This window comes from Hyperolius riggenbachi, chromosome 7 (genome assembly GCF_040937935.1).
Source record: "Hyperolius riggenbachi isolate aHypRig1 chromosome 7, aHypRig1.pri, whole genome shotgun sequence".
Classification (NCBI taxonomy): domain Eukaryota; kingdom Metazoa; phylum Chordata; class Amphibia; order Anura; family Hyperoliidae; genus Hyperolius; species Hyperolius riggenbachi.
Window position 1 is genome coordinate 85855139 of NC_090652.1, and position 139081 is coordinate 85994219.

The 139081-nt window shown below is 46.2% G+C and overlaps 2 protein-coding genes across 7 annotated transcripts in view; both read right to left on the reverse strand.

Annotated features, from left to right (window-relative positions):
* Positions 1 to 43044, reverse strand: part of NLRC3 (NLR family CARD domain containing 3) — an 89646-nt gene extending 46602 nt beyond the window's left edge. The window contains exons 1-3 of one of the 4 annotated variants that reach the window (XM_068244210.1): positions 42984 to 43041; positions 42111 to 42298; positions 2316 to 2422 (exon numbers count right to left, since the gene is read on the reverse strand). In XM_068244210.1, coding sequence (XP_068100311.1) covers positions 2316 to 2322 — 7 coding nt within the window. In that variant the 5' untranslated portion in view covers positions 2323 to 2422; positions 42111 to 42298; positions 42984 to 43041. Of the gene's footprint in view, positions 1 to 2315; positions 2423 to 17304; positions 17540 to 42110; positions 42299 to 42983 lie in introns of those variants that run through there. The other 3 variants (XM_068244211.1, XM_068244208.1, XM_068244207.1) reach the window with 3 other exon arrangements.
* A 4360-nt stretch (positions 43045 to 47404) lies between these two features.
* SLX4 (SLX4 structure-specific endonuclease subunit) lies at positions 47405 to 114442 on the reverse strand. Of its 3 annotated transcripts, none has more exons than XM_068244216.1 (15): positions 114363 to 114442; positions 103102 to 103529; positions 95510 to 95659; positions 91849 to 92023; positions 87604 to 87810; positions 84887 to 85074; positions 82891 to 83207; positions 78413 to 78641; positions 78239 to 78333; positions 76695 to 76841; positions 76293 to 76462; positions 69083 to 71796; positions 67904 to 68006; positions 64977 to 65309; positions 47405 to 51759 (listed from the first exon to the last, which is right to left on the reverse strand). In XM_068244216.1, exons 2-15 carry the CDS (start codon positions 103394 to 103396, stop codon positions 51402 to 51404), a joined length of 5481 nt encoding a protein of 1826 aa, XP_068100317.1. In that variant the 5' UTR covers positions 103397 to 103529; positions 114363 to 114442; the 3' UTR covers positions 47405 to 51401. The 3 variants fall into 3 exon arrangements, with proteins under 3 accessions (XP_068100317.1, XP_068100316.1, XP_068100318.1); XM_068244215.1 differs by having other exon boundaries at positions 91849 to 92026; XM_068244217.1 differs by lacking the exons at positions 103102 to 103529; positions 114363 to 114442 and adding an exon at positions 94324 to 94393 and having other exon boundaries at positions 91849 to 92026; positions 95510 to 95623.
* Positions 114443 to 139081: the final 24639 nt, after the last annotated feature.

Genomic DNA, 139081 nt, shown 5'->3' on the forward strand with positions numbered 1-139081 from the left:
TGCAATACATATGTTATGTACGTAGAGTAAGCATTTATCTACTTATATACTGTATGTGTTGTTGTTTTTTTGAGATAGTATAGCTGACAGCTCCTCTTTAAGGTGGCCATACACTGATAGATTTGCAGCAAATCTTACAGGAATCTATCTGATGTGAGCCACACACTAGGAACAGATTTCCAATAGATTTCAGAAGGAAATCGATCTAAATGTATTATTGCACCATTTAGATCCAAAGCAACGTTATAGGCCTAGATTTTCCATCCTGTCACATAGATCAAATCAACCGAAATCGACCGCAAATTGATCATTTGGCCGATCGATCATGCATTGATTTGCGGCCGATCGATGGCTGAAATCGACCAGTGTATGGACACCCCTTTAGTGAATCTCTTAGGAGCATGAAACCTCAGTTAATCTCTGCATAGCACCAAATCTCAGCAATTCTCTGTACAGCACCAAATCTCAGTGAATCTCTGCAGATTATCACATCCCAGTGTCACTTTGTATAATATCAAATCTCACGGAATCTTCATAGAGTACCAAATCTCAGTAATTCTCTGTAAAATAACAAATCTGTATTAATCAGCGATTTGGGTCCTATGGGAGAAAAGCGCTATAGAAATGCAATTGTTGTGATCAGTGGGCCATTGTGGTATTTTGCACAGGGGTCCACAGCTTGCTGTGTCCGCCACTGCATTGACATACTGCATAGGGCAGCATGGTGGCGTAGTGGTTAGCGAGCTCGCCTTGCAACCCTGGGTCCCGGTTCAAATCCCAGCCAGGTCAACATCTGCAAGGAGTTTGTATGTTCTCCCCGTATCTGTGTGGGTTTCCTCCGGCTACTCAGGTTTCCTCCCACATACCAAAGCATACAGATAAGTTAATTGGCTTCCCCCTACATTGGCCCTAGACTACGATACATACACTACACTATACATACATACATAGACATAGGACTATGGTAGGGATTAGATTGTGAGCCCCTCAGAGGGACAGTTAAGTGACAAGAGAATATGCTCTGTACAGTGCTGCGGAAGATGTCGGCGCTACATAAAATACTAAATAACAACAATAACAATAGGGGTTAATTTACCCAGGCTGGAAAACATAAAGAAATCAAGTAGAACTGGACTGTACTTTTTAAATTGTCTGCTATTGAGGTCATAGTCCACTTGGAAAACTCATTTGTGACCAAGATTTAATTTCATTGCCCTACAGTAGCAAAGCACCCTCACAATATGATGCCCCCACTTGCATGCTTGAAGGTATATAAGACAAGCAGCCTCTTCGACTTCAGGGGTGACCCAGAGCTTGGGGGGGGCTACTACAAACCTTTCCTTCCTCGGATACAGGGGTCCATCCTTCTTATGAGGTGTTTTTGTGGCTACACTAAGGTTAAGGGTGTAAAGATGGTGAAGGTCACACTTGTTTGATGACCCTCGTAAGATGCATGCTATAGTTTTAAAATACTCAATGCTGCTATAGATAAAACCCACACATTTTATTTGCCCGTTAGTCCCGGCTATCACAACATTTAAATTATGTTTCTAGTACAATGTATGGCGACAATATATTATTTGTAAATAAAGGTGTATTCTTTCTCTGTTTGTCCCCTTTAAATGATTGCAAGCCTTTATTTGCTTAAATAACAGTAATATTATACTCCAATTACATTCTTACTTTAAAAATTCAGACCCTAGGGTAACTATTTGCATTTTTTTTTTTTTGTTTTAAACTGTCATTTATTATTATTTATTTTTGCATGTTTGTGTTTTGCAGCTACAGGGGAGGGGGCTTAACAGGGTTTTATTAAATATTAAATTTATTTTTAAGCTTTTTTTTACTTTAATGGGCTCAGTACACTCTCCTGGAAGTTACCAGGAAGTGTACAATTATTTTTTCACTATTTTTCACTTTGATGAATCAACATGCCTAGTGATTTGAGACATGTTGATTCATTCATAGGGGCTTCAATTGGTTTGGGGAATGCATGCTCCCCTTCACCAATCGATCCCCTGTAATACCTGCCGGGAACGAGCAGCGTGCACGTGCCCATGTGCACGCTTCTGCCGAAAAAACGCTGGATGGATATATCCATCCAGATCGCCACAACGCAGCTCCTGTTGAACGGATATATCTGGCCAGTTAGAGTGAAGTGGTTAAAGGTTGAAAGCAAAACCCTCATGCATGCTACAATCATCACATTTGCTGGTAAGATTTTGTTTTAATTGTGGTATCAATTGTTACCTAATGGAGTGATCAATCCCTATTTGCCCTCCATGTGCTCTCTGATCTTGGTTTCATACACATACCTTCCATGTCATTGTTTCAAAGCACCACAAGTCTTTGGGGTTCTCAGCTTCATCAAGGTCCATGTCCTCTCCAGACTTGGTATAGGCTGACCCCTTCTGACATCATCCTAGTAAAGGAGAATCTAGGTCAGTGCAGCCAACAACAGAATCAGATGATATAATTTTATTAACTAGTTAATGCAAAATGGACATTTTGAAACAATAGTTTAGCATTAGCAGACGATCAGAACATGCCCGCCGGTGCTGCAGAGGCATGTGAATGCACACGCTTGCGGCACCAATTGGCTGGCGTTAAGTGGTCAAAGCCAAGTATACATATGTGAATGGCACATCATGGAGATGCAGAGGAGGAGGTCAAAAATCTTTTCACCTTGCAACTTTCTCAAGATCATTGCTTCAGACCGATGCCTCTGGATCATGCTCCTCTACTAAGGACTGTTTTCATGATTTATTGGTTTGAAGATCGGGTTTTCTCAGGGAAGTAGAGTATTCTGAACTGCATGAGGTTCCATCATCATTGTTAAAGAATCTTGCGTAACCGGCCTAGTATTAACCAGTTCAGGTAACAATGAAAGCCATGGTTCAGCCTTCCACATTTTTATAGTTATTAAATGAAGAGAGGGGGCCCTCCACACGTGCAGAAGAGACGAATGGCGCAAATGAGTCAGATTACCGGTACTAATTGCCGCTGAAGTGAAGCACCCAGGAGAGGGACCCATCGGTGCTCATGGGGCTGAAGGAAGCCCCGGGTGAATATCAAATCTTTTTATTCTGCAATCTCAGGTATACTTTAAAATAGTTTTGATAGTACTTTTTTTTACCTTCTTTTTAGTACTTTTTCAATTGCAAAGTGCTGAAAAGTTCTAGATTAAAGATAAAAAATTATCTCCTGTCAAAAACTCAGGAGAAAAAGTTAATTGCATATGGGTCGCAATCAGTTACCAGATAACGATTCTCAACAAATAGGCCACGCTGTCTTCACATATGAATTGAGTTCTTCTTTTAATTAATAGGATTATGAAAGCTTATATAGGAACTGTGCACAACTTAAGAAGCAGAACTTCCTTAAATTGTAGAATCCGAGATAATTATGTATTATCAAATTCCCCAATACAAATGTAACACTGTCCTGCCCTGTTTTATCTCACATTGGCAAGACTGGATTTATACTTCTTACGTCCATAGGCCAAGTATGTTGTGTCTCAGCTTTCCTGTGCAGCAGCGCCCCTCCCATTCCATGTGCAGCCCCTTCTTCCATGTGTATCATCCATGTACTGCTTTCACAAACAGCTTCCTTGAGCATCAGTTTCCCTGTTTCATGTGTTTCTCCCCATTTTCAGCCTCCTCTTCCATATGTAGCAACCCCTCTTTCATGCCCAGGTACCCCCCTTAGACTGCAGCTGCCCAAGTTTTGCCCTAAAACCCTATCAGGTTATTTATGGACCTTAGTTCATTATGTACACTAAGGTTTTTTTTTATCAAGGCAAGCAGGCTTCAATTGTGGTGTGTATAGGGAATACTTTCATAGTGTTTTTTCAGCATTGCTCGCAGCAGATTAAAGGACACTCGAGGTGACATGTGACATGATGAGATAGACATGTGTATGTACAGTGCCTAGCACACAATTAACCATGCTGTATTCCTTTTTTTCTTTCTCTGCCTGAAAGAGTTAAACATTAGACTACAGTGTTACCCTTACTGATAAGAAATTACAACTATAAAACACTTTCCCAGCAGAAAATGGCTTCTGAGAACAGGAAAGAGGTTAAAAGGGTCAGTAGTTCATAGATTTTAAGCTCTGCCATGCTTCAATGTCAACAGTTCATAGATTTATTTTAGCTCTGGCATACTTCAATGAATGTGTCATTGAGCAAAAACAGTAAAACAGCAAAAACTTAAAAAGTAGATTTAAATATAAAAAAAAACTGTGGAATGTCCTAAAAAGTCATTTTTAGGAGAACGCGGATAGATACAATTGTTTATTTCATTAGTTTATTTTCACCTCGGGTGTCCTTTAAAAGGAATGCTCCATATTCACCCCCATTATCTTTTCAAAAAAGAGCCCTCCTACTTGCCTCAAAAATACATGAATATAATTGGACATAGTCCAGGTAGGACAAGTTAGAGACCGAGGGGCTGATTTACACTGAGTTGTTTAAGATAACAGTAACGATATAGATCTATTAAGGATGCAGCAATGTGGGGAAAAGGGATAATACACAAAACATTAATGCATCATATGGACTTACAGTGGTTTTGTTTAGAAAAATTTGCTAAGTATTTGTACTTTACAGAGAATTGCTGAGATTTGGTGCTATGCAGAGGTTCGCTGAGGTTTTGTGCTCTGAAAAGATTCCCTGAGGACTTGGTACTCTGCAGTGATTCACTGAGACTTGGTACTCTGTGAAGATTCACTGAGACTTGGTACTCTGTGAAGATTCACTGAGACTTGGTACTCTGTGAAGATTCACTGAGACTTGGTACTCTGTGACGATTCATTGAGACTTGGTACTCTGTGAAGATTCACGGAGACTTGGTACTCTGTGAAGCTTCACTCAGACTTGGTACTCTGTGAAGATTCACTAAGACTTGGTACTCTGTGACGATTCAATGAGACTTGGTACTCTGTGAAGATTCACGGAGACTTGGTACTCTGTGAAGATTCACTCAGATTTGGTACTCTGTGAAGAATCACTGAGACTTGGAACTCTGTGAAGATTCACTGAGACTTGGTATTCTACAAAGTGTCACTAAGATGTGGTGCACTGCAGATATTCACTGAGATGTGGTGCACTGCAGATATTCACTGAGATGTGGTGCACTGCAGATATTCACTGAGATGTAGCGCACTGCAGAGATTCACTGAGATGTGGTGCACTGCAGAGATTCACTGAAATGTGGTGCACTACAGAGATTCACTGAGATGTAGCGCACTGCAGAGATTCACTGAGATGTGGCGCACTGCAGAGATTCACTGAAATGTGGTGCACTGCAGAGATTCACTGAGATGTGGCGCACTGCAGAGATTCACTGAGATGTGGTGCACTGCAGAGATTCACTAAGATGTGATGCATTGCAGAGATTCACTGAAATGTGGTGCACTGCAGAGATTCACTGAAATGTAGCGCACTGCAGAGATTCACTGAGATGTGGCGCACTGCAGAGATTCACTGAGATGTGGTGCACTGCAGAGATTCACTGAGGTTTTGAGGTCCAAAGAGATTCTTTGAAGTTTGCTGCCCTGAAGAAAATCACTAAGGCTTGGAATCCACTAGGAATCACTGCAGCAACTTAAAACTGCTACAGCGCTGTGTGCAATGATTCCTAGGGCGATTGCGCTTGCGATTTCCCGAGGCTTAGAAGCTCTGTACAGTAAGCTGTATAGCGCTTCCAATTAGCGATTCGCATGTTTTTGGTTTTGTTTTGTTTTTTCAAAAAAAATTCATTTTACTTACCAGATATCCGGCTTCCATCCACAGCCACGCCTCCTAAAGGAAGAAGTCACAGGTGCTTCTCTAGGTCCAATCAGAGAAGCGTCTGTGACCTCTTCCTTTAGGTGGCTGCGCTACGGATGGAAGTAGGAAATCCGGACACCTGGTGAGTATAATAAAGTTTATTTAAATCGTAATAATTCTGCCACCCAAAGCGATGCAAAATCAATTTGAAGAGCGATTTTGCAGCACTTATATACTTAGAATTGAATGCAAACGCTCTCAAAATGCTATATGTCCTGCAATTGTGATTACCCCTAATCACAACCACATTAGTGGGTTCCCTACCACTCACTTTCATTGGCAAAGCATTTTTGGGAACCGTCGGCATTTGTTGCAGATCCTAAAACGCTGCCAAAAATGCGCTAGTGAGTCCCGTCCCTTAGAAGTGTTGCTCTGTAGAAATTTGCTGAGTTTTGGTGCACTGCAGACAGGGCCGGATTTATCATAAGGCATTGTAGGCACATGCCTACAGGCGCATGATGTTGAAAAGGCGGCTAGCTCCCCTCCCCCAGTGCCTCTTTCCCTTATTCCCTACGCAGAGTCCTGATGAGAGTGTAAATGAGAGGTTACTCACCCTGCTCTCGGCATTCCACTGACGAGAGCTCCCTTCAGCCTCTATCTACTTAATACTGAGGTTCCTCTAGCTACCTAATACTTGGGGGCACCTCTAGCTACTTATTATTGAGGGTACTTCTGGCTACTTTATACTAAGGCACCTGTAGCTACCTATGACGGGCAAGGTAATTAAGGAAGAAGTGACAGCTGGGACAGCCAGTACACTTGCAGTGCAGGTTACTTTCTAGCTTCATAGAGAGCAAAGTCTAAGGTGCCAGGACATCTGTGCCTATAGGCTCTGGGCCTGACTGAAGAGATCCACTAGGATTTGTTACTGTACAGAGGTTCACTGAGGTTTGGTGCTCTACTGAGACACACTGTATTTTGGTATTCTGCTGAGATTTTGTTTTCTACAGATATTAACTGAGATTCACTCTAGATAGATTCACCAATATCTGGTACTTTGCAGAGATTCACAGAGATATGGTGATTCACTGAGATCCTGTGCTTTTCTGAGATTCATTGATCTGGTACCCTACTATTCACTGAAATGTGATACTCTTGTAGACTCATTTAGTTTTAGTACTCTATATAGTACTTGACATAGATTTGTTGAGATGTGGCACTGTATGGAAATTCACTGACATTTGGTACCCCACATAGATTGGTAAACTGCATAGATCAGTATTATTGCTGTCACAATTTATTGCTGGTGGAATACTTTCTGGGAACCATGGGAAGGGGAAAGAGGAGAGAGGCAGGATGCCTACTGGAACACAATAGAGATTGCTCGAACCTCCGATTTTTGGTTCACGAACCTCAAATGCGAACCTTCGCCAAAAGTTCGGTTCGCGCAAACTTTCGTGAACCGCAATAGACTTCAATGGGGAGGCGAACTTTGAAAACTAGAAACATTTATGCTGCCCAGAAAAGTGATGAAAAATATGTTTCAAGGGGTCTAACATCTGCGTTTTTGCATGGCGGAGTGGGATACACGCCAAAAGTCCCGGGGAAAAATCTGGATTTGACGCACAGCAGCATTTTAAGGACAGAAATCACATTGCATGCTAAATTGGAGGCCTAAAGTGCTTTAAAACATGTGTATACATCAATCAGGGAGTGTAATTAGAGTACTGCTTCACACTGACAGACCAAACTCACTGTGTAACGCATCGCACACAGCTGTTTGTGTAGTGACGGCCGTGCTGGACTGGTGCGCACACTAGCTAGAGTGCAGGCCATGGCGGTTTTCAAGCCCATATGGTCGCCGGGCTGAGGTAGCTCAATGACAGAACAACAGTGACTGCCCAGCGGATCGAATTTGGTCTTTCCTCAATGAAGCAACAACCTTATTATCTCTGGTGTGCCCCCCCCCCCCCCGAGACACTCATATAGCCAGCGGTCATTGCTTCATTGTGATACGCAAGCCCCTTCACCGCGGCAAGGTAACGATCACAAAGGGGAATTAGCACATGTACATGCCTTTTTTGTTGTTGTTGCAGCCAGAAAAATTAGACAGGCATGTACACGCACCTTAAAAATTCAGAAATCCGCCTGGAGTCCTGGACCCTGTTGGTGGTGGCGGAGAAGGCAGTCAAGCGGCCTGCAGGCAGAGATGCTGTGTGGGGAGCGACTTAGTCTTGGGGCAGGCAGTCACACGGCGTGCAGGCAGAGATGCTGTGTGTGGGGATTAACTTAGTCTTCGGGCGGGCAGTAACCCTCCAGGATCCATGCCTCATTCATTTAGATAAAGGTGAGGTACTGAACACTTTTTTGACTTAGGCAACTTCTCTTCTCAGTGACAATGCCTCCAGCTGCACTGAAGGTCCTTTCGGACAGGACTCTTGAGGCAGGGCAAGACAGAAGTTGGATGGCAAATTGTGACAGCTCTGGCCACAGGTCAAGCCTGCGCACCCAGTCCAATAGTAGTCCAATGGTTCATTGCCGCTCACAGTGTCTACATCCACACTTAAGGCCAGGTAGTCGGCTACCTGCCGGCGGAGGCGTTGGGGGAGGGTGGATCAGGAAGTGCTAAGGCGAGGCATTGGACTAAAGAATGTCCTCATGTCCGACATCACCATGAGATCGCTGGAGCGTCCTGTCCTTGCCTGCGTGGACATGGGAGAAGGATTACTGGCAATGGTACCTTTATTCCATTGTGCTGTGACATCACCCTTAAATGCACTGTAAAGCATAGTTGCCAGCTTGTTCTGCAAGTGCTGCATCCTTTCTGCCTTCCGGTGAGTTGGAAACATCTCCGCCACTTTGTACTTATACCAAGGGTCTAGTAGCGTGGCCACCCAGTACAGCTCATTACCCTTGAGTTTTTTTTATACAGGGGTCCCTCAACAGGCTGGACAGCATTAAAAACGCTATCTGCACAAAGTTGGATGCAGACGTACTATTCATCTCCTCTTGCTCTTCCTCAGTTATGTCAGCTAAGTTCTCCTCCTCCCCCCAGCCACGAACAATACCTAAGAAAGTTGAGCAGCACAAGCCCCCTGGGACACTTGCTGTGGTTGTTCTTCCTTCTCCTCCAAAAAATACCTTCCTCATCATCTGACTCCTCTTCCCCACACGACTCTTGCTCCTCCTCCTCCCCCCTCTGTGCTGCCGCAGGTGTTGAGGAAACATCTGGTTCTGATGAGAATTGATCCCACAACTATTCCTCCTGTTCCTGTTCATGCTCCTCCACAGCTTGATCCACCACTCTACGCACGGCACGCTCCAGGAAGAAAGCATATGGGATCAAGTCGCTGATGGCACTTTCACTGCGACTCACCAGGTTTGTCACCTCCTCAAACGGCCGCATGAGCCTGCAGACATTTCGCATGAGTGTCCAGTATTTCGGCCAGAACATCCCCATCTCCCCAGAGCATGTCCTTTGACTGTAGTTGTAGAGATACTGTTTGATGGCTTTCTCCTTTTGTAGCAGGCGGTTGAACATCAGGAGGGTCGAATTCCAGCGAGTCGGGCTATCGCAAATGAAGCGTCTCACCAGCAAGTTGTTATTCCGCTGAATATCGGCAAAGCGTGCCATGGTCGTGTAAGACCGCCTGAAATGCCCACACACCTTCCTGGACTGCTTTAGGACGCCCTGTAAGCCTGGGTACTTAAACACAAATCTCTGAATTATGAGATTCAGCACATGTGCCATGCAGGGTACATTTGTCAACTTTCCCAAATTCAAAGCTGAAATGAGATTGCTGCCGTTGTCACACACCACGTTTGCGATCTCCAGTTGGTGTGGGGTCAGCCACTGATCCACTCGTTTGTTAAGAGCAGCCAGGAGAGCTGCTCCAGTGTGACTCTCCGCTTTGAGGCAAGACATGTCTAAGATGGCATGACAATGTCGTACCTGGCATGCAGCATAGGCCCTGGGGAGCTGGGGCTGTGTAGCTGGAGAGGAGATTGCAGCACCAGTAGAGTTGTACTGCCACTCAGCCAAGGAGGAGGACGACAGCAAAGAGGATGTAGCAGGAAGAGTAGGAGGAGAAGGAGAGGAGGTGGCAGGAGGCCTGCCTGCAAGCCGTGTAGGTGTGGTGTCACAACTAGGTCCACTGCACAGCGACGTACTCCCTGCTTGCCAGCGGTGACCAGGTTGACCCAATGGGCTGTGTAAGTAATGTACCTGCCCTGACCGTGCTTGGCAGACCAGGCATCCATTGTCAGATGGACCCTTGACCCAACGCTGTGTGCCAGAGATGACACCACTTGCCTTTCTACTTCATGGTACAGTTTGGGTATCGCCTAACTCAGACATATGAGGTTGTGTAACTTGCTTAGCGCCTTCATCTTGTGGTAACAATAATACCTGTGAATCAGTTAATTCCCCACCAAATAACTCCTGCGAAGTGTCAAATGCAGCGGATGTGGTGCTTGTAGTAGCACTGGTGGCTGCGGAAGATGAGGTGTTCTGTGTTAAATAGTCAACCACGTCCTGACAATCTTGGGAGTTGATGGGACGTGCTTTCTTCTGAGCACTATACTTTGGGCCAGGGCCGCATGAAATCACATCAGCACAACCTCAAACAGACCTGCCTGGAGGCCTGCCTCTGGGTCTGACTCTGCCTGTTGCTTTGTCCATATTGGGGGGGTGGGGGGGAGGGGAGTTGGGGGGTGATGTATGCACTGACTTGACTAATACAATGTGCAGTCACAAAGGTGCAGTGAAAAGTATGCAGTGACTGGTATTACAATACAATGTGCAGCTGTCACCCAGGTGCAGTTAACAGGTATGCATGGACTGGTATATTACACAGCCTGCGGTCACACAGGTACTGTGAACAATTATGAAATGACTAGTATTACAATCGTGCAGCTGTCACACACACAGGTACTGTGAACAGGTGCAGTGACTGGTATATAACACTGTTTGCACTCACGTAGGTAGGTAGGTGCACTGAACAGGTGGGTATGCAGTGATTGGTATTACAAATGTGCAGCTGTCACACACACAGGTACCGTGAACAGGTACACTGACACTGCGTGCACTCACGTAGGTAGGTAGGTGCACTGAACAGGTGGGTATGCAGTGATTGGTATTGCAAATGTGCAGCTGTCACACACACAGGTACCGTGAACAGGTGCAGTGACACTGCGTGTGCTCACGTAGGTTGGTAGGTAGGTGCACTGAACAGATGGGTATGCAGTGATTGGTATTGCAAATGTGCAGCTGTCACACACACAGGTGCTGTCAGCAGGTGCACTCACGTAGGTAGATGCACTGAACAGGTGGGTATGCAGTGATTGGTATTACAAATGTGCAGCTGTCACACACACAGGTAGTCACTGAATGTGCTGGGCCTGGCAGTGGCACAGTAGGAATTACCAAGGGGCCAAGGTCCAGCAGCTGCGACTGACTGACAGGGCTGTATATGCAATACAAGTGTCTGTGGGACACACACACACACACACAAAAATAGTTCACAAGAACAACATTAGGTCTCAAAAGAGCTGTTGAGGATGAGGAGTGCTTTTTAGCAATAAGATCAGCAAGAAGGAACAACCTAACAAGCCTAACACAAGAGCCTAACTAAGCTTTCCCTATGTCAGCAGCAAGGTTCTCTCCTTCTTTTAATTACTGCAGCCACACGAGTGAGTGAAATGGCTGACGCTGCCTGCCTTTTATAAGGAGGGGGGGGGGGGGGGAATGGCTCCAGGAGGGAGTGTAGCCTGATTGGTTACCCTGTGCCTGCTGATTGTGATGTAGAGGGTCAAAGTTGACCCTAATGATGTAGTATAGGGGGCGGGTCGAACTAGCATACAGTTCGCGTTTGATTGTGAACGCGAACCAGCGAAGTTCGCGTGCAAACTGTTCGTGCCATCTCTAGAATACAATAGCAGTCATCCATAAAAATCTAACAAAGTTGATTGCTGTTCCCCTAAGCAGGGTCAGATGCCGAGAATGTCTGACAGATGCAAAGACCTACAGCCAATATGATCATGAAACCCTGGTAAACCATTTATGCCGCGCGGACGTGATCTTCACATCCGCAGCGGCAGCTGCTAGAGCCGCAGAGACGCGCTAGTCACATCCCTGAAGTTTGGGAGGGGGGAGGGGGGGGGGTTGCAGGCGATTGTGCGGGCAACTGCCCATGATCGCGCTGTTACAAGGAGAAGGGGGAGATTGGCTGCAGGGGACAAAAGTCCCCTGTGCCAATCTATACATCACCGCTGAGAATAAACACTGTTTTTGTTCAAAAACAGTGTTTATTCTTACATAGAGCCCACCATGATTTCCGCTGGCCGATCGTTAAATTTATGAATGGGAACAAAGTTCGTTGTGCAGCCATGCGCAGTAGGAGCCTGTTTGCCGTTTAATTGTGCTGCCGCACAAAATACCCCAAATATCTCTGCTTTTGCACAACGTACACTCACAAAATTTTCAGGGTAGGGAGGGGATTCCGTGAACGTGCCAAACTGCAGCCCCCGGTCCCCGCTAGTTCCTGAGACAGGTTACTGTAATCTATCTTGGGAACCAGGGCTGCAATTTGGCACAGAGGTAGATGGAGGGGTCCCCTCCCTACTCTGAAAATTTCGGGAGTGTGGGTGCCGGGTGGTGCGGAAGTGGAGAGATTGGGGGAAATAACATTTAAGTCCCCACTGAGCATGCATGATACTCAGTGAGGAAGGCTGCTTCTGGGTTGCACTATCTGTCATTACATCGGCACTGTGATCGCAGATTTCCATTGAAATCTTGCGTCACTTCCCTAGTTACAATGTAGCAATACATTGTATCCTATGTAGCGTACTTGTATGCTATATAGAATTTTGCTCAGCGGGGACATCTTGTGACCAAATAGTAAAATACACCTACTGACTTCAGGAAAAAAAAATAATATCTATGTCAAGAGGGCCTATAATTATTAACATAATGGGCTAAAAATTAGTGATGGATGTAAAACTGAAAAAGTTCACCTTTATTTCCAAATTAAATATTGTCACCATACATTATACTAGGGATATAATTTTAATGTTGCAATAACCGGGACAAATGGCCAAATAAAATGTATGGATTTTAATTATGTCAGCATTAATTATTTTAAAACTATAATGGCTAGAAACTGAAACATAATGAATTTTTTCGATTTTTTTTCTTATTATTACCATTATAATGCATTTGGAAAAAAATAATTCTTAGCATAATGTACCACACAAAGAAAGCCTAATTGGTGGCGGAAAAAAACAAGGTATAGATCATTTCGTTGTGATAAGTAGTGATAAAGTTATTGAGGAATGAATGGAAGGAGTGCTGAAATGTGAAAATTCCTTCCGTCCATAAGAAGAAAAATACCCGCGGGCTGAAACGGTTAAGGAAATAATAGCAATTATATATATACAGTGGAATAGAAAAGCTTTGGCAACGTTGTTAATCGTCATGATCTTCCTGTATAAATCATTGGTTGTTACGATAAAAAAAAAGTCAGTTAAATATATTATATAGGAGACACACACAGTGATATTTAAGAAGTGAAATGAAGTTTATTGGATTTACAGAAAGTGCACAATAATTGTTTAAATAAAATTAGGCAGGTGCATAAATTTGGGCCCAGTTGTCATTGTATTGATTCCAAAACCTTTAGAACCAATTATTGGAACTCAAATTGGCTTAGTAAGCTCAGTGACCCCTGACCTACATACACAGGTGAATCCAATTATGAGAAAGAGTATTTAAGGGGGTCAATTGTAAGTTTCCCTCTTGTTTCCTCTGAAGAGTAGCAACATGGGGGTCTCAAAACAACTCTCAAATGACCTGAAGACAAATATTGTTCACCATCATGGTTTAGGGGAAGGATACAGAAAGCTGTCTCAGAGATTTCAGCTGTTTCCACAGTTAGGAACATATTGAGGAAATGGAAGACTACAGGCTCAATTCAAGTTAAGGCTTGAAGTGGCAGACCAAAAAAATTCTCAGATAAACAGAAGCGACAAATGGTGAGAACAGTCAGAGTCAACCCACAGACCAGCAACAAAGACCTACAACATCATCTTGCTGCAGATGGAGTCACTGCATCGTTCAACCATTTGGTGCACTTTACACAAGGAGATGCTGTATGCGAGAGTGATGAAAAGGAAGCCTTTTCTCCGCCCACAGCACAAACAGAGCTGCTTGAGGTATGCTAAAGCACTTTTGGACAAGCCAGCTTCATTTTAGAAGAAGGTACTGTGGACTGATGAAACTAAAATTGAGTTATTTGGACATAACAAGGGGTGTTATGCATGGAGGTAAAAGAACACAGCATTCCAAGAAAAACACCTGCTACCTACAGTAAAATATGGTGGTGGTTCCATCATGCTGTGGGGCTGTGTGGCCAGTGCAGGACCGGGGGAATCTTGTCAGTTGAGGGACGCATGGATTCCACTCAGTATTAGCAGATTCTGGAGACCAATGTCCAGGAATCAGTGACAAAACTGAAGCTGCGCCAGGGCTGGATCTTTCAACAAGACAACGACCCTAAACACTGCTCAAAATCCACTAAGGCATTCATGCAGAGGAACAAGTACAACGTTCTGGAATGGCCATTTCAGTCCCCATACCTAATTATAATTGAAAATCTGTGGTGTGAGTTAAAGAGAGAGCTGTCCATGCTCAGAAGCCATCAAACCTAAATGAACTAGAAATGTTTTCTAAAGAGGAATGGTCCAAAATACCTTCAAGCAAAATCCAGACTCTCATTGGAACCTACAGGAAGTGCTTAGAGGCTGTCATTTCTGCAAAAGGAGGATCTACTAAATATTGATTTTATTTATTTTTTGTGGTGCCCAAATTTATGCACCTGTCTAATTTTGTTTAAATAATTATTGCACACTTTCTGTAAATCCAATCAACTTTATTTCACTTCTCTATTATCACTGTGTGTGTCTCCTATATGATATATTTAACTGACATTTTTTTTATCGTAACAACCAACGATTTATACAGGAATATCATATATATATATATATATATATATATATATATATATATATATATATAAGATTAGAAGAATAAATAGGAGTGCATTATCACACCTGGATCTGACAGGCTGAGCGTGAGTTTGCAACAGTTAGTCTAATGTGGAGGCTTGTTCTGTTTCATCTTCCTTGTCAATAATGCACCCAAAGCTCAGAACTCCAAAAGCATAAAATAATGTGGTTTAATCCACTGCACTGAAAGAAGCTGTTTGGATTGCCTAATCCATCCAAGTACTCATCTGATAGCTAAAAGAAAGGTATGTATGGGCACAGATCATGAAACACTATTTGGCCTTGTCACTTTAAGGAACTTTCACTGAAGCCTAATTGTAATCTTCCATGCCCGGTGTCAAACCGCAATCCCCACCTGTCTGTCACTTACTGTAACCCTCAACAACCTACCTTACCCTAAAAAACCCTGGTTTAAGGCCACAACCTCCTTCCCCCATTTTCTCCTCACACACACCAGGACCCCTATGCAACTTTCTCCTGAGTTTTTTCTTAACTGATTTTTTCACAAGTTGTCATAAAATGCCTTTTAAGACACTAGCAAGCAAGGAAGTACTCAAAGTAAATGTAATAATACATTTTAACCAACTTTTTGGTACTTTTTAGTTGTAAAATGCTGAAAATTTAGTTTGCAGAGAAGATGAAAATGATCTCCTAGGAGACAACTGAGGTAAAAAATGAATTGCATATGAGCCCAGGACCCATATGCAATTCACTTTTTCTCCTGCGTTTTCTCCTAAGTTATATTTTCACAACATGTCAACTAAATAGTCTTTAAACTACCTACCAGCAAGAAATAAAAATCAGAATAATTTTCATAGTTCTTGTTTACCTACTTTTTGTTACTTTTTCTTTGCAGAGCGCTGAAAGCTTATTTTAAACAAAGGATGAAAAAATATCTCCTAGGAGATAAGGAGAAAAAGTAAATTGCATCACTGGCATAACTTAGGATCTCCAGGCCCCAGTGCGAGTTTTACATAGGGTCCCCTCAAGCGCTTGATGCATAACAATTGATATAGAGCACCAAAACCTGCCAAGGACAGCTGCAGTGTCAGAGAGGTATAAGCAGGAGGAGGATGAACAGTCTATTCATGGTTACAACTAATCAAAGCACATATGGAGCTGATCATTACTACATAGCACCAATAAAGAGGTAAAGCGGTTGAAGGAGGGTCCCTACTGGTCCAGAGGCCCTGGTGCGGCCGCTACCTCTGCAACCCCTAATGCTACGCCACTGAATTGCATATGGGCCCTGGTGCCTTACCAGAAAAGCTGTGTTTGGTGTAAAAACTACCCTATCCAATGTTTACCTCATAGCCAAAAGCTCCTTGACTGGTGCCTAACCTTAACCTCCTGTAGTTGATGCCTATCCTTCCATAACAGATTCACCCCCCCCCCCCCCCACACACACACCATAGCACCACTGGTGCCTAACCCTAGTTATCCATCCCTGGTTCCCAATTCTAGTCGCTAACTCTTGTATCATCTCAGTGGTGTAGCTATGGAGCTGTGGGCCCCGATGCAAGTTTTACAATGGGGCCCCCCCAAGCACTCTCTACATAACAATTTATACGGCACACCAAAACCTGCCAATGGCAACTACAGTGTCAGAGGTGCAAGAAGCGGATGGGGAACAGTTTGTTAATGATTACCACTATTCAAAGTATCTATAGAAGTGATTATTATGAGCACAGGACCAATAGAGAGCTAATACTGTAGTTGAGGGAGGACTCTTCGGGGGCCCCTCTGGCCCAAGGGCCCCGATGCGGTCGCTACCTCTGCACCCCCTATTGCTACGCCCCTGTATCATCTTAATCTGAATGTACAAGAGAGATAGTTTACTTTGATGGCCTACTGAGCCCACACAAGCTAGGTTATCAGCTTAAACTACCTTAACCCCAATGAGTTACACAGTTTAATCTGATGGTAGCCATTTTGAGACGTGACCTCCATACCATAAAAAATAACAAAGCTGGGAAATCTTGCGCTGCGGAGGCGGTGTCGATCGATGGCCGGTGGTGGTTACACTCAAGCTGCTCCTGTAGAGCCCGAATGTCAAAAGGCTTAAGCAGAAAACGAAAAAATGGAGAAGGAGGAGCTCTCCGTAGCGTAACAACGTTTTATTAGAACAAATGCGCAATAAAAAAATCCACTTACTAGATCTGATGAAGGCGTGGAACGCCGAAACGCGTAATAACGTCACCAGCACACGTTTACCCCACGGTGGGGCACCCAGGGTTGTTTACCACCAGATCCATTCAACTCTGTTGGCCATGGTAGTGTGAAGTTGCACCCACAAGGGAAGGATTGAAGGGCTATATGCCCAACTACATGCTTGATTTTACATAAATCTAGTAAGTGGATTTTTTATTGCGCATTTGTTCTAATAGAATGTTGTTACACTACAGAGTGCTCCTCCTTCTCCATACCATAAAAAATGAATGGCTTCAGATGAAAGATGAAGAGCTTCTCACCTGGATAAGCGAGGGCACTAGCAGAGCAGTTCATGCACAGTTAGCTCCAAGATTTGGGTGTAGATGTCTTGGTTCCTCCTTTACTTCAGTAATGATTATTTCTCTTCATGGTCCCCCAAGTCTCATAATGGTACATTCCAGTTTCTTCTGCTATTAAATTGTAATTTTCCTCTCTGAACGGTTTCTGAGCTGAATTCAGTAATCATCAGTTCCTCCTGCAGCTCTTCCCCTCGCCGTCACCTTGCTGACTGTTCTGCCTCTGATGCACTGATCTGTGCATCTCACCTCTTCCTGCTCTGCTGCTCAATGACTTCCTGTCTTATACAAAACTCAGAATACAGCCAGTGAGCTCTGGGCAAGTGCTTAAGTCTCAGTTACAACTGCATCAAAAAGTTAAGTAAAAAAAGTTGCCTTTTCTGGATAAAAAACAAAGGACCCTACTTGCTGCACCAATGAATAGATCCTCATTTGCTCTTCAGCAACTCCCTACTGCCTGCTCACTACCTCACTTCCAAGTCTTAAGCCCCATCTACACAATACGATTCTTTGTGCGATTCGATTACGATTCTATTTATGATCCGATTAAATCCAACATGTCCGATCGGGATTCGATTAAATTCGATTTGCCATTGTTTTGCAATGTCAAATCGAATTGAATCGAATCCCGATCGGACATGTCGGATTTAATCGGATTGTAAATAGAATCTTAATCAAATCGCACACAGAATCGTATTGTGTAGACTGGGCTTTAAAGAGGAACTGCAACTATGGATTGAACATCATCCCAATCAGTAGCTGATAACCCCTATCCCGTGAGAGATCATTACCTTTACTCAAATAGCTCATTGGGGGTGTCTGTATGGCTGATATTGTGGTGTAACCCCTCCAACAGTGTGATAGCAGGACCTAGTTCCTGACTGTTTCCTGTCTGTGAACCTCGTTGCATTGTGGGAAATAACAGCTGTTTCCAACTGCCAAGCAAGCAGTATCTCCCTCTGTGCATATGCATATCTATATAAAAAAACAACCTTTTAGCGGGTGTGTTTATAGATATTGGCAGTTGTTGCTTTTTTCTCTCGTCTGCCAGTAGTAAAGATGATGACCTGCAGGATCGTTGTGGAACAAATTACATGGCAAATATCAATAATCTATTATTTAACTTCTCCCTTTACAATGTATTTATTATTTTCCCCCTTTTTCGCTAAAGTTCCTCTTTAAGCCACACCTCCCCAACTAGACTTACAGCCATGATAGGCTATCAGTCAGCAGGGAGGCGTGGCTTCAGCTCACTCTCCCTGCTGCATGTCCATGTTAATGAAAAGGGATTCATTAGTTAAGACTCACTGGGAGTCAGCAGACAGACGAAAGTTGCAGAGGAAACAAGGAGAATCTATTACATGACACAGCACGTATTTTACATTTTTATTTCCAAAAACCACAATGTCTTTTACAAAACTTTTTAAGCATAAATATTTTAAAATAAAGTTATGTTAATTGCATATAGAGAACAATACCTGAACTGGGGTTTTAATCCAGTTATTAATGCTATTAAGGTTGTATGAAACTCAGCATTTCCTCTTCATTCTAAAAGATTATTTACAGCATAAAATCTACTACCACAAAAAAATTGTAGCAGAACAGCATTCAAACAGTTAAACACATCACTGTGTTTATCAGTGGAAAGCGTCTTGCTTCAGTGGAAAGCTTCTGGCTGCATCCAAAGATGTGATAACATTATCTTTCGTTTGCATTCCTTTGCCAGATATAGTTAGGCTATACTGAGCTAAGAAGTGATCACTAGTTTGTTAATGACTATCACTATTCAAAGCATATAAGAAGTGATAATTACCAGTATAGAACCATTGAAGAGCTAATACTGTGGTTGAGGATGGGCCCCTTTGGTTTAAAGGCCCTGGGATTGGTTGCAACCTCTGCATCCCCTATTGCTACGCCACTGTCTTCAGCACCGGGTCTTCCATTCACTTTTCTCTACAATACTTCAGCGTGCAGCGGTGTACAGTGTCTACCACACACTCCTGTTGCCTAGCAGCCGCCAGACAGTAGGAGTAGATGGGGCTTGGAGGAAGGACCACTTCCTGTAGTCGTTTGTTTCTGTTTTAAGCTGAGAGGATGCACAGAAAAGTAACAAGACAGTTGATAGAATGTTTAGAAGCCACCACACACCAACACCCAATTCTGGGACAGTGAAGTTGAACCTGTTTATCCTATTTAGACTTTTTGTTGCGACTGTAATGTCATTATGTCTTCAGCTAGCATTTTGATGCTTTCCATATGTTCAGCTTGCCACTCTTAGGCCTGGGACCCTACAGATCGCTGTTTGCATCGATTTCAGAAGTCATCCTCAGCGTTATTTTGTAGCGTGTATTTCAGTGCTAGCGATTGCAAAATCAGTTGTGGTTAGCGATTCATGTTTTCAAAATCTGCAAGGGATTTTGGGTAAGCTGGTGGTTTTTGGGTAGTACAAGAGCTGCAAAATCGCGTTAAAAACGCTATGTATAGCGATTGAAAATACATTTTGCAGAGATCCTATACATAACATTGAATTGCAATTGCAAGCTAAATGGTGAAGGCAGAGCAATTGTGATTTTGTCACATTGCAATACAGTGGGATGCGAAAGTTTGGGCAACCTTGTTAATCGTCATGATATTCCTGTATAAATCGTTGGTTGTTACGATAAAAAAATCTCAGTGAAATATATCATATAGAGACACACACAGTGATATTAGAGAAGTGAAATGACGTTTATTGGATTTACAGAAAGTGTGCAATAATTGTTTAAACATAATTAGGCAGGAGCATAAATTTGGGCAACACAAAAAAGAAATGAAATCAATATTTAGTAGATCCTCCTTTTGCAGAAATTACAGCCTCTAAACGCTTCCTGTAGGTTCCAATAAGAGTCTGGATTCTGGTTGAAGGTATGTTTGACCATTCCTCTTTACAAAACCTCTCTAGTTCATTCAGGTTTGATGGCTTCCGAGCATGGACAGCTCTCTTTAACTCACACCACAGATTTTCAATTATATTCAGGTCTGGGGACTGAGATGGCCATTCCAGAATGTTGTACTTGTTCCTCTGCATGAATGCCTTAGTGGATTTTGAGCAGTGTTTAGGGTCATTGCCTTGTTGAAAGATCCAGCCCCGGCACAGCTTCAGCTTTGTCACTGATTCCTGGACATTGGTCTCCAGAATATGCTGATACTGAGTGGAAACCATGCGTCCCTCAACTTTCACAAGATTTCCAGTCCCTGCACTGGCCACACAGCATGATGGAACCACCACCATATTTTACTGTAGGTAGCAGGTGTTTTCTTGGAATGCTGTGTTCTTTTTCCTCCATACAGAACGCCCCTTGTTATGCCCAAATAACTCAATTTTAGTTTCATCAGTCCACAGCACCTTATTCCAAAATTAAGCTGGCTTGTCCAAATGTGCTTTAGCATACCCCAAGCAGCTCTGTGTGTGCTGTGGGCGGAGAAAAGGCTTCCTCTGCATCACTCTTGCATACAGTATCTCCTTGTGTAAAGTGCGCTGAATGGTTGAATAATGCACAGTGACTCCATTCGTGGCTTCTGTTTATCTGAGAATTATCTTGGTCTGCCACTTTCAGCCTTAACTTGAACTGAGCCTGTGGTCTTCCATTTCCTCAATATGTTCCTAACTGTGGAAACAGCTGAAATCTCTGAGACAGCTTTCTGTATTCTTCCCCTAAACCATGATGGTGAACAATCTTTGTCTTTAGGTAATTTGAGAGTTGTTTTGAGACCCCCATGCTGCTACTCTTCAGAGGAAATTAAAACAGGAGGGAAACTTACAATTGACCCCCTTAAATACTCTTATGCATAATTAGATTCACCTGTGTACGTAGGTCAGGGGTCACTGAGCTTACCAAGCCTATTTGAGTTCCAATAATTAGTTCTAAAGCTTTTGGAATCAATAAAATGACAATTTATGCACTAGCCTAATTTTATTTAAACAATTATTGAGCACTTTCTGTAAATACAATAAACGTAATTTCACTTCTCAAATATCACTGTGTGTGTCTCCTATATGATATATTTAACTGACATTTTTTATCGTAACAACCAACGATTTATACAGGAAAATCATGACCATTAACAAGGTTGCCCAAACTTTCGCATCCCACTGTTGCTCCAGTGGGCTGACTCTAGCCACTTTCATTGGTGTAGCAATTTTTGGAATCGCAGATGATTATCGGTGATCCTAATGCGCTGCTCATATCGTTCTAGTGGGTCCTAGGCCTTATGCTATGGAAAGGATTTATGGTCCATGATACCCTATGTGACCCTGAAACACTCATCGGAGCTTTCATGGCATTCATTTGGCCATTGCGTTTGCGGTGCGATGCTCCGCCTCCATCGCATTGCACAAAACTTTGTTCATATGTGGTAGAGTGCGCCGACAAAGTCATATTCATAGGGCCGTCCCCCTTGCACTCCCTTTGCCCAGTGACGTACTTCCTGCTAAACAGGAAGTATGTCACTAGGATTCCCAGGTTTCCCCATTGTATTCCCGTCATTCTGCACATGCGCAATGCCCCCAATAGAATTAAAATTTCTGTGTCGCCCATTGACTTTCATTACTTCTGCTGCATCGCCGTGGAAGTCCAGTGGCAATGCGCTATTGACTTTGCGGCTTCATAATAAATCCTGACAGATGAACATCCTTTCCATCTGGTCCAAAACAGCTTGATTACTTTTTTTGAGAATATAACAGAAATGGCAAACAAACCAATCATTATGTTGTACTTCCAACAGAAGCTGGCAAACAGGCGTGTCAAATTTAGCCGCCAGTCAATGGATTAATACAGCTGTAGAAAGTAAGCAACAAAAGGCTCCTCCTGTCTAGCGAATTATTTCTGTGCAGTGTGGGAGCTTCTGAGCGGTCTCATGGCAACAGTACAGTACAGTGTACGCAGAGTATTGTTGCCATGGTTGCAAAAAAGATTTTTAAAAAGCTGAGACAGGGACAACAAAAGGCTGGAAAGCAGGACCGAGCAGTCTGTTCGTGATGTCAAGCGGTAGGTGGGGGAGTGGAGTGCACAAAGAGGCCAAGTTGATCTGCAGAGCGGATCACTTGCGGAACGGTGGTCAGGGGCCTCTGTACACATGCCTATCGGCTGAGGCAGTCGTTATCAGCTGATTTTAGTGAGACGTGTGTACGAGGCTTAACAGTTTGGGGGTGTCGTAATCTACAGTGTATCCTTTTATTTAAAGATTCCGTTAATCCAGAGAAATCTCTGTACACAAGGGGCAAGGAAAAAAGCCAATACTGGATGGCTGTGATCTTTAAACTTCAACAGCACTGTATTTAAAACAAACACAACTGTGTAGTGGAAATCACTGCATCGGCTCAAAAACACTTCTGATTGCCACCTTTGTGAATAACACTCTAGGGGCTTGATTCACAAAAGAGTGCGAACTGTTAGCACGGGTGTTTTTGTGCGAATTTTCGCACGCAATTAACTGGTTTCGCACGCTAACACGAATTTCCGTGCCAAATCGTTATCGTTAACTGTTTTGCGCAAAAATTCACGATTGCGCGCAAATGAGAAAAATTGCGCGAAAACGGCTGTGCTAACAGTTAGCACTCTTTTGCGAATCAAGCCCTAGATGGCTTACAAAAATCCATGCATCATGCAAAGAATAACCCATTTCTAAACCATCCAGAAACACAGCCACCTTTTGTGGCCAGGATGTCAAGTGGCATAGACTGAGGTGAAAAGGAATCCATAGATGCTATGTAGCCTGTGATAATTAGGAGGAACATCAAGCTTACTATCAGGGCACAGTTGAAAAGGCAGCATTCGTGATGGTGTGGAGGTGCATAATTATTTTTTTTCATCTATTGTGAACTGCAGCCCAAAGTCCCCTCTTCCCTTCCTCTTCCACTTCCCCCAGCGTGATCACTATCACAATTTGTGGTCAGCTACCATAATCATTTTCAGATCCTAAATAGAAGAAGTGTCTTATCAACGTACAAGGTTTCTCCTGTCTTGCAGCAGTGGAAAGAACGTATTCAAATACGTATAAAAAAATAATAATAGTCAGACCATATTTTAGGTGAAAATGGGTGCATTACCATGTTTCCCCGAAAATAAGACGCTGTCTTATACAAATTTTTTCATAAAAAAAACTTTTTTCATAAAGATACTCTAGCTGCGGGGGGTGGAGCCTGACATGGACCTGTGAGGACGTGTTCTCCTCGAGCTCCGGGCAGCACATTAGCTATAACCTAGCTATGAGCAAGCGGAACGATCCCAATCTACACCCTGAGACCAACAAAATGAAGGGGAATCGGAAAAGCACTAAACAGACCCCAGATATAACTGCTGGAACCTCCACAAACCTTGTTTCCAACTACTTTTCTGGCCCAGTCCTACGTAGCACTTCTACCAAGATGGCCGACCAGACTGATATGGAGGGCTCTGCTATTGAAAGCTCATCACTCCAGAGCGAGATCCCTACCAGTGACATCTGGACTTTCCTGCGGAGTCTCCCCACGAAACAAGATATGGACTCGCAGACCGACCGTATCCTGTCCGCCACGAGAACGGAGGTAGCGGCCCTCAGAGATGTTGTGGCGGGCGTAGCTGACAGAGTCACGGCAATAGAATCTGATGTTCAGCAACTGCGCAGGGAAGTGAAAGACCTGAAAGAGGCTGCAGAGCGGCAGGTTACTCTCAACACCACCTATTGCTCCTCTATGGAGGACTTACAAAATACAGGTCGCCGGAACAATATTCGGCTGAAAGGCCTTCCGGAAGTTACCCGCAGTGAAGATCTACAGGACACAGTGCAGGCCATTTTTGACAAGCTGCTGGGGCAAGTTCATACTCCCCCGATCCGCCTTGATAGAGTGCATCGGGCCCTCAAACCGCCTCCAAAAGGTGCTGCCCCACCTCGAGATATGATTTGCAGGGTACATCACTTTCCTATCAAAGAAGCCATCATGGCGGCAGCGCGATGACATGAATCAGTAGATTTTGATGGGGCTCAGATCTCCCTATACCAGGACCTTGCTCCATTCACCTTGGCTCAGCGGTGGGCCCTGAAGCCGCTATTGCGTATACTCCAAGATGAAGGCGCAACTTACAAATGGGGTTTCCCCTTTAATCTGCAAGCAAAACTTGGAAACCGATCTGCAACCTCTTCGTTCACCATCAGACATTACAGCCTTTTGCACTACACTGGGAATAGACACAGTGGATTTACCCGACTGGAATTCAGACTCATTACTTACAAATCCGCCACAAAAACAGGGGAAAAACGCTCACTGATTTTGCAACTTTTGTGAGTATAGCGCTAACCTCTGAGGCTTTATACTGTAATGGGATATGCTGACTTAACACAATACTTCATGCCTACTATGCAAGCAATGGACCTTGACATTCCTGTTACCCCCCCCTTGTTTTTTTTTTTCCTCTTTCACATGTTGTACAAGGACCTCTTTTTCACTGAATTTTCAGTAATCTTCCATATGATCGAATAGCTTTATATGTGCAGGGCAAGCTGTGATCAATCTAAAACCACATGTGCTGTGCTTTTTCTCAATTGTTTTCGCTTTATACAGCACATAGACTGAATAACATTGCCTATTTTTTCAGGAAGATCTTGCTGACGTCACTAATTTGGAAATTTTGTCTTATGCTTTGGGGGGGGGGGGGGGGGGGGGAGGGGAGGGGTACTTGGCTTACTATGCTGATATTTGAGGACTGTTATCCTTGTTTATAACTATACGTTGAGTGTTATTATCACTAGTAACATGTAACCTATGTTCCTCTATACATATCTTTAATGCTGAATTATTCCCTATAATATGTGCAGTCTTATCTCGAAAGCGACCACATAGCATTCTTTGGTGTTATATGGACGTGGGTTCACTAATATAGGACTCCTCTACTTCCCCCTCTCATATTCCTAGCTCCTTTGGCGAATTAAACTAGCTTATGCTTAAAAACACATATGCCCGGGGCTCTGGAGGGCTTCTTGTTGTGGACATGTTACCTTCCTCCCTACCCATTAAGGCCAAGCAGGCCACAAAAAATGTTTTAGATTTACTAAAACTGGTTATGACTACATGTATGTTTGCAAACACGACAGGGATGATTCCCTGTCCCTCACCTCGCTGGTCCGACTGGTAGATTGGCACAGGCACTCCGCCCAAAAAAGATGGGTCCTCCTTGAACAGGACCTTGCAGGCTTAGAATTAACAACATACCCATGGATATCTAAACGAATATCTAATGACTTTTTATCAATCAACACCACACTCAACGCCCTTTTAAAGATTAGACACTTAACTGAAATATCCCCCTGGCCCACACCACTAGTCCCTGTCTTAGATAACCCCACTTCCCCAATGGGATGTTCCTCACAGACTTACATTAGCTGGAGAATGGCAGAAACAATACGTGCACGAGATCTAATCTCCAAAAATAAGTGGAAGCCAATAAATCAATTACGTGAACAACACTCATGTCCTTTCCTAGATGAATGGAGTCATATACAATTCGTTCACTTTCTTGAATCCTTAGGAAAGAAAGAACAACTGTCTCGTCCTTTAACACAATTTGAATCCCTTTGCATGACCTCCGGCACAACTAAAAAAACACTTTCCTGTATCTATCAACTTTTGGTCTCCGATACCACTTGGTCACAAGAACTTAAACAGAAATGGGAGCAAGACCTCCAAACACAGTTTACAGAAGAGCAATGGCAGAAAATGTTAACCCTTAACCAAGCAGCCTCAGTATCTTCTAGGGTGAAGGAAACTAGCTATAAGATTTTGGCCAGGTGGTATCTCACGCCAAACAAACTATGTAAAATATATCCACACGCTAACCCACATTGCTGGAGATGCAATAAAGCACAAGGCACCTTATTGCACATCTTCTGGGAGTGCGAGGGCATACAGCCTTTTTGGCAAGAAGTTCAGAAACACATTAAAACCCTCACTGATGGGGAACCACCTGCGGATCCTTCCTATTACCTTCTCCACAACACCCCAAGCCCTATACGAAATTTAAACGCTCCCTATCTAAGCACCTAATCCAAGCAGCTAGAATTATTATTGCTAGAAACTGGAAATCAACACTAACACCCTCAATTCTGGAATGGATTAATGAAATTAAACACATATACCAAATGGAATTCCTCACACACAGCATATATAATAGAGATGAGATTTTCTCCAATACTTGGATTCATTGGAACATCTTCCTAGAATCAGACTAATATAAGTTATTAACACAACACTCCCCTTCCTAAAATCTCCCACTAGAAGGGACGCTGAGACAACCTCACCCTTTCTCCCTTCGGGTTGGGTCTAAAACATACAAAATGCTACCATCTAAAGTGATTACAGAAGTGGGTTAGACTGAAACGGGCCTGACGGAAACGGTCATCCTTGGCCTTCTACTTCTTCCTTTATCCTTTCTGGTTCTAGGCCTCTGTGGAGCCGGGGCTCCCCAGGGTCCACACTGACCTTTTCTTTTTCCTTTTACTCTTTTTCTTCTCTATATCTTTTCTCTTCTCTTTATCTCCCTCAACCAGGGCCGGCCCGCCCATGAGGCGGGGTGAGGCGGGTTCCTCAGGCGGCAGGAAGTGGAGGGGCGGCACCAGATGACGTGGCTGTGATAGCGGGGGGAGCCAGAGCCGCGGTGAGGGCAGCCCGACCTCTCCCTCCCTCTCCCCGGGCCGCTCTCCATGCTCCCCCCTCGGACTGTAGGCAGCAGAGTTAGCGCGCAGGGAAGCGCTGCTGTACACAGCTGTTACTCACCTCCCTGGATCCGATCGCCGCTCCTGCCCTGCTGGTCTCCTCTCTGCCTAGCCGGCTGATACACACGCGGCTGCTTCCTGTGTAAACAGGAAGCAGCGTGTGTATCAGCAGCGGCTACATTGCAGAGAGGAGACCAGCAGGGCGGGAGCGGCGATCGGATCCAGGGAGGTGAGTAACAGCTGTGTACAGCAGCGCTTCCCTGCGCGCTAACTCTGCTGCCTACAGTCCGAGGGGGGAGCATTGAGAGCGACCCGGGGAGAGGGAGGGAGAGGTCGGGCTGCCCTCACCGCGGCTCCGGCTCCCCCCTCCGCCATTATGAGGGGGCACCTACCTACTTAACCTATACTGGGCAAGCTACCTATCTATCCTATACTGGGGGGCACCTACCTAATCTATACTGGGGGAAGCTACCTAACTATCCTATACTGGGGGGCACCTACCTAATCTAACCTGTACTGGGGGCAGCTACCTATCTATCCTATACTGGGGGGCATCTACCTAATCTAACCTGTACTGGGGGCAGCTACCTATCTATCCTATACTGGGGGGCACCTACCTAATCTAACCTATACTGGGGGAAGCTACCTAACTATCCTATACTGGGGGGCACCTACCTAATCTAACCTGTACTGGGGGCAGCTACCTATCTATCCTATACTGGGGGGCATCTACCTAATCTAACCTGTACTGGGGGCAGCTACCTATCTATCCTATACTGGGGGGCACCTACCTAATCTAACCTATACTGGGGGCCAGCTACCTATCTATCCTATACTGGGGGGCAGCTACCTATCTAACCTATACTGGGGGGCAGCTACCTATCTAACCTATACTGGGGGGCAGCTACCTATCTAACCTATACTGGGGGGCAGCTACCTATCTAACCTATACTGGGGGGCAGCTACCTATCTAACCTATACTGGGGGGCAGCTACCTATCTAACCTATACTGGGGGGAAGCTACCTATCTAACCTATGCTGGGGGGCAGCTACCTATCTATCCTATACTGGGGGGCAGCTACCTATCTAACCTATACTGGGGGGCAGCTACCTATCTAACCTATGCTGGGGGGCAGCTACCTATCTATCCTATACTGGGGGGCACCTACCTAATCTAACCTGTACTGGGGGCAGCTACCTATCTATCCTATACTGGGGGGCACCTACCTAATCTAACCTGTACTGGGGGGCAGCTACCTATCTAACCTGTACTGGGGGGCAGCTACCTATCTAACCTATACTGGGGGCAGCTACCTATCTAACCTATACTGGGGGCACCTACCTAATCTAACCTGTACTGGGGGGGGGGGGGGGGCAGCTATCTATCTAACCTATACTGGGGGGCACCTACCTATCTAACCTATACTGGGGGCAGCTTCCTATCTATCCTATACTGGGGGGCACCTACCTAATCTAACCTGTACTGGGGGCAGCTACCTATCTATCCTATACTGGGGGGCACCTACCTAATCTAACCTGTACTGGGGGGCAGCTACCTATCTAACCTATACTGGGGGGCAGCTACCTATCTAACCTATACTGGGGGGCAGCTACCTATCTAACCTATGCTGGGGGGCAGCTACCTGTCTAACCTATGCTGGGGGCAGCTACCTATCTAATCTATACTGGGGGCACCTACCTAATCTAACCTGTACTGGGGGCACCTACCTAATCTAACCTATACTGAAGGGCAGCGACCTAATCTAACCTATACTGGGGGGAAGCTACCTATCTAACCTATACTGGGGGCACTTATCTAACCTGTATTGGGGGCACCTACCTACCTAGCTAGCTTATACAGGTGGCAACTATACTGGCTACCTATACTGGGGGCACCTACCTAACTAACCTATACTGGGGGTACCTACCTATCTAACCTATGCTGGGGGCAACTATACTGGCTACCTATATTGGAGGCACCTACCTAGCTAACCTGTACTGGGGGCACCTACTTATCTAACTTATACCGGGGCGGGGGTGCCTGCCTATCTAACATATACTGGGGGCAACTATACTGGCTACCTATACTGGAGGCAACTACCTGGCTAACCTATACTGGGGGCAACTTTACTGGCTCACCCATGCCTGGCCACCTATACTCGGTGAGGACCTATAGCTGGCTACCTATACCGGTATGGGGGCGCAATTTTTACACCCTCGCCCTGGGTGCATTTTAGCCTAGAAACTGCACTGTTGCCGCCGGCCTCCGAGTCCGACGACTCCGAGCTCTGCAGCCTCTCCTGTCTCCTCCAAGGCTGCACGCTGGTGACGCTGCCTAGTGCCTAAGCCTGCTGATTTGATGGCGGCGGCTGCCGCCCGCTCTGCTGCCCTGGCTGCGGCTGATTGTCATGGTCAGTCACTGAGCAGCGAGCGCCGCCGACGTGACTGTGACAATGATGATGATGATGAGGCTGGCTGGCTGCCGCCGGCCGCCGCTCACTGGCCCAGCGCGAGATCCCTCAGATCCGAGATAGAGCATGCCCGCCGCAGACCGCAGCCGTCTGTCCCCTGCCAGTGCAGGATGCATGCTGGATGCGGATGCCCGCCCTTCGCCGCCGCCAGACCCGGAGGGAGACCCAATCCCTGGTGAGTCAGTCACTCACTTTGCTGCGTCACTCAGGCTTTCCTTCACGGACACGGTCGGTTGTGTGGGGGATGTAATGTTATGTATACATATTGGGGGGGGGGGGGGGAACCTTTACGATCTTTGCCTTAGGCCGCAGAAAGTCCAGGACCGGCCCTGCCCTCAACCCATCTACCGACACAGTGATTGGCTTCTTTATCTCCCTTTTACATTAGCTAACATATCGCTGACTGATCTTCCCAGACCTACAGGTTTGCATTCTACTGATACGTTAGACCTATTGTTTCAAGTTTACAATAGTAGTGCTTCTTTCATAATATTTCATGTTTTTCCATGAGCATTGTTCCGTTTCTAAAGGTCATACCTGATGTATGTTTAACTTACTATGTCTTCCTGAGGTTTGGATTATACTATAAAAATCTTTTTCTTAAATAAAGAATCTTTAAAAAAAAAAAATACTCTAGCTGCCTTCATTACAGGTCGCCGCTAATCTGCAGTTTGAATTATTCCCCCGGGCAGAGGAGCTGCGACGTACTGGGATCGGTGTTTCTGGAGGAGGGGGCCGGCAGGAGGTAATGCAGCTGCGGGGTCTCACTAGGTCTCATTTTAGGGAAGGGCTAATATTTCGAGCAGGCTCGAAATATATGCTAGGGCTTACTTTCAGGGGATGTCATAGTTAAGGGGAAACACGGTTCTACAGTGTGTTTGAAGCATGCAGAGGCATAACTACAAATAATGGGGCTTCCCCAAGGTTGATGCCCCTTTTCTTGGGGACCCTCAGCCTTAGGGCCCATCTTGCAAGAGTAATGTAATCTCAGCCTAAAATCTCAGTCTAAAATTGTTCTAGCAGTTAAATGCCAAACTTTATTCCTGGACTTCTCCCCTCTCTTCAAAACCTCCACTTCATGCTCACTTACGTTCCTGCGTCTTGAGGGGACCCCTGCCTACCCCAGCTGCTCTGCCCTACCTATCCATTGTCTCTGGCTAAGTATCTCCTCCTTATTTGCATCATTCCTGATCTCTCATGCACTTTATCTCATAGGCTGCTCCTACTAATCTATCTATTGTTTATTGCAGTCTGTACATAGGCACCTTGTTTAAAGAGACACTGAAGCAAACTAATTTTGCCCATTTTACCTTATAATTCGCTTTAGTGCTCTTACATGACAAGTAAACCGCCACGTCCGCGCCACAAAACGAGGGCTGCAGAGCCCCCAAATCCCCAGGGGACAATCCAGCCGGCATTTCCTGGAAGGGCCAGAGCTTTCAGCTTCAGCTCTGCCCCTCCAGATGCCAATCGCGGAGAATCGCCACCTCTCCCCGCCCCTCTCACTCTTCCTTTACAGAGAGGGGCGGGGAGAGGCGGTGATCCGTACGGCGATTGATGGCAAGAGAGGCAGAGCTACAGCTCATAGCTCTGCCTCTCAGAGCAGCAAAATCCACGGGGACACGTCGGTTTACTTCTCATGAGAGCACTGAAGCGAATTATAAGGTAAAATGGGCAAAATTAGTTCGCTTCAGTGTCTCTTTAAGCACTAGCACTTTCACTGCATATGATATACCGTTGCATGTATATGTTACGGCCAGAACCCGAAGTTTGGCCACTTCTAGTTCTGGCCGGCCACTTCGGGTTCTGGCCGGCCAATGCGCGAAGTGGCCGCTGCGCTGCGGCCAATGTTAGAAATGGAATGATTCCTCTGAGGTTAATGTATCTTCTGGCCGCAGCGCAGCGGCCAAACGTATAACAACGTAGTGAATTTATTGCAATTCAGCCGGCGGCAATGGAACAATTCAAGCCGCCGGCTTTTTCTCTGCCACTCTCTCCTCACCATCTCTCGCTCTCCTATGGGCCGCCGGCGGGGACACGCGTGTTCCCCCGGAGTCATTCGTCGCGGCAGGGGGATCCTGCTGTTCTTGCAGAGCGGGTGCTGGCAGAAGCAATGTCTGCAGCCTCCCCGCTCTGCTGCCCTGGCGCCACGAACGACTCCCGGGGACACGCGTGTCCCCCGCCGGCTGCCCATAAGAGGAGAGAGAGAGGCAGAAAAAAAAAGCCGGCGGCTTGAATTGTTACATTGTCGCCGGCTGAATTGCAATAAATTCACTAAGTTGTTATACGTTTGGCCGCTGCGCTGCGGCCAGAAGATACATTAACCTCAGAGGAATCATTCCATTTCTAACATTGGCCGCAGCGCAGCGGCCACTTCGCGCATTGGCCGGCCAGAACCCGAAGTGGCCGGCCAGAACTAGAAGTGGCCAAACTTCGGGTTCTGGCCGTAACATATATATTGCTTATGAAGAGGGCATAATTGATTGCAGCTGGATGCTTTAGGACAATGTGGTCTTTTTTAATTGGTTTAATTTCAAAATGTGTCATATATATATATATATATATATATATATATGTGAAATCTTTGTAATAAAAGCTATTTGTATATTTCAGTGGTGCTGTCGATATGGGCCTTCTTTCTTTAAGGTTGTAGTATTGTTTGGGCAGCCATTTAAAGTTATTTTGCCTTCCATTTTTAGAGTTTTTCAACTGCAGTTTTACAGTCTCATTTGCATACATAAAGCACTGCCTTATTAACTCTTGCAATGAAAAAACATAAAAAGTGAACACAAAGTCTCTGCCTCTAGATGTGAGAGTAGCTGTCCTCGCCACAAAGACTCCGCCTCTAGATGTGAGAGTAACTGTCCCTCGCCACAAAGACTCCGCCTCTAGATGTGAGAGTAGCTGTCCTCGCCACAAAGTCTCCGCCTCTAGATGCGAGTAGCTGTCCTCGCCACAAAGACTCCGCCTCTAGATGCGAGTAGCTGTCCTCGCCACAAAGTCTCTGCCTCTAGAAGAAAGAGTAGCTGTCCTCGCCACAAAGTCTCTGCCTCTAGAAGAAAGAGTAGCTGTCCTCGCCACAAAGTATCTGCCTCCAGTGCTACATACTCTAACAGGCAGCCATATCCTCACCCTGCTTACATAGCATTTGAATTCAGCCAGTGGTGTAACTACAAATAGCACAACAACCACCCCCCAGGCAAAACTTTAATGGGGACCCTCCAATGCTCACAGCCTTTCTCTTGCCTACCCCTGGTGACCCTCACTGCCTGGGGGCCCATCTTACAAGAGTCCTAAAACAAGTGTGGACGTCATAATATTCACACCTATAACAAGTGTAGCCTCAAAGGCACCTGATCAGAAGGTTGGACCCCTTTTATTGGAGAGAGTGAGGTAGTAGTTGGGGTCTCCTTACAGCTCTGGTCCCCCCCTGTGGTCACTTGGACTGCTGCCCTGTAGTTGCACCCAATTTTCTGCCTGGACAAACTAAAAGCTATATGGGGTTTTTTTTGTGCCTGGAGTGAAAGTTACTGTCATTCTAAGAAATGTTTTCCCACTAAAGTCCACACCCTTGGCAATCTCAAGCCCTAGCATCCAGCACTGCAAGAAGATGTCACACTCCTCCCACAACACAGACTTTGGCGGTCTAGTTGTAGTCACATGACTGAGACTCCTAGTTCCTCCCTGCTCTGTGTGAAGTAAAAGTTTGACTTTGGGGTTCTGGTTTTTTTTAGGGTTCTTCTGTTGTTATTCTCTCACATCTACGATAAACCTACCATTACAAGTATAGCCTGGTCATTTCTTGGTTAGAGGGCAAACAAACAAAATCAGCAAGGCATTAAATACTTCTTTCCCTCATTGTATTTATAGCAAAAAGTACACATGTGCAATGTGAAATACTTTGGGCATTTCTATACTATTATATGAATTAACAAGGAGGCTTAATTATTGGGGAAAGGTCGGAGATAGGGCTAAATACTCACCGGATCCGATGTGCTTGGGTCACAGGTGATGCTCCGCCCTCCTCCCCGGCATTGTCATGGCATCCATGTTTCTGAAGACTGCCAAAGGTCTTCGGAATCCTCCGCCTGTGTGGTCATGGCCTGCCCCCAGCTCAGCAGCCACCAATCAGGCTGCCAAGCTAGGGACAGGCCTTGGCCATGCAGGTGGTTGTGGCCAGAGCCTCAGTGAACAGTTTAAAAAAAATTGCCCTGCCCCAAATCTGAGGGGAGGCGGAGAAATCACCTGACTGGAGGGATGTCCCCAGGACGGGTAAGTATTTAACCCCGAGCCCCCAAAATCCTCCATCATTTTGACAGAGCCTGTCATGACAGATTCTGTCAGTTTTACCTGATTACCAGAGATCCACTTTAACAAATGTCATTTAACATGACGCTTGTAAAGTTCACACCAAAGTTTGTGGTTTGGATCTATGGTTTATATCATTTACAAATGTTCAAAATTAAGCTTGCATAGAGTGAAATCTTAAACTATTTGTCATTATGTTACAGCTGCTACCAGACATGCACTTCCATCTTTTCGGGTAAATTGACCACAGGTGGCGGTCTTTTAGGGAATTACCAGACAGGAAGTAAAAAAAAAAATTGTTTCTACCTGAACAAGAACTTTGTGTCAGCCATCTTTGGATCTAATAAACTCCTGTGATATTTATGTCAACAAGTTGTTACAATTAAAAAACGTATTTATGTGAAAATGCAAAAAAATGATACAAAACCTACCAAATTGTTCATTCTACCCACAACTTTTGCAAAAAAACTCCTCACAAAGTTTTCTTCCATCCTCATATGAAACTTGGTTTGGGAAAGCCAGTGGATGGACTCATCAGTGCACAATGTAAACACATAGCTCCCATCTGGCCCTCTTTTGGAGGGACAGTCCCTCTTTGGGATTCCTGACCCTCTGTCCCTCTTTCCTCCTCATTTGTCCCTCTTTCAGGACTGATAAACAGATCTGTGTAAAAATATGCGTTTTTCCCCTGAAAAATGTGTTTGACTCTAAACTTTGTTCACATCCTTCAAACTGATATATTTTTTTATTTTTAAATGTTAATATGAAGAAAAATGATCCAGGATAGAAAGGACCAGTGCGATTTTATAAAACAATATATTTTTCTTATAAAGTCTTTATGGTATACGTGACTAGGGGTAAGTCGGGAGTGCGATTGGGGGTGTGGCTTATATCAAAAAGTTGGGAGTAACACCTGCGCAAACTCCTGCCTAACGCAATACTACAATACACCCTGCAGGTAGATGTAGCATACAGACTGACAGATAGCTAATCACCAGACAACCTGAATATTCATGGCAATGCAATACTGGGCACAGTAGATATGAATATACAAGATAGTCACTGGAGGCCTAGTAGATGAGGCTATCCAGACGAGTGAGCCAAGTGGCAGAAGTGCCAGGAGTTCCTGGTGGTGGTGAGGGAGTCCAGATAAGCATTTTCCAGAGATAGTGTAGTCAAGGCAGGCCGAAGTCAGTCCAGGCAGAGTTCATGCAAATCCGTATCCAAGCAGAGGTCAATCCAGGCGGCTACACAGCTTAGTCAAGGTACAAGGCAATAGTCGCAAGGTACAAGGCAACAGGAATCAATCAGAGGTTAAGCGTGGTCAGGATACAAGGCAATAGTCAGCAACAGAAATCAATCAGACAGTGAGCACTACCCAGCAACAAGCCAAAGCTAATGCTATCACGGGCACTGACACCAGGTTTAAATACTAGGACTAACCAATCAACAGAAAGCAGAATTGAAAACAAAACAATAGTATTCCAGCGTATCAGCTGACACGCAAGCAGGAAGTCAGTGTCACTGTTTGCATCGGCAGAGCGCATACTGAGAGCACGTCCTCCGCCTGACCAATGAGCTCTGAGAAGCCTCCTGTGCTTCAGTGACATCCGCGGCTTGCCGATACCCGGTAGTCGGAGTTGCAGTTCGGGTCTCAGCATTCCGCTGATGGAGTACGCCGGCGGACCTTACAAATATGTATTACATCAGGGCTGCCCAATAGGTCAATCGCGATCCACCTGATCATGGCCGCGTCCCATTGAATTTTGCGTCCATCAGCTGCAGAACGCAGCCAAGTCATGGCCGCGTCCTATCAGATTCTGCTGCTGGCCGCTGATCTCGCAGCCAATCGGGGAGGAGAGAGGTGTGGCTAAGAGGCCAGGGGCGGCGCTGGAAGCAACACTTCCGCCTGCACTCACGCTGCCCGCTGGAGCGCTCACTCAGCCACCGGATTGCACAGGGAATGAAGACCAGGACAGGCCGCAGACGCCACCACTGGAGCTGGAGGGAGGTGCTAAGGTGTGCCCGTCCGGGCTCCTATACCTAGCTACCTATACTGAAGGTACATACAGTGATGTGAAAAACTATTTGCCCCCTTCCTGATTTCTTATTCTTTTGCATGTTTGTCACACTTAAATGTTTCTGCTCATCAAAAACCGTTCACTATTAGTCAAAGATAACATAATTGAACACAAGATGCAGTTTTAAATGATGGTTTTTATTATTTAGTGAGGAAAAAAAACTCCAAACCTACATGGCCCTGTGTGAAAAAGAAATTGCCCCCTGAACCTAATAACTGGTTGGGCCACCCTTAGCAGCAATAACTGCAATCAAGCGTTTGCAATAACTTGCAACGAGTCTTTTACAGCGCTCTGGAGGAATTTTGGCCCACTCATCTTTGCAGAATTGTTGTAATTCAGCTTTATTTGAGGGTTTTCTAGCATGAACCACCTTTTTAAGGTCATGCCACAACATCTATAGGATTCAGGTCTGGACTTTCACTAGGCCACTCCAAAGTCTTCATTTTGTTTTTCTTCAGCCATTCAGAGGTGGATTTGCTGGTGTGTTTTAGGTCATTGTCCTGCTGCAGCACCCAAGATCGCTTCAGCTTGAGTTGACGAACAGATGGCCGGACATTCTCCTTCAGGATTTTTTGGTAGATAGTAGAATTCATGGTTCCATCTATCACAGCAAGCCTTCCAGGTCCTGAAGCAGCAAAACAACCCCAGACCATCACACTACCACCACCATATTTTACTGTTGGTATGATGTTCTTTTGCTGAAATGCTGTGTTACTTCTACGCCAGATGTAACGGGACATACACCTTCCAAAAAGTTCAACTTTTGTCTCGTCGGTCCACAAGGTATTTTCCCAAAAGTCTTGGCAATCATTGAGATGTTTTTTTTAGCAAAATTGAGACGAGTCTTAATGTTCTTTTTGCTTAAAAGTGGTTCGCGCCTTGGATATCTGCCATGCAGGCCGTTTTTGCCCAGTCTCTTTCTTATGGTGGAGTCGTGAACACTGACCTTAACCACTTGAGGACCCACCCTTTAAGGACCAGCGCTGTTGTAGCTGATCTGTGCTGGGTGGGCTCTGCAGCCCCCAGCACAGATCAGCGTGCAGGCAGAGCGACCAGATCGCCCCCCTTTTTTCCCCACTAGGGGGATGATGTGCTGGGGGGGTCTGATCGCTCCTGCCTGCCGGGTGTTGCGGGGGGGGGGGCACCTCAAAGCCCCCCTCCGCGGCGAAATCCTCCCCCTCCTACCTGGCCCCCCCTGGAGATCCGGGCTGCACAGGACGCTATCCGTCCTGTGCAGCCAGTGACGGGACGTCCCCTGTCACATGGCGGCGATCCCCGGCCGCTGATTGGCCGGGGATCGCCGATCTGCCTTACGGCGCTGCTGCGCAGCAGCGCCGTACAAATGTAAACAAAGCGGATTATTTCCGCTTGTGTTTACATTTAGCCTGCGAGCCGCCATCGGCGGCCCGCAGGCTATTCACGGAGCCCCCCGCCGTGAATTGACAGGAAGCAGCCGCTCGCACGAGCGGCTGCTTCCTGATTAATCAGCCTGCAGCTGGCCACGCAATACTGCGTCGCTGGTCCTGCAGCTGCCACTTTGCCGACGCACGGTATAAGCGTGCGGTCGGCAAGTGGTTAATTGAGGCAAGTGAGGCCTGCAGTTCTTTAGATGTTGTCCTGGGGTCTTTTGCGGCCTCTTGGATGAGTTTTCTCTGCGCTCTTGGGGTAATTTTGGTCGGCCGGCCACTCCTGGGAAGGTTCATCACTGTTCCATGTTTTTGCCATTTGCGGATAATGGCTCTCACTGTGGTTCGCTGGAGTCCCAAATCTTTAGAAATGGCTTTATAACCTTTACCAGACTGATAGATCTCAATTACTTTTGTTCTCATTTGTTCCTGAATTTCTTTGGATCTTGGCATGATGTCTAGCTTTTTAGGTGCTTTTGGTCTACTTCTGTGTCAGATAGCTCCTATTTAAGTGATTTCTTGATTGAAACAGGTCTGGCAGTAATTAGGCCTGGGGGTGACTAAAGAAATTGAACTCAGGTGTGATAAACCACAGTTATTTTTTAACAAGGGGGGCAATCACTTTTTCACACAGGGCCATGTAGATTTAGAGTTTTTTTTTCTCACTAAATAATAAAAACCATCATTTAAAACTGCATTTTGTGTTCAATTATGTTATCTTTGACTAATAGTTAACGGTTTTTGATGAGCAGAAACATTTAAGTGTGACAAACATTCAAAAGAATAAGAAATCAGGAAGGGGCAAATAGTTTTTCACATCACTGTATACCTAGCTAACCTATACTGAAGGCACATATACCTAGCTAACCTATACTGAAGGCACATATACCTAGCTAACCTATACTGAAGGCACATATACCTAGCTAACGTATACTGAAGACACATATACCTAGCTGACCTATACTGAAGGCACAAATACCAAGCTAACCTATACTGAAGGGACCTATACCTAACTACCTTTCCCGAAGGGAGGGGGGGTGTATTTGAAACATCGGTAGATCTCCTGGCCTCGGCGAATTTTAAAGTAGCTCACAAGCCGAAAAAGTGTGGGCACCCCTGTATTACAGCAATGGCCTTCCATCCCCCCAAAACCCTCCCCATATTCACCTATGTGTTTTTTCACCTTCAGGAGTTATATGACTCCTCCCTCCGAGCAGACTGCATGGCTACACCTCACTGTCAAAAATGCTTACCCCCAGATTAACGCCTCATGTCCATAGAAAAATACAAGAGGCAGGCTGAGTGGGCTATGCCAGTGCACCCGAAGGAGGGCCGAAGACATTCAACTGAGCAGGCTGAAGAACTTCACCAGGGCCCAGCGCTGGAACTATGGGATGGAGAAAGGACTGGGAAGCCATGTATGGAGTTCTGAGCCCTCCCTCTCCATAGGCAAGTATTTTGACTACGGTCACATAACTACTCATTTGCTATTTTTTTTTATTTGGCAACTAATATGCCCACCTAATAACAAACTTTTTTTTTAAATAAATCCAGCCCAGGCTTGCAGGATTACTTATTTTCTTCAACCTAGATAAATGAACCCCTCTGGCACTCCCTGTTTAGATGGAGGGGCTAAATACGTGTACTGATCTCATATCTTCCCAACATTTTGAGATAAGAAAGATGGACACCTTAAGACACGCCCCTGTCACACCTCTAACCACACCCCACTACAACCCTCGTCATGCAAACCACAAAGGATTCACAAGCAAAAGTAGTTTTATCACTCAAACCAGACTGGTCCTCTCTATCATCAGTAGTGGCCCTTCGTTTTATCATTTGGAAATAAGAAATATATCAATTTAAATGATAGGAATAAAGTTCAAAGTCAAAGACCTTTTTTCCGTAGAAAATACATATATTTACACAGATCTGAATATCAGTCCTGAAAGAGGAACAAATGCAGAAGAACGAGGGACAGGAGGATTTGGTTCCCAAAGGGGACTTACCCCTAAGAAAAAGGGACAGATGGGAGTTAAGCAGAACTACATTCAGCTACAATGGCAGAAAAAAAGTAGTACAAAGAGAATCTGTAATGTAAAAACCCCTTTGGGGGATACTTACCTCGAGAGGGGAAAGCCTCTGGCACCGAACGAGGCTTCCCCGTTCTCCTCCATCCCTCTGTTCAAGCGCCCCCGAAGTGCGGCGAGGTAAATATTTACCTACCGCGATCCTGCCCAAGCACACTAGCAGATCTTCGTTGGGGTAAGGCAAAATAGCCAAACCCGATCGTATCCGCTCTACTGCACAGGTGTGAGCCATTTGCGCCTGCCTAGTAAAGCAGATATGATCGGGTTCGGCTATTTCCGCGTAGCCCAAACGAAGAGCCGTTAGTGTGCCTGTGCAGGATCGCGGAGAAGTAAATATATCACAGCTTGTCAAGCTTGTTTCAAAGGTTTCAAAGGAGCCAGCGCTGGATTCCTCCAAGCTTCAGAGGTCGGGGAAATCTCATTGGGACCCTGAGACTTCCTCCTCCCCAGGTAAGTATCCCCCAGAGTATTTTTTTTTTGGGTTACAGATTCTCTTTAATTTGGAAGACGCTCGGTATCACCCTTCACACGGATTTCCTCGGCACAATGGTGTAGCTAAGGACCGATGGGCCCCAGTGTGAGATTTACATTGGGCCCCCTCAAGCACTCTATACAGGACTACTGATATGCAGCACCAATACCTGCCAAGAATGGCCGCAGTGTCAGACAGGTGTGATCAGTTTGTTAATGATTTCCACTATTCCAGGCATGTATAGAAGTGATCATTATCAGCATAGCACCAATAGAGAGCTATTGCAGCGGCTGAAGGAATGCTCCATGTGCACCCCTCAGGTCCAGGGGCCCCAGTGCAGCTGCAGCCTCTGCATCCTCTAATGCTACACCACTGACTTTGCATTTATATCTGAAAAAAATTAAAGAGCACCTGTAACAACAACTTATAGCAGAATACAATATTTAATTCAGGATGCCCATTTTTATGTACCGTGGTTTCAGCGTCAGAAAAAACTTATGAGAGAGTTTGTACACACTGGCTGCATTGAGCTGCAATTTTTTAAATCGCAAAGCCATCATGAAAATAAAAAAAATAGAAAAACGCTTTGCACCACTATGTACAGTGCCTCTCGGTTTTTTTTATTTTCATGAATTCTTTGCGATTAAAGATTGCAGCGCAACGCAGCCAGTGTGCACAAGGCTTAACTTGTTATGAAACTTTGCCCTCCCACTGATGTTTAGCCTAGGCTTGATGTCACACAGCCTTCTGCCCCAGAGCACTCTGGGAGATCAACTGACGGTACTGTTGACCACACAGGTGGGGGAAAAAAAGACACCCCACAGTGATGCACCTTGCCAGCAGTAAACATGCCAACATCACCTTGCCAATCCGGGTGAGGTAAGATTTTACATTGGGCAAACATTGATTGAATAATTTATAACTGAAGTTGTAAGTATACAGTATATTTGACTAAAAAATGGGGATCCCCTGTAGACGAGCACAGCTGAATCTGGGCGGCTCTGACTGCACAGAGAACAGTAGAGCAGCAATCAAACACACAGCATGGTCTGTCTTCTTCCTTCTGCGGTTTATTGCTTCCTGTAGAACAACCTGTATGCTCTGCATGCCTCTCTGCTCCACATATATATTTATACACATTAAATGTCAGCAGTTCAGTACTACTTCCTATCTGCAGCACAATGCATAGACTGGAGCACAGAAAGGTTAGTTTAAAGAGGAACTCCAGTGAAAATAACAGCATGAACAAAAGTACAAATTATGTATAAATGATATAGTCAGTGTTTGCCCATTGAAAAATCTTTCCTCTCCCTGATTTACATTCTGACATTTATCACATGGTGACATTTTTTACTGCTGGCAGGTGATGTCAGTGGAAGTAGCTGCTGTTTGCTTTTTTGGCAGTTGGAAACAGCTGTTATTTCCCACAATGCAACAAGGCTCCCACGGTGTGATGTCAGCACCATGGTCCTGACATCACACTGTGGGAGGGGTTTCACCACAATATCAACCATGCAGATCCCCTGATGATCCGTTTGAGAAAAGGAAAGGATTTCTCATAGGAAAGGAGGTATCAGCTACTGATTGGGACAAAGTTCAATTCTTGGTCACGGTTTCTCTTTAGAGGCAGGATAAATGTGCAGGCATTTCATGGTAGAGCTTGTTTTCATTAATGTATATAAACTTCTCCTAGATTCGCTCATTTCAGATAAATAGCTTTTAAGAGGCCCTGTAGTGGCATATAGTAGAATGCATTAAATTATTCCAGATACCCACTTTTACTGTAATTTTTTTTGTGTTTCAGTATCAGAAACACTTTCTATAGCTATATGTTGCTGTATATTGGTATTATGTAACCGCCCCCTTAAGTTATGCTTAGCTTAGGGCTAGGCTGATTAGATATGCAGATTTCAAACCCCCCTCCCACCAAGGGTTCTGGAAGAATATTCGTATATTTTCTACTGGCTTTAGAGCTATCAGTAAACAAACATTACGTAGAGATGCTCCTGACAGGACGAAGGATGTCTCCACCGGTGATAAATTTAAGAATCTAAATAGGGGTGAGAAAAGATTTTACAAAGAGCAAACACAGACTAATTCATTTATAAGTTAATAAATAAAAAAATAAAAATAGAGGTATTTTATTTATTGTTCTTTTCACTACAGTTCCTCTTTAAGAGCCCATTCACCAGTTATTTCTTACACCACACACTTACAAAGCTGCAGAAATTCCTGTTCATGCCATGCTCCTCCCACTTCCTCCGGTGTGCTCTGGAGATGTTCAGTGATGGGTTGTAAGGCCTACATAATCTCCTTTCACTTGGACTGGAAGGTCCGCCTCCTAGAAGTCTGGTCCATGTATGGGCGCCACTTCCTATCCCATCGGCTGCCACACATTCAGCTCCTGGTTACATATAGTTAAAAAAAAAAAAAAAAAGATATCCTTCCATCAAGCCTAGCCACTCTGTCAGCGCGCACGCACGCAGGTACCTATAACAGCTCCCTGCCGCCCGCTCTACATGCATCCCGACACACACTTGCAGCATGCTACCCGACCCGCAAAAAAATGGGTTTCCTCTAACCTGATCCACATTTCAGGTAACCCGTGGGAATAAACGGGTCTCTACCGCATACTCCTGCACTTGAGGATGCATGCAGGCCTCTACCACATACTCCTGCATTTGAGGCTGCGGGTTTGCCTGAGCCATCGGAACGGGGGGGGGGGGGGGGGGGGGGGGCGAGTACTGGAGGTGGGGAAGAGGGTGTTTGGGGAATTCCCCACTGACCCAGAGAAGACATAGCTCATCTAAAAGCTTGAAATGTAGACTCATTTTGCATGGTTTCCATCTAGTCCATCGTAACCACCGAAGGATCAGAAGTTCTAGAACTCATGGGTGCTTTGGCACCTTTGGCAAATAGAATAAACATCTCATAAAGCAGAGTGACTTCCACGGACATATAAAAAAGAAGAAAAACAATTTTGCCAGGTATAGTGAAGAAAATACCCTTTCATTGATACCTACTGTATATAGAATGGAGTAATAACTAAAAGCAAGCATCTGCTGTATATAACAAAATCGTTGGCTCACCTGCTCAGGTGTCTCCCGCATGGAAGTCGTTGGCTTATTCTTCTCAGTTGGTAGACGTCTGACTGCTCCATTATGGAGCTCCTGGCAGCTGTGAACCACAACAAGGCGGTGCAGAGAGAAGCAGCAGAACAACCACACATGGCACAGGCAGGCATACATATTCTGAATGATGGTTCTGCAATATTTTGTGTTTGACTGTCATATTATTAGAGTTGGCACCAGGGAGTGGAGCAATAAGTCTCATGCACTGTAAATAGCATACAGTGAATATGCTATGGCCAAAACTTGGTGTCTACAAATAGAATGGAGACACTAATACCTCATCAAAATGATGTCACTCCCATATTTGTCTGCCATGCCTACCTCAATACAATGTTCAGTCACAGAATGCCTCCTGCATTATATGGGATATTTTATTTCACTCCTGCTAATATCCTACTACTTGACCATGCCTTCTCTAAAGGCACATCCCCTCATTACTGATTTCAACAAAGAAAAAATGTATGCATCAACCAAGTAGAACCTGATAAATATGGCTTTGCAAATTTGGCCTAATTGGCTAATCACAAAACATCGCTCATGCAAATGTGCATTTGCTTTCGCATGCCAAAATATGCAGGGTCTAAAACTAATACCCCTGCGGGGATTAGTTCATGTTACATTAGCACTATCCAGGAGCGCCACGGGGAGGCTCCCCAATGCCCCCATATAAGCGGGGTGCCGCGGGGCCCCAAGCTCTCTCACTGCCTGGAACCCACACTGCGGCACCCCGGAGGGGGAGGCTGGGAGGTGCAGGCGACTCCCCCAGCATGGCCAGCGCCGGGAAGGGCCGTCCGCACCCACCTACCAAAATTAAAATCCGGCACTTACCTTAACGTCCATTGCGTTCTGCTGCATGTGCATGACCTGAGCGCGACACATAAGAAAGCTTGTAGGTGGCTCACACACAACACTCCAAAGAGCGGGGGGGGGGGGGGGGGGGGGAGGAAGGACAGGTGCAAACAGCCTGCTCCAGGGCTCTCACCTCCTAGAACAAGCCATCCACCACCCGCCTCCAAAGGATAGAAATGCAATACTGATATCAACAAAGAAAAAATGTGTGCATCAACCAACCTCTCTCACTGCCTGGAACTCACACTACGGCACCCCGGAGGGGGAGGCTGCGAGGTGCAGGCGAACCCCCCCCAGCATGGCCAGTGCTGGGAAGGGCCGCCCGCACCCAACTCCCAAAATTAAAAACACCTCCATGCCGTTGTGGTCTCCAGGCAGTGGAGAGCCTGGGGCCCCGCGGCCCCCCAGTTGTATGGGGGCACTGGGAAGCCTAACCGTGGCGCTCCTGGATAGTGCTAATGCAGCATGAACTAATTTCCGCAGGGCAACCGCTTTGCGGTATTGGTTTTTGACCCTGCATTATTTGGCATGCGAAAGCAAATGCATATTTGCATGAGCAATGCTTCATGATAAGCCAATTAAGCCAAATTTGCAACGCCAGATTTGTTAGGGTTAAACTTGATGTTTGATGCACGAATACATTTCTTGTAGTGACATCCCCTCATTACACACTGCCTCCCCACATCATCCACCCATCAAAACCTCCCAAAATATATATAGCCACCGTTTTCACTGCAACCCCAGTCCCCCCCACCACACCCTCTCTAAGCATCACTCTCATCCTTACAGCCCTGTGGCCCATTTAATGGCTTAATGCAATCCGTGCCATGTCCAAATTGATTATACAGTATGAAGCGAAAGTTGTTGGTAATCGTCATTGTTTTCCTGTATAAATCGTTGGTTGTTACGATAAAAAAAAGAGGAGGGAAACTAACAATTGATCCCTTAACCACTTTCCAACTGAGGGGTCTTACCCCTTGACCACCAGAGCAATTTTCACCTTTCAGCGCTCCTTCCATTCATTTGTCTATAACTTTATCATTACTTATCACAATGAAATGAACTATATCTTGTTTTTTTCGCCACCAATTAGGCTTTCTTTAGGTGGGACATTATGCCAATTATTTTATTCTAAATGTGTTTTAATGGGAAAATAGAAAAAAATGTGGGAAAAAAATTATTATTTTTCAGTTTTCAGCCTTTATAGTTTTTAAATAATGCATGCTACTGTAATTAAAACCCATGAAATTTATTTGCCCATTAGTCCCGGTTATAAAACCGTTTAAATTATGTCCCTATCACAATGTTTGGAGCCAATATTTTATTTGGAAATAAAGGTGCATTTTTTTCAGTTTTGCGTCCATCCCTAATTACAAGTTCATACTTTATAAAGTAACAGTGTTATACCCTCTTGACATAAATATTTAAAAAGTTCAGTCCCTAAGGTAACTATTTATGTATTTTTTTTAATTGTAATTTTTTTTTTTTTTATTACAAAAAAAAAAAAAATTGGGGAGTGTGGGAGGTAAGGAGTTAATTTTTTGTGTAAAACTAATGTATTTGTATGTGAAAAATGCTTTAGGGTGTAGTTTTACTATTTGGCCACAAGATGGCAACAGTAACTTTTTGTTTAATGCGACCTGCAAGCGTCCTTCCGGACGCTTGCAGGAAGTACTAGGAGGCTGGGAAAGTTTTTTTTCCTTCACAATGATCGCGCTGCTTATCGGAGAAGCAGCGGATCATTGCGGGGCTTTGATCAACGAACGGGAATGGATTTTCCCGTTCATTGATCTCCGGGTGAGCGGCCGGCGGCGTGTTTACGAGCGGGAGTTGCTTGCTAGAGCGAGTGGGAGCGCGGGCAGCGGCGGGAGCGCGGAAAGTACGGATTTCTCCGTCCCTGGTGGTGAAAGGATGGAAAAAGGGATGGAGAAATCCGTACGTGTGTGGGTAAAGTGGTTAAATACTGTTTCTCATAACTGGGTACACCTGTGTATGTAGGCCAGGGGTCAATGAGCTTACCAAGCCAATTTAAGTTCCAATTATTCGTTCTAAAGGTTTTGGAATCAATAAAATGACAAATTTATGCACCTGCCTAATTTTGTTTAAACAAGACCTTGTTGTTTTTAAGAAAATCTAAAAAATGCAAAGAAAGACATTTTTTTTAAACTCTGTAAAAAGAAGTGTTGCTGCAGTACACTAAACTATATAGTGGGTTCCAAATTCTGCATACACATGTACACATTTTAAAGCAAGCCTGTGATCTATCGCTGGGACCCTCCGGAAGTTTGCGTGGATTGCGTGAAATTAATTAAATTTCAAAATCTCAATAGTTATAATTGGAATTGTGAAATTTTATGTGAAATTTTGAGTAAGCAACATTAGCACATTATGATCATCACAAGGAGGCACAAAGGGAGGACACTAGGGGAACAAGAGAACAGAGGTGACACTTGGGGGGGGAGGTGACACAGAGGGGGACACTGAAGGCACAGGGGAACAGTGGTCACACAGAGGGGGACACTGGAGGCACAGGGGAACAGAGGTCACACAGAGGGGGACATTGGAGGCACAGGGGAACAGAGGTCACACAGAGGGGGACACTGGAGGCACAGGGGAACAGAGGTCACACAGAGGGGGACACTGGAGGCACAGGGGAACAGAGGTGACACAGAAGGGGACACTGGAGGCACAGGGGAACAGAGGTCACACAGAGGGGGACACTGGAGGCACAGAGGTCACACAGAGGGGGACACTGGAGGCACAGGGGAACAGAGGTGACACAGAGGGGGACACTGGAGGCACAGGGGAACAGAGGTGACATAGAGGTGGACACTGGAGGCACAGGGGAACAGAGGTCACACAGAGGGGGACACTGGAGGCACAGAGGTCACACAGAGGGGGACACTGGAGGCACAGGGGAACAGAGGTGACAGAGGTGGACACTGGAGGCACAGGGGAACAGAGGTCACACAGAGGGGGACACTGGAGGCACAGGGGAACAGAGGTGACACAGAGGGGGACACTGGAGGCACAGGGGAACAGAGGTGATATAGAGGGGGACACTGAAGGCACAGGGGAACAGAGGTGACACAGAGGGGGACACTGAAGGCACAGGAGAACAGAGGTGACATAGAGGTGGACACTGAAGGAACAGGGGAACAGAGGTGACATAGAGGAGGACACTGAAGGCACAGGGGATCAGAGGTGACATAGAGGTGGACACTGAAGGCACAGGGGAACAGAGGTGATATAGAGGTGGACACTGAAGGCACAGGGGAACAGAGATGATATAGAGGGGGACACTAAAGGCACAGGAGAACATAGGCGACATAGAGAAGTACACTGGAGGCACAGGGGACAGTGATGTCACAGTGTTCCAACCTAAGAACGGATTCACGTTAAGAACAGACCTACAGCCCCATCTCGTTTGTTAACGGGGGACTTCCTCTTCACATTAGTGATGTTTGGAGGGTTTCTCTACTACATCCACATATTTATTACACATAAAATAAAAGGCAAGTAATCAATCATTTACAAATACACATTTTTTTTTGTTTAAAATTCATACTTCAATACAGAGTTCAGTTATATGTACATATTGCAGGGTTGTCCTATGTTAAAACATAAGTCTATCCAAAACGGAGAGATCTGGGTAATCATTAGCTACTTCTATTGATTAAGGTTCGTTGTTTTGGGCTTATGGCTCCACTAATTAACCACAGTCACTATAAGAGTCTCTCGCTCTCCCAGGTGGACTATGAATTCATATTACCTCAGACAGAAGGTGAAGAGTCGGGAACCCTGGTGAAACTTGGAAGTGGAAAAGTTTCACTTTGAATAGCGTGGAAACAAAGCCAGTCTATTTTGGGGGTTCTATCCTGGCAGGAAGTGGGTAAATCTCTCCGGGGGGAATAGACAGCAATAAATAAAATTATTTTCTGTAGAACAGGCAAGAGTCAAAACCTCAGTAAAATTTCCATCGCTTTTCCAGGATACGTAAAACAATAAAGAGGTCCAAAATGGTCCCAGAGACAGGAAGAGGGAAAATGAGCTAAATGAGGACAAAAATAGCAACAACCTGACAGAAAACCTTTTCACTGTATGCAAAACTAAAGTCTTGAAGGGAACCTGAAGTGAGAGAGATATAAAGGCCATATTTATTTCCTTTTAGACAAGACACAGACCATTTATATCATGCTTTTCTCCTGGTGGACTCAAAGCACATCAGTGATGCAGCCATTTAGGGCATGCTCCTCGGGCGACCAGAATCATTAGGGATCCTTGCCCAAAGACTCTTTTAGTATTTTACGTACTGGCTTAAAGTACTCCTGTACCAATGATTGGAAACCCTAAAAAACCCCACGCTGCACAACTCACCTACTCCTGGATCCCTTCGCTGCCTTTTCCACCGTATCAGCTCTCCCATTTACTGTCATGTCCTTTGTATCTGCCGGCATCTTCACCACTATGGCAGTGACCCGGAAGTAACCCGGAAGTACTTCCGGGTCAGAATCATAGCAGTTGAGATGCCGCCTGAGGAGGACATGGGGGGAGGGGGGCAGAATGGGAGAGCTGAAAGGGCAGAAAAGGCAGCAAAGGGATCCAGTAGTGCAGCGGTGCTTTTTTTTTGCAGGTCTCAAAATGCCGGCGGCACAAGAGGGAGTGATCAGGGAGGATAGCTGCCATTTCCTCACCGCTCATAATCAACGTTCTAGTCAGTTGAAAATTTCAGCTGACAATAACAGCCGGGATTCGAAACCTGGTCAAAGGCTCAAATCCCGCATCAAAACAGCCTTACCAGTAGGTTATCCAGCTGATCCTGGATGGCAGTCCTGCTGACCTCATAGGTTGCAGTAGTGTCTGAATCACACACCTGAAACAAGCCTGCAGCTAATCTTGTCAGACACATCTAATCTGCATGCTTGTTTAGGGGTTAATGGCTAAACGTATAAGAGCCAGAGGATCAGCAGGACTGCCAGGCAACTAGTATGGTTTAAAATTAAATAAAAAATGTCAGCCTCCATATTCCTCTAACTTCAGTTGTCCTTTAAGATGTCCATACCTGTATTAATTTTCCTGTTTGATTCCTGACAGGTTTGAACACTCTGTTACTAAGCGATTCCCCCAAAATGTCTGAATGATCGACTTTCGATCAGTTTTGACCAGAAAATGATCAAACTTTTAGATCGGAATGATTGGGGGTGTTGATCAGTCATCAGACAGTGCAACGCTACAGTTCAATCGATTTTCAACAGCTTCCCTGCTGCAATCTATTGAAAAGCATACGCAGCATATGGTTGGAATTGATTCCCCTCCGAATCTATAGTGTTGCCACATCAGGTGGCAATCTATAAATGTATGGCTAGCCTTATGTAAATTAAGAGGAACATCATGCAATTTCTCTTTCCTGAAGAGAAGGCCTCCCATCCAGCTGTCGTGAGGATTTTACGGCCCCAGCAGTCGCACAACTGCAATTAGCATGCGACCATTCAGGTGAGGGAGGAGTGCGGCCACAAGCTCAGCTTCAAACTGAGTAAAAGAACAGCTGCACGTTTAAAGCCCACATTCAAGACATCTGTTAACAATAGTGGGATCCCCAACATCTGAGGCCAGTTTTACACATATTTTTTTGCATTGAGGTGGGGATGTGATGCTCCCGCTGCACCCCACCTCAACGCAAAAAATGACAAACACATGACCCTGCGTCAGAGTGAGCCGACAGGCTCATATACATAGTGCCGCCCCCCACTCAGTGATGTACTTCCTGCTTGCAGGAAGTACGTCACTGGGATTCCTGTCAGTCTGTGACACACCGCGCTCTGTTGTTTACACTACGTGCATCGCCAATAGACGTACATTTCCCCAAGCACCATGCGTTAATCGTGATGCTTGTGGTAACATGCTGTAGCCCTCGCGTCGGATTCTTCTGGTGCACCGCAAGGGACCATAATAAGTGTAAAAGTCTCCATAGACATTTATTGCTTTTGCGGTCCCTAGCGGGGAAATAGGGTAACGCAGCAAAGGTTTACCCTGCTAGTGTAAAAGGGGCCTCAAAGGAGCCTGAACAGGCTGCAAAGCTCTTCTTGCTTGTACCATGAGCCTGGCTGTTCAGATGCCACTCCCCTCCCCTGTCTCACACCGCTCTCCACAAAGGAAGACGGTAAGGAGGGTGAATGACAGGCTGGCCACGGCCACTTCACAATCTCTTCCGCACTAAATCCTGGAAGCTATTGTGGGAAGAGGTGGAGTGACAGCCAAAGCCAAGCCCCCCTTTCATTGGTGGCTGCAGCAGGAAGGAGGGTGTGTTACAATAGTCACACCCTCTCCACTGTGGGAGGCCAGGCGTCTGCTATCATAAGGTGTTCTAAGATCCCAGGCTCCAGGATGGATGTGGTTCAATGACATCACAGCAGGACTTATCCTGGTGATACCGGTGCAAATGGACTTTTTATCTTGCGTTTGGTGGGTATACTGTTTCACAGAATGCTTCCAACTTGATCAGTAATGGAAATATATTGCATTATCCTTTTTGGAATATCTCTGCATTAAGGCAGGTGTACACGTGAAAAAATACTGTCTTTTTCTGCAGCAGGTTGCCCCTAATGCAAGAAGAGTAGAGAGTAGGGAAGGCTTTGGATTCCTTAGGGCCTCCCTGCCCCCTCTACGTGCCCTTGTTCCACCGCCGTGTCCCCGTTCAAATCTCCCACCGGCTGTATGTTCGGGTCTCCCAAGTACTTCCGATGATAAGTGGCTTTGTACTACACACGCATGAGTTTGTGCACAGCACAGAGCCACTTGCCTTCAGAAGTACTCAGAGACCCGAGTACTTTCATAGCCTTCTGCGGAGATCCAAAAGGTTCTACGCCATTAATGCCAGAAGCTCGTATGGGGGCCTAGCGGTTGGCCGAGGGGACGCAATGAGGAACGTGAAGGCTCCAAGGCATCTAGAGCCTTCCTTCCTCTTAGGTGAGTTACTAACCTTTTTTGGGAGGTGGTTACAGTTGTCCTTTAAATGCAGAAAATCAACACAAGAGCCATGCAGCATCCTCTTAACGAGTAAGGCAGCAATAGCACCCTTCATATTCATCAAGTGTAACTCTAGCCTGCTTGAGGTTTGGGTAGAGGTAGGATCAGTTACAACATGCCAGGTTTTTATTGCTCTCTGTGTCCCCCACTGGGAAGATACACCCTCACTTCCTGTTGTTGGGATAGAAATTGAATTGAGAAAATCTTCTCAAAGGGAACAAAGACTGTAAGAAATGCTCAGAGGAGTCTTCACTTCCCCAAGCTACTAAAAAAAAAAGTTTAAAGTTATATGTGTCCACACTACGCGTTTCACCTTACTTCCTGTTGTCAGTGCCAAGCACAAAGTGACAAAACACACTAATCTAGGCAGTGGTTCTAAGCCTAACACACTCTAACCAATACATATATAAAACGTGTGCCTGGAACTCCAGCTTCAGGACGTTTTGATATAAGAAGCGATGTGGCGTTCCAGGACATCAGTTTCCACTCCTAATTAAAATGTCAGTTCTTGGCGGATGATTTTTTTAAGGCGGTCCCGGGCTGCTTCCCAAATCTCTTCCTTACGCGGCTCTTCTTCTCCTTGCGTGCGGCGGCCGTTGTGAACGTCACGCAGTGTGCGTCGAGGAAGTCCAGCAGCTTCCCAGAAGCCATCTTAATGCCGTTCAGCTTAAGCTCAGCGTGAAGGGCGGCCAGGTCTAGCGGCTGATACAGCAAGATCCGCTTGTGTAAGTCGGGTCGCTGCTCTATAAACTTCCTCACCGCCTCCGCTGTCTGCGCCTCTTTGCTGGCCGCTTGGGAGGGCGGAACCAAATCGTCATCTTCATCCGCAAACGCGGTCTCAAACTCATTGGTGTTGGAGCTGTAGAGATGGAAGAAAGATGCTTTCAGAATACATCTGTCTCTAGAAATACGAGCGCACAAATACATTTCAAATAAAACTCCAGACTGAAAATACAGAAACCAAGATGAAGATTGCCCAAAGTAGCATATAGAGGTAATAAACTATCAGGATTAGAAACTACTTTGTATTTACATCAGTGCTGTCCAACTGGCAGCCCACGGGTCGCATGCGGCACGCCAGGCCTTTTGTTGCAGCCCGTCAGCTGCTGCAGCTTGTACGCCGCTAGCTCTGTAACTGCATCTTTTACCTGCAAGGTCCCATAAGGCAGAGCTGCAGTGGCCCACGTTGGGCAGACTAGAGTTGTTTCCGGGATGATGCGGAGTGATATACATTCAAACCGCATCGCCTGGAACTACATAGCAAGCCTGGTCAGCATGCAGCGAGAGATTTGTAGCCGGAGCTGCTGCACTACAGACTGGCGGTCGCTGCTGGAGGAGTCACCCCGCAGATGAGTTACCGTATTTTTTGGAATGTAACACACACTTTTTCTCCCCTCCAAAAATGTAGAGAAAAAGTCCCAGCATTTTATATTCCGAAGACAGGGAATCCCTTACGACTTACGATCACTCACCAATACGTACCACCGACCCGCCGCAACGTTGGGGATTCCGTGCCCCCACCCCCCGCTGTTCTCCTCTCCGTGTAAAATGAAATAGCGGCAGCAACAAAAGCCTTCACTAGGAGAATCTGTGTGGAAGAAGAGATGTCTGCAGATTGCTGCCGCTGGAATCGCCGGCTGAGGTGAAGCGCTCTGCCGCTATTTCATTTTACACAGGAAGCGGAGAAGAGCAGCTGGAGGCGGAGGACCACCCAGCGCTGGAAGGTGAGCCACACTGCCGTTATTTAATTTTACATAGGGAGCAGAAGAGACCAGCGGGGGACAAGGCAGGGAATCCCCGACGTTGCAGCGGCTCAGTGGTTTGAATTGGCGGGCGATGGTAAGTCAGGGATTCCTTTGAATGTCTTTGGAATATAAGACACAGGGACTTTTTCTTCCCATTTTTTGGGGAGAAAATGTGCATCTTATATTCTGAAAAATACGAAAAGTAGGGAAAACATTTATTTTTTTAGAGGAAAAACTTTGCGATAGAATATAGGAAGGGTATGTCCTGACTGAATACAAACGTATTGATTATAAAAATACAAAACTTTAATACTTGCAAAATCTTAATTTTTTATATAAAAGCACATAACAGCAAATTGCCCCAACAAACCCACCAGCCACCCCAATCCCTGAGCCCCATACTCCTCATATAAGTTGTCCTATAGTTCTTGCTAAGTAATTCTTCTATCATGTGTACATGATTCAAAAACTAAGGCTGCGCAGCCTAACGTCAAAAAAGATTATAAGCGTCCTGATATTTGCAGGATGACATGGGATCCAGAAAAATATATAGCACAGATTCTATAGAGCCTAGCAGTAGATAGAAATGAAGCCTCGCTAACTCTACCAGAGTAGTAATGCATTTATTTTTTTAAAGTCTGCCTAAGATGGTATATTGTGTCTTAGGTATACTTACCTGGGGCTTCTTCCAGCCCCATAAGGATCATGGGTATCCTTGTTGTCCAACCTGGGCAGTCCGTTGTCCCAGGATCGCCTCTGGTCTCTTCTTCAGTCGGGGGCCTGTAGTGATTTTCTGCACAAAGGGGCGGCTCGGCCACAAACACCCTATTCCCCCGCCTCCCCCCCCCCCAATTGCGCTGCGCTTCTACAGCCAGGAGTGTTCTGCACCGTGCCAGGGAGGATGCGAGGGAGCCCAAAGTCCTCATGGGGCTGGTGGAAGCCCCAGGTAAGTATAAATAAGGCACAATAAACCACCTCAGATTTATGGCAGAAGGGCATAGCTGAAAGAGAATTAAAAAGTTAGGTTTCTAAACAGTGGCCTGATGATTCACATGGCCAGTGATGACGTGCCCTGTGTGTTGTGTGATTGTGGTGAATATAGGAAATACATAATTAGTATATCTATCATTTACTTCATATATCAAGCTTTGTCAGAGTTTCCATAAACACTAAATTCAGACTCAAAGGTTTTCCAACAGCCATCCCAGTTCTAAAGGGCTGCTCCAGAGAGGTCATGTGACCATTCAGCCTTGAAAATGAGACCTAAAAACTTCATATTTTAAATTTCACTAACAAACAGCAATGAGGAGGTGGAACTGGGACATCTAGGCGATAATGAAGGCACTAATCAGTTGGGCACAGGGTGAAGCCAAGAGACAGCTCTCCCTGTGTAAGGTAGTCTAGGGGAATAAAAAACACAATATATTCCCCAACTGATTAACTAATTCCTCTCTTTCTGCACTTATTTCAGCGTCCGGCTGTTGCCAGTACCCAAACTACTGTGTGAATAGCGGTGCCCAAATCAGACACTATGCAGGAGCAGAGTGGGCGAGGTGACCTTCTTCACATCTAGGCCTGTCTGATCCTAGACTATAATTCCAGCCAATAAGAAATATTTGAAAGTGGACCTATAATGAAAAAAGTGCCACTAGGGGAACTTACCTCTGATCCAACACAGGCTTCCCTCTTCCTCCCGTTCAGCCCAGAACCAGCGATGGGACCCTAAACTCTTCAGAATCATAGCAAGCCGGTGGCGCGTCTCGTGCAGGTGCACTAGCAGCTTACCGCTCGGGCTCTGGCGGAAACAGCTGAGTCCGATAGGTCCACTCTATTGTGCAGGTGCAGATGGCTTGTGCCTGGGCAGTAGAGGGGACCGGAATGGGCTCAGCTATTTCCGCCAGAGCCCGAGCAGTAAGTCAATAGTGTGGCTTAAAGGAATACTATCGATTGAAACACCTTTTTTTTTTTATACTCTATATTAGTGTACACATTACCACTAGTGCTAGGGGCACTTTATTTATTCACCCAGGTCTCTCTCTCGCTATCCCTGCTTAAAAATTCATTTCTCACACAGCTCATAGTAGTTTGGGTCACCCTGAGCTGCTTGGTTACTCTGTCACACAGCTCACAAATATATTTCACTGTGTCACTCACAGCATGCAGCAGACATGAGGAGAAATAGGCTGATCTGAGGTGGTAACAGGTAACTAAATGAGCTGTAATATTGCTGGAATATAACTAGCTGTAACAATAGTCTGTGTTTACACTCAGACTGGCTGCCTGCTTGAGGCGATTCACTCCAGGCTGCATCCACTTTACAAGCTGCTGAGAGGGGCAGACCACTGTCTACAATTAGCATTATTAGTATCTTTATCAGTAAAGAGAAGCAAAGATAATAAACACACATTGCTAGAATCTTTAACCCCTTACCACCATATCAATAAGATTCTTTCAGCAAGGTGATAATTAAACTATTAACTGAGGAGTTGATAGCAACTCCCCTGTGCAGAGACAGGGTTTAGCCCTCTGGGAGCAGTCAGTATTAGATACATTTTAGCTGTGATTCATAAAGCATTACCTCATGCTGTAATGCTGCAAACAGCAGACTTTACCGACCACTTAGCAAAATGTCAATTCATAAAGGCTGTTACCGCATGAAAAGCTGACATTACCGACCAGGGAGATAAATTACCGACTTGGCTGCAGTCACCGACAACACATGTCAGTAAATTGTCAGCAAATGTCAATTCATAAAGCCTGCAACAAGCGGTAAGCCTGGCGGTAGTTACCGACACCTTTAGTGAGGCGATAACAAGTTACGACAGCTCTGACAGCTCTGATGAATGCAAAGTGCAGAGAGCCGAAGTCTGTTTGATTCATCTGTAGAGAGAGCCCTCTGTGTGAATCATTTGAGCAGGCAGGGAAAGACTGTGTGACTCATCTGTCTGAGTCATCAGTGGAGAGAGCGGGCTGTGTGAGTCATTTAGCAGGCAGGGAAAGATTGTGTGACTCATCTGTCATCAGTGGAGAGAGCCAGAGAGAGCAGTCTGTGTGATTCATTTCTGCAGGGCAAAGAGAGGATGGAGACACTGCTCTACTCTACCTCTTAATGGGCTGCGGTAATTTACCGACCTCCAAGGGCAGCTGGGGAAATCTTTATGAATTAGCACACAGACCGGGAAAATACCGAGTGCGGTATTTTCCCGACAAGATTTTTTTATCGCACTGCTGTTTATGAATCGAGGCCTTTGTATCTAGAGGTGCATACACACATCAGACTATAGTCTTTGGAAAATGAAAGATCACAGACCAATCTTACCACCCTTCATGTAGTATGAGAGCCATACTCTACACAGTCTTTTCTATGGAGCTGAACTCCACATCAGAAAAAAATCTTTGCAAGATGCTGCACACACAGATGCTGTACAGACACAAAAGATCAGTATCTGCAAAAGATCTGTTCCTGCCAAAAATCCATTCCTGCAAATTGCAATGATAGTCTATGAGATCTGCAGATCATCATACACACATGATTTAACTGACATTCATCTGCAGATCAGATCCACCAGAATGGATTTTCAGATCTGCGGATGATTGCTTGATCTGCAGATGAATGTCAGTTAAATCATGTGTGTATGATGATCTGCAGATCTCATAGACTATCATTGCAATTTGCAGGAATGGATTTTTGGCAGGAACAGATCTTTTGCAGATACTGATCTTTTGTGTCTGTACAGCATCTGTGTGTGCAGCATCTTGCAAAGATTTTTTTCTGATGTGGAGTTCAGCTCCATAGAAAAGACTGTGTAGAGTATGGCTCTCATACTACATGAAGGGTGGTAAGATTGGTCTGTGATCTTTCATTTTCCAAAGACTATAGTCTGATGTGTGTATGAGCCTTAACACTGACGCCAAAACTGACGGAGGATTTTACAGCTGAGAGGAACTGCTGTGTGAGGAATCAAATTGCTCCTAGTACTTGTCCTAATGTGTGCTACAACATACAGCATTTAAAAATAAATGCATACATCGATAGTATTCCTTTAATGTGCCAGAGGCTAGTAATGATAAAGGAGACTGAGCAGTAGTCTGCGCCTGCGCGTCGGCAAGCCCTTGTTGACATATTTTCAGGGGTCCCAGCGCAGGAACGGGGCTGAATAGGAGGACGAGGGAAGCCTCTTTAGTATCCAGAGGCTTCCCCTTTCCGTGGTAAGTAGCCCCTGGGGTACTTTATACAATACAGGTTCACTTTAAGTGCGTTGTGTGGAAAAAAGGTTTGCTCAGGTTTTTTAGTTGTTCTATGGGGGTGGAGGGGCCACATGAAGACATGCCTGCAGTGGCGTAGCTAGGGCATTTGACACCCGGTGCTAGGTATTGAAAGACACCCCCCACCCAGGTTACACCACCTGCGGCGCGCAAAGAAAATTCACATCATTGCGCAGCTTTTCTCCAGAAAATACACAAAATGTCAGAAGCTTTCAACATAAAATACACGTAATGCGAGAAAATTTCACCAGACATTACACGTTATGTGAGCAGATTTCACAAGAAAATACATTCAATCATGTCGGCAGATTTGACCAGAAAAAAAATCATTCAATCTTGCGGCACATTTGACCAGAACATACACAATGTCAGCACCAGATTTCACCACAAAATACACAATATCGGTAGTTAAACTGACCACAAAATACACAATGTCGGCAGTTAATCTGACCACAAAATACACAATGTCGGTAGCAGATCTGACCACAAAATACACAATATCGGTAGTTAATCTGACCACAAAATACACAATGTCGGTAGCAGATTTGAGTGTTGTCAAGCTGATAGCCTGGTGGGTAGGTGGTGAAGGGTGAGCAGCCTGATTGCCTAGTGGGTAGGTGGGCAGCCTGCTGGGTAGCAGTGGTGGGTAGGGAGGCAGCAGTGGTGGGTAGGTGGGCAGCCTGCTGGGTAGCCTAGTGGGTAGGTGGGCAGCCTGGTGGGTAGGTGGGCAGCAGTGGTGGGTAGCCTGCTGGGTAGCCTGGTGGGTAGGGGGGCAGCAGTGGTGGGTAGGTGGCCAGCCTGCTGGGTAGCAGTGGTGGGTAGGTGGGCAGCAGTGATGGGTAGGTGGGCAGCCTGCTGGGTAGGTGGGCAGCCTGCTGGGTAGCCTGGTGGGTAGGTGGGCAGCAGTGGTGGGTAGGTGGGCAGCAGTGGTGCGTAGGGGGCAGCAGTGGTGGGTAGCAGTGGTGGGTAGGTGGGTAGCAGTGGTGGGTAGGTGGGCAGCAGTGGTGGGTAGGTGGGCAGCCTGCTGGGTAGCCTGGTGGGTAGGTGGGCAGCAGTGGTGGGTAGGTGAGCAGCGGTGGTGGGTAGGTGGGCAGCAGTGGTGGGTAGCCTGGTGGGTAGGGGGGCAGCAATGGTGGGTAGGTGGCCAGCCTGCTGGGTAGCCTGGTGGGTAGGTGGACAGCCTGCTGGGTAGCAGTGGTGGGTAGGTGGGCAGCAGTGGTGGGTAGGTGGGCAGCAGTGGTGGGTAGCCTGGTGGGTAGGTGGGCAGCCTGCTGGGTAGCCTGGTGGGTAGGTGGGCAGCAGTGGTGGGTAGGTGGGCAGCAGTGGTGGGTAGGTGGGTAGCCTGCTGGGTAGGGGGGCAGCAGTGGTGGGTAGGTGGGCAGCCTGCTGGGTAGGTGGGCAGCCTGCTGGGTAGCAGTGGTGGGTAGGTGGGCAGCCTGGTGGGTAGGTGGGCAGCCTGCTGGGTAGCAGTGGTGGGTAGGTGGGCAGCCTGGTGGGTAGGTGGGCAGCCTGCTGGGTAGCCTGGTGGGTAGGTGGGCAGCAGTGGTGGGTAGGTGGGCAGCAGTGGTGCGTAGGTGGGCAGCAGTGGTGGGTAGGTGGGCAGCAGTGGTGGGTAGGTGGGCAGCCTGCTGGGTAGCCTGGTGGGTAGGTGGGCAGCAGTGGTGGGTAGGTGGGAAGCAGTGGTGCGTAGGTGGGCAGCAGTGGTGGGTAGGTGGGTAGCAGTGGTGGGTAGGTGGGCAGCAGTGGTGGGTAGGTGGGCAGCCTGCTGGGTAGCCTGGTGGGTAGGTGGGCAGCAGTGGTGGGTAGGTGGGGCAGCAGTGGTGCGTAGGTGGGCAGCAGTGGTGGGTAGGTGGGTAGCAGTGGTGGGTAGGTGGGCAGCAGTGGTGGGTAGGTGGGTAGCAGTGGTGGGTAGGTGGGCAGCAGTGGTGGGTAGGTGGGCAGCAGTGGTGGGTAGCCTGGTGGGTAGGTGGGCAGCCTGCTGGGTAGCCTGGTGGGTAGGTGGGCAGCAGTGGTGAGTAGGTGGGCAGCAGCGGTGGGTGGCCGGGCCGGTGCACCTGTAAAAGAAAAAAAAAAAACATTCACTTACCTGCAGATGAAACCTCTCTTCCGAATCCCAGGCAGCCTCTCTCTCCGCAGCTCCTCTTGAATGTCCCGCGCCGTCTCCCGCTGCGTCATCAGTGCAGGGCTACGGGAAGATGGCCGCCGAAGCCCGCACTGGAGACAAAAATAGACGGCAAGATGGCGTCGGCGGCCATCTTGCCGTCTATTTTTGTCTCCAGTGCAGGCGTCGGCGGCCATCTTCCCGTAGCCCTGCTCGGGTAAACTGAGGGCGGCTATCAGCTGCCCTGTCAGTGCCCGTTGCCGGCGCCCGTGGAGGGGAAGCGCCGAAGGAGGGGACCCAGGTGAGGGAGATGTGGGGGATATTTCCCCCCTCCCCGCCGACGCTGCCACCCCTCCTTCAGCGCTGCTTCCCCTCCTGTGTCATCAAGGCTTCTGGGGAGGCCTTGATGACACCCCCTCTGGAGCTGACACCCGGAGCGGAGCGCTCCTGGCCGCCTCATGGTAGCGACGCCACTGCATGCCTGGACTCGCACTAGATAGTCCCACCTGAAATGCTCACAAGAAAGGGGTAATGTCAGTTGTATATGGTTCGGTGTGAGCCATGGGGAAGATCCAAAGACATAACAAAAGTTGTGCAGGCGATAGCCATAATGGCTAACTACAAGCTTTCTCTGCAAGCTTTCACGAATTTTAAAGTGGATCCGAGATAAACTTTTACTCATTGCATAATTGTGTCCCTTTCATATAGTTTATAGGGCATTCAAGCCAAATACTTTTTTGTTTTTGTTTTAATACTTTAATTCCCTATAAACTAAACAAGCCTCGCCCACAGCTTTTCAGAGTGCCTTGGCATTTTCAGACAGTTAACAAGGGCTTACAGGAGCTCAGTCTGGGCAGGAGGAGGGGGAGGTGTTACTAGCCAGAGATTTCAAAGGCAGAGGGGAGGAGGGGGGACTGAATTTACACACAAAAAAAAGCTGATAGCATCTCCAGCCTGTGACAATATGACAAAAAGAACATGGCATTGTATCACAGGAATAAATAATCATACACTTTTTAAACTTTTGCAGCTAGATTTGCTGTGTAAACTATCTAAACTTTAGATAATATATATAGACAAGTTACTTGTTATAGTTAGTTTTTCATCTCGGTTTCATCCCGCTTTAAGTTTCTTCTTTAGGCATGATAAAGAACTGGATCAGAACTGTAAGAAATAGCTTTATACAGTTCTGATCCAGTTCAGTATAATGTCGTTATACTAAACTCAGAGGGACTGGGAAAAGTGGTTTACTACAGTATGTCAGAAGTTTACTATATCAGAAATTGTCCTAGAAATGGCCCAATATGCCCTGGTATGTTCTCTGCTCTAAAGGAGCAACTCAGTCCTCCCAGTGGAGGTACGGTACAAGCACTTGCACATTTGGTGGACTACAAGGTTAAGTATACATTAGGGCTGCATAGCAGGCTGGACAAATCGCTAGTACAGTATCCAGGGCTCCTGAGCAGCCATCACTGAATAGAGACAGCCACTCGCTTCCTGTGAGTGGCTACGATACCTCCGTGGGCCGGACTTGCAGCACGTGTACTGCAAAACTTTCTGCTCACACTTGAGCCAACATGAAGCCTCTCTTCAAAATGCAGCCGATCATGGTAAGACACTCACATCTGTAATGCAAGTGGCTCCAATAACGCCACAGGTGGGACTTAGCACTCTCCTCTGCACTCTCCTTAGTTTTTCAGCGAGTAGACCCACTATGATCTGCACTAGAAGTGAAAGTAGCCTGTACTGTGCTCCACACGCTACCAGGAGCGTCATCGCTAACATGGAAAGAGATACCTAGGAATGCGTACAATCCCGTGGGAGGACTGTGACAATACTCTGATTGCAAAGTGAAAGTGGTAACGCTGCATCCTTTTTTGTTTACATTCACATTATTCCTCATTTTCCATAGGCTGCATATTTGTACAGTACTGTATATCCAGCGCCGGTGCCAATCTTCTTGTCTTACAAATGTTATCAGGCATCAGCTCACTTGCAACCAGCCTGAAGGGAGCAGCTGACCATGGGTCTCACACAGACATATGACGCATGCACTGCCCACTGTTTAATATATCCAGAGTCAGTGTCACTTAGGGGCCAATAAACATGTTTACTATAACAGAAGTTTTATTATATTAGAGATTACTATACCAGCGGTTGTTCCCCTAGACTTATAATGGAGATTGGCCGGGACCTGGAGAGGTAGTTTACTATACCCAAATGTTTACTATACCCGAGTTTATTATAACAAGATTATACTGTAGTTCTGAATGCTTATAAGGAAATCTTTATAAAATGGGGACACCGAGAGCCCAATATAGTGTAGTACGTACTGGTATAGGATGTAAGTCCACCACTGCCTCCTTAGCAATTTTAGTTTGTTTTACTCTTTTGGAACCTCTGTTCTCTGCTTACTATATAAGGAAATCTTGTACAGTCGGTCATTAACCCTCTTCAATCCTATTTCAAGATCAACCACTCCCCCCCAGGATTTCTTTTTTTCAGGTGGGCTAGGGGATGTGGGTTATCATAAAACTGCAGTGGAAGCAGCAATCCAGAGGGTCTGTGCCTCCTCGCTCTACAGCAAGAAGGTGACCTGGTATCAGAGGCAGGGGAGGCACTCCTCCCCTTCCTCTGATACCAGGTCACCTTCTTGCTGCGTAATGCTGGAGGGAATTAAAGTGTTGGACCGTGTCCAACACTTTCTTTTACATATGGGGGTGCCATGATAGGCCAGATCCAGCAGTGGTGCCCCAACAGCAAGCCCAAATGTGATCACGTTTCCGCGTCGAATGCGTGCGTCGATATGCGTCAATTCGATTATTTCCGAGTATTTCCGAATGCATTTCGATTATTTTTAGGTCGATTGCCATGTAAAGTATGGCAAATCGACCTAACGATCCATCGAAGCTTGAATCGGACATGTCGGAAATAATCGAATCGATGCGTATCGACGGACGCATCGAACGCGGAAACGCATGGTGTGTATCCAGCATTAGTCTAACACTTTGATGTAGAGGATGACGCAGTGCTGTATTTTATCATGCAACAGCGCCATCTAGTGGCAGCCAGGTTTCCTGTGTCAGACTATGTCCGATATTGGACCTATAGAGGAAAAGGTCAATGTCAATGTTGAACATACAAAACTCTGCGCAATAGGCCACTATGCTGCCCATTCTTTTAGAACTAAACTTACTTACACATAATGAATTTAAAGAGAGTCTGAAGCCATTTCAATTACCTGTTTTTATCGCGTAGTTATTTTAAGCATTGAGGTCAAAGCTGATTCGCCACATTCCCGCGGCAGAACAAGGTATTTAACCCCCGGAAATCCCTGGGGCAAAATTCCAAAACTTTCCAGGTCGTAGATTTTGCTGCCCGGGGAGGCAGAGCTTTGCGCTGTAGCTCTGCCTCTAGTCCAACCAATCTCCGCCGATCTCCACCTTATCTGCCCCTCTCAGTGAAAGAAGATTGAGAGGGGAGAGGCGGAGATTGACTGGAGCAGAAGCAGAGCTACAGCGCACGGCTGTGACTCTTCCAGGAAGCAAAATTCTGCAATCGGGATTTCCGGGGGATAAATTCCTCGTTCTGCCTCGGGAATGTGGTGAATCTGCATTGATTTTAACCACTTAAGGACCAGGGGTGGTTTGCCTGATCCGTGCTGCGTGGACTCTCCAGCCCGCAGCACAGATCAGGATTATGCCAGGGCGATCAGACTTACCCCCTTTTTTCCCCACTAGGGGGATGTCCTGCTGGGGGGGTCTGATCGCCGCCGGTTTGCTGTGCTTTGCGGGGGGGGCGCTGCTCTTCAAAGCCCCCCTCCGCAGCGTTTTTGGCGCTCCGTCCCTCTCCCTTCCCCTCTGAGCGGCGCAGGACGGATATCCGTCCTGCGCATTGTAGGATAGGCTTCAGCCTATCATATGCCGGCGATCCCCGGCCAATCAGAGGCCGGGGTTCGCCGATCTGCCTTACAACGCTGCTGCGCAGCAGCGGCGTATGAAGTAAACAGCTGGGATTTCTTCCCCGCGTGTTTACATTTTGCCAGCGAGCCGCGATCGGCGGCTCTCCGGCTGTTCACGGAGACACCCTCCAAGAACTGACATGGAAAGGCCGCTCAATCGAGCGGCCGTTTCCATGGTAAACCACTTAAGACCTGCCGACGCCTATGGGCGTTAGCTGGTCGATAAGTGCTTAAGACAGTGGCTCCCAACCTTTTCTGGCCCGGGGAACACTTTCTGACCAAATTTTTCTCCGGGGAACGGCGGAGGGCGGGTGTTTGCGCGACCTAGTGGACAGTTCCGTGCGCAGCAGGCTATGGGGGGGGGGGGGGGGGGTGCGGCTGCATAGCTAGCATAGTTGCCCCAGTATAGGGAGTTTAGTTGCCCCAGTATGGCTAGAATAGTTACCCCAGTATAGTCAGTGTTCTCCCCAGGCTCTTTTAGGCGGGTGCTCCACCCGGCTATTTTTGGTGACCACCCGGCTGTTATCTGCTCACCTCCTCCTCCGCTGTTAGCAGAGAAAGACCAGCCCTGCATTATCTCATCTCACTCCACCCAGCTATTTTTTCATGCCACCCGGCTACTTTTTCATACCATCCGGCTGGAAAAAAATTCTGGGGAGAACACTGATAGTGCTCCAGTACAGTTAGTATAGTGCCCCAGTATAGCTAGAATAGTGCTCAGTATAGGTAGGTAGTGCCCAGTATAGCTAGTATAGTACTCAGTATAGTGCCCCAGTATAGCCAGTATAGTTCCCCAGTATAGCCAGTATAGTGCTCCAGTATAGTGCCGAGTATAGCTAGTATAGTGCCCCAGTATAGCCAGTATCGTGCCCAATACGGCTAGAATAGTGCCCAGTATAGCTAGAATAGTGCCCAGTATAGCTAGAATAGTGCTTGGTATAGCTAGAATAGTGCTCAGTATAGCTAGTATAGTGCCCAGTATAGCTAGTATAGTGTCTCAGTATGGCTAGAATAGTGCCCAGTATAGGTGTATAGTGCCCAGTATAGCTAGTATAGTGCCCCAGTATGGCTAGAATACTGCCCAGTTATAGGTGTATAGTGCCCAGTATAGCTAGTATAGTATGGCTAGAATAGTGCCCAGTATAGCTAGAATAGTGCTCAGTATAGGTAGGTAGTGCCCAGTGTAGCTAGTATAGTGCCCAGTATAGCCAGTATAGTGCCCCAGTATAGTTCCCTAGTATAGCCAGTATAGTGCCCCAGTATAGTGCCCAGTATAGCTAGTATAGTGTCCAGTATAGCGCCCCAGTACAGCCAGTATAGTGCCCCAGTATAGTGGCTAGTATAGTGGCCAGTATGGGTAGGTGGTGCCCCCCGCCGCTGTTATTACCCTAGCAGCGGCCGCTCTCCCCTCTCCGGCGCCTGTACTTTCCAGCAGCGTATCTCCCGGCTGCTGTGTGTGTGATGCGACAGGAAGCAGGGCATCGGCTTCCTGTAGAGGCGATGTGTATCGCTGTTACTATGGGAACCGAGCCCTGCTTCCTGTCGCATCACACACAGCAGCCGGGAGATACGCTGCTGGAAAGTACACGCGCCGGAGAGGGGAGAGCGGCCGCTGCTAAGGTGATAACAGCGGCGGCCGCGGGGACGGGAAAGAGGACAGTCCTGCGGCACACCAGGCAACATCCCGCGGCACACTAGTGTGCCGCGGAACAGCGGTTGAAAAACGCTGGCTTAAGATAACTGTGAAATAAAAACAAGTAATTGAAATGGCTGCAGTCTCTCTTCAAATCAATGTACAATAAAATGTGTATAAAAAAAAATCTACTCAGACTTTTCTAAATGAAACATTTTTAAAATAAACTTGCACTTAAAATAGCATGCGGATGGGCCAAATAATACAGGCGGGGCTTTGAACACGCTGCCTTCTTCCTACTCGGTGCATTTCTAGCTAGAATAATGTGTGAAGTCAGTGGGTGCTTCCTACAGCAGCGGTATCTCATTACCTGTGTGAAATGGAAGAGGTGTCACTGGCAGCCACAGAGGATGCTGTAGATTCCTGTGATGGTTGATCATCTCCGCTGTCTGCTTCCTGTGCTGCACACACAGAGGTGCTCTTCTTTGCCATCTGTAGCAGAGCGGTGCTGCTGGTCTTGCTGGTGCCTGCAGCCGCTGGAAGATGCCGATACTGGGCGCTGCTGCTGCTCAGGCTCCTGTGGCCGGGCTGTGATGAAGGCATATCCTCTTCAGAGTCAGAGCTCATGACCTGGTGCGTGTAGTGGTATATCTCCTTCAGCTTCAGCACCATCTGCTTCTTGGGCAGACCTCTCACCCCAAATCTAAGCAACAAGAACCAATAAGAAGAGCGTTCATTTAAAACTATTATATTATTAAAGAGCAACTGGGACAACATATAGAAGAATGCAGTAATTTTTTTCAGTATACCCACTTTTACATTAAAGCGGGATTGGGAGCCATAAAATCAAATTCCATTTACCCACTGCTCTTTGTTTATTATGCAGTCTACAACCTGACCCTGCATTGCAAGCATTTCAATCTAATCAGAAATGTTTCTGCTGTAATGAATCTTATCTCAGTCAGACTGGCTCTATTATGGTACATTGCCAGGGAGAGGGAGGCTTGTCATCTCCCCTCCCACATTTCTGCTCCTCAATGATTGGCTGAGGGCAATTCAGTGTTACAGACTAAGGCAGTGTTGCCACTTACTTCTGCATCATGTGTGGTCAGCAGAAGCAGACAGTATAAAGTCTGCTCCGATGGTCCGCAGTGATGTGGCTGGAGCCCATTGCAGATGCGCTCCCCCACAGGCTTTATGGGGATAGCATCCGCCTGGCCTGGGATTATCACGAACTGCACATAAGTGCGATCCGCTTATTTCCATGGATTTCGCTGATCCATTGCAGCGTGACAAGTGTAAATGGCTCCCATGTATAACACAGGAGCCTTTTACTCTCTACTTAGCAATAAGCGGAAAACTGACAAGAAAACCCTCTCTCTGCTCTAGTGGGAACAGAGCCTGTGGCTAAGAGCCTCACCCTTTTCCAGAAACTGATAAATTACGATCTATGCTGTGCTCACGTTTACAAAACCAGCTAGATAAGACAGGGCAGTTTCTAGGAGGAAAAAAAGAAGAATAAGGGAGAAAATGACATCAGGATTGGCTTCAGTCAGAGGCAGTTAATATGGAAAATGCCTGGAAAAAAAATCTATTTACTATGTAGAATTCACTGAAATCAAAACATGGATAGTACAATACATCTGTTATGTGAGTAGAACAAGTATTTATCTACTACATATATATATGTGGTTTTTTTTTCCTGGGATAGTATGGCTGTATACTGGCTTTAGAACTCTCAGTAAACAATTCCACAGATATCACCCACTGATACTAAAGATGTTGCTGCCTGTGATAAATTATATAAAGTAAATCAGGGAGAGCAAAGATTTTACAATTGGCAAACACTGACTAAGTTATTTTATAATGAATATTGCATGAGAAAAAAAAAAGTAATTTTATTCATTATGCTATTTTCTTCTACATTAGACTAATGCCAGATCTTTAGGTGATGTTAAAGGGAACCTAAACCAAGCTTAAAAAAAAAAAAAAAAAAAAGGTTCACTTACCTGGGGCTTTTACCTGCACCTGCAGACATCCTGTGCCATCTGCACCATCCCTCGGCTAAGTTTCTTTTTCCACCAACTGGCCAGTTGATGGCCACTGCGCCTGTGCAGCCCTGGCTCAATCATGCACCCGTCGCCAGCAGCGTCCTTCGCAGGGGCAGTACTTGTAACTTTCGTACTGCGCCTGCACAGGACACGCAGTGGTCATCGAGTGGCCAGTAGGTGGAAAACGAAACTTAGCCACTGCGGGGCACCAGAGGATTGCTGAGTGACGCCGCAGGCACAGGGCGTCTGCATGGGGCTGGTAGAAGCCCCAGGTAAGTGAAACTCTTAAGTTTGGTTTAGGTTCCCTTCAAATTAAATTCAGAATGGTTATCAGTCTGTCTGTATGAACATAACTGGCTTGTATAATGACATTATTATTATTCTCTTATTAAAACTTTATAACTTTTTTAAAGCGGGATTGTCACCATAAAAATCTAATTTCAACAGCAACTGGTCTGAGTGTATTACGTGATAAAGATGCTTATCCTGCATTCAAAATTTTTCCCGCCGTTATCAGTTATCACATATCTTAGGAGCACTGGTCCTTTAATTGCTATTGCCATCTGCTGGTAAAAAAAAGTTGCATGCTGGGGGGAGGGGGGGGGGGGAGGTAGGGGGTCTTTTTATCTATAATATATTCTACCTACATCCTTTATTTCCCCCTCCTTCTGATGACATGAGAAAGTGCACTTCCTAGTACAGACCACAGTGGGAGTGTCTGAAGACTCTGGGAGGAGGGCGGGTAAGGAATACACAATTAGCAAGAGAAGAAAAAAGAGTGAGGGAGGAAATTATATCAGTATTAGCTTCATTCAAAGGTAACCAAGATGGAAACTGTCTAGAATAGGATTCTCTGCTTTTCCTTTATAAAATCCACAGGAATCATAACGTGGACAGTGTAATGCATCAGTTATGTAAGTAGAACTAGCATTTATTTACTTATATATGTGTTTTTAATTTCTAGTTTAGCAAGGGTGTCACTTGTTCTTTAAGGTGCCCATACACTACAAAACATTCCTCCACAGATTCGATCATTGTGATAGAATCTGCCGAAGATTATTGGCCCAACATGCTGCATGATCGTAACAGAAATCAACTGCCATTACCAATCGGACAGGACTTTTTTTTTGTTGGTGGATCGGGGCAAGGGTGTGATGGTATATATGGAGGGGAGCGCTAGCAGTGCACATGGTATGTCACTGGCAAAAAGACACATACCCTCTTATACATGTTCTTCCATACTTACTTGTTCAGTTCCTTCTTCAGGACTGGGGTGTCCATGTCAGAGTAACCCGGCTGCGGAGTGATAGGAACCTTAGGAGCAAGTTCTCTCTTGCGCACTTTAGAAACTAGAGGGAAAGAGACAATGGTCAGAAGCAAGGAGGCAAAGCTGTGCAACAACATGATCAGACGCCTAGCTAAAGGTACTGGAAGGCTGAGAAAGCAACACCATCATACTGACAAACTAAACACATTATGGATAACACTTGGAAGCTGAGAGACACAATGAGGCTACTGAGAAGCTGGGACACGTTATGGAGGACACTGGGAGGCTGGCAACACAACACTACAGAAAAGCTGGGATACACCATGGGGGGACTGGGAAACTAGGACATGCTATGGAGGACACTTGGGAGCTAGGACACATTATGGAAGACACTGGGAGGCTGGCGACACATTACATTGCTACTGAGAGGCTGGAACACAATATGGGGGCACTGAAAAGGAAGAACACACTATCAGGGGCATTGGGAAGCTGGGACAAGTTAAGAACACACTATGCAGGCACAAGGAATTTGGGACACACTATCGGGGGCACAGGGAACATGGGCCACGCAATGAGAGTACTGAAAAGACACACTAAGGTCGACATTGGGATACTTGGACACTATGGGGGTAAATAGGATACTAGGACACTCTAAAGGGGACACCAAGAAGCTGGAACACAGTATTGGGGCAATGCAAAGCTGTGATACACCATTGGGACACAGAGAAGCTGAGACATTCTATGAGGGGACTGGAAAGCTAGGACTCATTTTAAGGGGAGTCCTCTGGGCCAGGTAATAGAAAATTGGAAGAAAATACAAGGCTGGGGGCAACAGAAAGCTGGAACAAACTAGCACAGGAAGCTAATGAAAAAACGATGAGAGCTCTGAAAACAAGGGTCCCAAGTCTGGGGTCACTGGGAAGCTGTGCCAAGTTGCTGTAGGCAGTAAAGTGAAACTCTGCCATGTGTCCTACCCATTTACCTTTTCTAGATTCTGAAAAAAAAATCAGATGACCACCCACAAAGACTTGAACACCACTATTTTAGATTGCTTGCTTTGACTCTTGTTACTTTACAGGCTGACCAATCATTGATGATTATGTCACCATTGATAAAAAGAAAAAAATCTAGTAGTAGAGTATAAGATTCCTTTCTCACCTGGGGTCTTCAGCTCTTTCTGCATGCTTGGGACTTGGTTGATTCGTTGGGATAACGGCAAGACTTCAGGCAGCTCAGGCAATTCATCGTCCCACTCATCCCACAGTTTTGAATTGAGGTAGCTCTGTCGGCTACTCTGTGAAGCTGGAGTGGAGGGAGAGTCCTCTTCGTCATCAGGTTCCTTGTCTGTTTCTGGTAATGAGGAAGGAGAGTCCTCTTCGTCATCAGGTTCCTTGTCTGTATCTGGTAATGAGAAAGGAAAGTCCTCTTCATCATCAGGTTCCTTATCTGTGTCTGGTAATGAGGAAGGAGAGTCCTCTTCGTCATCAGGTTCCTTGTCTGTGTCTGGTAATGAGGAAGGAGAGTCTTCTTCGTCATCATCGGGTTCCTTGTCTGTTTCCGGTAATATGAGAGGAGAGTCTGCTCTGCTGTCAAGTTCCTTGTCTATTTCTGGTAATATAAGAGGAGAGTCTGCTCTGTTGTCAGGTTCCTTGTCTTTTTCAGGTAATGTGAAAGGAGAGTCAACTCTGTTGTCAGGTTCTTTGTCCCTTTTTTGTAATTTGAAAGAAGAGTCATTTCTGTTGTTATGCTCCTTGCTTGTTTTCTGTAATATGATAGCAGAGTCCTTTGGGTTGTCAGGCTCCTTGTCTGTTTCTGGTGGTTTATTTGGAGACTGCTCCTTGTTGTGAGGTGCCTTGTCTCTTTCCTGTAGTGCAGTAATGGTGCATGAGGATTCTGGGCCCTTAGTTGGTGTTAAATTAATAGGTAAAGAAGTGCTGCCTTGTGTAGAAGAACGAGGCTTGGTTGGAGTCTCCTGTGGGTTTAACCACATGTCATCTTGCACAGGAATGGGAGGCTCATCATAATCCATCTGGAAGCTGCAAGCACTGTTGTCTGTCTGGGGCTTAACCACTGGATCTTTCTCCTCATCACTATCCACAATTTCAAAAACAGTACTGCTAGCTGTTGATGACAGCGGGGAAGAGGGGACACATGATACCTTGCTGCTTGTGCTACTGCAGGCCTTTGTGACCTTTTCAGGGGCCTTGGAGCATGGGGGTTTATTAAAAAATAAAGGTTTCTTGGGGGTGATGGCAGGACGAATAGGTGACAAATGTTTCTGAGTAGGGGATCCAAAACTTTGCCGCAACTCATTTTGGCTACGGGGTTTTGGAGTTTGGGGTGACTGGGATAAACGTGAAGCATGAAGCTGAGAAACTCCTGCCCCAGTTGAATGTGGCATAGGTGTAGCAGGTACCAACCATGAGGTATCTGAGCTGCTGCTCATCTGCAGACGAGAATTTCCTTCACTGCTCTTCCTGATGCTGCTGAAACTAGAAGGTAATTTTTTAATAACCTTGCATGCTCCAGGCCTATTACTCTGTCCTTTACCCTCTGCCACTTGAGTGCTATCCTCTTCATCAGATGACCCGATCAAGATGATATCTCCTTGCGACTGAGATGCTGAAAAAGCTTTGCATGAAGAATTCTGTGTTGATGACCCACATTTAGGACTAGAGAGTGAGGACTGTCCATTTTTGGCCACTGAATTCGAGGCATTTTGTGACGGTTTTGGAGACTGGATGTTAGGCGATGATCCCAGTTCTGGAAGAGTGGGATGTTGATTCACTGAGGGTGAGCTTGTAAGTATGGGTGGCTCATGTTGAGGGGTAGTTTGATGCATTTGGGGGTTTGTTTCACTAAGATCTGAAGGTTCTACATACTCTCCACATGTCTCTAAAAACAAACGGTCATAGCTGTCCTCAAGTGCTGAGGGGCTGTGTGGGGTAAACAAGTCTGCTTCGGGATCTTCTTCTCTCTCAGGGGATATCAGTGAAATGGTGTCAAGAATCTGAGCTGAACAGTCGCTGAGATTTCCTGAAGGACCTTCTGATGACTTTGAACGCTCATTAACAGGGAGCTGACGAAAAGGAGGCTTAGAGGACGTACTGTGGCATCTTGAAAGAGAAATCCCTGGAGTGCTGTGGCATTTTGAAGGAGAGACCCCTTGAATACCTTGGCATCTTGAATGAGAAACCCCTGAAGTACTGTGGCCTCTTGAAGGAGAAACCCCTGCAGTACTAAGGCATCTCGAAGGAGAAAACCCTGGGGCTTGCTGTGTCTTGGACTGAGCAGGAGAACCTAAACGGTGCACTGCTGGAGACAACTGGACATTTCTAGAGTGAGGGTGGACAGGAGTTTTCCCAAAAGGAGAACCTGTTACTCCCTTGTTGACTCCCAATACTTTTGATGGAGAATTATCTGCTATGTAAATCGGTTCATTTGATTCCACAGGTGGTCGATTCACTTCATCCAAATGCTGTTCACCATTTCCAACAGTCTGGCATCTGGCTGTAGGAGAGGAGTGCTTTAATACCCTACTACTTCCACTTTCCATGTCCCGCTCTTCAGCCATCTTGCGCTGAGTGGCTGCAAATTCATAGATCTCATCCAAATCCATCTCTTCAACACGCCCATCATCCACCTTCTCCTCTTCACCAATCCCTTCTGTCTCTGAGTCATGAAACAAGTCTTCATCCTCATCCACCCACATAGACTTCAATAACTCTTGGAAGTTCTCAGCCCTCTCTCCTCCGTCATCCTCTTCCTCATCCTCTTCCTCATCCTCCTTTTCAAAAGGTACCATATCTTCTGTTACACGGGCCTTGCCAACTAAAACCTCGCAGATGTCTATGAGACTATTTACTCCAAATCTAAAGCAGAAATGACAGAAGAACATTACATAAGACGTGAAGAAGAAGATGGCAACCACATTTAAGCAAAGTATGATTTCATTATCAAAGCCTGACAGATCTGGATCACGTGACTACAGCCCTCTGGCTTATCATGCTGATTATGCACAGGCACCATTGTCAGTACTTACATAATCTTTAGTAGAGAAAAAGTCAGTTGGTATCATGGTGGACACTTAAAGAGACTCCGTAACAAAAATTTCATCCGTTTTTTTTTCCATCCTACAAGTTCCAAAATCTATTCTAATGTGCTCTGGCTTACTGCAGCACGTTCTACTATCACCATCTCTGTAATAAATCAACTTTTCTCTCTCTTGTCAGACTTGTCAGCCTGTGTCTGGAAGGCTGCCAAGTTCTTCAGTGTTGTGGTTCTGTGATGCATCTCCCCCCTCCTGGCCCCTTTATGCACACTGCCTGTGTGTTATTTAGGGCCCGTTTCCACTGTAGCGTTACGAAATCGCCGGCGAATCACCGCAGGCAAATCGCATGCGGGTGCGATTCCGCATGCGTTTTTTGCCGCGATTTCGCATGCGATTTCGCATAGGTAAGGCTGTATGCGATTTTAACCATGTCACTGCCTGTGTGAATTAACATGGGTACCTATGCGAAATCGCATGCGAAATCGCGGCAAAAAACGCATGGGGAAAACGCATGCGATTTCCCTATTAAATACATTGTGTGCGATTCGCCTGCATTCCACACGCAGGCGAATTCTGAGGCCCCTACCCTGCAGATTTTTTCTGCACAGAAAAACGTGCGGGGAAACGCACAAGTGGAAACAGTCCCATCCACTTCTACTGACTGTGCGGATCCGCATGCGTTGCCCGCATGCGGATTCGCGATAGTGGAAACGGGCCCTTTAGATTAGTGCAGCTTCTCTCTGCTCTATTATCTTTTACAAGCTGGATAAATCCTCCTCTGAGCTGGCTGGGCTTTCACATACTGATGAATTAAATATGGGCAGAGCTGTCTGCACTCTGCAGGAAGAAACAGCCTGACACTCCAGTGGAAGATAGCTGCAGGGGGAAAGAAACACACAAATGATCCCTTGAGATTAAAAAGGAAGGCTGTATACAGCCTGCTTGTGTATGGATGTATTTTCTATGTGTGGACATACTGTACATCAACCTACTTCCTGTTTTGGTGGCCATTTAGTTTGTTTATAAACAAACTTTTTAAAACTGTTTTTAACCACTTTTAATGCGGCGCAGAGCGGCGAAATTGTGACAGAGGGTAATAGGAGATGTCCCCTAACACACTGGTATGTTTACTTTTGTGCGATTTTAACAATACAGATTCTCTTTAATTACAAACTTATCCTTGTCAAAAAGGCCGTTTAAAAGACAACTGAAGTGAAAAAGCATATGGAGGCTGCTCTATTTGGCTGCAGTGGTGCCCGAATGACACCAGAAAGAAACATGCAGCTAATCTAGTCATATCTGCCAATAATGTCATGAACACCTCATCTGCTGTATGCTTGTTCAGGGTCTATGGCTAAAAAGTATAAAGGGCTTAAAATCAGAAGGACAGCCAGGCAACTTACTTAAAAGGAAATAAATATGGCAGCCTCCATATCCCTCTCACTTCTGTTGACCTTTAAATGAAATCCACTTTAAAAGAAGCCTGGCACTATTATGCTTGGCTAATGGATTTAATAAGCTCCACCTCACACAAAAGCTTAAAGGGAGCAAACCTGAATAGATCTAAAAATATGGTGGTTTATACTCCACCCTGGTCCTCTCGTTCCCTCGGTCCAGCCTCCCTTCTCCTGTTGTTAAACCGGAAATGCCCTTATTGGTGAGAGCTGTAATTATAGCGCAGGAGATTTGGGCGCAGCCGGTGCCACCATAAGCCGTAATAGGAATTACTATATCGGCACACAGTCAGTAACTTTGGCGCTGTCAGAAGACGGAGCTGAAGTTGCTATTAAAACACTTTAAAAATTCGGCTGGAAGCCAAATTACATAATTCCCTACCATCCACGTGGACCTAGAGGGGGAATGGTATTTAACGCCGCCGGAAACTTGTGCAGCAGCAGGATAAGCCGGTTGTATCGTGCGTCCAATTCATATGTATGCCTTGCTGGTGTATAGTAAGCATCTGAACTGGGCATGCACGGTTCTCTTCCATGCATGCCATTTGAAAACAAGTGCACAAGCATGAGAGCTAATGCACACCCCATTCAGATGCACTTGTTCCTGTGCAATGGGTATGTGCGGCTCCTTAGCTCACACATGTGCTGTTCAAAGGAGCTTGTGCATGGTCCTGGACAACTGGGATCAAGCTGGGAGATCAACTGGTGGGAAGCTGCGCGGAACAGGAGTGGTTGGGAGGAATACAGTGACCTTAAATAAACAATGCTGCTACAGACTACTTGCCCAGATAGCAAAAAACACTCAATTTCTTTATCCACTTCCGCTCCTTGATGATAGAAATCTACGCCCAGTTTTGATCCCGTTACCGCTGCCAGGGCGTATATTTCAATCACTCCACAGCACGCTACCACCGATCGTGTCGCTCTCTCCCCGCCGCAGATCACTCGCCCTGCCTTCTATATGACGGCAGAGCAGTGTAAGGTGGTCGGGAGCCGATTTAATTGGCTCCTGATCCTGTCATCCCTGTAAGCCAATCTCTTTGTCTTACATTGATGGACAGTGTCAGGAGCCAACTAATGCACCTCCTGACCTGCTCACACAGCTCTGCTGTCATAGTGACGGCAGAGAGAGGGGTCTGCGGGGATAGAGTAGCGGCGTCACCGGCGGGAGTGGGGGGTATGTGCGGCGATTTGTCGGGAGGCAACGTTCTTTGGTACCAGCAGTCTCTGGGCCTTAAGGGGGGTACGGAAGTGGTTAAACCAACTCTTATTAAAACGTTATCAAAATCAACAAGGCAGACATACAGCAAGAACTGTATAGGTTTCATTACTTCTGGGGTAACTAACCTAATCTCAATTTTTTTTTCAAAGCATCTTGGTACTCCTCTGTAGGTACAGGCTGGGAGGTTGGTATGAGAAGCCTCTGGAGGATCTGGAGTAACTTTGACCCGACACATGTACAAAGCATGTCACCTGGCAGGTATCAGGACTCAATCCCTCAGGCGATAGTGAGGGGCCGAGGCTGTACAGACTCTGTGCTATGGGAGGAGGGCCGATGGAGGGGTACATGAGGAGAGTCTCAGAGCGGGTGGGATGAGTGGGAAGAACACTACCCTTCGTCAGTGGTCGGCTGAGTTGATCCGCCAAGTGGATTGCTCACTGGCGTGCTGAGGGGGAATGGGAACCATTGCACACATGGTAGATTCTCCATGCACCATGTGCCACCAGGCTATAGCAGAGCTCAGACAGTAATTTGGGCGGCGTCAAGAAACGGAGCCCAAATTACTTTAAAAACAGCTTAATTCGTTCGCCAGCAATAGCGGGCAGATTGATTACGTCTTTCCCCTGCGTCAATAGCGGACAGTTACTGACGTGTAACTGCCGCCGCCGGGGCTTTTGAGAGGGCAGGGTAAGCCTTTTTCAGCTTCACACTGCGCCCAAATTTCCTTGCACAGTTTTTGCATGTATGCCTAGAAAACTTCCTGTCTGCTCATGGTTATCGCTGTGTAAACAATAGCTGTGAACTAAACTACGGTGCTTATAATACAGTGCTACAGCCACCCTACTTAACAACTTTCACCATGAAGGGCTTTGTCAGAAGTGTACAGGACAGTCGGCAGTGAAAACATAGCATACAAGCCCCACACCAAAGTAATGCATAATGCCCTCCAGCAAAATAGTCCAAGTCAGAGCTGAGCTTTCATCATTAGGCACAGCAACTACCCTTGTGACGCCTGCTAACCTAATGTTTTATCCATACCGCCCTTCCACCATGTTCAGGGCCATTGGAATCCACAGCATATAAGTGAGGGAGCCGCATATAGTCACCCCTATATATGGAAAACAATTCATGTTCAACTAAAGCCATGTCAGCCATGGGTAGCGACACAGCGTTTCCGTCATCATGGTGATCTGGATTCTAAGTGAATGTCACCAAGGTACTTAAAACGCAGCCCCCCGCCCAGTAAACACCATGTGAATCTTGGACAGATTTCAAGTGTATAATGATAAGGTTGTATCAGTGCTTACCACGTCTCCATGGGAACAGATGTACACCGTATCCCTTATGGAGCTGTGGTATGTGGTAGAGTCATGTTGTGTGACACTGGCTGCGTTTGTGCAATTGGGGGGCTGGCCACAATGTCTGCTAAAGGCCGTCTCTCCGCCTAGCGGTGTCAGTACGTAGTTATAGGACTCGCCCACTAGGTGTGCATGGAGTTTGTTATGCATTTAGCAAAGGAATGTCCCCACATGAAATGCAAACATTTACTCCACAGAATACAACGTACCCATATCAACCCCCTCCATCCAAACTGTTACTCCATAAAAAGAGAATGGTGTTTAGTGATGATATGCAGCATACCTGCGAGCCAGTTCACAAATATGGGGCAGGCAGTCGCTGGGAACATCTGTCTTGGCAGAGTAGAGGAAGCAGAGAAAAGACATAACAGCTTCAGCTGACACGTTATTGAGCAGGAGACGTCGGACACGCCCTGTACTGCCTTCCTTTACCCAGAATCCTTCAGTATGTACCTGGACAGCAAAGAAAAACACACACTGTAATGTTCTGAAGTATTGTTTTTTTTTTATGTTTTTGAATTGCCATACAACTAATCAGACTTGGTAAAGAGGCGTAGTATGCATTGCCCCACAGCAACCAATCAGATTTCCCTTTTTACATAATTTTAGACAAGTTACAACAAGAGCAGATGATTGCTGATTGGTTGATATGCTTTTCCTTTGTTAAGAAACCCATGTGACTTACCGCCTCGACAAGCAGGGGGCAGCGTGCGTACAACACGAACATGTGCACGTTTAGCACCTCCCCGCAGTCTGTCTGCAGCTGAGCGTCACTCAGATGTGGGTTATTCACCATCTCCATGAAATCTGTTGTCAATGTCGTAAGGGCACTCTTAGAATACCAAGAAAAAGACAAATATTAGAAACAAGTAAAAAAATAAATAAAAAAAAATTGGAAAAGCATTACCGTATATACTCGAGTATAAGCAGAGTTTTTGAGGCCAAAAAAGTGGCCCAAAAGTGTGCGTCTCGACTTATACTCGAGTCATGATCATTACTGACTCCCACCCCCCCCCTCCCCCCGAGGGTACCCTATCGCAATATAAAGAAAAACAGTTGTGCGCTGACAGCCGGGTGTCCTCCGCCATGTGCTGTGGGCTCATTTGGTAGCAGCGTTAACATGGATACACAGAGTGGTGGTGCACCTTTTAACACTCACAGCTCTGCGATGCGTTCGGATCCCTCTGCATCTGCCTGTGTGTGGTCCTCCGTGTCCCCTATGAGTGTCCCCCTCCGGATATAAAGAGCGGTGGTGCATCTTTATATTTACCGCGCTGCGCAGAGTTCGGATGATCGGATCCCTCTGCTGTCAGTAGCAGCCTCATTGCTGTTCCTGCTGTGGTGCACGATGGGAGGCGCCACTAGAGGGCATAGCCGTTATGCATCTGATGAAGGACGGAAGTCCGTAACATGTAATGCAGTGCTCTGCTCCATAATACGCAGCAACAGTTTTGCAGCCAGTTGTGTGTCGTCTCTCTTTCGTTTGTTTGTTATATAAATAAAGCTTAAAGTGAACCTAAACTAAATGGAAAAAAGCCAGTTTAAATTACCTGGGACTTCTACAAGCCCCCTGCAGCCACCCTGTGCCTGCGCTGGGACAAACTGATCCTCTAGTCCCCGTAGTGACTCAGTTTCCTTTCTGACGACTTAGTCAGCCAATGGTCACTGCGCCTGCACATCCCTTGGCACGCGCGTTTTCGATCACACTCCTGCCGGGAGCATCCTGTGCATGCAGCAAGTCTCGTACTGTGCATGCGCAGGACGCTCCTGGTGATGTGGTTTAGGATGCGCATGGATGAGTTGTTAGAAACAAAACTGAGTCACTGTGGGGGACCGGAGGATCGGTTTGTCCCAGCGTGGGCACAGGGCAGCTGCAGGGGGCTGATAGAAGCCCCAGGTAAGTGTAACTGGCTTTTTTTTTTTTTTTTTTTTTTTAGAATTAGTTTAGGTTTCCTTTAAGAACTGAGACACACTGCAGAGCACTTTGCTGACCATCAGTGCTGCGTAATTATCTCTTTTTTTAACCCGAACTTCCATTTGGGTTCTTTTTAACAAATCAGTAAGCCAGTATCACAGAGTGCTAGGTCAGCAAAATGGTAAAATGTTTAAATTTTTATAAGTATGCCCCTAAAATTTTAATTAAAGTACCCGTGTGGGATAGGCTAAGTATTACCCCAATAAAATGAATATAACCCCACACATCCTCCAACAATATAAGCGTATACATACCGTATTGGTATCAGGAGCAAGCCCCTCTCTCCTTGGCTCCTCCTCTTCTGATGGAATGAATCCACTACACACAATACTGCTTGGTGATTCTCTGCCTGTGAACACACATCACATTACCAACGTGCAGAAAGGTATGGCAATGGGGTTCAGGAACAGTGAGGACTACTGGATTACCTGTACTGGGTACAGAATTCCACTGGGTCAGTGTCATGCCTTCTCCTGCCAGGTCCACCAGGTCCTGTAAAGCCTGTTTATCCTTCTGGCTGTTAGATGGTGAGCTCTGCCGCCTACACGGGACGGCTGGGGACATATCTTTATCCCTGTGTTTCTGGCTTGTTGGGGTTCTTCTAGGTTTGATGGGAGTAACAGGAGGAAAAGCACCTTGCCCTGAACCTGGCAGTTTCTGTTGACATAAATCAAACAGTAAGCAACAACACTTCCTTAAGGTGCATACACACGCACTACAAAAGAAACAGCCTTATCAGTCCGCCGACAGCGTGTACACACGCGCATACTGTCGGCTAAAGACCGCCCAGCGGGAGGGTCCGGCGGACCCGTTGTTTACTTTTGTAGTGCATGTGTACGCACCTTAAGAGATTAAGCAAATACAAATTATTAAAGAGACACTGAAGCGAAAAAAAAATATGATATTACGATTTGTATGTGTAGTACAGCTAAGAAATAAAACATTAGGATCAGATACATCAGTCTAATTGTTTCCAGTACAGAAAGAGTAAAGAAACTCCAGTTGTTATCTCTATGCAAAAAAAGCCATTAAGCTCTACTTGAAAGTCGTGGAGAGGGCTGTTTTCTGACTTTTATTATCTCAACTGCAGTGTTCTCCCCAGAATATTTTTTCAGCCGGGTGGCATGAAAAAGTAGCCGGGTGGGGAGGGTCACACTGGGTGTGGAATCACACTGGGTGTCGGGGTGGAGGGGGGGGGGGGGGGTTAGGGATTATGCTAGGTGCTACTGGATGGGTGAGGGCTGCCCAGGATAAAACCCACACTATATACACACACACGCAATATATGCACACACACAAGCAATATATGCGCGCGCACGCACGCACGCACACACAAACACACACACACACACACACACAGACACACACTTTAAGAGGACCAATCATCTGTCATGAAGATACTCTGCTATGAATATCAGGAAGAGGCTGCTGAATAAAGTGCTCTGAAGTTTAGACTGCAATAACTACAAGTATTTTCCAAGTTTAGATAAAATTACAGCTAAACTGCTTTTTTATTTTTAATTTTCTAGAAATAAGGTCAGTAATGCTACCCTTGCTATAATCTCTCAGCAGAAATCTTCTGCAAGGTTACAGCTCTCCTCTCCATATCTGTTTAAACACTAGTGTACATTAGTGAGGACAGTACAATTGAAGCCAATACTGTCTGTATGTAAGGCATTTACCACAGCAGCGGCTGCGAGTCAGCCGTCCGTGCCTCTCACCCCCCCCCCCCCCCCCCCCCGTTAGGACAGGAGACTTGCCTTAATGAATAGAGCCAGGTATCCCACACAGTATAAGTTTATCTGTCCTGTGTTTAACTTCACAGGACCTTTCCCCGCCCCTCTACAATACGAAGGGAGCTGGGGAAGAGGGCGGAGATATCGCCCCTGAATAACAGCGAGCTGGCTGCACAGACACAGCCGCTGCTGCTGTAATGATTCGAGAGAATCATTCTGCTACAGACCAGGGCAAACGGCAGCCGGGCGGGAGGGCAGGGTTAGGTGGGCGCTCCGCCCAGCTGAAAGGCTCTGGGGAGAACACTGCAACTGTTCCTGAACTATTTACTTTTTCTCTGCCAGAGGAGAGGTCATTAGTTCACAGACTGCTCTGAAATAATCATTTTGAATGCTGAGTGTTGTGTAATCTGCACATATTATAGAATGATGCAATGTTAGAAAAAACACTATATACCTGAAAATAAAAATATGAGAATATTTTCTTTGCTGATAATCTTCTAGTAATTATTCATAGTACACAACCAATTCACTATATCATATTTTTTTTTTCCGCTTCAGTGTCTCTTTAAAGGGGATCTGTAACATGAAAAGATCCCCTGGGGGGTACTCACCTCGAGTGGGGGAAGCCTCCGGATCCTAATGAGGCTTCCCACGCCGTCCTCCATCCGTCAGGGGTCTCGCTGCAGCCCTCCGTGGAGTCCGTGCAGCGGTGACGTCAATATTTACCTTCCTGGCTCCTGCGCAGGCGCTCTGACGGCTGTCGGCTCCGAACTACACGGAAATACCCGATCGCCGTCGGATCTGCTCTACTGCGCAGGCGCAAGTTTCCTGCGCCTGCGCAGTAGAGCGGACCCGAATGAGATCGGGTATTTCAGTGTAGTTCGGAACGGAAAGCTGCCACAGCGCCCCCGCTGGAGCCAGCAAAGGTAAATATTGAACTGACAGTCAGCACAGTCACCGGCTGTTCGGAGGGCTGCGGCGAGACCCCCGTGGGACAGAGGACGGCGTGGGAAGCCTCATTAGGATCCGGAGGCTTCCCCCACCCGAGGTGAGTACCCCCCAGGGGATCTTTTTAATGTTACAGAGTCTCTTTAAAGACAACACATTTAATTTGGTTTTGGTCTTCCCAACATGCATGAAGTTTAACCACTTGCCGACCGCCCACTGCACAGAGGCGGCCGGCAAGTGGATCCCGCAAGGACCGCCGCATGTACAATTGGCGGCGGTCCTTGTACGGGCATGGGCGGAGCGATCGCGTCATTCGTGATGCGATCAGCCACCGGCGACTGGCTCCGCCCCCTCGCGCTGTAACGCGCCGGCCGTTCGGAAGCGCCGGCGGGTTACTAGCACCCGGATCGCCGCATACAAAGTGTATAATACACTTTGTAATGTATACAAAGTGTATTATACAGGCTGCCTCCTGCCCTGGTGGTCCCAGTGTCCGAGGGACCACCAGGGCAGGCTGCAGCCACCCTAGTCTGCACCCAAGCACACTGATTTCCCCCCCCCCCCCCTGGGCCCCTTAGCGCAGTTAGGGTGCAAAAAAGTGCCACACGTGTGGTATCGCCGTACTCAGGAGAAGTAGTATAATGTGTTTTGGGGTGTATTTTTACACATACCCATGCTGAGTGGGAGAAATATCTCTGCAAATGGACAATTGTGTGTAAGAAAAAATCAAACAATTGTCATTTACAGAGATATTTCTCCCACCCAGCATGGGTATGTGTAAAAATACACCTCAAAACACATTATACTACTTCTCCTGAGTACGGCAATACCACATGTGTGGCACTTTTTTGCAGCCTAACTGCGCTAAGGGGCCCAAAGTCCAATGAGCACCTTTAGGCTTTACAGGGGTGCTTACAAATTAGCACCCCCCAAAATGCGAGGACAGTAAACACACCCCACAAATGACCCCATTTTGGAAAGTAGACACTTCAAGGTATTCAGAGAGGAGCATGGTGAGTCCGTGGCAGATTTTTTTTTTTTTTGTCACAAGTTAGCAGAAATGGAAACTTTTTTTTTTCTTGTCACAAACTGTCATTTTCCGCTACCTTGTGACAAAAAATAATATCTTCTATGAACTCACTATGCCTCTGAGTGAATAATTTGGGATGTCTTCTTTCCAAAATGGGGTCATTTGGGAGGTATTTATACTATCCTGGAATTTTAGCCCCTCATGAAACATGACGGGTGGTCAGAAAAGTCAGAGATGCTTGAAAATGGGAAAATTCACTTTTTGCACCATAGTTTGTAAAAGCTATAACTTTTACCCAAACCAATAAATATAGGCTGAATGGGTTTTTGCATCGTGCTGCGTGTATACAGAAATTTTACTTATTTGAAAAATGTCAGCACAGAAAGTTAAAAAAAAATCATTTTTTTGACAAAATTCATGTCTTTTTGATGACTATAATAAAAAGTAAAAATCGCAGCAGCAATCAAATAGCACCAAAAGAAAGCTTTATTAGTGACAAGAAAAGGAGCCAAAATTCATTTAGGTGGTAGGTTGTATGAGCGAGCAATAAACCGTGAAAGCTGCAGTGGTCTGAATGAAAAAAAGGGGTCTGTTCCTTAAGGGGGGTAAAGCCAGCGGTCCTCAAGTGGTTAAACTGTTCGAAAACGCAGAAGGTTAAAACTACTCCGCACTTATGGCTGCCTAAGCCTGATGCGGCGTAGCTTTTAATGCTGGTGACTCCAGTGCACGGGATGCAAATTTTATTTGCTTTAGCTGCTGCTGCTTGGCATGTTTAGGGGTGTTAAACATGTTATCAACATGTATTCCCTATCCCAATTCCTCTTGAATAGACAAATTTTAAAAATGTAGGACCAGGATTGCTGGATTACTGACATTCTGCAGTATTCTCCAACAATGGTAAGTCAACATCATGAAGTGAGTGCATGGTGAGAGTGCAAAAGAGGAAAGATTAATATGCATCAAGGTTCAAGCCTACCTAGAGCTCTCCAGCCAAAGCTGTATTTTCCACACTAGACTTAAAATTAAAATATGGCACAGTCATGCTAACCTTAGATGGTCCCAGCAGTTTATTAGAATATGGCACAGTCATGCTAACCTTTGATGGTCCCAGCAGTTTATTAGAATATGGCACAGTCATGCTAACCTTTGATGGTCCCAGCAGTTTATTAGAATATGGCACAGTCATGCTAACCTTTGATGGTCCCTTCCAGGGCGTGATTGGAGGATTCAGCTCTGCTGTATAGTAACTGGCATTCTCTCTGGTCTCTGTCATGTTGCTGATATCCCAGAAGACACATCTGTCTCCAGCCTGCAATGTCCAAGTTTCCCTGTCCTCCTTCAGGACACTCCAGAAGTGGCTGGCAGGAAGAGTAACGAGACTGTCCCCCACCTGTTCCTCACTCAGCATCATGGAAATCCTCTTCTGCAGCTTTACCACAGCCTCTTCTGGGGCCTGAAGCAGCAAGAGAGGGGTTGGCTTGTCCTTCTGCTTCCGCCGTCTTTTCTTTTCTAAAACGCACAGAGCTCAAACTGAGGTCCAAGAAAGCTTGTTTAACAAGGAGCACAAAGAGCTAAAAAATCTAAAAACAGGCTAGTCTCATTGTCATACTGATAACCTGCTGTAAAAAGATGCCTTAATGTAGGGGTTTTTTAAACTCGAAGTGGGCTGAAATTGAACACTAGGCCAACCTCAAAGTTTGGTGGCCACCTCACTCACTTATAAAGATCCTAGGTGTCTAGTGGCCCCCTCCCTCTACAATACAGTTCCCTGTGCCTAGTGGTTTCCCCTCCCCACCCGTAAATAGTTCCCCAATGTCTAGTAGTCCCCCTCGCACCACTAAAAGTTCCTTGGTGACACCCCCTGTCCCCTACATAGTTTCCTGGCTAGTGTTTCCCCCCTCCCTCTTCCATATGGCTTCCCTGATGATCTCAGACTTCAGCCCCAATATAGCATCCCTGGTGGTATAAAGTGGGCCAAATAGAATACAAATAATACACTTGAGGGCCAAATTTGATGGCTCTGTGGGCCAGAGTTTGACATGTATGCCTTAATGCACAAATTGTAATCTTCTTAAACAAACTGTCAAATATATAACATTGTATTCTTTATTTTTCATGAATTTCTCTCCTATGATTTTCTTTCTTAGTTAAGGTGTCATAAAACGATAGTAAAAAGGATATATAATTGATTTTAATAGCTGGGAGCTTACGCTGAAATGTTCTCACGCTGTGAATGACTCAAAAACATAGCTGAAATATTTTGGCAAGCATGTGTATTAACTCATAACTGGCAAAGGTTTCCTAGTATGGTTCATAGTTACAAAGTGAAAGGGAAAGCTAAAATCAGACCCCAGATTATGCAATTCTGGCGGAAGGATTAGGCTGAAGAAAACAGCAGGTGGAGCTAGTTTTCTTTTAGCACTGTAAGACTAGGGAATAGGCTACAGACTGCTATTGAGATATTTATGGCTTCTAAATACTAGTATGTATGCATTATTTTTGGTGGTCATTGTAAGAAAATTTTAGCAGATATTTTAGCAATTGGCATCCTTATCATATCCTTCTTATGTGTAATTTTTGCATATTCTTTGTATATTATCACAAGAACACATTATTTTTAGAGATAAGATTTCTGTATGGGTGTTCCAATTATTTCAAAACTATGTGGTATGCTGATGCAAACCTCTCTTAGGGGGGTTCATTATTTCTGCAGGCTTGTGGGGGGGGGGGGGGCGGGGGGGCATTTACTTACCTATGGGGGGCTCCTCAGTAGCCTTCCATCTATATAGAGGCCTCCATTTTCTATGTTGCTGTGCCACAGAACCGCAGTGATGTCCTGAGATCCTGGCCTCTGGAGTGCATGTTGGGGACAAGCCATGCATGCTGGGAGATGTAGTTCTCATTGCTGTGGTTACATCTCCTGGCTGGAGGATGTATCCACATCAATGAACTACTTCTCCCGGCATGTATCTCGGTGGCCAGGGACACAGGGAGTCACAGCGGGAATTTCATACTGTGGCACAGGGACACAGGAAATGGAGGCTTCCATATGGAAGGGGTGGAGGTACAGAGCAGCCTCCCTTAACTAAATGCATGTTGCCCCTCTAAAGCACACGATTAATGAACCTCAAGGCGCGGTTCGTTTAGGAAGTTTTTTGCACTTAGGAGCACTCAGAATACTTTAATACCTGGTGGGGCGATATCACTGGTGGGCAAGGCTCGCACTGTGTTCGATGTAATGCTTTCCTCCTGCAGAGACCGTGAGAGTGCCATGGCTACCATCAAATCTTCCCTCTCTGCTCCAGTCTGTGCCACCTTCCTTTTCTTTGAGGGTTCCTTTGGCTTTGAGACACCTTTCCTCTTCACACTGGGCACCCTGCAAAGAGGTAAATTAGAGGGTTATGCTCATCTTTATGGAATGATAAAATGGAGCTCTTCCATCTTTCGATATAGTGGGGAAGGGTCTGAACCTTATGGAGAGATAACCTACATTTATACTTTGCCAGTCACAGTGAGGAAAGTTATAGAGAAGTTGGCTAGTCAAGAAAAAACATTGCAGGGGATGTAAACTTCCCTCACAATGCATACAAAAGCTACTCATTAAAAATATTTCCTTACTTTCTGTAGTGTCTATGGCACACATAGTTAGGAACTCTCACGAAGAGCAAGTAAAGTCTGAAAAAAAACAACTTTGGAATTCCACTGTATTTTTTTTTCTGTTTTTCACCTAATTTTTTGGTACTTTTTCAATAGCAGAGTTATAAAAAGTTATTTTAAAAGAGAAGATGAAAACGTATCGCCTAGGAGAAAACTTAGGAGAAAAAGTGAACTGAATAAGGGCCATGGGCCCATATGCAATTAACTTTTTCTCCTGAGTTTTCCCCTAGGTGATATTTTTAAATTTGTCAGTAAAATACCGTTTAAAGGACTTACGAGGCCAAAATCTGCCCCCAAAACGTAAAAAAAGTTAACTACCTGCATGACTTTGTAAGGCACGGAGGACGCCGTCCGCGCCCTCCGTGTCGTTCCGCCTGGTCCCCTCTGCTCAATAGCCCCCCGAAAGGCTGCGACCCGACGGTCCGGGTCGGTATCTGCAGCCTGCATAAAGATGGCCACCGGAGCTGGCCACGGCTGCGCAGTCCGCATAGCCGCTACTGCGGCTGCGCAGCTCTAGGGCCAACCCCCTGATCCACGTAACAGGCAGCGTGGATCGGGGGGTTGGCCCTAGAGCTGCGCAGCCGCAGTAGCGGCTATGCGGACTGCGCAGCCGTGGCCAGCTCCGGCGGCCATCTTTATGCAGGCTGCAGATACCGACCCGGACCGTGGGGTCACAGCCTTTCGGGGGGCTATTGAGCAGAGGGGACCAGGCGGAACGGCACGGAGGGCGCAGACGCCGTCCTCTGTGCCTTACAAAGTCATGCAGGTAGTTAACATTTTTTACGTTTTGGGGGCAGATTTTGGCCTCGTAAGTCCTTTAAGCCACCAGAAAGCAAGAAAATACTCAAAATAATTTTGATAGTACTTTTTCACCAACTTTTTGGTCCCTTTTTAGTTGAAAAGTGCTGGAAAGTTCTTTTAAATCGAAGACAAAAAATGATCTCCCAAAAGAAAACTCAGGAGAAAAAGTGAATTGCATATGGGCCATAGTCTGTTATAAATAGCATTCTTTGTCTATGACAGTTGTAACCCTTGAAATGAAACAAAAACACTGTATCCACAGAGGCTCTTCACAGTTTGTGTATTTATACCTTCTCCTGTATGCTTATGCATATGCTACTTTTACAAAATAAAAATTTAAAATAGAGAGAAATATGATTTAATATGAAACATAAAGCTGCCAATGCAAGAGCTGTACTGCTCAATACAGTACAAAGCCTAAAGAATGTCGATCATTCTGTTCACCTCAATCCATAAACGAATAGATTTTTTTCCCAATCAATGTTCAACAGATTTTTCTTGGTTGGGAAAGATTAAGATTTAGTTTTTAACCACTTCCAGACCGCAGTAATTTAAATCTACACCATTTGAGGCCGCTTATTTCTGCCAGAGCGTAATTTCGATTACCGCACTTGCACGGACCCGCTGTTACCACCCATCCCCACAAGCCCCTCACTCTGCTGCTGTTGTAACGACAGAGCTCTGTGAGCCGGTCAAGAGACGATTTCATTGGCTCCTGACTCTGTGATCACTGTGAACCAATCACATTGGCTCACACTGATGACAGGGTTAGGAGCCAAAGAAATTGGCTCCTGACCGGCTCACAGAGCTCTGCGGTCATAGCCACAGCAGAGCGAGGGGCCTGCGGCGATGTGACTGGCGTGAACGATTGGTCCATGCGGCGAATCCTGGGTAGGAGCCGTTTTCTGGTACCAACAGTCTCTGGTCTTTAATGGGACAGAGACTGCGGGTACACAAGGGGTTAAAAGATATTCGAGCAAGTTGATATTTAATAAATTGAACAACTACTCTATTAAAGCACCCCTGAACAGACCTAAAAAAAATGCACGAGGAACACAGCTGACGTGCTCCCAGAATGCCTCTGGCTGCAGCTGCTGTACACAGTCGGGCGGGAGGAAGGACATGAAGAGAGGAGAGAGTGGGACAAAGCATGTGCTGCTTCTTCAGCTTCAGTTGGCTTCGGTCGGAGCCATGAAGTGTGTGTGTGTGGGGGCGGATAGGGCAGAGCGGACCAACGGGGGCAGTTCTTGTGAAACAAGATGACCTGCAAAATCAGGACCCCATGATACACACATTCTTAGGTTTAGTTTATGATTTTTTTTAGGTCAGTTCAGGTGTACTCTAAAAACGTTTCATAGTGTATGGATACCTTTACGTTGTAGATCTGACAGGAAACAGATCACTGTGTAAGTTCCTCTACTTTGAACCAGAAGATGAAAGCTCTCACCGTGGTGGTTTCTCTGAGCCGGTCTCAGCTGCCTGCCTCTTTACAGCTTCTAGCAGATCCTGTGCCGGGACCCCAAGCTTGGCAGCACAGCGCTTCAGGTGAGCGGCGCGAGTCTTCTTAGTGGCAAAGAACTTCCCGCATAAGGGACAGCTGGGAGCCTCGGGAGCCACTGGATTACTTTGCACACTCTCACCCTGGTCCAGACACCTGCAAAATTGCACAATAAGTAAAGACCGGTAGTGCCAGTAAACATTGAAGAGCCTATGTGATCCACCAAACCTAGTCTAGAGTTATTAAAACTTGCTTGCTATCAGTTAGCAAATGTTTGTAGCCCTCACGTGTCACTTCATATCATAGGCAGGGTTGTCGTGGAAGATTCACAAATTGGTGGAAATCTGAGTCCATTCACATGCAGAACCGGAAATTTGTATTCATAGCCCAACCATAACCTAATTAAGGCTTTAAAGCAGCAGAGACAGCCATACTATCCCAGGAAAAAAACACATGTAAGTGAGAAAGTAGTTCTACTTAACATACACTCACCTAAAGGATTATTAGGAACACCATACTAAGGCCCAGTGCACACCAAAAACCTCTAGCAGATCTGCAAAATGCTAGAGGTTTTTGAAGCAGATTTCACAGCGATTCTAGGCATGTTTAGAGACGTTTTCTAAACAAGTCTAGCATTTTTTGGAGCGTTTTTGTGTAACAGATTTCATATATTGTTACAGTAAAGCTGTTACCGAACAGCTTCTGTAACAAAAACCCCTGGAAAATCGCTCTAATCTAGCGTTTTTCAGAGCAGTTTTCCACTTTCCAATACTTTAACATTGAGGCAGAAACGCCTCAGAAATAAAAAAAAAATGCTGCAGCCCCCGAGCTTGCGTTTGTGGAAAAAACGAACCGCTCTGGTATGCACCAGCCCATTCACTTTCATTAGCCAAGCGGTTTTCCCCCTGCAAGTGTTTTAAAAAACGCTCCAGAACCGCTCTGGTATGCACCAGCCCATTCACTTTCATTAGCCAAGCGGTTTTCCCCCTGCAAGTGTTTTAAAAAACGCTCCAGAACCGCTCTGGTATGCACCAGCCCATTCACTTTCATTAGCCAAGCGGTTTTCCCCCTGCAAGTGTTTTAAAAAACGCTCCAGAACCGCTCTGGTGTGCACCAGCCTTCAGAACTGCCTTAATTCTACGTGGCATTGATTCTACAAGGTGCTGAAAGCATTCTTTAGAAATGTTGGCCCATATTGATAGGCTAGCATCTTGCAGTTGATGGAGATTTGGGGGGATGCACATCCAGGGCATGAAGCTCCAGTTCCATCACATCCCAAAGATGCTCTATTGGGTTGACATCTGGTGACTGTGGGGGCCATTTTAGTACAGTGAACTCATTGTCATGTTCAAGAAACCAATTTGAAATGATTCGAGCTTTGTGACATGGTGCATTATCCTGCTGGAAGTAGCCATCAGAGGATGGGTACATGGTGTTCATGAAAGGATGGACATGGTCAGAAAAAATGCTCAGGTAGCCCGTGGCATTTAAACGATGCCCAATTGGCACTAAGGGGCCTAAAGTGTGCCAAGAAAACATCCCCGCACCATTACACCACCACCACTAGCCTGCACAGTGGTAACAAGGCATGATGGATCCATGTTCTCATTCTGTTTTAGCCAAATTCTGACTCTATCGAGACTCATCAGACCAGGCAACATTTTTCCAGTCTTGAACTGTCCAATTTTGGTGAGCTTGTGCAAATTGCAGCCTCTTTTTCCCATTTGTAGTGGAGATGAGTGGTACCCGGTGGGGTCTTCTGCTGTTGTAGCCCATCGGCCTCAAGGTTGTGCGTGTTGTGGCTTCACAAATGCTTTGCTGCAAACCTCAGTTGTAACGAGTGGTTATTTCAGTCAACGTTACTCTTCTATCAGCTTGAATCAGTTGGCCCATTCACCTCTGACCTCTAGCATCAACAGGGCATTTTCGCCCACAGGACTGCCGCATACTGGATGTTTTCCCCTTTTCACACCATTCTTTGTAAACCCTATAAATGGTTGTGCGTGAAATGAAAATCCCAGTAACTGAGCAGATTGTGAAATACTCAGACCGTTCCGTCTGGAACCAACAACCATGCCATGCTCAAAATTCCCTAAATCACCTTTCTTTACCATTCTGATATTCAGTTTGGAGTTCAGGAGATTGTCTTGACCAGGACCAAACCCCTAAATGCATTGAAGCAACTGCTATGTGATTGGTTGATTAGATAATTGCATTAATGAGAAATTAAACAGGTGTTCCTAATAATCCTTTAGGTGAGTGTAAGAGAAAACTGTTCCAGGCATTTTCCATTTTACTACCTCTACTGAAGCCAATGCTAATGTCATTTCCTCCCTCACTCTTTTTATTTTCCTCCTAGAATACTGCACTGTTTTATCTAGCTCGTGTGAGCACAGCACAGATCGTATTTCAGCAGCTTCTGCAAAGGGGTGAGGTGTATTTCCCTCCTCGGCCTCAGCCTGTCACACTGAACTGCCCTCAGCCAATCAGTGAGGTGCAGGAATGTGGGAGGGGAGATAACAAGCTTCCCTCTCCCCGGCAATGTACCAAAATAGAGTCAGGCAGACTGCGATAAGATTCATTACAGCAGACACATTTCTGACTATACTGGAATCTTTGCAATGCAGACTGCATATAAACTACATAATAAACACAGAGGAATGGGTAATTACTACCTCCCAAGCCCGTTGTCTGGGAGTCACCCTGGACTGACTTCTCCCTCATCCCCCACATCCAAAAGTCACCAGAGCCGGCAATTTCCACCTCCATAATATTTCCAAGATACGCCCCTTCTTAACCCCGGACACAACCAAGCTGCTAATCCATGCCCTCATCATCTCCTGCCTTGATTACTGTAACACCCTCCTGTCTGGCCTCCCCTTGAAATGTATTGCCCCACTTCAATCAGTTATGAACGTGGCTGCAAAACTCATTCTTCGCACCGCTCCGCATCTACATCTCCCCTCTGTAAATCCCTGCACTGGCTTCCAATCTAATTCAGGATAAGTTTTAAGATTCTATGTCTGGCATATACATCTGTGCACAAAACCTGCTCTACCTATATCTCGGAGTTTGTTCACAGCTATACACCAGGTCGTCCCCTCCAGTCCTCCAACGACCTTTGCCTCACTGCCCCACGCATTTCCCACTCCCATGCCCGCCTGCAGGATTTCTCAAGAAATCACCCTCTGGAACGCCCTTCCTTGGCCCATCAGACTTACTCCCTCCTTCAACACATTCAGACAAGCCCTCAAAACCCACCTCTTTAAGATGGCCTACCCACCCCTACCACACAATAACTCTCTACTTAATATTTATTCCATAGCCCTACCTAGTGTTTCCATATCCTCCCCCAGCCTCCTTAGCCCTTCCTTCCCTAGAGTAGTCTACATGGTCGTGTGCGCCTTTCCTATGACAATGCCAGCCGTTACTTGTATTACTGGGCCTACCTAACCAGCCCATAAATGCATGATCATGTATATTGTACCGTTTGCCTTGTATAACTTTGTCCTATGTTGTATAACCTTGTTATGTCTGTCATCCTTGTATGATTGTATATATTTATTGTCCAGTAATATGTTGGCACTTTATAAATACAATAAATAATAATTTGATTTTGTGGCTGACAATCCTGCTTTAAAAAAGGCATCACACATTGGTGCTTAGCTGCTAAATTATTAACCTTTCAGTGACCCTTTAGCGACAGTCACCTCTGTTATGCCCCCATAATACCCAGATGAGGGATACAAACTGTTACTGTGTGATATCAGACAGTTTTAAATGAGTCCAGGGTAGATTTACAAGGTTACTTATGTCCTTCATAGTAGAATCGTAGTAAGTCTGGAAAAAAGGCCTCTTTCCCACCTGTGTGCTTAAGGCTGCATTTTTGGCAAAGCAAAGCGCTCTGCAGGGATTTCATAAACTGCATTTTCTCATGTTTCCATTCTTGGGTTGCGATTCACTGCAGAATCACAACACATTGTTGCCTGCATTTTTGCACATTTGCGATCCTATTCATGACCAATGAACGAGATCACAACTGCATCAGGTAACATTGTGGAGCAACGCAGTGCTGTACACTGCATCAGCCACCTAGGTTTCCCGCACCGCGGACATGGAAACGAGGCATAAAACTGCAAATATGACAAATAGTCATGTAATGCTGTGGGGCAAGAACACGTTATGATGACTGACCTATTGACGTGTTGTTCTCGCAGTGAGCCGCTCATGGTGGTGAGGTCTTTATGGCATAGTTGGCAGAAGAAGAGTCCCTCATCTTCCAGGCTTGGAGGCTTCCGCTTGAGGTCCATCTGCAGAGCCATAGCCAGTTCACCGTCAGTGCGCACATCAGCCTCTGCCCTATGGGTGTCTGCTGAGAAGGAACAGTATGAGAAAAGCTGGATATGAGATAAGGTCTCCATAAAGGTGGCCACTAATGATCCAATCTTTTTCATCCAATTTTACCAAATCTATGTAGTAAAAGGGTAAATTGAGTGAAAATATTGAATGGATAATCTCGGCAGTTCCGTTATATTAGATAGAAATGGTAAGATTGGATGAAAAAGATTGGATCATTAGTGGCCACCCTAACTCAACTGGTTTCCTTGTGTTGCAGCTGCCCCAACCCTGAACACATACAGAATAATAGAAATCAACTCTTTACACTGATAAGGGCAAATGTACTGAAACTGATGTACGTTAGTTAAAGTGAAGCCCAACTGAACCCAAAAGTTAACAAAGGAAGTTCTCAAAGTAATCATGCTGATTAACATAAACTGTGAGCAGGTACCTTTGGAAGTGAGCTTTCAAAACTAAAAATTTCATATTGTATAGCTAAGCACCTATCTATACAATCAATCAACTTTATTCGCCAAGTACTCTGTATGTACCTGGAATTTTCTGCAGTTCACATGGTTTTGGCAACGGTACAGAAACAACAAGCAAAAACAGACATACGCTGCTTCTAAATAGGGTGGGAGGAGGTGCTCCGGTATGAGTGAACAATAAACCGTAATGAAGGCATCAGTAAGGAACAGTCTTGGCTCGATACAGAGATTAAAGATGTCTTGGCTCGATACAGAGATTAAAGATTTAATTTATTGGACATCAAAATAAACCACGCGTTTCTTGGGATATACCAGCTTCCTTCAGGTCTCTTTCCATAACAAGAAAAAAGATTAAGAGCACCTAATCTTTTATTAACCTGAAAAAGCATTTGTAACCTTGAGAAACGCGCTGTTTATTTTGGTGTCCAATAAATTAAATATTTAACCTATGTTTCAAATTAGGACTTGTGGTGATATATTGAGGTGCTGATGATGTTAGGGGGGCAACTAAACTAGCTATACTGGGGGCAATTAAACTAGCTATACTGGGGGCAATTAAACTAGCTACACTGGGGGCAACTAAACTAGCTACACTGGGGGCAACTATACTAGCTATACTAGGGCACTACCTACCTATACTGGGCACTATGCTAGCTATGCTGGGCACTATACTAGCTATACTGGGCACCATACTAGCTATCTGGGCACTATACTAGCTATCTGGGCACTATAGTAGCTATACCGGGCACTACCTACCTATACTGGGGCACTACCTATCCATACTGGGACTATACTAGCTATACTGGGGTAACTATACTAACCATACTGGGGCAACTAAACTCCCTATACTGGGGCAACTATGCTAGCTATGCAGCCGCACCCCAGCCCCCCCTCCCCATAGCCTGCTACACACGGCACTGTCCACTAGGTCGCGCAAACACCCGCGCGCCCCCCGCCGTTCCCCGGACAAAAATATGGTCAGAAAGTGTTCCCCGGGCCGGAAAAGGTTGGGAACCACTGGTCTAGTCCCCTCTTCAGGGGCAAATCCTATATACAATTTCCAGTGGTTCCAGAGGACCTTTTCAATTGGAGTGCAAACCAAGTCCGGAAGAGGACTTTCCATCTGGATTTCTTAACATGCCCATTACAGTGATTGCCTAAGAGCAACGCAAGTTTGTAAGTAGTATTTGTTGTTGGGTCTCCTTTTTCTTCCCGGTCACTGGAGTTCAATGTTGAATCTTGACTTACCGGCCACCCCACACAATCTACTGCTTCTAGCTTCATTTTACCAAACTGAGGTCTTACAATTTCTCACCACCTGCTTCATGTGAACTGCAGGCCCAGATGCCTCATGTAGACACCTGGTTTCCACTATAATGTAGCGATGCTGAAAATTGTGGTCAGGCATCTATTGATTTTTTTTTTTAAGATAATTTTTATTGAATTTTTCAAAAAAACAAGAAATCAAAACAATAAAAGAAAAACAATCCCCTTGCAATCCATAGATATCAGATGAATTACAAGATTCAATATGGTTACATACACTTTCCCTGAGATGAGGCATCAAAGTCACAGATTTTAATCGAGCAAACACTGTACAATAATAAAGAAAATGCATACCAGCCAGTATCCTGAACAGATAGACATAAGTAGACTACGCAAAAGATGAAGGTCCTGAACCATGGCAGAAATGTCTAAATGGGGGATAACCACATCTGATGAATCTACCCATTTTGACCATACTTTATAAAATGTATTAAATTGAGACCTGGCTTGATACACGAGTTTGAAAAGCGGCAAATTGGTGTTAACCATCTTCTATTGATTTTAGTACTATGAGTACCTGATTGATCCAGCCACCAGCTTAATCCATAGAGGAAAGGAAGCAAGATGTAGCACAGTGGGAAGCACATCTGGTTCAAGAAAAAGATATTCTGTTTACCACTTTGCTTCCATACAGTTTTATAGTAGTTTATTATCCTGACTGCTATTAGAATTTGCTGTGTATATTTTCGGTGTCGTTGGTTTAGAAAAGTCAGACCAGTTTGCTATGGGGAGGGGGGGGGGGGGGGAGCTGCTGTGAAAAGAATACTGCGCATACTCTGCATAGGTGGTGGTGGTGGAGAGGGGAATGTTGTTTGGGGGGACATCCCACCCCACTTAAAAAAGTTTTTTTTGTGGTTAGGGGGCACTCATAATTTTCCAAACCCCACCCTGCCCTGTTTTGTGTTACCCCCAACATACCTAAAATCCATCACACACCACCAAATCTCCTGGAAGTGAACTACTGATGATGCAGGATTATGCAAATTACGCACATTTTGTTTACAAATTTATGCAGCTTGAAAATGGACCAATCCAATCCTGTCGGGGTGGAATTCGATTGGTCCATTTTCAAGCTGCATACATTTGCATGCATCAATTATTTGAATCTCATCCACCATCCTCACTTCCGACCTGTATGCAGTGGACACCTCCACCCCTGTCGGCCCACAGTCATGTCACTACCCCACCCACCTTCCTCTTGCCAGCCTGTCCGTTCACACTGATGAGAAGGTGGGCGGGGAGAGATGTGACAATGTGGCAGGATGGGGTAAAGCCAGTCACTATATCCAGGTCATGAACCAGCGACCATGCAGATGGTTTGGTTTGCACAGAACTTGACGCTAGGCAATACACCGCTATACTAATGGGGATGAGAAATGTTATTTTCACTACAGGGTCACTTTATGTTGTCAAGGCATGCAGTAACTATTAGCAATCCAATGTATCAGCACACCACTTTTAATCAATCACGCTCTTTATTGAGCCATATGTCTCCACAAAGAATGTATAGCCTACAATTGTTTCGGGGGCTGGGTCCCCCTTTATCAAGGCATCTGGTTACAAACACATATATACATTGGATTGCTGATTACGTGAAGGAGACATTGACTATGTCACAGTATCAAGCACTCAAGCATAGCTTTGATGGAGTGCCCTACCACAACTATTGATTTGCATGCAGTAACTATTGTGACATCACTCACCATGTTCTCCATCTGCCTCGGTTGGATTTAGTGTCATTCGGACGGGGGATGACCTCTTATATTGCTGCATCCTTTCCAAGACGAGATGTTTCACATTGGGCTGCTCCTCCAGCCTGGCTGCCTCCTCCTGAGGCCCCCCAGCATTGCCATCTGAGCAACAGGGAAGCAGAAATAAAAAAAAAGCCCCAATACCGCTAAACAGATACATATTGGGCCTCAACAAATGCAAATTAGGAGATACAAAAAGGGTGGCTGTACACGACTCAAATAAAACAACCGACTTTCGGCAGAAAGGGACACTTAAGTCAAACAAAAAAAAATAGTTTTACTTACCTAGGGCTTCCAATAGCCCCCTGCAGCTGTCCGGTGCCCTCGCCGTCTCCCTCCGATCCTCCTGGCCCTGCCGGCAGTCACTTCCTGTTTCGGTGACAGGAGCTGACAGGCTGGGGACGCGAGTGATTCTTCGCATTCCCAGACACATTAGCACCCTCTATGCTGCTATATGGTATATGATATATGCTATAGCAGCATAGATGGCGCTATTGTGGCCAGGAACGCGAAGAATCACTCGCGTCCCCAGCCTGTCAGCTCCTGTCACCGAAACAGGAAGTGGCTGCTGGCGGGGCCAGGAGGATCGGAGGGAGACGGCGAGGGCACCGGACAGCTGCAGGGGGCTATTGGAAGCCCCAGGTGAGTAAAACTCATTTTTTTTGTTTGACCTAAGTGTCCCTTTAAGTACACTTTAAAATAATTAAATTGAGCAAAAAGAAAAAAAAATCATTCTTGTATTGTTTGTGATTTAAGAACATGCAATGTTGAAAATCTGGCTTAACCATCTACCCAAGGGATGTAGCCCAGGTGACGGAACAAACTATATTTTCCATGATGACCATCCCCCAAAATTACACACACTCAGTAATGACTTCCTAAACGATCACTCTTGATCATAGTAGTAGAGACCAAGATGGTTGGCACCAGATGCTGGCTGTGGATTGGCTCTGTGTAGCTCACCTCCCAGAGTTGTGCTCACGTAAAGCGATTCAAGCAATTGTAGAGAAGTAGGAGTTTGAGCACCAACTCTGCTCATAGGGTTAATTCATAGTTACACAGGCATTCAGGCAACAAGCAAGGTATAGGATTGAGATACCGGCCTTACAGCCGTTTCACGGCAACTGCCGCTTCTTCAGAGACCAACAGAGGTATCCATACCTCTTTTGGTCTCTGAAGAAGCGGCAGTAGCCGTGAAATGGCTGTAAGGCCGGTATCTCAATCCTATACCTTGCTTGTTGCCTGAATGCCTGTGTAACTATGAATAAACCCTATGAGCAGAGTTGGTTCTCCGTCTCCTACTTCTCTACAATCATTCTTGATCAGTTCCATGCTGTTCATATATTCAACATGCAGCTGTGTGGAGAGGAGAGGGGTAGAGGACAAGCAGGGCTTTGCCACAGTAAAATAAAAGAAATGTAATTAATAGCCAAGCATTGGGGACACCTCTACATAACCTGAAAAGGTTCCCCAACTTTGTTTCAGGTGACCTACAGTTGTGTTCAAAATTATTCAACCCCCACTGCGATTGAGTGTCTTGTCCAGTTTGACATTGATTTTGATCATTTCAGTCATCTTGTTTACAATTAATTCAAAGAGGAACTTGTAAGTCAGACAAACATAACATTTATAATGAAATAACTACAAATGTCTTTTTGGTGCTCACATCATTATCAGATTTTTATTCAACCCCCAATTGACATTCATTTTTAGTACTTCGTACAACATCTTTTTCCAGTTATAACAGCTTAAAGTGAATGGGAACTGCATTTAAAAAAAATGAAGCAAATACTTACCTAAGGAGAGGGAAGGCTCTGGGTCGTATAGAGCCTTCCGTCTCCTCTTTCGGTGCCCTCCATCCTGTGCTGGCTCCCCCCAGTTTCAATCCCCCACCGAAAGGGTATTTGGAAGTCTTTGGGAGCCGTGTCCTCCCGAAGACGTGCGGCTCCATACTGCACAGGCGTGAGCGTGCAAGAGAGCGTGCTTGCGCAGGTGCAGTACAGGGCCGCCCTTCTTTAGGAGCACTTGCGCTCCCTAAAGACATCTGAAGCCTTCTTCGGCCGGGTAAAGCAGTATTTGACAAAATTAGTCAAATACTGCTACCGGGCGAGCCAGCACTGTATCGAGGGGACCAGGAGCGGAGTGGGAAGGCTCTATAGGACCTAGAGCCTTCCCTCTCCTTGGGTATCTGTCTCATTTTTTTAAATGCGGTTCCCATTCACTTTAAACATGAAGCATAGCTTGACACAAGTGTCTTGCAGCGATCTACGGGTATCTTAGCCCATTCTTCATGGGCAAAAGACTCCAGTTCAGTCACATTCTTAGGCTTGCGTGCTGCAACTGCTTTCTTTAAGTCCCACCAGAGCTTCTCAATCGGATTTAAGTCTGGTGACTGCGATGGCCACTCCAAAATGTTCCAGCCTTTAATCTGCAACCATGCTCTAGTGGACTTGGAGGTATTCTTGGGATCATTGTCCTGTTGAAAGGTCCAACGTCTCCCAAGCCTCAGGTTTGTGATGGACTGCATCACATTTTCATCCAATATTTCCTGGTGCTGAAGAGAATTCATGGTACCTTACACACGCTGAAGCTTCCCTGTACCTGCAGAAGCAAAACAGCCCCAAAGCATGATTGACCCCCCGCCATGCTTCACACTAGGCAAGATGTTCTTTTCTTCATAGGCCTTGTTCTTCCTCCTCCAAACATAGCGTTGATCAATGGGCCCAAACAGTTCTAATTTTGTTTCATCAGTCCACAGAACACTATCCCAAAACTGACTGGTTGAATACTTTTGAACACAACTATAAGTCTGAGCCTTTAAGACCAAAGCGAATACCCCAGAGGTCTGCTGTGCTTTGCAGTAAACAATAAGAAATACTTGGCTACACAGGTAACTAGGATGGAAAACACACGTCCATTACGTTCAGCTTCTGATAAACCCCACCAACAACACGTACAGCTACCATTCCAAGCCAGGATATGACAGGAGATCCATCCTGTTCTACTGTTTCCTTCCTGCTTTCAGAAGGAAACGGAGCCTTAAAAATGGATCAAAGAGTAAATTAAAATACTTCAGTGTGAACACATCTTCAGACACAATGTCTCTGAGTTACTATTAATAAACTAGATAAATCAAACGTTAAAAAAAGTGCTTTAGGCAGAAATGCTACCTACACTGCCTTGCAAAAGTATTCAGCCCTCTGAAGGTTTGTTTGGTTTTGTTGCTTGGAATTAAAATGGATTTTTAGGAGGTTAGTACCATTTTGTTTACGCAACGTGATTACCACCTTGAGGCCAGTTTTACAACTATGTTTTGCATTGCAGTGTATTGTGATGCTCCTGCTTCCACCACAATGCAAAAAATGACAGCAGAGCGTGCGGACAAGGTCATATGTATAAAGCCGTCCCCTGCTCAATGACGTGCTATGTCACTGGCCTTCCAATCGGTCCACACATGCGTGCCACAATGCACCACACTCTGTCATTTACACTACGTGTGCGTGGACCAGAGTTACACTACCCCAAGCACCATGCGTTAAAGAGAACCCGAGATGGGGTTCTGACAGTGCTATCCGCATACAGAGGCTGGGTCTGCCTATACAGCCCTGCCTCTGTTGCTATCCAGATCCCCCCTAAGCCCCCCTGTGCTCTGCTATCCCCCATAAATCACAGCCGCACTGTCGACATGCAGCGTGTCGCAGCGGGCTGTGTTTACCTATGTACTGTCAGTCTCGGCGCTCCACCCACCTCCTGCATAGCTCCGGTCCCCGCCCGCGTCCCTTCCCTTCCTGCTGGTTGGAGGGAAGGGACGCGGGCGGGGACCGGAGCTATGCAGGAGGAGGGGGGAGCTGCGATACTGACACTACAGAGGTAAACACAGCCCGCACAGCGCAGTTGTAATTTATGGGGGATAGCAGAGCGCAGGGGGGCTTAGGGGGGATCTGGATAGCAACAGAGGCTGGGCTGTAGAGGCAGACCCAGCCTCTGTATGCGGATAGCATTGTCAGAACCCCATCTCGGGTTCTCTTTAAGTGCGGCGCTTGCAGTAAGGAGTTGTTGCACTTGCGTTGGTTCGGATATTGCCGCCGCACCGCAATAAGTGTGAAAGTCTCCATAGACGTTCAACAATGTAGGTTTACTATGCTAGAGAAGAAGGGGCCTCATGGTGCAATTTTTTTTTTTTTATCTTTAGGCAAAACAAATAACTAAGGGAAACCATAAGGGGAAAAAGTGCCATAAATAGATACTATAGTAGAGGGAAGCCTGTGGATAATCCATCTCCCACCGATCCAGTGCTGGGACACCCTGAACCTCTTCTACAAGGACTTGTTAAAAAGTGCACCTCACTCTGAACTATGAATGAGCACAGCCGCACCGAGCAGGTTGCCTCGTGCCTGCGCATTAGTGCAGCGCTGCTCAAGCTCGGCGGAAGAAAGCCAAGCCCAAGCAGCTCCATGTTAGTGTGCAGACACAAGAGGTCCTGCATCTGCGCAGTGGAGCCGCGCTGGTTCACATACGGGAGCACGTCGTCCATGGTCTGGAGCACAATGTGGGAAGCCTGAAGGACCCAGAGATTTCCCTCTACTGAGGTAAGTACTGTATCTGATTTTCTCTCCTTTCTCTCCTTTTACACAAGTTACAGGGTTGCTTTAATACCTAGTACATACCATACAATTTTCTGTAAGATTTTTCTGTTAAGGTGCCCATACATTAGAAGATTATGGGCAGATGCGACCAAGAGACAAATTTATCTCTAATCGAATCTGATTGGAGATAAATTTGTCTCTAATTGAATCTGCCCATACACTACAGGCCGATTCCCGTCCGATTTCAGCAGAAAATCATCAGGGAATCAGCTTAGCCGCCGCGTCTGCCCCGCCGCAATGTATAAATGTATGCAGTGTGTGTGCATTTATACATTACCTGTCCGGCGTCAGCCTCCACACGATGACCGTCCATCTTGCAGGGTAAGCTGCATACACGCTAGCGGCGCATAGCGTCTGACGTCAGAGATGGCCGGAAACTGCGTGGAGGCCGACACCGGACAGGTAATGTATAAATGCACACACTGCATACATTTATACATTGCGGCGAGGGTTTCGTCGCTCGTTCGCAATTCGGCCGCCGTACCGCCGCGCACCCGACCAACCAACTTCGTCCCGAAATTTTCCAGCATGCGTGATCGACCGTGCGGCCAATTTCTGTCCCGAAAATGGTTGCTTTGTCGGTCAGGCATGCACTTGGCAGCACCAATTTTCATCCAATTCGATTATAATAATCGAATTGGATGGTCGATTGATTGGTTCATCGGCCCCTTTAGATTTTCTGTAATTAGATTTTCTGTAAAGTGCTGGTAGAGATTGGTCATTATCTCTGGTGCATTGTCTTCTGGTTTTCTCCTGCTGAGTAGAACAATGCCTAATTGCTCGGCAGATAGATGGTTACTCTGGGAATACACGGTGCGTTTTTTGCGGAAATTATTTGTTGGAAATTATCTTTCTGGCAGGTAAGTCTTACAGAAAATTGTATGGTGTGTAAGAGGAATGAGACAAAACAGAAATCATGAGTGTCCATAGATATCCCCTACCCTACAAAGTCAATAGTTTGGAGAGCCACCTTCTGCTGCAATTGCAGCTGCAGATTTGCTGGGGTCTATCTTTATTAGATTAGCACATCTAGGGCCTGATGCACAACATTGCAGTAAAGTTGCTGTGTGCAGAGAGCGCACAGTAATTTTACTGTTACTAACGCCAGGGGAGCACCGCACATAACTAAGAAGGATCCTACAGAGGCTTCTGACCTGGCCCTGGTGATCACCATTGCTGCGCATGGACAAAAGCTTGTTGGATATATTATTGTGGCTCCCCACCTTGTACAAAAGTGGCCATACTGTGCCTGCGCAAGCACAGCCAGGCCTATGCAGCAAGCCAGAGCTGCTCACACACAAGAGGTTCCATGTTACTGCCCAGGTGCAGCCATACTGCCTCACAGTACGGGTACACTCGTGCATGAAGAGCAGCGCAGTCGTGATTTAAATGAGGGTCCCGAGTAGCAGCGGCGGTCTCCAGGAGGAGCAGGAAGACGAGGCTTCCCTCTTCTTAGGAAAGTATCCGTTTTTTGTTTTATTCCACCTCGGGTTTGCTTTAACAATAGCATTTGGTATTTGTTTGCATTGTTTTGCATCCAGTGGTATTTCAAGCCTGTAGTGGATGGTTGAAAAAACGTCGTTTTCACTAGTTGTTTATTAATATTATTAAGTGTTAATATAGTGCCATTTTCAGCAGTGCTGTACAGATGTGTGAAGAAACCAGAGTGCCCAGAGGAAACCCACACAGACAAAGGGAGAACATACAAACTCCATGCAGGTAGTGCCCTGGCTGGGATTGAACCGGGGACCCAGCGCTGCAAGGCGAGAGTGCTATCCCCTACACCAGTGAGCAAACTTGGCTCTTCAGCTGTTAAGGAACCACAAATCCCACAATGCATTGGCCTTTATGAACATGACTGTGGCTGTCAGACTCCTGCAATGCATTGTGCCAAGTTTGCAGATCACTGCCCTACACCACAGTGCTGTGTTTTTCTTCAAACAAATGGCCCCCGAATAGTTAATGTCATGTTTAAAGGATACCCGAGGTGACATGTGACATGATGAGATAGACATGTGTATGTACATCGCCAAGCACACAAATAACTATGCTGTGTTGCTTTTTTTCTTTCTCTCTATGAAAGAGTTAAAAATCAGGTATGCAAGTGACAGTTTCTGTCCGGGTCGGATTATACCGTATCCCTCACTGATAAACTGCAGGAAATAAGGGACAATAGTTCATAGATTCTAGCTCTGCCATACTTCAATGCATGTGTCATTGAGCAGAGACAATAAAACTGTAAAAACTTAAACATTTCAGTTTTAGGAGAAGGAGAATAGATACAATTGTTTACCTCATCAGTTTATTTCCACGCCGTGTTTACTACAAAGAATACCATGCGTATGACGTCATATGCGTGACGTAGTGATGTCACACGCATGCGCAGAGCACTCCCGGCCACAGCAGTGTTCTCCCCAGCCTCTTTTAGCCGGGTGCTTCACCCGGCTAGATTTGGTGACCACCCAGCTGTCATCGGCTCACCTCCTCACACGCTATAAGCACAGTTGCCCTGCATTTTCAACCCGCCCCACCCGGCTACTTTTTCATGCCACCCGGCTGGAAAAAAATTCTGGGAGAACACTGCACAGGTGTGTGCTGTAGGACACGCACAGCCCGGTCAGCGCCTGTGCAGTAGTGCCCGACTCCAGCGACCCAGAAGAGACTGCTGGAGGGGTATTTAGGTAGGGGCGTGGGGGCAGAGAGAACGGGGAAAGCGGTAGGCATCAGGACACGTAACAGTATATGCCTGTTCCCCCCTGTTTCTCTGGGTTATTTCGCATCTGGTAGACTTTAAGTAGACGCTATCAAACATGACATCTTATAATACCTACTTTGCGTTGGCGCATTACCATGAATGGCCGCAACTGGTGTTGGTCAGAAAATAAAATAACCAGCTACCTTTGTTTGTGTGCCCGTCAGAGTGAAGATGGGTCTGCACAGCAGAAACCTTCTCCGCTCCGTCTCCATCGCTGGGCATCTCAGGACCTGATGCTGTTCTGATACTTGGTTCCGCCTCTTTGCTGGCTCCATTGCTTGCCTGGCTCTTTGGTTTGGGTGGTTTGGTCCGTTTCCGCTTGCTCTTGGCCGCATTGTCGGCTGTGGAGACACTCTGGCCCTCTAGCGGCTTGCTCTTCTTAACCCGCTTCAAAAGCTTGGAACATAATTCCGTGAACTCATCATCTGACTCAAGCATTAGTATAATCTTTCCAGGGGTCCTGGAGGATCCAGGCAGGCAGACACTATGGAGGGTAAAGAGGTGGGCAGGCAAGCGTTTTCCTCATTTCTGAGTCATCACAAAGGAGGGGTGGCCATTTCTCTAAAAAGACCTTTAGGAAACAGGAAGAAGAATGAAAATAAACTACATAAGATTGCGTTTTTTGAATCCCGCAGTAAAGAGGAACTTCAGCGAAAGGGGGAAAAAAATAAATGAATATATTGCAAAGTTAGAAGTTAAAAAAATAGAAGAGAGATCAACAAATGATTGATATTTGCCATGTAATTTGTATATATTGTTCGACCCACAATCAGCCTGCGTATAATCATCTTTACTGCTGGGAGACATAAAAAACAAAACAAAAAACTGACAGCACGAACAGTAGGATGTGAAAGTTAGGGCGACCTTGTTAATTGTCATGATTTTCCTGTATAAATCGTTGCTTGTTATGATAAAAAATGTCAGTTAAATACATGATCTTCTCAAAAAATTAGCATATTGTGATAAAGTTTATTATTTTCTGTAATGTACTGATAAACATTAGACTTTCATATATTTTAGATTCAAATACACACAACTGAAGTAGTTCAAGCCTTTTATTGTTTTAATATTGATGATTTTGGCATACAGCTCATGAAAACCCAAATTTCCTATCTCAAAAAATTAGCATATTTCTTCCGACCAATAAAAGAAAAGTGATTTTAAAACAAAAAAAGTCAACCTTCAAATAATTATGTTCAGTTATGCACTCAATACTTGGTCGGGAATCCTTTTGCAGAAATGACTGCTTCAATGCAGCGTGGCATGGAGGCAATCAGCCTGTGGCACTGCTCAGGTGTTATGGAGGCCCAGGATGCTTCGATAGCGGCCTTAAGCTCATCCAGAGTGTTGGGTCTTGCGTCTCTCAACTTTCTCTTCACAATATCCCACAGATTCTCTATGGGGTTCAGGTCAGGAGAGTTGGCAGGCCAATTGAGCACAGTAATACCATGGTCAGTAAACCATTTACCAGTGGTTTTGGCACTGTGAGCAGGTGCAAGGTTGTGCTGAAAAATGAAATCTTCATCTCCATAAAGCTTTTCAGCAGATGGAAGCATGAACCCACTTTTGAACCAGAAACAGCGGCAGAAGCGCCTGACCTGAGCTACAGAGAAGCAGCACTGGACTGTTGCTCAAGGGTTCCAAAGTACTTTTTTTTGATGAAAGCAACTTTTACATGTCATTCGGAAATCAAGGTGCCAGAGTCTGGAGGAAGACTGGGGAGAAGGAAATGCCAAAATGCCTGAAGTCCAGTGTCAAGTACCCACAGTCAGTGATGGTCTGGGGTGCCATGTCAGCTGCTGGTGTTGGTCCACTGTGTTTTATCAAGGGCAGGGTCAATGCAGCTAGCTATCAGGACATTTTGGAGCACTTCATGCTTCCATCTGCTGAAAAGCTTTGTGGAGATGAAGATTTCATTTTTTTAGCACAACCTTGCACCTGCTCACAGTGCCAAAACCACTGGTAAATGGTTTACTGACCATGGTATTACTGTGCTCAATTGGCCTGCCAACTCTCCTGACCTGAACCCCATAGAGAATCTGTGGAATATTGTGAAGAGAAAGTTGAGAGACGCAAGACTCAACACTCTGGATGAGCTTAAGGCCGCTATCGAAGCATCCTGGGCCTCCATAACACCTGAGCAGTGCCACAGGCTGATTGCCTCCATGCCACGCCGCATTGAAGCAGTCATTTCTGCAAAAGGACTCCCGACCAAGTATTGAGTGCATAACTGAACATAATTATTTGAAGGTTGACTTTTTTGTCCTCTATCCCTCATGTCCCTTCTGCCCCTGTGCCCTCCGTGTCCTCTATTCCTCATGTCCCTTCTACCCCCCAGGTCCTCTAGTGTGTTAATACTCGCAGCCTGGCATCTCTATCTGTGTGTCCTCTACCACTCATGTCCCTTCTATCTCCATATCCCCCTCTTCCATCCCCATGTCCGCCAGTACTTGTAGCAGGGCAGCTCAATCCCTGTATTCCCCTGTGTCCACCATGTTCATTGTCACTCATCTGCTGGGCATCTTTATCCCTTTGTTCCCGCTTCCCCATCTCTTATTTGCATTCTATTGCCAATGTCCTCTTCCTCTGTCCCCGTGTCAGCCAGTGCATGTGATGCATAATTGTAGCTGTTTCGTATCCTTCGTGTTCCTCATCTCTTATTTCCTTTGATCCTTTCTATTGCCGGGTAATGTCCTCCGCCGTTCCACGTGCCCGCCAGCGTTTTAAGATACATAGGCGGGACAACAGCTCCATCAGTGGGGTCATCAATGCACTCCCTGCTACTGAGGGAGTGCAGTGATTGGCCCCAGTGACGGGCTGTGCTCCCGCCCTCGGGACTATCGGGTGCTGTTTGAATTGGACCAGGAAACTTTAAGCCGCGTGATTGGCAGTCTGGGGCAGCGCACCCCGCCTGATTGGCTCATAGATCGGCAAAGCTGTGCGCCGACTCCTTAATGGAAGGAGCTGCACGGGTGAAAGTTTGTGTCTTAAACGCTGGCGGACACCGGGATGGAGGAAAAGAAGGACATCCAGATCGGGAAATAAATGATGGCGGACACGGGGATAGAGGAGAAGGACATCGCGATCGGGGACTAAATCATGGAGGACACGGGGATAGAGGAGAAGGACATTGCAATCGGGAAATACATGATGGAGGATACAGGAACACAGCCCAGCTACAAGTATGTATCACACTGGCGGACACAGGATGGAGGAAGAGGACATCGGGGATAAAAGGGAAAGAAGAGATAGGCGACACAGAGGACACGGGTAACACAGGGATGAGATGCGGGGCTAACACACTGGCAGACACAGGGATTGAGGCACAGGTCCGAATATGTAGTATTCGGACTATAAAGATGCACTTACTCCCCCCCCCACACACACACTTTTGGAGGAGAAAAAGTGCATCTTATAGTCCGGAAAATACAGTACATGCACAGGTGAATCCAATTGTGACAAAGAGTATTTAAGGGGGTCAATTGCAAGTTTCCCTCCTCTTTTAATTTTCTCTGAAGAGTAGCAACATGGGGGGTCTCAAAAAAAACAACTCTCAAATGACCTGAAGACAAAGATTGTTCACCATCATGGTTTAGGGGAAGGATACAGAAAGCTGTCTCAGAGATTTTAGTTGTCTGTTTCCACAGTTAGGAACATATTTAGGAAATGGAAGACCACAGGCTCAGTTCAAGTTAAGGCTTGAAGTGGCAGAACAAGAAAAATCTCGGATAGACAGAAGCGACAAATGGTGAGAAAAGCCAGAGTCAACCCACAGACCAGCACCAAAGACCTACAATATCATCTTGCTGCATATGGAGTCACTGTGCATCATTCAACCATTTGACGCACTTTACACAAGGAAATACTGTATGCGAGAGTGATGCAGAGGAAGCCTTTTCTCCGCCCACAGCACAAACAGAGCCGCTTGAGGTATGCTAAAGCACATTTGGTCAAGCAAGCTTCATTTTGGAATAAGGTGCTGTGGACTGATGAAACTAAAATTGAGTTATTTGGGCATAACAAGGGGCGTTATGCATGAAGGAAAAAGAACACAGCATTCCAAGAAAAACACCTGCTGCCTACAGTAAAATATGGTGGTGGTTCCATCATGCTGTGGGGCTGTGTGGCCAGTGCAGGGACTGGGAATCTTGTCAAAGTGGAGGGACACATGGATTCCACTCAGTATCAGCAGATTCTGGAGACCAATGACCAGGAATCAGTGTCAAAGCTGAAGCTACTAAAAATCCACTAAGGCATTAATGCAAAGGAACAAGTACAACAATCTGAAATGGCTATCTCAGTCCCCAGACCTGAATATAATTGAAAATCTGTGATGTGAGTTAAAGAGAGCTGTCCATGCTCGGAAGCCATCAAACCTGAATGAACTAGAGATGTTTTGTAAAGAGGAATGGTCCAAAATACCTTCAACCAGAATCTAGACTCTCATTGGAATCCACAGGAAGCGGTTAGAGGCTGTAATTTCTGCAAAAGGAGGCTCTACTAAATATTGCTTTCATTTCCTTTTTGTGGTGCCCAAATTTATGCACCTGTCTTATTTTGTACAATTACTGCACACTTTCTGTAAATCCAATAAACTTAATTTCACTTCTCAAATATGATATCACTGTATGTGTCTTTTATATAATATATGATATAAATATATCATATAAAAGACATGTACAGTGATATTTGAGAAGTGAAATTAAGTTTATTGGGTTTACAGAAAGTGTGCAATAATTGTGCAAAAGAAGACAGGTGCATAAATTTGGGCACCACAAAAAGGAAATTAACTGACGTTTTTTATTGTAACAACCAATGTTTTATACAGGAAAATCATGACGATTAACAAGGTTGCCCAAACTTTCGCACTCCACCCCTTATCAATGCAGTGGGCTAACAGGTTGTTTTTTTATAGCTATACATATGCACTGAGGGAGATACTGGTTGCTTTGCACTTGAAAACAGCCGTAATTTCCCACAACGCAACAAGACTCACAGACAGGAAACTGTCAGGACCTAGGTCCTGACATCACACTGTGGGAGGGGTTTTGCCCCAATATCAGCCATACAGACAATCCCGACAAAGACGATGATCTATCTGAGAAAAGGTAAAGATTTCTCAAAGAGAAGGAGTATCGGCTACTGATTGGAATGAAGTTCAATCCTTAATTACAGTTCCTCTTTAAGGTGCATCTATCTCTGGTCAGAGAAATATAACAATATTGTTTTTAATGCGGTCAGGATGAAATCTAATCAGTATGACATTAGTGTGACATTTTCTGTCTTTGCTCTTCTTTAAAGTAAACCTATAACTTGTAAAAAAAAAAAAAAAGTTCCATACTTATGTCAGTAGGGGAAAGCCGCTGGATGTACAGAGGTATCCCGATTCATCTTTTCTTCCCCACTCCCCTCCGTATATATGAGCATGTCCATATGAGCAAGCGCATAGTATGGCCAATAACTGCACAGTAGCACGGAGGAAAAAGCAGTGCAAGAGCAGCTCTGTGCTACTGTGCGGGCGGTACTTTGCGTCTGCGCAGTGTGGCCGGGCACTTACATGGAAGGAAGCGTGGCCGTGAGCAATATTCTACTTTAATGTGAAAGATTGTTCAGAGGGGTCCAGCGCAGTGCAGGAGGGGTGCAGGGAGAGGCTTCCCTTACTGAGGTAAGGATCTAACATTTTTTTAATGGTTACAGGTACCCTTTAATACAGAGGGCTTAGATGTTGCACTGCTAGCTCCACCTCTAAGTGACACCTCTTGTCTGAATAACTTTCTGTGTGTCTTATTAGCTATGCCTGTAAACAGTCCATGAAGCTTAAGTTGCGTACACACTTACGATGGATGTCGTCAGTCAGGGATCAGGACATAATTTCCCTTGGGCGACATTGCTGGGCCGGGCTACACACAAGCGTGTCAGCGGTGTAGCAGACAATGCACTGTGTTGCTATGCGGTCGGTGACGAGCGGTCCATGCATGATGTCCCGCAGTCGCCAGCGCGAACAATGGGACCGGCGTCACTGGGGTTGAGTAGATCCGCCCGGCGGATCGATTGTGGGTTGGGGCTGCTGTACATACGCCTTATTTTCAGCTGAGGCAGTCGTTATTGGCCACCTTGGCCAACTTAAATCAGGTGTGTGTACAAGGCTTTAGACTGAGTACACACAAGGGGATCAGGTGGCAATCTGTTGGATGATCCAAAGTAACGCCAAACCAAAGTACACATTACGGTGGCTCTCCCATCTGATCTTTTGTCACCGTGGGTGTACACAGTGGTTAAGAGTCACCAAAGGATCAGGGCTGAAGCAGGTAGGAGAGTTGGAACCATACTAACCAGCAGCATGTGGCTGCTCTCTGACGTTGAATGCTGGGCAACAGGCCATATCTGTTTCCACTAACACCATTATCGATCAGAGTCCCATAAATACACACTGGGATCTCTGCAGGACTGATTTGCAAAAACAGCCAAGATGTGTCAGTCTCATCTGCCTCGATCCTGCTTGAGCGGCAGCGTAACGCTGTACTTGTGTACGGCTGGCCGCAGGCTAATGCTTGTGATTGGAGCAAAGGCCTGAACGTTGTATCATCTGTACGAGCCCATAGGCTCAGTTAATGCTACAAAGTTATAGACGCTGTGATCTGCAAACCTGGCTCTCCAGCTGTTAAAGAGAACCCGAGGTGTGTTTTACAAATCCTAATTGCACACAGAGGCTGGGTCTGCATATAATGCCCAACCTTTGTTGCTATATTATCTCCCCCAGGCCCCCCCCTGCACTCTGCTATGCCCCCCCAAAGTAAACCGCCATGCTAACGACACACAGCATATCACCAGCAGGCTGTTTACATGTATACTGTCATTCTCGCCACTCCCCCACCTTCTCTATTTCGCCGCTCCCCGCCCGCGTCCCTTTCCTCCAATCAGCGGGAAAGGAAGGGACACGGGCGGGGAGCGGCGACATAGAGGAGGCAGGGGAGCAGCAAAAATGACAGTATACATGTAAACAGCCTGCTAGTGACACGCTGTGTGTCGCTAGCATGGCGGTTTACTTTGGGGGGCATAGCAGAGGGCAGGGGGGGGGGGCGATAACATAGCAACAGAGGCTGGGCATTATATGCAGACCCAGCCTCTGTATGCAATTAGGATTTGTAAAACCCACCTCGGGTTCTCTTTAAGGAACTACAAGTCCCACAATGCATTGCGGGAGTCTGACAGCCACAGTCATGATTCATAAAGGCAAATGCATTGTGGGACTTGTAGTTCCTTAACAACTGGAGAGCCAAGCTTGCAGATCACAATTATAGAGCATGTAATCAAAAGATAAAGCAGGCACTCCATCCAGTTCTGGGTTCTTGATGTGGTGACAAGGCAGTGTCACTGTAGTTCATAGCATAGCAAGATACATCAGCACACCAGTCTCTATTCAAGATGCAATGCACATTTTATTGTGCACTATTCCACAGACAATCCGACAATTGCTTTGGGGGCCGTGCAGGGTCCCCCTTTCTCAAGACATGTGGCATAAGGCTCTCAAGACATGTGGCACATTGTCTATGTGGAATAGTGCACAATAAAATGTGCATTTCATCTTGAATAGAGACTGGTGTGCTGATGTATCTTTGCTATGCTATTATAGAGCATGAAAATGTCAGCACTTTATTTCCGGGGGGTATTGCAACTGGGTAACCCTCACTAAAGCCACCTTCACTGTCTCTGCCTGCTCTGGATGATTCACATCAAACTATAGTTTGGATGCGTCTCGGTAAGCTGGCAGCACTTCTCTTTAGTCCGTGATAATCCAAGAAGAGCAGATGCGTTCCCCATCTAGCCGGACCGCGTATGTGATGTCACACACACGCCCCAAGTGATATAATAATATCAGCAGCCACCAGGGGCCCAATGCGTAAAACATTTGGGGGGATGCTGCTTGGGGCAGCGTCGCCGTCACAAGTAGAGATGTGGCGAACGGTTCCCTAACCGTTCGCTGGCGAACATCTCCAAATCCCTGGGGTTCTTACTACTTCCGGGTCGCACTGACCCGGAGTAGTACGCCTGCGCTGCCCAGCTGAGCGCGTCCTAGATCGCGCTCCTGTTGCCTGGCACTTTCTGCACGTGACGTCATGAATGACGTCACGCACATGCGCAGAGAGTGCCCGGCAACAGGAGCGCGATCTAGGACGCGCTCAGCCGGGCAGCGCAGGCGTACTACTCTGGGTCAGTTCGACCCGGAAGTAGTAAGAGCTCCAGATATGTTCGCCGGGCGAACAGTTCGCCACATCTCTGGTCACAAGCCAAATTCCCTAAAGATTTCATGCTGAAATTTATAAGGAATCGGCCTGCAGTGTATGGGCAGCTGACAGATCTCTCTCTGATCAGATTCGATCAAAGAGAGATTTGTCTCTTGGTCGAATCTGCCCATCACTGCTAACTGTATGGGCACCTTTCATCTCAGGCTGGGAACACACTGGGCAGTGCAGGAAAGGTAGCGTTTTGCTGCATATGCATTTGTGCGTTTTCTGTGCTTTCACGTTTTTTTCCCGCACATGCATTTTTCCTGCAATTGCGGTTCCCATATATATTTAAATCAGATATGCATTTTATATGCTTTTTTTTCCAATGCTTTTATACAAATCACTATGAAGTCAACAGGAAGCAGAAATACACCATCCAATTTGTTTTTTTTGTTTTTTTTACTAAAAACTGCATACAAAACACATAAAAAAACCTCACTGAATATGCAGCAAGACCAGCATTTTAAGGCCTCCTTTCCACGAACTGTTGAAAGGCAGTGAAATGCCTCTCAAACTCTCTCAACTGCTCACTGCTGCCTGGTAACTGCTTGTTGCTGCATGATAACTGCTTACTTCTGCCTGGTAACTGCTTGTTGCTGCATGATAACGGCTTACTTCTGCCTGGTAACTGCTTGCTGAGCACACAGCTCAACAGTTTGTGAAAAGGAGGCCTTAAACATGAACATTGCAGGCAAAGCAAAATTATGTTTTTTTTTTATTCATGCGGCCCATTGACTTGCATTATGTGCATTTTCCCCAACGCTAGCATTTCTGCCTAGTGTTTTCCTACCCTCTGTGAGAATTCATGCATTTAAGTAACTAATGAATTTGGTAAAGATAACACGTGCGATGTGCGGGGAAAAAGATGAACTGCCGGAAGTTTTTTTGACACATGCAGAGACTGGATTTAATGTGAGTGATCCGACTGATTAGAATGGGCTGTCATCACACATGACCTTCATGTGAACCTTCCACTTTATCATTCCAGACAGATGGGCTAACTGCCAAAACCTCTGATTTTATGCAGGTGGACAAACTTCCTGATAATACCTGCCTTCTCAAATCCTATGTAAGTGGCAGAGGTGTACTTAATTGTTTACATTGCTTCTGTATTTTATCTCAGTCTCATCTGAGGTTGTATTTACTTTATGTTAAGACCTTCTAAGAATCAGATGACTTTTTATTCTGGTACACTTCAGAAACGCACAACCGCTCGGCCCTCAGTGTTACACCATGTGAGGGATTTCAAAAGAACTGGCTCTGCAACCGTTCAAGTAGTTATAGCAATCACCCCAGACTTCGCTGAATATGGCTCACTAGGCAAGCTGAGAAACGTGCAGCTGAATCTAACAGACGGAAAACACTTTGTAAAATTGCTTCACAACAAGACAGACCGGGCACTGTAACTTTAAGCACTTTTAATCCTCTTCATGCCATAGATATAACACAAACATCTTGTTACACAGCGATACATCAAACCTGTTCATGCACTGATGCAGGGGTGTGTAGGGTTCGGGTGATCAGGGAGTAGAAGGACGGCACCCAAACCCTGCACACCCCTGCATCAATGCATGAACAGGTTTGATGTATCGCTGTGTAACAAGATGTTTGTGTTATATCTATGGCATGAAGAGGATTAAAAGCGCTTAAAGTTACAGTGCCCGGTCTGTCTTGTTGTGAAGCAAGTGACTTTTTATTCTGTCTGGACACACAAAACCACAGGATTGAAAGAGGGTGTATTTCTCCCTTATGACTGTACTTTACTGCTGAAAGCAACAAATGCAGAACGCACACACGGCTCATTATATGGTTTGTTTATTAGTGCTTCTATAATGCCTAAGTAGTTATAAAATAATCATTTAACTGCTACAATAAGAGCTGTGACTAAGACAATGTTCACAGTGACCATTACTTCCTGTGATAGCGGGAACGCATCGCAGTATATCAGGACATTGGCGCTGCACCTTATGTTTGTATTGTGTCCGGTACAGTGAAGAATACAATATGTTTCATGTTAACAGAATGTGCTCATCCATAATTGGCACCATGTACAGTGACCAGGTTTTTCAGGGCCCAAGCTGGGACAAGGATGGGACTGGGGGAGAAGGTAGACTGGCCAATGTCAGGAGGCAGGCACAGGATATTACATTTCATACCAATACAGATTACCATTTAAAAATATATAAAGCACAGGGAGAGATATATGCTGCTAATACATATAGATTTTACAAAGCAGCATTAGAGCCATCCTAATAAATTCACAACACAAGAAAGAAAACATTCACAAATAATTTTTCATGAAAAACTATTTGAATGTGTGAGCATAGTCCACACCTTCACCACAGTACCGCAAAGCTGCCATCATGCAGCATCATGCTACTGCATAGGCGTGTACTGTACTCGCTTATGCGCAAACAAGTGTGCGGCCACAAAAACAAAGACGACAAGCGCTTTGTCGGATCTGTTTAGAGAGCTCTTGCACAGGAGCAGTGGGCTCAAGGACGATCTGGTCACTGTACTCCATGGCACAAGAAACATATAAAAGAAGCTCTCCTTGAATATTAGAGGGAGCCAATGCTGGAACAGTGGGCTGCGAAAGGATCTGGGAATAGTGATGGTAGCTACAAGTACATAGGCAGCGCTAATTTAAATTTCGATTATGAGTAGCTACGTACTCATAGCTACCATCACTATCTGGGAAGACTCTGAACTATCCAGACTTCCCACTACTGAAACAAGTATCACATTTTGACTTTGTTTTTTATCCAAGTATCTGATTGGTTCATTTCAAGCTGCATTAATTTGCATAAATTGCAAAGAAGCCCACAGAGAACACACACAAACTACTGTACATGCAGATGCAACCCCAAACTCAGCGACAGGGATGACCACATGAAACCAAACCACAAATGAATTTTAGCTGTTCCATTTATTTAATGAATGCAAAGACAATGCATCCCTGCGCCCCCATGAGAAACGTGGTGGGGAGTCCCCAGACATTCTGTGTAGCTAAGAATACAGAAACACAGAGAGGAACCCAGGCTGCCCACGTGCTGCACAGACCATTCATCGCCCGCCTCCCTGCACCCGTTCACCTCCCGTTATTATCATCTTACCTGAGCCCAGCCATAATTACGTACGAGCCAGGAACCGGATGTTGATCTCAGCGACGTCACCACGCTAGACGTCCTACGGGCGCCTAGACGTTCCCATAGCAACCCACTAGGCCAATTCAGCGTCCCTACCGACGGTCTGGCGCCACCGTGCGGATAGGAAGTGCAGTGCTTGCCATAGGTATGGTGGTTCCAATACTGCCATACACGGTCTATATACTCTATATACAGTACCCAAGTTGAGCTTTTATGTACTTCAGTAATAGTGTAATTTCCATTACAGGGCCTTCATTAAAATATACTAATTGTAGCAGAAAAGGATTAAAGGAAACCTGAAGACTCAAAAAAAAAAGTTTTACGGTACTTATCCGTTAGCCGGGCGCATCCGGCAGGTGGCGCTGTTGTATCGAATTTCGATGCGCTGGGTTGTATCTAATTCCATTCATACTTCAACGTAGTACTGTGTGAATGGAAGCGCCGCAGGTGGCGCTAATTACATTGATACGTTGATAACAATACAGTGTTAATGGCAAGGAATACATTGTATTTGAAGTGGCTGGCACTTTTACATGGAATTCAAATGAAGGCGGCGGCAATGCAGATGAAGCCGCCGCCTTCCTCTGTTCTTCTTCTTCTTCTCCCCCTTTGCCCTCCTCTCGCTTCTACAATGCTGGCAGCCTGCGGGGCCATGCGTCTCCCCCCAGAGTCGTTCGTCGCGGCAGGGAATCCTGCTTGTTTCCTTGCGACGAACGACTGTGGGGGGGACAGGTGTGTGCCAAATCTTCCAATGTTCACCTGTCACACACCTTGTTAGGCCTACGTCTAGGCCTCCGTGCCGGTGCTCGCCTCCTGCAGGTACACCACTCCTGCCTCAGTGCAGTACAATCGAACAAACGGAGACAGCACACAAATGGCTTCAGTCAAATAACTGTATTGAATAGCATGCAGAGGCACACATACGACATGTTTCGGGCGGAGCCCTTCCTCAGGTGTGCCACACCCATCATCAGTAACACCTAAATACCCACCCAACAGGAAGTCATGTGACTAACACAATCACATGACCTTAAAGTGCAATTACAATATAATAACATAATACAATATCCTTCTGGGGAACTACACAAACCAGTGTCTACCCCAGCTAACTGAGGAATAGATCACCCAGATGCTGTCATAAAAAATATGAGCATATTACATATAAGCAAAATCACATTATTGCATTTCATCTCATAACGATACCAATCTTGCAAAAAGTCCTGTTTCAGATTCACTATGCGGACAGTTTCACCCTAAGAGAGGAAGACATCACAAAAAACATCTTAGGCTCAGGTTTTCATTTAAACCATGCGGGCATACACAATTAAATTTCCTTATCCATTTAGCTTCGCATTGGAGCAACAATTTCTTCCTATTACCACCTCTAGCTAGTTTAGGTACATCTTCAATCACAAACCATCTAAGTTGACTTGCTCTATGGCGAGTTTGCAAAAAATGTCGTGAGACCGATGTTTCATATTCTTTCTTGCCTAGTGCCAAGTTTGTGATATCTCTCTTATGTTCTTGTATTCTTTCTTTTACCTGTCTTTCAGTTTTACCAATGTACACATACCCACAGGGGCACTTGAGCCCGTACACCACATACGTGCTCAAGCAAGTGAACCTGCCCCTAATGGGCATGCTAGCACCAGTAGAGGGATGAGAAATGTTGCTACCCTTTATAATTGCACCACAGCAGTTACAATTTAGGCAAGGAAACGTACCTTTCTTTGTACTAAAAGAGACACCTCTCTTATGGATAGCAATGTCGGACCTGCATACCCAATCCTTTATTGTTTTACCCCTCCGGTATGCAAATACGGGGGGGTCAACAAATAGTTTACCAAACTGTTTATCTTGTTTTAATACAGGCCAAAGTCTCCGTACCACAGATCGAATCTGTTCAGACATGTACCCATAATTGCACACAAAAGGTAATCGATTTGACTCTCGCTTAACCTTTGGTGCCAGCAGTTCCTTCCTGGTAAGGGATCTCACTTCCCCACTCACCCTTTGAAGAGCATGCCTATCATAACCCTTATCAACCATTTTCTGAATCAGACCTTCGGCTGCTTCATCATAATCCGCAATATCCGACGATATCCGACGAGCCCTTAAAAATTGGCCTTTAGGGATGCCTTTTTTAACCGTAGCGGCATGAAAACTATCAGTGCGCAATAAATTATTACGCTCCGTAGGTTTCTGGTACAAACTTGTACTCAATCTGCCATTTTTGTTACTAATGGTTACATCCAGGTAATGGATACAACTGGTCGACCATTCGGCCGTAAATTTAATCGTAGGGTGCGCCAAATTCGCATCCTCAACCATTTTCTCAAAAAGCTCTACCGGGCCATCCCATAGTAACAAAATATCGTCGACAAAACGAAAAAAACGAAAAATATGTTTTCCATACGTTTCATGATTGATAAACATACTCCTCTCAAGGTTTGTGAGGAACAAGTTAGCAAAAGAAGGAGCTGCTGGCGAACCCATACTCGTGCCTTGACACTGAACGTAAAAGCTCTCAAGAAATCGAAAATAATTAGAACGCAAAATTAGTTCCAATGCATCCATAATAAAGAAAATCTTGGAGTTTGGAAGTGTGGTCTCTAATAATTTCTCCTCGATTCGCTGCATGCCCTCCTCATGCGGAATCGAGGTAAACAAGCTCTGTACGTCCAGTGTACAAAGCAAAAGGCCCTCGGGGATGGTGTTCAATCCCTCTAGTTTACACAACAGATCTTTCGTATCCAACAAACACGTATCTATATCTTTCACCAAATCCTGCAAAAAGAAATCAACATATTTCGCCAAGGGGTACAGAACTGACCCCAGGCCAGACACAATCGGCCTGCCTGGCGGCATGTCCAGGCACTTGTGTATCTTAGGTAGAAGATACAGGATAGGTGTTTGTGGATTGTCTACTGTCAGGAATGCAGCTGTTTGTTTATCCAAAATGCCATCTTCAATACCCTGCTGAATCAAAATATCAACCTTCTTCTTAATCTCAACTGTGGGGTCACAATCACACAATCTGTAATGACCCTCCAAACTCAACTGACGCTGTGCTTCCTGAACATATTGGCATCTGTCCTGCACTACAATTGCACCCCCCTTATCAGCCTTGCATATAATTATTCCATCGTTTTCTTTCAAGCTCTTTAAGGCATCCCTCTCCATAGGAGATAAGTTATTAAACAGGGAAGATTTCCTCTTGCGGTCAAACTGTTCCCATAAACTGCGCACCTCGTGCAATACAGCACCTTCAAAAAGATCAACAGAGTTATTCATAATGTCAGGTTCCCAATCGCTTTTCCTAAAAAAAGGTCCTCTAGTAATACTGGGTTTATCTGCAAAAGTCATACGCAACTTGATGGACCGGACAAATCTGTAAAAGTCTACTTCCCAAGTAAAAAGGTCCCCAGAGGTTGTCGGGACAAAGCCCAGACCTTTAGCCAGAACGCTCATCTCTGACTTTGTTAGATTATATTGTGAAATATTTATAACTGGATTGCTTACCCCCTCTAACGATTCCCTCCTCGCTTCGGATAATCGTCCCGAGGTAGGGGTTGTCTGGGGTTCTTGCGCCTTGCTGCAGCCTCTGCCCCGTCGATGCCTCCGGTGTCTGATGCTGTTTCTGCCTCCTGAAAATCAACAGAAGCCTGTGAAGCGTCGCCGGCGCCCACGACAGGGTCATCCGCAAGGAGGTGGGCAAGGTGGTACGCCAGCCGGCACGTCCGGCGAATCATTACCAGAAGGCTCTAGTGTGGAATCCTCCTTGGATTTTCAGGAGGCAGAAACAGCATCAGACACCGGAGGCATCGACGGGGCAGAGGCTGCAGCAAGGCGCAAGAACCCCAGACAACCCCTACCTCGGGACGATTATCCGAAGCGAGGAGGGAATCGTTAGAGGGGGTAAGCAATCCAGTTATAAATATTTCACAATATAATCTAACAAAGTCAGAGATGAGCGTTCTGGCTAAAGGTCTGGGCTTTGTCCCGACAACCTCTGGGGACCTTTTTACTTGGGAAGTAGACTTTTACAGATTTGTCCGGTCCATCAAGTTGCGTATGACTTTTGCAGATAAACCCAGTATTACTAGAGGACCTTTTTTTAGGAAAAGCGATTGGGAACCTGACATTATGAATAACTCTGTTGATCTTTTTGAAGGTGCTGTATTGCACGAGGTGCGCAGTTTATGGGAACAGTTTGACCGCAAGAGGAAATCTTCCCTGTTTAATAACTTATCTCCTATGGAGAGGGATGCCTTAAAGAGCTTGAAAGAAAACGATGGAATAATTATATGCAAGGCTGATAAGGGGGGTGCAATTGTAGTGCAGGACAGATGCCAATATGTTCAGGAAGCACAGCGTCAGTTGAGTTTGGAGGGTCATTACAGATTGTGTGATTGTGACCCCACAGTTGAGATTAAGAAGAAGGTTGATATTTTGATTCAGCAGGGTATTGAAGATGGCATTTTGGATAAACAAACAGCTGCATTCCTGACAGTAGACAATCCACAAACACCTATCCTGTATCTTCTACCTAAGATACACAAGTGCCTGGACATGCCGCCAGGCAGGCCGATTGTGTCTGGCCTGGGGTCAGTTCTGTACCCCTTGGCGAAATATGTTGATTTCTTTTTGCAGGATTTGGTGAAAGATATAGATACGTGTTTGTTGGATACGAAAGATCTGTTGTGTAAACTAGAGGGATTGAACACCATCCCCGAGGGCCTTTTGCTTTGTACACTGGACGTACAGAGCTTGTTTACCTCGATTCCGCATGAGGAGGGCATGCAGCGAATCGAGGAGAAATTATTAGAGACCACACTTCCAAACTCCAAGATTTTCTTTATTATGGATGCATTGGAACTAATTTTGCGTTCTAATTATTTTCGATTTCTTGAGAGCTTTTACGTTCAGTGTCAAGGCACGAGTATGGGTTCGCCAGCAGCTCCTTCTTTTGCTAACTTGTTCCTCACAAACCTTGAGAGGAGTATGTTTATCAATCATGAAACGTATGGAAAACATATTTTTCGTTTTTTTCGTTTTGTCGACGATATTTTGTTACTATGGGATGGCCCGGTAGAGCTTTTTGAGAAAATGGTTGAGGATGCGAATTTGGCGCACCCTACGATTAAATTTACGGCCGAATGGTCGACCAGTTGTATCCATTACCTGGATGTAACCATTAGTAACAAAAATGGCAGATTGAGTACAAGTTTGTACCAGAAACCTACGGAGCGTAATAATTTATTGCGCACTGATAGTTTTCATGCCGCTACGGTTAAAAAAGGCATCCCTAAAGGCCAATTTTTAAGGGCTCGTCGGATATCGTCGGATATTGCGGATTATGATGAAGCAGCCGAAGGTCTGATTCAGAAAATGGTTGATAAGGGTTATGATAGGCATGCTCTTCAAAGGGTGAGTGGGGAAGTGAGATCCCTTACCAGGAAGGAACTGCTGGCACCAAAGGTTAAGCGAGAGTCAAATCGATTACCTTTTGTGTGCAATTATGGGTACATGTCTGAACAGATTCGATCTGTGGTACGGAGACTTTGGCCTGTATTAAAACAAGATAAACAGTTTGGTAAACTATTTGTTGACCCCCCCGTATTTGCATACCGGAGGGGTAAAACAATAAAGGATTGGGTATGCAGGTCCGACATTGCTATCCATAAGAGAGGTGTCTCTTTTAGTACAAAGAAAGGTACGTTTCCTTGCCTAAATTGTAACTGCTGTGGTGCAATTATAAAGGGTAGCAACATTTCTCATCCCTCTACTGGTGCTAGCATGCCCATTAGGGGCAGGTTCACTTGCTTGAGCACGTATGTGGTGTACGGGCTCAAGTGCCCCTGTGGGTATGTGTACATTGGTAAAACTGAAAGACAGGTAAAAGAAAGAATACAAGAACATAAGAGAGATATCACAAACTTGGCACTAGGCAAGAAAGAATATGAAACATCGGTCTCACGACATTTTTTGCAAACTCGCCATAGAGCAAGTCAACTTAGATGGTTTGTGATTGAAGATGTACCTAAACTAGCTAGAGGTGGTAATAGGAAGAAATTGTTGCTCCAATGCGAAGCTAAATGGATAAGGAAATTTAATTGTGTATGCCCGCATGGTTTAAATGAAAACCTGAGCCTAAGATGTTTTTTGTGATGTCTTCCTCTCTTAGGGTGAAACTGTCCGCATAGTGAATCTGAAACAGGACTTTTTGCAAGATTGGTATCGTTATGAGATGAAATGCAATAATGTGATTTTGCTTATATGTAATATGCTCATATTTTTTATGACAGCATCTGGGTGATCTATTCCTCAGTTAGCTGGGGTAGACACTGGTTTGTGTAGTTCCCCAGAAGGATATTGTATTATGTTATTATATTGTAATTGCACTTTAAGGTCATGTGATTGTGTTAGTCACATGACTTCCTGTTGGGTGGGTATTTAGGTGTTACTGATGATGGGTGTGGCACACCTGAGGAAGGGCTCCGCCCGAAACATGTCGTATGTGTGCCTCTGCATGCTATTCAATACAGTTATTTGACTGAAGCCATTTGTGTGCTGTCTCCGTTTGTTCGATTGTACAGGTGTGTGCCCCCCCCCCCCAGCTGGCAGGGTTGTATAGTTGAGAGAGGGCAAAGGGGGAGAAGAAGAACAGACGAAGCCGGCGGCTTCATCTGTTACATTGCCGCCGCCTTCATTTGAATTCCACTAAGTGCCAGTGCCGGCCACTTCAAATACAATGTATTCCTTGCCATTAACACTGTATTGTTATCAACGTATCAATGTAATTAGCGCCACCTGCGGTGCTTCCATTCACACAGTACTACGTTGAAGTATGAATGGAATTAGATACAACCCAGCGCATCATAATTCGATACAACAGCGCCACCTGCCGGATGCGCCCGGCTAACGGATAAGTACCAGTTTTACTTACCTGGGGCTTCTACCTACCCCTTGCAGACGTCCTGTGCCTGCACTGGGGCAAAACGATCCTCCGGTCCCTCACCGCAGCTCAGTTTTTCAGTCAGCGGGCCACTGTGCCTGCGCGACCCTGACCGCGTGCATCCTTGCCCCTGCTCATGTCGTCAGGAGCATTCTGTGCTGGTGTGGTACAAGGTACAAGGACAGGGCCTCGCAGGTGCGGTGGCCATTAATTTTTAAGTCGGCGGTAAAGAAACGGAGCCTTGGTGGGGGACTGGAGGATCATTTGCTAATGTCGCAGGCACAGGGCGGCTGCAGGGGGCTGGCAGGTAAGTTAAACTTTTTTTTTTTTTTTTTAGTCTTTAGGGCTGCTTTAAGATGAAATGGGGCTCTAGACAAAACAGCAGTTTTTGTCCACCGCTGAGGATCACCTGGCTTTTTTTTCTTAGTAAGATTTGGTGGGAGGTAGCAAACTATCTACACTGAGGTTGTATGTTCTCCATGTGTCTGTGTGGGTTTCTTCTGGGCACTCCTGTTTCCTCCCATATCCCAAAAATATAGAGATAAGTAAATTGGCTTACCCCTAAAATTGGCCCTAGACTTCAATACATAGAGATACAACTTTGGTAGGGATTAGAATGCGAGCCCCTCTGAAGGCCAGTGACAAGACAGTACAGTGCTGCAGAAGATGTTGGCGGCTGGCGCTATACACATACTAAATAATAATAATAATAATGAGCTCTCTGAAGCTGGACCCCATACAATCACCACAAATTACAATTCCATCATGTTTGGTTAGGCCCCATTCACACCTAAAACCACAAAACGTGGGCGATTACCGCTAGCGTTTTGCGGTAGTGATTTTTCTGCGATTAACGCAGAAAAATCGCTTGACACTGCAGCGTTTTGGAAGCAATCGCGATCAGCGGTGCTATGCATGCTAATCACAATCGCTAATCGCTGGCAAAACGCTGCATGATACACGTTTGGGGTTTAACGCTAACCGCAAACGCGGCAGTGAGATCACTGCCATAGGCTTACATGGGCTAGCGGTTTTTAAAAACCGCTAGCGTTCTGGGCTGAGCGGGAATCGCGCGATTCCCGCTCAAGTGTGAATGGGGCTACATTTGTGCCCGTTTGTACAGCAAAAAAAAAAATTGATTGCTGCTTTTCATTGGAAAAATCATCATTCGATCTTTTATAGATTTTGAGATATTTAAGTTTTTATAAAGGTCAAAAGTTTCCCTATCCCCATAACAACAGTGCAAAGGCTGAGTGAACTTTTGACTTTTAATAAAAAACTTGAATATTTGAAAAACTATAAAAGAAAGAATGATGATTCTTGCAGCACAAGTGAGCACAAACACAGCACTATCCAACCAGCCATGTCAGTAGGCTGTTGTGCAGGGGCTGGGTGATGTAATTGTCTGGGAAACAATAATTTCTACAGCATAGTCCCCAGTATCCGGCACCGGTGGGGATCGCTTGATGCTGCATACATGGGCTTGCTGGTTGCTTGAGCAACCGGCTAAAAAAAGTACAGTCCTTCCCCTGCAAATACTTATCGTGCCTGCAGCGATGTCTGGCAGTCTCCCCATACCTCCTCGCAGGCTCCTAACCGCTTTCTGGCGTCCTCTGTGCATGCAAGTTGGCGAGCCACCTGACCCGCATCTGGTCAGGTGACATGCCAAATTCTGTGCACCGTGCCAAAAAGCCACTAGCAGCCCGCGAGGAGGTATGGGGAGACTGCCAGACATCGCTGGAGGCTCGGTAAGTATATAAAATGCCCCCAAATCCCCCCAAACGCTGCAACACTATAGTTTCCATTATCCTTCAAACATGTCGGTTAGTTGAGTTCCGGTTGCCGGTAAGTTGAGTTCCGGTTAGTTGAGTTTCGGTTGCCTAAATTCCAGATAATGGGGATTCTGCTGTATTATCTTCAAAATGAAAGCAGCACAAATCTTAATTTTTGTAGCACAAACACAGCACTAACCAAACATGATGGAATTTTATTTGTGCTGATTATTTGTGTGTGTGTGTGGGGGGGGGGGGCAGCTTACCAGCGGCGCTGCTAGCCCATAAGATCAGTGGCACGTGCCTCGGATCTATTCTGGGGTGCCCCGGATGTCCCCTAGGCAGAGTCAGCCAGAAAAAAAAAAGTTTTACTCACCTGGGGCTTCTACCAGCCCCCTGCAGCAGTCCTGTGCCCTCGCAGCCACTCACTAATCCTCTGGTCCTCCGCTGCCAGCTAGTTTTGTTTTTGCCGACAGGCCTGACAGGACTGGCCACGCGTAGCTTCCTCCGCATTCCCTACTGTAATTAGCGCTATTGCGGGCCGCAACGTGTACAAAAATACGTTGCCGCATATCTATGCGTAGGTAATGTGGCAACGCGTATCTTTGTACGCGATGCAGCCCGTAATAGCGCTAATTACAGTCGGGAATGCGGAGAAAGCTACGCGTGTCCAGTCCTGTCGGCAAAAACAAAACTAGCTGGCAGCGGGGGACCAGAGGATTAGTGAGTGGCTGCGAGGGCACAGGACTGCTGCAGGGGGCTGGTAGAAGCCCCAGGTGAGTAAAACTCATTTTTTTTCTGGCATAAGTGTCCCTTTAATGGCAGACAAGCAGGGAGCTGTGGTGCATCAATTGAGGGTATGCTGGGTGCTGTGATGACTTTATGGGGACATGCAAGGAGCTGTGACCAGCTCAGGAACTGTTATGCTGGGGATACACCATGCATTTTTCCAGCAGATAGATGGTTTGATAGATAATTTCCGGCATGTCCGAGCGGAAGATAAGAGAATCGAGTGGAGAATCAAGCGGCAAAATCAATGTCCAATTAATTTAATGTATCGAAAGTCCAATTAACCAAGCACCGCCTTTAATCTAACCATCTGCTCTGGAGTCACATGCCACAGTCTGTATGGCTTCCTGTCTCTGGGAAGAACCTCGGTCATTTATTTATTCTACTGGTGCAGAGCTTACCCTTTCTGCAGAGCTCTGTACAGAACATTGAGTTGTTCTCATCTCCTGCTGTCCATAATGGAAACTTTCAGTTAAGTTCCTACCACTATAGTACACTCCTCTGTCAGGACTACTATTGCATGGCGGACAAGTATGTGTTCCTGGCACATGCATGGTAGGCATACCTATAGGTTAACTTAAACCCAATAGGTATGCCACCATATCTATGTGCCAGGAGAGTATAAAAACAGGTGGAAAGTTTTGAGTTTTCCGATTTCAGGTTGTTGAAGAAAGTTTGAGCACTTAATCATAGCCTATGTACATACCTTCCAACTTTTCGAGATGAGAATGAGTGACACTTAAGAACTTAAGGACCAGCCTATGCTGGCCCGATCTGTGCTGCGTGGGCTCTCCAGCCCACCGCACAGATCGCTTTGAAGCCAGGGCGACCAGACTTCCCCCCTTTTTTCCCCACTAGGGGGATGTCCTGCCGGGGGGGAATGATCGCCGCCGGCCATCTGCGTTTTGCGGGGGGGCTCCTCAAAGCCCCCCTCCGCAGCCATTTCCGCCCTCTGCCTCCTTACCTCCCTCCCTCCCTCTCTCCGTAATGCGCAGGACGGAGTTCCGTCCTGCGCATTGAATGATAGGCTTCCGCCTATCAGATGCCGGCTATCCCCGGCCGATCAGAGGCCGATCTGCCTTACGCAGCAGCGCCGTATGATGTAAACAGCGGGGATTTCTTCCCCGCGAGTTTACTTTTTGCCGGCGAGCCGCGATCGGCGGCTCTCCGGCTGTTCACGGAGACACCCTCCGTGAACTGACATGGAAAGGCCGCTCGATCGAGCGACCGTTTCCATGGTAACCCACTTAAGACCTGCTGACGCCTATGGGCGCTAGCTGGCCGTTAAGTGGTTAAGCCATGCCCCATGCCACACCCTGATCACGCCCCCACCACACCCCTAGTCATGCATACTATACAGATTTCATAAGGAAAATACGTTGTTTTATAATTCAAACCACACTGGTCCTTTCAATCCTGGTTAATTTTCCTTCATATTAACATTTAAAAATTAGTAGCAGTGCCGTAGCAATAGGGGGTGCAGAGATAGCGACCGCACAGGGGCCCTTGGGCTAGAGGGGCATCTAGGGGCCCTCCCTCAACCACAGTATTAGCTCTTTATTGGTCCTGTGCTGATAATATTCACTTCTATAGATGCTTTGAATATTAGTAATCATTAACAAACTGCTCCCTATTCCCTTATTGCACCTCTGACACTGTGGTTGTCCTCTATTGGTTTTGATGAACCATATCAATTGTTATGTATAGCATGCTTGCGGGGCCCCAATGCAAAACTTGCACCGGGGCCCATAGCTCCTTAGCTACACCACTGATTAGTAGTATATCAATTTAAAAGATGGGAATAAGGTGTAGAGTCAATCAAACACATTTTTTAGTAAAGTACAAGGTCTCTGAAGATGTCACTACTGATAGAAACCATACTCAGGACCTCCACATGGAGCTAACTAACCACTTATGGCTCGTACACATTGCCAGCTGATGTCACCCGTCAGGGATCAGGAGCTGATTCCCTTGCTGGCCTAGGCTGCACACAGGCCTGTCAGCTACATAGCTGGGGATGCGCTGTGTTGCTATGCAAGGGAGGGGGGGGGGGTAGAGGGGCAACAAGTGGCACATTCATGATGTCACGCGGCAGGAGGGAGAGCAGCGAGAACAATGGGGGGATCAATGTTGCTGGGGTTGGGTCAATCTGTCCAGTGGATTGCTTGCGGGTTAGGCATTGGGGGTCGTCGGGTGCCATACACATGCCTGATTGTCGGCTGAGGCGGTTGTTATCCGTAGGCTTTTCTGCTACATGCAAATCACACCACACCTTGGGCTTGGTTCACTAAGACAAATAGCATGCCTTATCAACATTAACACGCCTTATCAGAGTAGCATAGCGAGCACTCTGAACAAATGCCTGCTAATTGGCAATGACGAGAGCGCCACTCTTCCTGTCCTGCAGGGCCGGCGCTACCATAGAGGCAAAGGGGGCAATTGCCCTAGGGCCCCAGAGCATGTAGGGGCCCCCAAGGCATCTCCATTCCATCTAAACTGTTTCTCCCTGGGGCCTCTGCAGAGTCTTTGGCAGAGCAGCGTCTCACCTATGCTGGAGGGCAGGTGAGACGCTAGACTGCCAAAGACTCTGCAGAGGCACCAAGGAGCACAGTTAAGTTGGGTGGTGATTGGGAAGGAGGGTAAGCAGCCAGTTCAGGGGCCTATGAGTGAAATTTGTTGCAAAAAAGTGCCTCTAATGCCGCTTTTTGGTCGGGGAGGGGTGTCTATTGGGGGGTCTCCAGATTTATTCTGCCCCGGGGCCCCATTGTTACTAGAACCAGCCCTGCTGCTCTGAGCCCCTGCGGGTTCGTAGCGCTCGCTATGCTACTCTGTTGAGGCGTGTTAACTTTGATAAAGTGTGTTAACTTTGATAAGGCATGCTATTTGTCTTAGTGAATCAAGCCCCATGTGTGGAACCAGTCTAAAGTGTACCTGAGATGAACAGGATTTTTACTTCCCTGGAGCTTTTTCCAGCCCCCTGCATTCTGTCATCTCAGGTTTATTGTAAGCAACAATTGATGGGCAAGTCCATTAATCCACTCCTTACCTCATCCACAGAAACTGCTCCGACATGCAGCACACCATCATCTCTCCTTCACCACCATGAGATGAACATGTCACTCGGCTGTTGTCTAGTCTAGAGCACATATGTATAGCATTGGGGCCCTGCAGTATCACCCGCAGGATTGAGATCCATTCTAGTGGGCTAGTTGGGTTCAGATTGTGTGTTTGTACAAACCTGATAGGAAACCTGAGACATTAACTACTGCAGCATTTATACTTACCTGAGGCTTCCCTCGCCGTCCTCCCCAGTCACTTCATTGCCCTATTCGTTGTCCTGTTCTAAGCTCCGATAAATTGGCCAGTCACAGTCATGCGCATGCCGTGACTGGCCAATTTACCAAAGATGAGACCAGGACAACGGAGTGGCGAGGGAGCTCATGGTCCACATGGGGCTGGAGAAAGCCCCAGGTAAGTATAAATGCTACAGTAGTTAATGTCTCAGGTACACTTTAAAGAGACTCTCTCTGTAACAAAAAAATAAAGCCCTGGGGAATACTTACCTCAGGAGGGGGAAGCCTCTGGATCCTAACGAGGCTTCCCCCACCCTTCTAAGCCCCATCCTCCTAAGCCTCAGGGCCTCCTGAAACTGCAGCTGACAAGGATATCGGATGTTGTGCCTGCAATATTTACCTACCAAGATCCTGTGCAGTCAGAGTAGCGGCTTTCTGAATGGGCTCAGTCAAAAATAGCCAACCCTGATCGGGTCCGCTCTACTGCACAGATGGGTGTTCCAGGGGGTTCCAGGGCAGGATCCCGGAGGCTGAAGAGGATGGGGTATTCCCAGAGGGTGTTTTTTCTTGTTACAGATTTTCTTTAAAGGACTTATGAGGTGACATTTGTAAAAAAAAGTTCAGTACCTGTTTTTATTCTGTATGCACTTCCGCCTGGTAGGGCTCTCATGCCACAGGTAAAATGGCTGCCGGAGCTTGCCACGACTGCGCAGTCCGCATAGACGCGAGTGCGGCTGCACAGTTCTAGGGCTCCTCCCACCACGTCCTCGCTACAGGCTGTCTCCTGTGCGTGGATCAGGGCGGAGGCCATAGAGCTCCGCAGCCGCACTCACGTCTATGCGGATTGCGCAGTCACGGCAAGCTCCGGCAGCCATTTTACCTGTGGCATGAGAGTCTGACTCAGGCGGTGGGGTCCGGAGCTGACCGGGGTCTGGAAAAAGAGCAGGGGACCAGACGGAAGTAAACGGAGGCCACGAATGGCGTCCTCCATGCATTCAGAATAAAGACAAGTACTGAACTTTTTTTTACAAATGTCACCTCGTAAGTCCTTTAAGGCCTGCCACAAGTGGGCATAAAAGATAAAAATATATATCCTCAAAGCGGTTCTGCTCCATTGTACTATATGCCACCGTATAGTAGTAACCAGCACACTGTGATTAACTTCCTCTCTGCTTCTCCAGGGAAACAGGAAACATCAGTTTTGCTGGCCAGAGATTTTACAACGATAAGGACACATTCCTAACAAGCTACTGAAACCTCCAACAGCCAAAGCATCATTTGTTTTGTCTGTCGCACATGGCGGTAAAAGCCTTCATCTGCCATTACTTTGCCTGCTAATCAGGGCCGGGTTCCTACAAAGGCCATATAAGCTGTGGCCTGGAGGGAGGGGCTAGACATGAAAGAGGGGCTGGACATGGAAAATGAGGGTTGTTTCATTTAGAAGTTAAAGATGGAAAATGGAAGAGAAAGGCTGGGAATGGGCAGCATCATACGGAAGATGGAAGCTGCTGTCCAAGGGGGCTGCACACATAGGAGGAGGGTACATGGGAGTTGCGCAAGAAAGATCTCAGATCCTCCCCTAATGTCTCCACCCCAGAGCAGGATCATCCACCAGGCAGCCTTGGCAGGTGCTTGGGGCCTAGTGGGTGTCAAGGGACCCACCTGCCACCTTCTCTGACCTCTCTCCACTTCAGCTTACCCCAAGGGGGCCCCAAATCTACTACCTTCCCTAGGGCCCCATTATATCTTAATCCATCTCTGCTCCACCCCTCTACCCTCTAGATTGTAACTTCACAAGTGCAGGGTCCTCCCTGTTAAGAACCGGCCACACGGCACGCCTGCGTATAAGGTTCCCGACTGCGGGTTTGACCAGATCAAGCGGAGCAGCCTTATTCAAGCTAAAACAAGGCTGTGACCCCTCAGAACACTTCTCACTGCCACCACTAGCTGCCGCTAGACACTTCCACTCTGCTGTCGCGTAATCTGCACGCAATCCGCGTTTTCGTATTCGGGTCAGCTTTGCGCTTTAGGCCGAATACGGGAATGCCACGTATACACACACACAGTACAATCGTACAGTAGCATGGCACAATCAGGCACTGACTTGTAATGCAAGTTACACTGCAGTCTCTCCTTCTAGGCTATGAGTGTTAGTTTAGTACAGCAGAAGTCAAAATTATTAAATAACGATTTAATATTCCAGGAAAACAAGTGGAACAATGCAGAAAATAATATATACAAAAGATTTACAAAAACAAAGTAAAAAGTTACAAAATAAAAGTTACAAGGATACACACAAGACAAGTTGCAAAAATAAAAGGGAAATAAAAATGTTACCAGCGTAGGTTAGAACGTGGTTGGCAGGAGAACGCCGTTTCCGATTCGCTCGGGATCATCCCTAGCTATGTGCTACCTCCAAGAGAAGATGATCTGTGACTGTCCTAGCTGCTGTTTTATAGCAAAATGTGTGCCCCGGGGCCACCCCAATGTCCAGGTCCAGGAATAATCCAATTTCCTGTTTAACGCGTGCAACTTCAAAGCATTCCTGTTTTAGCTTGTGAAGTTTGGGGTAAAACTATAGTCTAGTACATACATCAAAAGATTGTGGAGTGAGGCTTCCTCCTGTCCTATGTAAATTCCAAGGCTTTTCCTGTCCACTTTGAACTTGGCAGACTCAATTAGTCAGATTGTATTTTGGCCAACAGGCAGCTGTTTACATGAATACAAAGATCAAAAGCCATGCAGACCAGCCTATTCTTCCTCAAGTGGCTACTAATTAGCAGTTCCCTGCTACCCCAGAAACTTAATGCAAACGTAGGTTCATTGACATATGGACAATCACCTTAACAGCTTCCTTGAGCCAGGTGACAATACCTTCACAAGCCAGCTGCACGACTGGCCTCTTAACATACATACACATCTGAGGTAGTACCTAGTGTTGGGCGAACATCTAGATGTTCGGGTTCGGGCCGAACAGGCCGAACATGGCCGCGATGTTCGGGTGTTCGAGCCGAACGCCGAACATAATGGAAGTCAATGGGGACCCGAACTTTCTAAAGCCTCCTTACATGCTACATACCCCAAATTTACAGGGTATGTGCACCTTGGGAGTCGGTACAAGAGGAAAAAAAATGTTAGCAAAAAGAGCTTATAGTTTTTGAGAAAATCGATTTTAAAGTTTTAAAGGGAAAACTGTCTTTTAAATGCGGGAAATGTCTGTTTTCTTTGCACAGGTAACATGCTTTTTGTCGGCATGCAGTCATAAATGTAATACAAATGAGAGGTTCCAGGAAAAGGGACCAGTAACGCTAACCCAGCAGCAGCACACGTGATGGACCAGGAGGAGGGCAGCGCAGGAGGAGAAGGCCACGCTTTGAGACACAACAACCCAGGCCTTGCATGAGGACAAGAAGCCTGCGGATAGCAATTTGCTTTTTGTCGGCATGCAGTCATAAATGTAATACAGATGAGAGGTTCCAGGAAAAGGGACCGGTAACGCTAACCCAGCAGCAGCACACGTGATGGAAAAGGAGGAGGGCGGCGCAGGAGGAGAAGGCCACGCTTTGAGACACAACAACCCAGGCCTTGCATGAGGACAAGAAGCGTGCAGATAGCAATTTGCTTTTTGTCGGCATGCAGTCATAAATGTAATACAGATGAGAGGTTCCAGGAAAAGGGACCGGTAACGCTAACCCAGTTCTTTTGGATTTGTGAGGGTTGATTTCCTGCACAACATGGGCGGTATTGAGTGGGTTTTCATCGGTGCTCCACTGTGGCCTGTACGTGAACCGTCAGGGGAAACACCTCTTCCCTTGCCCCTCCCTCTTTCACAGGATTTCTTCTTCATTTCACTTATCCTTAAAGTACACGCTGACTGGCAGCAGTACAGTGGCAGTACAGAAATGCTATACAGTGGCGGGTGAGCGGTGTACTACTATTCCCAGCAGCGACACAGAGCACAATGCTATACAGTGGTGGGTGAGCGGTGTACTACTATTCCCAGCAGCGACACAGAGCACAATGCTATACAGTGGTGGGTGGGTGAGCGGTGTACTACTGTTCCCAGCAGCGACACAGAGCACAATGCTATACAGTGGTGGGTGAGCGGTGTACTACTGTTCCCAGCAGAGACACAGAGTGGCAGTAAACACAATGCTATATAGTGTGGGTGAGCGGTGTACTACTGTTCCCAGCAGCGACACAGAGCACAATGCTATACAGTGGTGGGTGAGCGGTGTACTACTATTCCCAGCAGCGACATAGAGCACAATGCTATACAGTGGTGGGTGAGCGGTGTACTACTGTTCCCAGCAGCGACACAGAGCACAATGCTATACAGTGGTGGGTGAGCGGTGTACTACTATTCCCAGCAGCGACACAGAGCACAATGCTATACAGTGGTGGGTGGGTGAGCGGTGTACTACTGTTCCCAGCAGAGACACAGAGTGGCAGTAAACACAATGCTATATAGCGTGGGTGAGCGGTGTACTACTGTTCCCAGCAGCGACACAATGACTGGGGGGACCCTGGCTAGCCTGGCTGGAGAGAGATCTACCCTGCCTGCCTACCCAAAGCTAAACCCACAGACAAATGGCGGAGAAATAACGTGGATCGGGTATTTATTTACCCGAACCACGTGACCCGTTCGGCCAATCAGAGCGCGTTCGAGTCCGAACCACGTGACCCGTTCGGCCAATCACAGCGCTAGCCGAACGTTCGGGGAACGTTCGGCCATGCGCTCTTAGTTCGGCCATATGGCCGAACAGTTTGGCCGAACACCATCAGGTGTTCGGCCGAACTCGAACATCACCCGAACAGGGTGATGTTCTGCAGAACCCGAACAGTGGCGAACACTGTTCGCCCAACACTAGTAGTACCCAGTAGACAGAAAGATGCAAGAAATATGTTCCTGTATTATCCTTAACATCATAACTAGCTGTTATCATGACACTCCCCCCAGTGTTTCCTGTTTCTGTTGTAATTTATCACATAAACCTGACTGAATAGCCTCTGAACAACAACAAGGGGGTTGATTGAAGATTTGCAATAGCTTCCTTCCTATTATCGGATCGGAAGGTTGACTGGAACAGAAAATGATCATGTTAAAGCGGATCCGAGATGAAAAACTAACTATAACAAGTAACTTGTCTATATATCTTATCTAAAATGTATATAGTTCACACAGCAAATCTAGCTGCAAACAGCTTCAACTTTTTATGATTATTTATTCCTGTGATACGATGGCAGCCATGTTCTGTTTGTCACATTACACACAGGCAAGCTGATAGCATCTCCAGCCCTCAGACTGTGATAAATTCAGTCCCTTCTCCTCCCCCCCTCTGCCTCTGAAATCTCTGGCTAGTAACACCTCCCCCTCCTCCTGCCTAGACTAAGCTCCCATAAGCCCTTGTATTTGGCTTGAGGAATGCCCTATAAATTATATGAAAGGAACACAATTATGCAATAAGTAAAAGTTTATCTCGGATCCACTTTAATGGGCACCTTGAGGCAGGGGTCACACTTTGACACTGGAGTCAAAGCACAGGCAATTTTACACAATCTGCGAAGTGCAAATGATGAGTTCTTAAAGAGACACTGTAACATCAAAAAGTTGCCCTGGGGAGTACTCACCTTGGGAGTGGGAAGCCTCAGGGTCCCAATGATGCTTCCCACGCCGTCCTCCGTCCCTCGGGGGTCTTGCTGCAGCCCTCCAAACAGCGGCCCGACAGCCTGTTCAATATTTACCTTTCCAGGCTCCAGCAGGGGCGCTGTGGCAGCTTTCGGCTCCGAAGTAGACGGAAATACCCGATCTCAGTCGGGTCCGCTCTACTGCGCAGGCGCCGGAGACTTGCGCCTGCGCAGTAGAGCAGACCTGACGGCAATCGGGTATTTTCGCCTATTTCGGAGCCGAGAGCCGCCACAGCGCCTGCGCACGAGCCAGGAAGGTAAGTATTTACACCGCCGCTGTTCGGAGGGCAGCAGCGAGACCCCCAAGGGATGGAGGACGGCGTGGGAAGCCTCATTGGGACCCTGAGGCTTCCCCCTCCCGAGGTGAGTACCCCCCAGGGGAAATTTTTGATGTTACAGGTTTTCTTTAAAGGGAATCCGAGGTTAGAGGGTTATGAAGGCTGCCATATTTATTTCCTTGTAAACAATGCCAGTTGCCTGGCAGCCCTGTTGATCTTCTGGCATAAGTAGTGTCTCAGTCAAAACCCTGGAACAAGCATATGGCTAATCCAGTAAAACCTGAGTCAGTTGAGTCAGGGTACCTGATCTGTGGCATGCTTGTTCAGGGTCTGTGGCTAAAAGTATTAGAAACACAGCATCAGGAAAACTGCCAGGCAACTGGAATTGTTTAACCCTCCTGGCGGTCTATTAAAAACCGCCAGGGGGGCAGCAGAGCAGTTGTTTTTTATTTAATCATGTAGCGAGCCAAGGGCTCGCTACATGATAGCCGCTGTGCAGCGGCATCCCTTCCACCCTCTTCGATCGCCCCTGGCGATCTCCAATCAGGAAATCCCGTTCAAAGAACCGGATTTCCTGGAGGGCTTCCCCCGTCGCCATGGCGACGGGCGGCATGACGTCACCGACGTCACCGACATCATCGACGTCGTGACGTCATTGGGATTCCCGATCTACCCCTCAGCGCTGCCTGGCACTGATTGGCCAGGCAGCGCACGGGGTCTGGGGGGGCGGCGCGGCGAGTGGCGGACAATCGGCAGGTAGCGGCAGCGATCAGAGTGCACACGCAGCTAGCAAAGTGCTAGCTGCGTGTTGCAAAAAAAATAATTATGCAAATCGGCCCAGCAGGGCCTGAGAAATCCTCCTGCGCGGCATAGCCCGTGCTCAGCACGGGCTTACCGCCAGGGAGGTTAAAAGGAAATAAATATGGCAGCCTCCATGCAGGGGCAAACGCAGGATTTTTAAGGGGGGGGTTCCTGAAAGGTCCAGAAGCACGTATGTCCCGAGTGCTTCCGAATACAGGTGGCTCCATACTGCCCATGCACAAAAGTGCGCTGGCGTATTACGGAGCTGCGTATCTTTGGAAGTACTCAAGGACACGAGTGTTTCTGAGGGCTTCTGGTAGCAGCAAATGTGAACGGGGTACAGCGCTGGAACAACTCCCCAAGAGAGGAACGGGAGATAGACTTAGTTTGGACAATTCAGTGGAATATGCTACATAGTGTCACATAGCGCAAGCGATACCCATATGATGCAGGGATATATGCATCTGCGGAAGATGTCGGCGCTACATAAATACTAAATAATAATATTTTGCCTCACCAGGATTGCACTTTTATTTAGCTTTCCTGTAAGACAAGAACACACAGTCAGCACTAGGGGGAAGAGGGAAACAAAGGTGAATGAGGGAGGGCTGGTGCACACCAAGAGTGCTTCTGAGCGTTTTTCAAATCAAACAGTGATTTGAAAAGCGCTTGGCTAATGTTACCCTATGTGGGTGTTCCCACAGCAGCGTTGTGATTTTTTCAAAATCGCAGGTATACTGCATGTAGCATGTTTTTGAGCAATTCATTCAAAAATCGCTCTGAAAATCACTTCACAAAATCACACTCACAAATTGCTAGCGATTGCTATTGTCATTTTGGCGTTGCACTAGCCCAGAGAGAGGAGTGGAGAAATTGAGAATAGCCTGAGATGGAGCAGAGAACTTATCTGTATTGCAGTCCCACATCAGACAGGCTACTTGCCTGTAATCGGACTCCTGTCCCTGTCAGTCTCTCACACAAGTCAGAAAGAAGCCCTCCTGGAGTCTAGGGACTGTCAAAAACTTTTCAGCTTGTTATCCACACCTTATCCACACATGCAGTCATTATAACAATGGGAGAGACCAGACAGATGTTTGCCCACAGACCCTGAGTCCAGGCAAGCTCTGCATCATGCTGTGCATATTTACCAGCTTGCCTGCACTCTAATTTCATCATGTCGGACACTTCTGTGCTGTGGAGAGTCCAGGACTCCATATCAACATTCTCTCACTGCAGGCTGCATCTTCTTGTGAGGGTTGTGAGGGAAGCTCGGCTGCCTCTCTCATTCTATTAGCTGGAGGGAGGCACCAGAAGTAAGAAGGGAGGGAGAATGAGGCTGTTTATATTATGCGGGCTTCCCTGGCTGAATACACAGCTCAGTGCAGGGGGAGGTTCCAGACACCCGGAACAGCCCCCTGAGTTCGCCAGTGCTGAGTTCGCCAGTGCCATATCCCTCTCCCCTTGGGTTCCCTTTAATGTTTGCCTGCATTTAAACACAGGCAACTGATATAGTAGCTGATGATTTTCAATGACAAATTGCATTAGGTATACAATAAGGCCTGGTGCACATCAAAACCCGCTAGCAGATCCGCAAAATGCTAGCAGATTTTGAAACGCTTTTTCTTATTTTTCTGTAGCGTTTCAGCTAGCATTTTGCGATTTTGGGAAGTGTTTTTGGTGTAGTAGATTTCATGTATTGCTACAGTAAAGCTGTTACTGAACAGCTTCTGTAACAAAAACGCCGGCAAAACCGCTCTGAACTGCCATTTTTCAGAGCGGTTTGCGGTTTTCCTATACTTCACAATGAGGCAGAAACGCCTCCGCAATCCAAAATCTGCAGCAGCCCGGGAGTATGCGTTTCTGCAAACGCCTCCCGCTCTGGTGTGCACCACCACATTGAAATACATTACCCTAGCGTTTCCACATCCGCAATCAGATCTGAAAACGCGACCGAACCGCTCTGGTGTGCACTAGGCCTAAAGTAGTGCATGGAGGGCCCTTTTCCACTGTAAATTGCAAAAATATGTGATCCTATCGCATTTAAAAAAAAAATTGCTTGCAGTTCAGGAATTAGAAGCATTATTTGAATGACTGATCGGAAATGATCGCTTGGGGCCACTAATGGACAAAAAAAATCTCCTAAGTAATCCGATCAGATTGACAGGATCGATCTGAATATTAGATCAATTTCATTAAACTGATTGGATTGGTTAGGAGATTTTTGTCCATTAGTGGTCCGAAATGATCATTTCCTAACGTTCATACGAGTAAACGATCGTTCGCCAAATTGTATCATTAGTGGCCACCTTAAAGGAAATATCAGGGAACTGTTTAAAATTCAGATCTACTTACCTGGGACTTCCTCCAGCCTCTGGAAGGCTATGTGTACCTTGCCTCGGCTCAGCTCCAAGCCGCTGTTCTGGGGTCCCCTCCATAGCAGCTGCCGACCTCACTGGATCAGTGCCTGCTATGCTTACGAGGATGCGCACGGATAGGGCAGCACAGGTGCGGTGGCCCGCCGACTAAACTATGGTTGGTCCGGTGACCGGAGGATCGGTTTCTATGCCGTCGGGCACAGGACGGCTCCAGGGGGCTGGTCGAAGCTCCAGGTAAGTGAAACTCTTTTACTAATTGCCAGTTTAGGTTCACTTTAAAGCCGAGATGACATGTGACATGATGAGATAGATGAGATAGATGTGTGTATGTACAGTGCCAAGCACACAGATAACTAGGCTTTGTTCTTTTTTTTCTCTCTCTGCCTGAAAGAGTTAAACATCAGGTATGCAAGTGACAGTTTCTGTCTGGGTGGGGTCGGACTGGGTCTATAGCATAACCTTCACTGATAAAAAATTACAGCCATAAAACACTTTCCTGTCATTAAATGGCTTCTAAAAGCAGAACAGAGATAAAAAGGGTCAATAATTCATAGATTAGAGCTCTGCTATACTTCAACCTAACGTGTCATTGAGCAGAGACAATGGGTATCATTCATAAAGAGGCTGTCGGTAGTGTGGGAAAACACCGTTCTTCTCCGCAACCGGTACTTTAGACTTCTGGGTGGGCATTCATAAAGAAGTGTGTAGGTGCGGTGGCAGTGCGGAGATTCCCCGAACTAGGCTGGCGGTAGGCAGGCGTTAGGCAGGCGGAGACACGGAAGCTGCCGAGTTGATACATTTCTCCGTGTTCCGCTCTGCTGCAGCTGCCTGGGAGGTCTGTGTGTCTCCATTCACTTGCATTGGTATCGCCACATCAGAGGGAGCGGGACTTTCCGACCTGACACCGCTGGCGGTATTCTTTATGAATTAACATTTTGCTACATTTGTTCCGTTAATCACCGCACAAGGCGGTGATTTATCACTCTGCTCGGTATGTCTTTTTTTCATGCGGAAAGAGCCTTTATGAATGCTGACTTTGCCGAGTGGTCGGTAAAGTCAGCTGTTTTTAGCATTTCCGCATGCGGAAATGCTTTATGAATGATACCCAATGAAACATTAAAAACTTAAAAACATAGATTCAAATATAAAATAAAACTGTGGGATAGCTAAAAAAAATCATTTTTAGGAGAAAGAGGAGAGATACAATTGTTTTTCTAATCAGTTTATTTTCACCTGGTATGTGCTTAATGCTTTTTCCACTTCACAACAAAACTGAGTTCTAGGGCTGGAACCCACAGGAGCGCTTTTGGCAGCGTTTTGGCAGCACTGCGATACGCTAGCAGTTTGCCAAAACGCTGGGCTAATGTTAATGGATGGGGCACTTCCACAGGAGCGTTTGCGTTTCTCAGAAACGCAAACGCAGGACATGCAGCATTTTGGGAGCCTTAGCGCTTCAATGCAAAGTATTGAAACGCTAGCAGAAACGCTCAGCAAAACCTAAACTGAGCGGTTTTGCTAGCGTTTTGCGGTTCAGCACACTGTAACAAAATGAAAAATAATTCACAGGACCAATCAGGATAAAAACGCAAAACGCAAAACGCTAGGCACCCGCTGGGGAAAAAAATACAATGTTGCAAAACACGACCAAAAACGCGCATGAATCCGCTTGCAAACCGCTCAGACAAAACGCTAGCGGTGCGTTTAGCGTTTGCGGTTTGCAGTGGGTTCCAGGCCTTAAAGTTTTACTTTTCTGGCTTCTGACTGAACAACAATTACTTGTCTCTATAAACTTTCTCATATACTTCCCACGCTAGTCATTCTTCGGTAGGCGTGGTCTACTAATCTGTATAGCGAGCCGGTAATTGGTCTTCAGAGAGCTGTGAAGTTTGAGGCTGTGGGCGGCTTATCTTCCAGAGAGCTCCGCCCCCGGCTGAAGAAGGTTTAGCCGGCTGGGTGAGGAGGCTGCTGCTGGGTCCGCGATGAACTTCATCCTCCGGAGTGTGATCCCAGCGGGGAGAGTGGTGCAGCCGGCAGCCTGGAGGAGCCCATGTCTGCACTACAGCTCCGGTGAGTAGTGGTTGTACGGGGACGCATGGATCCCACCTAGGGGCTAATGCAACTTCACCTAAAGTTTTACTGCCAGCCAGCGATGCATGTGATCAGCGATCTCTCCGTGTGCTGCAGACGTTGCACATCATTAGGCTGCCCTAACTATAGTTCATCGCTAGCAGGAACAGTTTCAGAATATGAAAAATTGCCCTTCAAACTCTTCGTTTTTCCTGATCAGTCTGTCTAAACTGCAGATTCAGTTATCGTTGCATTTCGTTGAAAGAAAAAAAGTCAATGCAAAATTGTGTACTTTTTTTTGTTTGTTTTGCACAGACATTTATTTGGGCAAATATTGAGGGGTAACTACAGGGAAGCAGATCCTGCGATCACAGGGGGATCCAGAGCTAAAAGGGAGCCCACAAGGCAGAGGTGTCAAACTCAAATACAAAATGGGCAGAAATCGTACACTGGGACCTAGTGGGCCAACCTCAATATCTACTGGTTACCTTTCTCCCTTATTAAACTTACAGGTGTCTAATTGCCCTCTCCAACCCCTATACAGGTCCCTGGTGTCTAATGGTCCTCCCTCTCCTATACAGTTCCCTGGTGCCTGGAGGCCCCCACCCTCCCCTATACAGATCTCTAGTTTTAAGTGCTTTTCCCTCTCCCCATATGCTTCCCTG

Bases quoted from the DNA above. Each gene is read 5' to 3' on its own strand.
- SLX4 (XM_068244215.1), bottom strand. From the start codon at position 103,396: ATGCTTGAGTCAGATGATGAGTTCACGGAATTATGTTCCAAGCTTTTG. The intron at 78,334-78,412 runs GTAATCCAGTAG...GTGTGTTCACAG, and splicing joins GAATTCTGTACCCAGTACAG to GCAGAGAATCACCAAGCAGT. The intron at 65,310-67,903 runs GTAAGTATGGAA...CTTGTTGCTTAG, and splicing joins CTGAAGAAGGAACTGAACAA to ATTTGGGGTGAGAGGTCTGC.